The 144,179-nt window shown below is 42.1% G+C and overlaps 1 protein-coding gene and 1 pseudogene across 1 annotated transcript; one reads left to right on the forward strand and one right to left on the reverse strand.

Annotated features, from left to right (window-relative positions):
- Window positions 1-6,209: 6,209 nt before the first annotated feature.
- On the reverse strand, window positions 6,210-101,601 carry BMP5 (bone morphogenetic protein 5). Its single transcript, XM_060235184.1, has 7 exons — window positions 100,376-101,601; window positions 59,754-59,946; window positions 51,744-51,892; window positions 32,392-32,589; window positions 28,100-28,176; window positions 18,410-18,520; window positions 6,210-7,950 (listed from the first exon to the last, which is right to left on the reverse strand). Exons 1-7 carry the CDS (start codon window positions 100,857-100,859, stop codon window positions 7,801-7,803), a joined length of 1,362 nt encoding a protein of 453 aa, XP_060091167.1. The 5' UTR covers window positions 100,860-101,601; the 3' UTR covers window positions 6,210-7,800.
- LOC132569007 (proteasome activator complex subunit 3-like) lies at window positions 23,548-24,470 on the forward strand (annotated as a pseudogene).
- Window positions 101,602-144,179: the final 42,578 nt, after the last annotated feature.

The following is a 144,179-nucleotide window of genomic DNA, read 5'->3' on the forward strand; positions in this document are numbered from 1 at the left end:
TGGGGACCCCTGTTTTAGAGTGACAAATTCAAGAAAAAACCCCTTTCTGCCATTTCTTGGGATGGTGCTGGAAATAGCCTGTATTTAGGTTCCTATATCAGTGACCAGGATTCCACCCCCAGAACTTTACTCCAAGCCACTTCATAATGTTGCTCTGTTGCAAAGCTGTATAGGGAAAGAAAAAGGGGAAACTTCCCTAAGAAATGAGTGGGAAAGGGAGTAAGATCAGGTGGGAAAGGAAGTGATTTCTGGTGGAGAAATACAGTTGTATAGGAATCAAATGATCACAGTACTTAGTGGAGGGATTACAGAGCTATCAAAAAGAAGCTGGTGTTTTGGCTTATGTGCATGTGGGGGGGCACACATGGTTACTGCAGTAATCTGAATGGTCAACCATGGAGTCAGCGCATGGAACAGCAGATTAAGGGTGGATGTTTAGATGAAATTTTCAAACTAAAAAAAAAAAAAGGATCAAATTAGAGGCATGGCCTCTGATCTGACCACAGCCCTATTGTGTTTTTCATTTCTATGCAACCTAATCCTTAGCAGCTCCTATAATTAAGTCAATACATCTGTTATTTACCCTGTGGTTGACTGTTCAGATTGTTGCTGTGTGGTAACCATGGAGCAGTTGGTTGAGCTTTTTTGTTGCTGTTGTTTTTCACACATGCGCATAAGCACGTAGCTTGAGGTGGATTAGAATTAAAATCAACAGTATAAAAACAAGCCATTTAAAAACAAGCCATTATAAATCAAACCATTAGACACTTCATTCTCAACATGGCCAAATATGTGGATAAATCAAGGATGTGGATAAATCAAGGATGTGGAGTCTTCCAGTAGGAGGGAAAGAGGAGACAGTGTTGGGAAGGAGATATAGTGTACACCAGAGGTTGTGGTCTCCCAAAGATCCCCCATGACTACCCACAGTGTGCTATTGGTAGTCCTCTGTATTCCAACTCTAAGCAGTTAACCAAATACTGCCAGGAATGGGGAATTTTATCCCAGAAACTTACACAGGGCCAAGCCAAGGCTCAGGATGTACATTTCAATACACACAGTAACAGGCAGGAGGACCACTGTCCTAGTCAGCCCCTCCATTACTGACCAGGTTTCACTATACTGAGAAGCAAGCAAGGAAACCATGGAAAAAGCCATTTTCCAGAAGGAGAGTCGGAAAAGGACAACACATTTCCTTCCTTGCCACCATTACTGCAAAGCAGCCACATCACGTACACAGCTGGAATCATGTCTATGCATATGGAGAATTTTTGGTTCAAATGAAAGGCAGTTACTCCAGTGAAGTCAGGAACTCATCAAAAAGTCAATACCCAGCATCAAGACCCAGCAGCCAACAGGCCACATCCATTGTTTTCCTTTTCTCCTTTTTATCTTGCTAATTTTCCTGAAGGTGTCACCACGGTAGTTAGCATCTGGACCCCAAATTTTCACATGTTAAAGAAACCACAGACTTTATTGGTCCACCATGGGAACCAATCAATAGGGCAAAGATCAGTGTCCACTCCAATCAAAGTTACTGCTCAGTGGTCACAGCCCCCTTTGCCCCAGGTTATGAATCTGACTATTTAAGTCAGGTTAATGGGAGTTTGTGGTTCTCCTGGTGGTACTCCCTTATTGCCAGCAGAGATAGCCCCCTTACCCTGATCAGGTTTGGGTATTGTGAGACCTTCTGGTCGGTTCTTGCTATTTCCTTCCCTTCCTTCCATGCTGTTGAGATCTTCTCTTTGGACAGGTAATTGTATCACCCACGATCATCGCTTTGATCCTGCTAATGCAAACATCCCTATCCAATTTTCATCTCTGCATATTCCTAGTTCTTTAATGATAGTGTGAATGCCAGTGTAACTGTGTGATTGTGCGACCTATATTCCCAATAAAAACACCTTGAATTTTAGCAACCAATCTCCTAATATTTTATTGGGTCTCTGGAAAAGTCTGACTCCTGTAAACATAGATTGTTGATCCTGCTCTTGCCATTTGCCTATTAATTTTAATTCCCAATTTGATCTCAGAGACAATTTGGCTAACAATAGGGGAAAACACACACATCCTGGCCAGTTCTTGCAAGGTTTCCACTGTACAACTAGGCCAAAGATTTCTAGGGGGAACAAGGGAAAGCTGAAGCAGGGGCTGATAAAGGTAGGTTAGCTGTTGGGTGAGAAGGAGAGAAAGAAGCAGGAAAAGGTGAGAATATGGAGGCTGCCGCAAGAGAGGAAAATTGAATTAGTGGGTGGAAGAAAAGGAGATGCCCCCTTAGAATCCTCGTGGATCCCCATTTTATGTATATATAAGCAAAATGGACAGAATAAACTCACATACATACATAATACATACTGTATGTATAAAGATAGCAAACCTCCCTAACAGGTCTAAAAGATGGATTAGGGAGTAAGAAAACAGATTTATTTAAACAGGACAGTAACAACAAAAAAAGTGACTGTCCTGGCAGACAGTGTCTTTCTGGAGCAGAATTTGGGCAAGAGCAACCCCTTATGGAGCTGTTAGCTTTGAACAATAAAACAGATAACATGCACAAAGGACTGTTCAACCTCTAAAGACTATGGGAAGACAAATTGCAACATGTTATGTAGGGAATAACAAGGTAAATAGATACAATGGAACTGAAATGAGTACAGGTGCTTTTGTCACAATGGCTGCTGAAGCATCAATCGATTCTAAGCTATGAACAGCCCAATCCTATACATGTGCCCAAGACAAGGGAAATCAATTGGATTTAGCCTGACCGAGGTACATAAGGATGCTCAGGATTTCAAGGCAAATGTGGGCTCCAACTGAACCTTACAGTGACTGCATCCATTGTTTATACGCAAATGAAGCTGCTTCATTGGATCAGCTCAGTGCTAGCATTCAAAGTGTGGCTCAAACACCTTGCCAAGCAGCTTTTTACCTGCACAGTAAGTACTTGGCATTAAAGGACCATGCCCAGGTCATTCCTTGGTCTTTTCTTGGTCACCAAAGAAGGCAGCATGTATCTTCCAGGATCTGTCAGATCTTTAAAGTGACCTCCTTGTTGAGCACTCATGGTTTGCCCCCCGTGCCAGTACAGTCAAATGTGTTATTTATATGACTGAGAATGTGTACATTGCTTGTAAATATATGTACACATAAATTTACCCTGATCGAAGCCCTTACTCCCTATCCATCACCATGCTATAATGAAGCCAGCTGCAGAAATGCTGAAATAATAGCTTCATGATGGATAGGACTGGTGCTTCAATGAGGAAATTACTTGTATGAATAGTGCATGTGAAGCCTTGGGTTGAAGAAGGTATAAATACCAAAACAGATCCTCTTCATTTGTGCTTCTAACCATGTCAGAGTAAACAAAAGAAGACATCCACGATGGATTTTTTGGCAACTCATGTTGTTCTTTAGATAGAAGAAATTATGGATGCAAAATAATGGACTGATAAATGAGCTGAGGGAGCTTATTGTTTATTATACATTACTCCTAGATACATGATACTTTGTGATAATGTAGGAGTGATTTACTAATGGGAGTTTCTGCAATAATAGAGTGGTGACACTTTGCTCTAAGCCACACAATTTTTATTTCATCACCTGTTATATGTAAAAACTGTGGTTCTTATATTTAGACACCCCCCTCCCTTAGGAGAGGCAGGGGTCCCTTGCTGCTAGGCCCCACCTCCCTGTCACCTATCAGCTGACTGGCAGGGGGAATTTACCTTTTAAAAGAGGGAGGACATCCAACATGCAGCAACATCTGTATGCCATTGCCCCTGTGACCCGGAAGTGACATCATCACATCTGAACTAATAGGGGCAATGCTCTGGTGTTTGTGCAAAAACTCTATGGTAGAAACCAAATTTATCATAAAGTTTTTGCCCAAAAACCAGACTGTTGCTCCAATGTCCTGGACATGATGACATCAATTCTGGGTCATATGGACAGTGACATAGACATGTCACTGTATGTTGTTTGGGTCTCCCTGCCGCTTCTGGTACTTCCCCCTCATTCCACACCAGTTGCCAGGAGGGACCTGGCAACCCTACAGAATCAACACACTTGCAAAGCTCCAACTCTTGTTCTCCAGAACCAGGCTGAAGGCTACTCAGGAAGACCTTTCTTGTTGCTGCACCTGGAGTCAGAACAAAAATGTATAAAGCAGATTGCAATTAAACCAACAAAATAATAAAATCAACTGGTCTATTCTGGAGTACATTCCATAGGATTGAGGGCACTCCAAAACAATATAGGTCTATATATTTTTTTCTAAAAGGCCTGTAATGAAGGCACACGTGTATCTCATGCAGAGAGGTCTCTACAGTAGAGTGATAGGAGGCTGTTCCTTGGGTCCCATGTAACCCTAAACCTTTGAAAAAGCAGGCTTCTGCAGCAAGATCTTTGGACACACACTGCATACAGTGAGCTAGGATGTATGGGGCTGGAGGTTCTTCATACTGGAAAAAGGGAAAGAAAATCTTGGTGGCAATCAAGTTGACTTCATTATTTCATCAAACAAAAAGTTTCATAATAATTGTTCCTGCTAAACATCTGACTAATATATTCGAATCCAGGCGGTAAAAAAACAAACTGTTGAGAGAAAGTTCAGAATACAAATGTATCATAAATGCATAGTGAGTCTGTGCTTCATGGAGTAACATAGGCAAGAGGAGCAAGATGGAAGAAAAAAGAAAATCTACACTCTGGGAGTTGGCCATAAAATCGTACATTAGCCATTGGTGACTCAACCATCTAGCTAATCTATTTGTACTAAAGGTGGAAGTTTACATTTTGTTTATTTTTCTTTTGAATGAAAAGGTTACTAATTTGACAGAGGTTTTCGCCCTTTCCATGAGGTTACAATGGAGCTACTGAAAGCTAATGAGAGCCCCTCTTTGCTTTGCTATGTCAAGCATTCCACACCAAGAGTCTCCAAGGCAGGCAGTTTTATTCCACTTGGACGAATCAGAAGCTTCCATCATGGCTATAAAATGGTGGGATTTGAGCTAAATTGATTCATGCCAGATAGGATGTGTCTTTCAAAGTGCTACTAGCTCCACAACCATGCGCTACAGTTTCTATAATACACATTTCATTAGTTTCTTTGGGAATGTCATTAGGAATCCACTGTGGTTCCCAAGGAGTCTGAAAGCTTAAACAACTTAAACTAGATCAAGACAACTCTCTGAAGACTTTCTGCATCGAAATATAATGTTCTTGGCCATTTACTTGCAAGAAAACGTTATGCCAGTAGTTTTCAAATTGACAGGAACCTGGAAAGAGTTTTTATTAGCTACTAGGAAAAGAGATATGCTTGCGTGCATGTTCAACAAAAACTGCTGAGGTGTGTAGCAATACAGGCCATCAGAGAATGTGGAAATACTGGTGCCAGTTTGTTTTTCTTTCAAGCAGAAGCAGTGATAGCAATCAAATTGAGCGTTCTTCCCCCGCCCCCCCCCGCCCCAACTTTTCCCATGTAGATTTTCAATGATGGTATGCTTTTAATGGTTTAGAATAATGATGCTGCTGAAGCTGATCATTCCTAGGGTCACAATGAATTTTGACAACTTGCAATGCTTGCTTCTACTCCTAGGCAAACAAAAACATCTAGAAGTTCTTTTCTGGTTCAGATTATACATAGCTGAGGAGACACCATTGCCCCCTCACCCATTTCTTTACTTCTTCCCACTTTATGTTCAGCTTTTCACCCTTTTCCCTCCTCTTTCCCACCCATATGATAGAAGCATGGAAAGAGAGAAGAGTCTCTTCTTTTAGGATCCCTAGGATTTCAGGGCTATGTTTCCTAGGGTTCCTGAGACCCTGTTGAAGAAGTGTATAAATTTGAGGAGACAGGAGCCGTAAAAGCATTCCTGCTTCTTATGTGATTGTTGCCATTCCATCCACACCCACAGCCAGGTAAGTGAGTTTACACCTGGTTGGCTGACTGGGAGCTGGATTTGGAAAGGCCACTTGCCTCAGAAGAAGTGCCAATTAAGTTCTTAAATTCAGGACTGGGCTTCTAAAAAAAAAAAAGCCCTATTGTTTTGCACTTTGAAGGGTGTGAAGTAACAGATGATCAAGATCCAAGAATCTGAACAATTCAGAAATCTAGAAAACAATAACTGCAATAATAGGCTATTTGTATTCAGATTAAAGTGAAGCTGAAGCTTTCCTAGAATATGAAACAGAAACAAAAGGCAAGCTAATATTACACATTTATTAGATTAAAATATATAATTATATTTCAACAGGCTGTTTCAAAGAATAATACAATCTTCAATTACATACACTCAAAATGGTACACCTTATTCAAAAATATATTAATTAATGTACCAAAAATACATTTTCAAACTTTATTTAAAATAAATTCAGTTCCAAACATCACAATTTCCCCTCTATCTAAATTACAAACAAATCCAACTTTCCCTTATAAATGTGTCTCAAATTCATTTTAACTTTAATTATTCTGACTGCTCTCAAAATATTAATTAATAGGATATATTACAGTACACGAATTGCTGTTTCACCATGGTTTTGTGAACAGTAGTTTGAGGTTTTTAAAAAACCTGCAATATTATTTTTTTTCCTTTGCTGAAACCCTAGCAGAAGTTAGGGACATCAACAGATTGAACAAAAAATTTTAAAATGTAACAATTTTTCTGATGGTATTGAAAAGTAAATGATTTTTTCCCTGAAACTCCTTACAAGCTGACCATGTTATTCTGCTACAGACTACATCTCCTTCCCACACAGCCATCCACAGCCATCCACACACATCCACACATGTCTTATTAAATAATGCTTGACTAAGAGATTACATGATCCAAGAACTAAATAAATGAACATTCTTCTTAACTTAAATAACACTCTGAATGCTTGAGGATATCTCAGATTGCTCTGCTTATTCTCCATTTCATTACTCTAACTTAAGAAAGGACTAGGAGCCTGGCTCATAACTTTATTTTGGTCTATCAAGACAAACAGATCACTTGCAGTAGCGTTACAGATAACAGACCAACGGCATTCACTTGAGGTAAGAAGGTTGTACTATATTCCCCACCCCCACCAAACTGTTAAATTGCAAAATTATGGGCACAGCAACAGACTGCTTCCACAGAACTCCCAAAGATTTCGGCCTCCAGCAGAACAGGCAATCCGCAAGCAAAGTAACCTGGCTCCTACTGTTACACCAATTCTGCTAAAGAAAACAGCTCTACCAATTATGTGCAATCTTTCAGCCTCTAGGTTTGAAACTACCATTTATTTATTTAAACACAGTTCAACATTTTACTTTATCTAATGGAGTAGAACTTCTAAAAGGAGAATTGTGTTTAGCTAAGCATTTTTTTAGCCCTTTCTCAGTGCCTTTTCTAAATAAATAGTCCGCCAGAGTTTTCATTGGCACAATGTAGCCAAATGTATTCAATTTCCTTTAACAATATAAAACAGTCACTGGAGTTCTGGGGTTTCTAAAAAAGAGAGAACTATACAAAGCTTTTATTTTTTTTTTTAAAAAAATGAAATAAGTCTGTATGATTAACTGAAGATCTGCCTTCAATATTCTATTATACAATAAGAGAAACCAATATAATAGACTGTTAGAAATGCCATCCATATAAAAAAGAAACTATATACCTTTAAATAAATAAAAGCTACTATGTACATAACACTATACATCAAATGAGAAGTGACACAAACTGAAATATGTTTTCCTAAGGAAAGGTGATATCTTGCCTCTTACTGTTGCTCAGTAAATCTCTGGTCCTCTGATATCTTCTGTTTTGCAAACGGATTCTAGTGGCAACCACACGATCGCACCACCATGTTTCTGTACTTTTTCAAAATGACATTTGAACTGTCATCAAAATAGAGTACGGAGATGGCATTCAGTTTTGTAGGGGCACAACACGGCTTAGGAACATGGTCAGGAAACATTAAATGGACCTGGAAGACCAAGGAAAAAGAGGAAAGTCAATAAAGGAAGCTAGGGATGGCATACTCATTGGACAACCTGCCTGGGACTGGGAGAGGTCTAGGTTCAAATATCCATTCTGCTATGAAGCTCACTGGTCCTGTTTCTCACTACTTGCTGTTTTGAGACCATCTCTCTCCATCTATGCCCCACAGAGCCTTGCAATCTGCAAACTAACATCTACTGGTAGTCCCTGGCACAAAACATGTCCACTTAGCCTCAACCAGGGCCAGGGCATTTTCTGCCCTGGCCCCAGCACTCCCAACTGAAATCAGGGCCCTGTGTGACTTTTTACAGTTCTGCAGGGCCTATAGAAAAGCTATTGCTCTGAGCCTTTAGTTGAGGTGGTGGATGTCTCCACCATCTCAGCCTCCCCTGCCCATAGTAAGCTTACAGATGCTTACTATTCTGCTAACATCTAACAGGAAGCATATTGGATATTCCCAGCCTCCCACAAGGGGTGGGTTTCCCCCCAATTTTGAGGCCTCCAACCCGCCACCATGAAACTGGCTGGTGGGGGGAACTCTGCCCCCAAAAAGTGCTGGCATGCTGCAATGTGCCCGGTGTGATGTCACCAGGAAATGACATTATTGTGCTGAGCATGTCACAGGGGGATGCTCTAGAATTTGGAAAAAAACTCTATGATAATCACAGAGGTTTTTCCATAGTGCTAGAGTGCCCCCCCTATGATCTGCCCAGTGTGATAATGTCACTTTTGGGTGACATCATTGCATCGGGCATGTTTTGCACATGTGAAGAAGATTGCCCTCTGGGAGCCACACAACTCTAGTATTGGACTGCTCTGGAGCACTGTGCATTTCTCCGCTGCCATCTTGTTTTTATTTAACTTTTTAATTATATATTTATTGTATTTTATTTATGTTATAAGCCGCCCTGAGTGCACCATGGGATAGGTTGGGATATAAGTATAATAAATAAATACTAGTCTATATTGCAGGTAAGTTGTGGGGATGAAATGGAGAAGAAAACTATTGTACGCTCTTTAGAGAAAGGGTGAGTTTTAAAATCTGCTAGATAAATTAAGGTTTTGGTTGCAGGGACAATAATGTTGGCCTTCCATATTTTTCCTATTTACATTTACATAAGCAAGCTGCAGAAAAAATATTCACTACTTTTGATAGTTTAGTAGAAAAACTATATAAAGGTTTTACAAATAAATAGTAAAAAACCCGTGAATCTAGTTCTTCGGTCAAGCAACTGTAGGTGTGATAAATACTGAAGCTGGGTCAGGAGAGCTGGGTTCAGACTCTCTAATGCCACCATTGAACAAACTTGCCTTGGGAAAGTCATTGCCTTGTAGCCTAATTGATTTCGTAGATCTAGTGCAAGACCAAAATGTGACATGTACTTGGCTCTAAATAAAGTGGAAGAAAGACTGAGTACAATTATAGGTTTGGATCCTGCTAAAATGTTCATCAATGGACTGCAGTCTCCTTACCTCATCCATCCTCCTGTAACCCAAAATACTTCCCGAAATGCTGCTCTTGAGGAAGGGGCTCTACCCCAGGAACAGCATGAGGGAGAATCAGAGGGCTGCAGCTGAAGGGAAAATCAGTAAAAAGCTGCCCTCTGTTCTATCAGCAGAAATTCTCCATGGGATCCAACCCACTATAAACAGTCTTTTGGATTTTTACTGTAGTAATAGTCATTTAACACATTTCTTTTATTCTGTTGTTTCTCAAAGTAGTTCAGGTTGACATATTCAACTACTCAAAGTAGTTCAGGTTGATTCTCCACTCCCTCATTTTATCCACACAGCAACACTCCATGGCAGATTAACTTGAGATAAAATTACTGGCCCAAGATTGCCCAAGAAGTGTTAATGGTTGAATATGGAGTTGAACATCACAGTGACTCCAAACAGGACCTAGTACCACAATCTAGCACCCACCATCTGTTTTATATAATTCCACATAAGCATCCAGTTTGCCTCTCTTCCAGTTGTACCCCACCATCATATAGTTGCTAACTCCATATTGGGAAATTCCTGGAGATTTTGGGGTAGAGCCTGGGTAACGGGGTTTGGGGAAGGTGTAATGCCATTGCAGGGTATAATGCCATAGAATCCACTGCCCAAACAAAGCATCCATTTTCTTCAGGGGGACTACAGTTGCCAGCCTTCAGGTGGGGTCCTGGGGATCTCCCAGAATTACAGCTCATCTCCAGACTACAGAGATCAGTTCTGGAGAAAATGGATGCTTTGGAGGGTGGCCTTTATAACTCATTGAAGTCCCTGCTCTCCCCAGGCTCCACCCCCCAAATCTCCAGGAATTTCCCAACCTGGAGCTGGCAACCCTACTCCTTGCCAATGGACAGGGACTACCTGGCAACCCTAAAGAGGACTAGTCTCTGTTGTCTGGAGATCAACTGTAATTCCAGGAGATCTCTTGGCCCCACCTGATGGTCAACTCTTCACTACCATGTTCCCTTAAGCTATAAAAATGTGGTATGGGTTTTTCTATGTGAAACATGGAGAAAGACAATGAATTTTCCCAGACATCCTTTCTTACATCTTGATTTCTCTACTGTCTGGTCATTACTTTCTTTTACCTTACAGCTTATTAGAGCATATCCTTGTGCAGGAGACCAAACCAAAAAAAATGTGATGTCTTATAAGTAAGTGCACAGTATTCATGCAACATTTGGTATTGGCTTCACTAAGAGAGGAATAAAACCATAACACATCTGTACAGCTTTCTCCTTGAAAGAAGCAGGAGTGAAATGGTCTTGGAGAACCATAAGGAAGGCAATACTGAACATCTTCCTGAAATGAATGGGAAAGGTAGTGGAAACATTTGGAAAAGTGGGGGGGAGTACAAGGTCTTTGTACTTGTGAGCAGGTTAAAAATAATATTCCACACATGTTGGGTGAGTTGAAAAGTGAGGAGGCCGTAGAGGAGGGAGTTGTAATAGAAAGGACAAAAGATTATTAAAGCTTGTATTTAACAGGGGGGGGGGGGGAACTTAAGCAGTAATAAGTTTCATTTGTTTGGTAAGACTGTTAAAATCTGTTATAGCCATCTGCCCAGCAGTGATATAAGACTGCAGCCTTTGCCAGAGAACATAGAAGAACAGGCAATCGGGAAACAGCTTTTATATAACTGCAACCATGAAGAGATCATTGACTGTGAAGCAAACTTTTTTGAAATGAACAATCGTAAATCCTAAAAATGCCGTTTAGTAAAAATTCAAATTAACTGACCTCACAGAGCTCCAGTGAAAGGGAAATTGGGGAAGCTATGCACACCACCCTTTGCTCCTTGGAGAAAGGGTGGGGTGAAAAATCAATAAATAACTGTACACCTTACAGCATATTCCACTAGCCATGCTTTTCAGAAATAAGGCCCTTTGTATTCACTCTGGCTTTTTCCGGGAAAGTGTTCCTACCCTTTCAGCTATATCTGAGAAGTTCTGTTATATTGTAAACTGACCATAGGAACTGGGGCAAGGGCTTCTGTTTCCTAAATCTAAACTTTTTTTCCCACTAATGGCTACTTTAAGCAACTCCACTGGGATCCATGCTGCCAGAAGTCTCGGTTTTTACAAATTTAAAAAATAAAATTGAATTATTTTAAGCATTTCCTAAATGCTACAATTTCAGCTAATCTTATAATTCCAGAGACCTGATCATGAAGGAAATGATTGTATTTTATAGGTGCTTGGCATGTAAAAAACAGAATCAGAAAGGAGAGTAGGAAAGAAATGTGGCAAATGTTGAAGAGCTATGAATGAATCTATTAAAGATTATCACTGGAAATATATATTTTTCTATTGATCACATTTTTATCCTGTCCTTATTCCAAGGTGCTCTGGGTTAGGGTATCTGGTTCCAAACTTGTGAGATTGGTTAGTCTTCCCAGGTCCAGTCATACCAGAGTGACTTCCTATTCACGTTTACCATTTAGTCCTATGATTGATTTAACACTTGCCCAGTTGACTATTTACCATCACAACTCTTAGCAATTTCACAGTACACTGGCGCACATTTTAAGGAGCCTCTTGCAAGAATTGAGCTACCATTTTGGTTTCACTAACAACAGGCAGCCATAAATGGTGGCAAAATTCTCATGAGAAAAAGGAATCCCCTGAGAATTTGGGAACTGGTATGTGTGTCTTGTTGCACGGTTTTTAAAGAAGGCTGGTGGAGCAAGAAGGTAAAAAGGATAATTATCCAGCTCCTTTGTTTAGTGGTTCTCTGATCAAGAAAAGATGGGCTGAGTTATGAGCTACACTAAAGCACTGCCACAGCAACTTCTAGTTTATGGCAAATACTGGATATACCCAACACTGTCAACATACCATGTTGGTTGTGTGAACTGGCTCTAAGATTCTAAATCTGAAAGGAAGAAGAAATTATAAAGAAAACAGATTGAAGACTGTTGGAAGGTAGCATGGTACCAAGTGTATAAAGCAAGGATGAACAAATGGTAGCATGTCATAATGGTCAGAGTGCTGGATGAGGACCTAGGAGAACCCCTGTTCAAACCTCCACTTTTTCATGGCAACTCACTGAGTGACTTTTGACCAATAATTCTTTCTCAACCTAATCTACTTGATAGGATTATTGGAAAAATAAAAACAGAAGAGGGAAGAATGTTGGTGAAAACTGCTTTGGGTTTCCATTAGAAACAAAAGCAGAGTTTAAATATCTCAATAAATACTAAATATGATTATCAGAGAGAAAAAGCTGAATTAGGCTGAAAATATTTGCTTGCATAAAGTCTAGGGAAATTAACAACAAAAAAACCCCTGAAGCTTTGTTGGGTTTTTTTAATGCAAAGATTTTATTTATTTATTTTTGCCATAAGGGACTCTGTTTTATTTATTTCATGGCAAGTGTTCTGCATAAAATTAAGCATACATAGATCCATAACATATGCCACTGGAAACATCTGTTTGCTAGAATCCCCAAGGCCATCTCTCATGCAGCACTCAGGCATAGGAACACAGTCTTGTTGTAATGAGCCAGCCCAGTTTAGAGATTCCCCAAGGCTGGTCTTTTTTTGAGTATCACCAAGGAAAGGACATAAGAGAAGCCATGTTGGATCAGGCCAATGGCTCATCCAGTCCAACACTCTGTGTCACACAGTGGCCAAAACACCAGGTGTCATCAGGGGATCCAGCAGTGGGGCCAGGACACTAAAAGTCCTCCCACTGTGCCCCGCCAAGCACCAAGAATACAGAGCATCACTGCCCCAGACAGAGAGTTCCAACAATACGTTGCGGCTCATAGCCACTGATGGACCTCTGCTCCATATGTTTATCCAGTCCCCTCTTGAAGCTGTCTATGCTTGTAACTGCCACCATCTCCTGTGGCTGTGAATTCATGTGTTAATCACCCTTTGGGTGAACAAGAACTTCCTTTTATCCATTCTAACCCGACTGCTCAGCAATTTCATTGAGTTCATACAAGTTCTTGTATTGTGAAAAAGAGAGAAAAGTACTTCTTTCTCTACCTTCATTATCCCATGCATAATCTTGTAAACCTCTATCATGTTATCCCTTAGTCAACGTTTCTCCAAGCTAAAGAGCCCCAAGTGCTTTCACCTTTCTTCATAGGAAAAGTATTCCAACTCTTTAATCATTCTAGTAGCCCTTTTCTGGACTTTTTCCAGTGCTTTTTTGAGGTGTGGTGACCAGAATTGTACACAGTATTCCAAATTAGGTTGCGCCATCGATTTATACAGGGGCATTATGATACTGACTGATTTGTTTTCAATTCCCTTCCTAATAATCCCCAGCATAGTGTTGGCTCTTTCCCTGTTTCCCTATATAAATCCTTTTATGTCATTCCCAGGGTTCCCTGTCCCTCAGAAGCAGCATATTGTGGAGATCAGGAGGGGAATGCAGAGGGATGAGAAAGGCAGGAAAGTTCCACCCCACTGGTAGTAGCAGCTCCTCCCTTACAGCACCATCACTGGCATTCCACATGTTGTGAGCTCGTCAACATCACACATATGAAGCTGCCTTATACTAAGTCGGACCATCAGTCTATCAAGGTTGGTATTGTCTACTCAGACTGCAGGCAGCAGCTCTCCAGGGTCTCAGGCAGAGGTCTTTCATTGTCACCTAGTACCTTGAACATTTTAACGAGATGCGGGGATCAAACCCAGGACCTTTTGCATGCAAAACAGATGCTCTGCCACTGAGCCTGAGCTACTTCTGAATCCAGACTTATTTATTTACTTATAACATTTTTTATGCTGCCTTTCTACCCAATCAGGGTCCACAAGGCAGCAAACATTAAAAAAAATAAAATAAACCAGAGGTATCAAACATACAGCCCAGGCCATCTAGGCCTGTTATCTGACTCAAGAGCAAAGAAGTGGGTGGTTGCAGCAGCAAGAGCAGTGAAAAAACCCACATTAAGTTGGCTGGATGAAGAGTCCATCCTTCCCTTGCTCTCTCAGTTGGACCAGACTGAGCACATGCAGCTGCCATCCCATACCATACCATACCAAACCTTTAATGGCATAATAGATTCAGATAAAAATACACAGAATATAAAAATTTAAACATTGGAGATAAAATCAAAATAAAACCGAGCTTACAGATACATTCAAACATGGTCAGAATTAAATTTAAGGATGTCAGCCAGAAATTTTGCCACAGCCTCACTAACCACCCCCTCAGTATCACTCAATAAATAATAACAGGGTGGCAGAATAGACAAATCTGGAGAAAAAGAAAGCTTGCCAAATAAATCTTTACGGAGGTTATGGTAAAAAGAACAATCAAGCAATATATGCTGGATTGAGTCAGGGGTATTCGCTCCACAGGAGCAAAGTCTGTCGGCTAAAGGGACTCGCTGATATCTCCCTTGTAAAACTTTGGAGGGAAACGCGTTTAGTCTGGCCAACATAAATGCCCTGCGATGACTTGGAGTGGTTAGGTCTGATAGATAATTGGGCATTTTGCCACAAAAAGCATAAAGACCTAAGGAAGCTGGAGAGCAAGTATAAGGGAGAGTTGGCCGTAATTTCGTTTCCTCCAATTCCCACAGTCTCAGTTTAATACATCTGAAGATATATGACTCTTCAGAGGTAGAAAAATCATCTACCTCTAACCCCAATTGATTGAGTTTAGACAGAAGCACTGCTGTCCAGGACGAAATATATGGGTCTCTTTTCATACAATCAAGAAGGCTGTTGGGATCTGTTCTAAAATGAATTTTGAGCCAGAATTTAAACACTGCAATCCAGGCTTTTGTCTCCACCAAAGACTGACCCACTTCAGAGCAGAGAGCAAAGTAGGACACACTGCCATCCTCTTTTCTCCTGTCAGAGGCGGTGGGGGGGGGGTGTTTCATCCTCCCCATCAGTGTGTGTGTGTTCACTGGGCTTCCCCCTTTGCTTCAGCAGCAGAAGCCTTTGGCACTATTGCCACCACCTTCTTCTCTGCCCTCCTTGCTTGCTCTTTCTCTGCCAGAATGCCAGAGAAGTGGCCCTTTGGGAGGAGGAGGGAGGGAGAAAGTCATTATGTATGAAGGTTGTTGTGGTGGGGGAGCTGCTGATGGAAATGGACATTAGGGGGAGTGTAGGAATGGGAATGCCAGAGTGCATCTGGGCAGGAGGGTTATAAGGAGTTGGAGGGAGGGGCACGGAAGGGAAGGGTTGAAGTGCATGCAATGGGGTGTGTGGTGAGAACAGTGCTTGGAAAGCCATGGGAGAGGAGGAGAAATATAGCTGGTGAGGTGAGGGAAGGTGCTGAGTATTTTGTCTGGGGGAGGGTGGCATGCAAGTCACCCAGAAATTTCCATAGCAGAGTGAGGCTTATGAAGCTAGTTCTCTGAGTTGTTAGTCTCCATGCTCAAACTTCAGCACCATGGTGTGTGGGAGTGTCTTTGTGGAAGGTCAGGTCTCTAAACAGGACTGAAGTGCAAGGAAAGGAGTGGTCAGTGGGAGCAGACTTGAGATTTGGAGGAATGTGTATTGATGTGGATGAATCACAAAGAGGTGGTGAGAGAAAAGGGTTGATTTAGGAGTTCTGTTATTTGACAGATGGCTAGTGAATCTGTGGAGGGTTCATGATTTTTGCGGTGGCTCCAATTCCTTAGGGAGTTTATATTGTATGTGTCTGTTCTGAAGTGGACTTCTCTAAGTGGAAAAGAAACCATTTTGAATCAGAAACAAATATGCTTCTGGGATTGCTGATCTAGTGTAGCGGGGAAGTGTATTTTCAGAGAGGAAAGAGGACTCCTGGGATTACTTAGACAGGGGTTAGACAGGAGATGTTCCTCTGAAGAGGGAGGCATACTCAAGGCAGATTATACAAAGTGAGTCAACAAACTAAATATTCACACTGCTCCCTGCCTACCAATGAAAAGAAGCCACAAATCACAGGTAGGTGGAGGAGCAGAGTAACGCTGCACTGAAGGATAAGCTTTCTGAAGTTGGCATTAGCAAATGTTACCAGTTTGGGGTCTGAATTATCCCCTACTTAAGGTGTTTGCTTCTAAAACTTTACCAGTGTTCAGGACACCGTACCTCTGTGAACAGATCTTTTTCTGTAATAAATGTCAATAAATCAAAAGTAAATTGCCAGTTTACGGATACACATCTAAACAGCATACACAAGATTGCTACTGCACAACTGCTAATTCCAGATTTTGATGCAATAATTCAAAGCAAGAGGTATCAGTTATCAAAGACTGTTAAATAAAAGAAATACTGTAAGCGTTTTAAGCATGTTTGTATTTTAAGTAAAATAATATCATTAATTGGGTTTGCCTGTGTCCTTTATAAAGGATACGTCTCTGGTACCTGGCGTTGCATTTTTTGGCACACATGGCTTGGCTTGACAAGGCCACTCATGTCAGTTCAACACTTCTGATTTAAACAATTTAATACCACGGCTAAAAATACCGCCAAAATATAAAATTCAGTGAAAAACACATAAACAAACAACATTAGAAGCAGGGCCAATAACTGTTATTGGGGATATGCCAGACAAATGGAACATATGAACAATTTATTCCTCAGTCTATACCCTCCCCCAATAATTCATCTTGAATCGTTTCCATACTCATCATTTTGAATCAGAAACAAGTTCCTGAAATTATGTATGTAATGCTACCATTTAATTAACCCAAGAACGTCAGGCAGCATGTTACAGTTTCCACATATACTATATCATTAGGTGGTCTAGTCTGACTAGATCTTTTAGACCCAGTGGCTCCAGATTTAAGATTGCTGCAATCTAATCAACAGTGCCACCTGTTCTTAAATTAGATTGTTTTTAACTGTCTTAACTTTTAAAGTATGTAATTACTGTTTTTCTACTCTTGTTGTAATCCATCCTGAGCCCATTTGCGGTGAGAGTGGAATAAAAATCCGAATAAATAAATACAGAAACGAATATGCCAGACTATGGGTGTTTTCCCACAGATCTTACGGCAGAGCGACATCCCTCTTCACCGCGCAGCTTCTGCGCGGATTTCCCACCAACTGCTCCGCAGAACCAGGAAGTGCCGGACCTTTTGCGTCGCAGATGTAAACCGCTAAAAACCAGTTTACGTTAGCGATGCAAAAGCCGCGGCTCTTCCTGGTTATGTTTACCTGAGAAGGAAACGGTCTAGTCTGAAATGGGAAATTTACCATTATTCATGGTAACTAACAATTCCATAGTATTCAGAGAGTTTGAAACAATAAAATCCCATCTTTGTTTATACACTTGCATGAAATGAAATGCTAACATCTGAATAACATTAAGGGACTTCTAAGTGACAAAACTTCTGTAATTACAAAGAAATAATAAAGACTTTATGGATTCGTTAAACATACATTTTTGTATAGTATGCAATCTTATGCTTATTTTTATTTGTATATTGCTTTTCTCCCTAAATGGGACTCAAAGAGGCTTACCACATTGTTCTCCCTTCCTCTACTGTGTCCTCACAACAGCATTATGAAGTATGGGACGAGGAGGAGGAGAGTTGGTTTTTATAATCCATTTTCTCTACTGTAAGGAGTCTCAAAGCAGCTTACAACCTCCTTCTCTTTCTCTCCTCCAAACAGGCACCTTGCGAGGCAAGTGGGGCTGAGAGAGTTCTGAGAAAACTGGCCCAGGATCATCCAGCAGGTTTCATATGGAGGAGTGGAGAATCAAACCTAGTTCTTTAGATTAGAGTCCACTGCTGTTAACCAATACACCATGTTTGCTGAAGGAATGTGTTTGTTCTAAGGTCATTCCAGCAAGATTCCATGGCAGAGCAGGGATTCGAACCTAGTTGTCCAGTGTCCTAGTCCCACTGCACCACTGCACCTGATCTCCCCTACTTTCCTTCAATTTATGCTTTCAAATCCCACTGAAATCTACAGGATAAGGTGCTTCTGTCACATTACCCCGGTGCACAAGCTTCCCTAAAACATCGCAGGATACCAGCCACGCTATTTATGGATACATACATACCAGAGTTTGCACTATGGCATGGTTTGTAGCATTCATGTGGGCATTGAGAGGAAATGAACATTCTCCATCACAATAAAATGCCGCATAACCCTCTGGAGCTATAATCCAATCCTGAAAAAGAAAGACTGAACATTTAGGTGTAAGCTCAATACTTTCCACTTAAAAATGATTTCCTAACTAGTGAACAGGGGAAATTCAGGCCCCAAACTGTTATGAGAACAAACTAACACACACACCGTTCAGCCACGGACAAATGAAAATAGAATTCCAATGAGAAATATATAGTTTATAATTGAGCCAGATTCGGGGGAAGAGGGCAGTCAGCAAACATGCATGTATAAGGAAGACCGTAGAAAGCTTACTTTTGAAACTCTGGCCACCTCCTGCAACACTCCTTCTGTAAGCATAGCCCTGTCAACTTTACAGCTGTATTTGACCTACCTGTGGAGCTTTCTCTGAGCAGCAAACACAGGTCTACAAACCCCAGTCACCTCAGCAGTTGCCAGTGGACCAGGGACAGACACAATTTTTAAGGAACAGCAGGAAGTGGGCCTCAGCGTAGTGCTGCCTGGTCCCCCTTGGCCACTGGCAGGGGATGGGGTAGGCTTGCCAGATCTAGGTTCGGAAAGTCCAAGAACTGAGGGGTTGAGTCTGAGTAGGGTTGCCAATCCCCAGGTGGGGGCAGGGTATCCCCTGGTTTGGAGGCCCTCCCCGCACTTCAGGGTCATCAGAAAGTGGGGTGGGGAAGGGAAATGTCTGCTGGGCACTCCATTATTCCCTGTGGAGAATGATTTTCATAGGGTTATAATGGAGAATTGATCCATGGGTATCTGGGGCTCTGTTTTTTGAGGCAGAGGCACCAAATTTTCAGCATACCATCCAGGGCCTCTCTTCAAAACACCTTCCAAATTTAAAAAAGGATTAGACCAGGGGGGGCAGTTCTATGAACCCCAAAATAAGATGTCCCTATCCTTCATTATTTCCAATGGAGGGAAGGCATTTAAAAGGCAGTCCCTTTAAATGTGATGATCAGAACTCCCTTTGGAGTTCAATTATGCTTGTCACAACTTTGCTCTGGCTCCACCCTCAATGTCTCCTGGTTCCATCCCAAAGTCTCCTGGCTCCACCCCAAAAATCCCCAGCTATTTCTTGAATTGGACTTGGTAACCCTAATGTCTGAAGAGGACAGGGACCTCAGTGCAGCCCAATGCCATAAAGTACACCCTCCAACAGTGCCAGCCCTAGAGTGCATGGTGCCCCAGGCAGGGTCCCTACCCGGCACCCCATGGTGCCACCTGCCCTCCGCCCCACTGCACTCCATTGTGCCCCCCCCAAAGCTTGCCATGATGAGGTCAGGCCTACCGGCTTCGAGGCAGCCACACGATTTTTGAACCCAATGGGGGAGGAGGCTTCTCCCCCGTCCTTTCTGGAACCACTGGCTTCAAAAACTCTCCAGCGCTGGCTTCAAAAAACGTGCAGCTGCTTCAAAGCCAGTGGGGCTTGGCCTTGTTGTGGTGAGCTGTGTGTGGGGGGGAGTGCAGTGAAAGGGAGGGGGCTGGTGGTGACGGCAGCAGGGGGAGATGCAAACTAGGCGGTTGTCTTGGGCACCAGGGGGGACCCCAATTCAGCACCCCCTCCTGGCACCCTAGGCAACTGCCTAGTTTGCCTAGTGAGTTAGCCAGCCCTGCCCTCCAAAACATGCATTTTCTTTAACAAGAATTGATCTCTGTACTCTGCAGATGAGCTTTAATTCCAGGAGATCTCCAGGTCCCACCTCAAGGCTAGCATCCCTAGGCTAAATCTCTCGCTTACTTATTCTCTGCACCTACAAACTAGCTACTTTTTCTCTACCAAGGTTTCCATACATGTTTGCTGCATGGCACTGGGAAAACTGACTGAGGTAAGATTTGCATTTCTCTTGCAAACTGTACCTTACTTGAACATTTTACAGCAGTTTGGTAGCAGCCAAGAATCATGGAGCTGGGATGGCAGACATTTACACAGAGGGAAGCTGTTATGAGCCTTTGTTCATGAATAGTATTAATTCAAGGGGATTGTTATGATCAGGATGAAAGGTGGCATTGGTCAGCCCAATCTCATCTGATCTGAGAAGCTAAGCAGGGTTGGTACTTGGATAAGAGACCACCAAGGAAGACTCTGGAGGAAGGCAACCAACCACCTCTGGTTCTCACTTGCCTTGAAAGCCCCTTCCTGGGATCACCATAAATTGTTAGAGACTTAACAGCACTTATTGTTATGATAAAAGTCATGAAAGAGGGCTGGAATAGATGGACACAGAGTGCCAGCAGAGCATTATAAAGTTAAAAGTGAATGCAGTGTTACTTCATGAATCTGAACTGGTATAAAGCTGTAGCCTTTCTAGCAAAGGATGTCAGCTCCTGTTACTGATTTGACACATTCAAATAATTCAAAGTGGCACATCTGCTTCTAGCTTTGTTCCCAGCCAGGAAATACCATAGCATCCATCGTCCAAAAACAGATACATTGGCACAGACAGTGAGACATAAATGCTTTATCTCACTGTTTACACATGCAAGCAATCCCACTGGGTTTTCAATGTTTTCAAGCATGGATTCAGCACCTTAGTGCTTGATTTTCTTAAAGACCTGTCTGCATTTGGCTGAGGGGAAGGGGCAGGTCTAATGTGCTTAATTCAGCATTTTTTACCCAGGCCATGCAGATGGTGGTCAGTACCAAAACCAGAGGGAAATAATGGGAGCGGGTGGCAGAAGGAACTCTTTCTAGATGATAATATCTATGTAAAAGAAAGCTGCAGAAAATCCTGCAAGAAGTATCCCTTGCAGGAGATACTCCTGTTATCCTCAGTTTCAGTGGTGTATTAGCTGGAAGGTACAGAAACCTCTCATGTGGATATATACACAAGAGATAACCTTATAGGGTATTTGATTTGGCCAGAGTAGCAGTAAAATCTTTATGCTACAGACACTATTATCTCAGGGGAATGGGAATCACCTGGTCCTGAAGTGGTTTCTTGAGTGAACATTCTTTGGCTATGAGTGGAAGAACTTTGTATTCCCAATCCCACCTAGTGTTAAAACTCCCTTTTATCATTTAAATTATAACAAAACCTGACAGTCTGAATACCATAAAAACCAGCATTAAGGCACCCTGGGGAGCCACATGCCTCTCAGGGGATAATTACGAGTGTTATGAATGAATATAAATTTTAAGATGGATGTGGCAGCTCAGAAAACAGCTGGGATATGGGTTCAATTGCAACTGAATTAAACACAATCTTAAACACAGTTCTGAAGTCAGGCCTTTCGGCTTCAGTGTTACAGGTTTCATATTTTTAGCAACTCCTAGATAGGCAATAGAAATTAAAGATGGAGTATTCTCAAAGAAATAAATATATAGCATTAAATCTTGTAGCATTCTGTCAGTACTGAAATATAGAAAGGCTACAGGAAACTGTCACAACAGTAACCTCCCAAGATTTATTGCACATGAATGTATAGGAACTCGTATTGAAACAGGAAACACATTGGTTCTTCAGGTCAACAGGTTGGAAAACTGGAAAATATAAATCAGGAAATGAAACAGTTTAGAGTATTGACATACAAGAACAGAATGAAAAAACCTGGGAAAGCAGAGGTGACATTATCTTAAAGAAGAAAACAAGACTGGGAGAAACCATTGGTAGAGATTAGTGGCCAACTGATATTGATCAGGTTAAAAGCACAGCCAACAGATACCCAAATAGACTATAAGGAGGAGGAAGAAAAATAGATGTCTATTTCTTTACACAGAGAGTGATTAAAATGTGGAATTCACTGCCAGAGACTGTAGTGATGACCATAGGAATAAACAGTTTTAAAGGGGGATTAGATAGATCCATGGAGAATAGGTCTGTCGGTGGCAACTTGCCATGTGAAGGGAACCTCCACATTCAGAGGCACTAAACTTCTCAATCTCAGAGCCAGAAAGTCTTAGTCTCTGTGTCCTGTTGTTGGCCCTTCAGAGAAACTGGTTAGCCACTGTGTGAGCCACTGTGTGAGGACTAGATGGACCACTGATCTGATCCAGCAAGGCTTTTTTAATGTTCTTACATGCCAACTGATTAGACTGGAAGAGCAATACCATGGAAATGGGTATTTAAATCCTTCTTCTTGAATCATTTATATACTCCCACACAGCTACCAGTAAGTCTACTAAGGGGTGGAGGGGAAGATAAATATATAATCATAGTACATTTGGAAAGGAGGGAAATTAAGTCAGTGAAAGGACATCCACTCTCTAAGTCCTAATCAATCAATGGCCCTCCACAGGTGATTTGAAGTGAAAATAGGAGTTTCAGTCATGAATCTCATGAGTAATGTGTAGCTCGGTCTTTAATGTCCAGTGTGTTTCTAAAGCATGATGCATCCATAATTCTGTTTTCTACATCTCTATGATTTTCATTTTACATGATAGCTAGTTATACTATTATTATTATTATTATTACCTTTAATTTCTATCCCACCCTCTCCACGAGTGGACTCAGGATGGCTAACAATCAGTTCAAAACTTCAAACAATAAATACAATTAAACAGTTCAAAACTTCAAAATTTCAAACAGTAAATACAATTAAAACATTTTAAAACATTTTATGAATCAAAATGGGGGAGCAGTTTTCACAAACACTTTTGCTTACTATGAAAGGTCTCTCAGATTTTTTTCATGGAGTAGAGGTCAAAAATGGATGCCAGTATGGACTATTGTCCATGGCAGGAGATTAGCAAAGATGCAGGATTTGCAGCATCTGCAGGTTGACACTCAGTAATTTTTTGGCATTTTCTGGTAAATGACTATGCTTGTGTAATTCCATACTTTCCCAGTGCTCAATCAGACTTACGTGGAAGCATTGCTTTCATTCTAAATTGCCTTTGCCTTGCTCTCAATGATGTTCTCCTGTAGTCAGTCAAATATGATTGGTTATGTGTTATTGTGATGTCATCTCAATGACTAATTTATATCTGACTGGCTGGAATCTCTTTAGGCAGAAAACACTGTGCTGGAATAGCAACATCATAGTGAAACAACAGATTCAGTTGGCCCTTAAAAAGGGTAAACAAGGCAAGGGATAGAGAGAGACAGACCCAACCACTGACCCTCTGCCCCACCATGGCCTCCCTGCTCAAGGTGGATCTGGAATTGAAGCTCAAGGTCGACTCTTTCAAGGAGTGGATCACAAGTGAAGCTGAGGATCCTGTAGCAAATTTTTTTCCAAAGAAGCTTTTAGAACTCGATGCTTTCCTCAAGGATCCTATTCTGAACATCCAAGATCTCAAGCAAATCCACTCAGACGTGAACCTTCCTGTCCCTGACCCAATTCTGCTCACTAACAGCCATGATGGACTAGATAAGTCCAATATGAAAAAGAGAAAGCGGGAGGACTGTGAAGACACTTTCCAGGGTATCAAAGTCTTTGTCATGCCTAACAGGATGTTGAAGAGCAACCAGCAACTGGTGGCCATAATTGAGAAGGTGAAACCAGAGATCCGGATGCTGATTGAAAAGTGCAACAGTCAAAATGTGGGTAAAGCTGCTGATTTCCAGGATACAGGATGGCAATAATTTAGGAGTTTTAATTCAGGAAGAGGCTGTGACTGACCTCAGTATTTTGGAGATTGAGGCAGCCTCATACCTGGACAAGATCTCTAGATACTACACCACACGGGCAAAGATGGCCTCTAAGATTGCAAAATACCCCAATGTGGAAGATTATTGCCACACAGTGACTGAGATGGATGAAAAGGAATACATCAGCCTGCAGCTCATCATATCAGAACTGAGAAATCAATATGTGACTCTACATGACATGATTCTGAAAAACATTGAAAAGATCAAGCAACCCCGAAGCAGCAATGCAGAAACTCTCTACTGAGCATGTCAACACTCTGAACTTACAAACTGTTCAGTAGGCTCAAGACAGTCTTTGGCTTGGTTTGTTATGTGACTGTTGAGATGGGGAAGCTGGCTGGAAACAATTCTTGGCACACTTTCAGTTAAGTCTAAAGAAGCTCTCTCCTAGTTCTCTCTGGCTGGTTTTTATTTTGGTCTTGGAATTTGCATCCATCTCTGACATCCAGAAGCCACAAGACAGAGGTTTTCTTCTTGCTAGGGTGGGAAAGGGATGAGTGGACAGATTGTTCTGAGTAGCTGTCTGAGTAGTTCTTACCCTGATGACAATTGTCCTGAGTAGTTCTTACCCTGATGACAGCTGCTGTGAGTGACCATGCTCTGGAGCAGCCCAGAGGAATACTCTCCTAGGGATTGATCCTTGCCTTGACCCTAGTCAAGAACAAGGTTGAGTCAAATGCTGCAACGAGCTGATTTATGTGATCCTTCACTTCAACCATGGCAGTTTTCCCTTGGGAAATGTTGTCTGGGGAAGGAAACAAGAAGGAGTGCCCTTCTCACTTCACTTGGCTGTCTGCATCCTTCCTGGTGACCAGTCCAGTCATACAGATTCAAATACCACTTAGATTATCTCTCTTCCCCCTATCCTTCTCTGCTTTGTTTTGAAGCCATGTTAAATCCCACCCCTCCACACACGCACAGTTCGACACTTCAGTAGTTTTCTTTTTGACTATGGTGCTTGTCTGTCTGTCCCTTATGCTGTGGACATTCCCAGAGTGTCTGGTAAAGGGTAGACAAGCTTTTTCAAGCTGCTGATCCAACAGAATTTGCTCTGCAAATCCTGCAGCAGATTAGCTGATCAAAGTACTGGCAATTCAGAGTTTGTTGTCTCAGCTCCCTTGAACCCTTGAATATGCCTAGCAGCTGTCCATTAACCTGGCCCTTTTGGCTTTCAGGACAGCCATGGAGAAGTGTCTTGGGCCCCTCTGTCTGTACGAGTCCTGCTAGTCTCCCTGAGGTTTCCTTTTTTCCTTTTCTAGTCTTCAGGAAAGCTGAAAGGAGGCTGCATTTTCCCCATGAAATTTCCTCCCTAACTTTTCTATCCTTGTGTTAGGGTTGTAACAATCATGGCAGGCAAAATAACATTCTTTAGCTTCTCTCCCTTGGGTTGCTTTTAATTTTTCCTGCTGAAATCCTACCAAGTCCCAAGGGGACTAGAAAGTCTGCTCTTCTACACTCTCCATACAAATGCCTCCATGTCATTTCATCACATGTAGCTGGGCAAGCCCAAGTCTTCCCTGGAGTCAAGTCTGAGTTAAGATTCTCCTCATCTTAGCTGTTGCCTGAAAGCAGCCCACCCTGCTCCTCCTGACCTTGTTGCTTTGTTGGATTGTTCATGTGTCCTTGCCACATTGAACATATCTACAACTTTAAAGGGTAAACTTTAAGGGGTAAACAAAGTGCTTTATGGGAACCACTTCAGATGTACCAAATAGCATGTTATTAGAATTATTTGAAAAACTGCTCAGTTAGTTGTATTGATTGCATTACTATAACCAGTATGGAGTACCATCTTACTGGTTCTCAATGTTTTTGTAGTGGGACCCTATGCTAAACTACTTTTGGGGCTTTCCCCAAAAGACAAGAAAGACAAGAACATCAGATCAGTTAACTGAACAAGTTTACACTTCATTTTTTTCATTTTTAGTATTTGTATGCTATACATTGCATTTTTTAAACTTTTTGTTTTTTTCAATTTTAAATTGTAACACATTCACAACAACAGAGGGTCCTGGATAGGGGAAAGAAACTGGGCCTATTTCACAAAGACATAGATTTTTATAGTCTTATTAGAAAGCTGGAAACAGTGGTACCTGCCCTGCCCCCACAATCCAGTTTCTTGTGACTAGGAGTTTGGCTGCTGTTAATAACCATAGTATGAGTGCTCTTGCGATTTCTGAGATTGTTTCATTCCCTGAAATCCCCAAAATAAATTATTTGGGATTTAGGGGGATGCAATAATCTGTTATTTGATTGATATGATATGAAAGGTTTCCTCCAGGTGATTAAAGCCCTTTTCTGCATCCAGTGATTAATGAGTCTCAAACCTGCTTACCATATTATGTTATTAAGTGATGGCCAGTATTTCTATGCCATTTCTATAGCCATTTCTCTGTCACAAAGTCATCAGCAGTGTGCCTCTTCCAGCTCACCTGTTCTGTATCCTCAGTCCTAACTAAAAATATCAGAGCCCTGGTGGGCATCTGGATCCCCCACTTTCAGGTCCCACCTCTCTGCTGCCAGACAGCTGGCTGGTTGGGGGGAATTAACTCCCCAAACAGGGAAGAATGCGGAAATTAAGTGTGCTGTGCCTACTTGACTTGGAAGTGATATGTCAGAAACATTGGGTGATGCTCTGAGTTTTGGGCAAAATTCTATAGTAGAAGCTAATTCTACCACAGAGTTTTGTCCCAAAACCAGAGCATCCCTCCTAACATCCCTGATGTGGCTGCATCACTTCAGGGACACATAGGCACACTGCATTTATTTTCTGTGTTCCTCTCCACTCCTGGAAAGTTCACCCCCATCTCCCACTGGCAACCCCGCTCCTAACTTGGCAACCTCACCTCCAGAGAAAGCCACAATCCACTTTAGGGTCCTGACCTGCAGTTATCATGCAGCCTATTATATGCCTAATCTAAGACTTGTTCATGGATTCTATTAAATTTTTAAAATTAATTTATTTATTATTATTTATTACGTTCGACTTATATCCCTCCCTTTCCGCAAGCGGACGCAGGGCGGCTTTTCCATGTTTCACGCACTAGCTACTTCTAGGCAAACATCATCAAACATACAAATACACAAACACATACTGGTTACTGTTGTGCAATTAAAGTTTTTGCTGTTAACAATAAAAACAAGGCTAATAAAATGATCAGTTTTAATATTAAATATTAAATATTTAAATATTAAATTTAATAATTAAATATTTAATATTAAATATTAAATATTAAAACTGATCATTTTATTAGCCTTGTTTTTATTGTTAACAGCAAAAACTTTAATTGCACAACAGTGGAAAACTGAGAAAATTCCTACTTTGCAATGATGGTTCTTAAATATATGGCAAAAGAAAAACAAACGGGAAAAAACTTAACTCAAAAACTGGTATTAAGAATCTGAAAGATTAATATACACGAAGGGCCAAAAATTAAAAGCAGGATCTAAAGTAAAATAATAACCAAAAATACATGTATTTATTATAGAAAGTTAAAAGCATTTAAGGGCCCATATTAATTATGGACAATATAGCAATGCAACTAATTCAAATGGAGATTCCCTCAAAGAAAAAATGTTTCTTAGGAAAAATTGCATCCTTTCTTGAATATATACAGGGAAGTCAAAGTAAGCATTGTATGTTACTGGAAAATATATAGATTTGGTATTTTACTAAGTTGCTGTCTGAGCCCAACCCTCGTACAAGAAAGGAGTACTGTGTCATTCATCCAGATATAGCAAAATGGGTACATGCAGGGAGCCCAATTTGGGGGGATGACAGTCTACTTCTTTTCGTGCGGGAGCCAAATCATTGAGGAATAATGCCATTGTTATTCTCACAAACACCATTATAAATTTATTTATTTACCTTAGATTTGCAATGTGCAAGCTCAGTTAATTTTGTTATGTTGGTCATGTGGGATTTATAATGTAATCTTATTTGCTGTTTTGAATTGTATTAGTTATTTATTTTATTATATATACGATAAATAAAAAGTAGTTTAAAAAACTGATCATTTTCCTACCTCCCACCCCAGATCTCGGAAGCTCACGTAGAGTTCATGTTTTTTACAGGCCTGTTTCTGCTCACTTGTGTTATAATCTGCCGAAAGAAAAAAAGTGCGTTACAAAGGCCTGTGCATCCTTAAGAATTCATTGTTTTCTATCTTAAAATACTATAAACACTATAAATACTATAAACATATTGCTAGAAATAAAGCAAGAGTAATACTTCCACTTCCACAGCAGCAGGACCTAGATCACAGAGATGGCATAACCATGTACATTTCAGAATCCATAACCTCTGTCTGTGATAGATTCAGGTGGGTAGCCACGTTGGTCTGAAGCAACAGAACGAAGTTTGAATCCAGTGGTACCTTTTAAGACCAACAAAGTTTAATTCTGGGTATAAGCTTTCATGTACATGCACACCTGTCTTAAAGGTGCCACTGAACATAAACCTTGTTCTCGGTCTGTGATTATGGATATGCAAAAATAAAGATTATATATGATGCATTTAAGGCTACTGTTTGTCACACTGACTACCAGAGTGCCAGTTCTGCTAATATTATCAGAGGAACACTGGAAGAATAACATTGTGTCCATCAGAGCTTTTTTTGTAGAAAAAGCCCATCAGGAACTCATTTGTATATTAGGCCACACCCCCTGGTATCACCATTGTTTCACACAGAGCTTTTTTGCAGAAAAAGCCCAGCAGGAACTTATTTGCATATTAGGCCACACCCCCTGACACTAAGCCAGCTGGAACTGCATTCCTGTGCGTTCCTGCTCAAAAAAAGCCCTGATGTCCATCAAATCTGGACCAGAAAAGAAGCTCAGTTTTAAATGTTATATAAGTTCAAGTGTAGCTTAAATAAATATACCAATAAAATACACCATTTATTCAAACCTTACTCATATTTTCTTTTGCTACTTGCAAGGCTATTAGCTAATGATCTTCCCTTGGCAAACACCTCCTCAGTGAGCATTTGCCAGAGCAAAGAGCGTGTTTAGCATGTAAACAGTAGAGATTCTGCGAATTTCTCAGTGAACCTGTTCAGCAGTCAAACGTACCTTGTTCACCACTCACGATCAGACTGAGCTGATCAAGGATATGTTCTGTTTTCACTGAGCAACTTGAAAAGCTACTAACCACGTTTCCAGCCGCCTGCTGGTCAGAAACTAATTCTAGTTCTGATCTATCATTATCACCACTCTCAGCAAAACAGCTACATTGTGAAGTTGGAAAAGGGAGAAAAGAAAAGAGCTTTCCTCCCCCTTTTCTCTGTAGCCCAAACCAACAGTTTGAGGTAGAAAGGCGGGAAGGGAAATCAGCTGGATTTCTGGTCTTTTCCTCTTTTACACATCCGACTAAATTTGCTGCATGTCAATAAGTCTAGTAAACAGCAAAGTTTTCAGGAGGAAAGGGCAGAAAAATTCCACTTCCGGTTGATTTGCTGGAAGTAGGGTTGCCAGGCATGGGGGACTTACTGGCAGTAAACTGAAACCTAGTCCTCTGTCACCAGCAACACAGTAATATCATTTCTGGCACATACACCATGCAGTGACATTATCATATCTTTGGCAGTGTGGGAAAAGTCTGGTATTTGGGCCAAAACTCTGTGGTAGAAACTGTTTTTAACATAGAGTTTTTGCCCAAGTACTAGAGAGTCAACATGCTGATGATGACAGTATATAAATCCAATATCATCTTCTTCTTGATGACATCACCTCCAGTGAGCACCAGAAGTGACATTATTGCATTGCCACCAACAAACGCCTAGCCTCAGTTTGCTGCTGAAAAATCCCCCTGCCAGCCAACTAAATGGTGCTCATGGCAGGACCCCAAATCAAGAAAGTCAGCTTCTGATTGGTCCCCCCTCAAAATAACACTTTGCTTAGATATAGAGGGAAAAATTCCCAGCTAGAGACCAGCTCAGAGGCAGCTTCAGTTGGCTGCAAGTAGCCTGTTCCTGCAAATATACACAGACTGCAAATAGTTAATCCAACAATGATCTCCAGTGGTGAACAGAAAGTGTCAAACTGGCAGTCAGCTGAACATCAGTAGCAAATAGCATGATTATGGTTACACGTTCATTATGCAAATAAATTTTAATACAAAAATGCAAAAGAATGCAAAGCTGTGATTTGAATTGCTACTTTACCAGCATCTAAAGTCCTGGAAATGCCCAGTGTGAGATTTTGCCTTACTTCTCTTTGAAATCCAAACTATGTGTAGTATCTAGTGCTATATAGCAAGTCAGACAATTGGTCTATCAAGGTCAGTATTGACAATTTGGACTGGCAGCAGCTTTTCACATCATCAACTACCTGATACATTAGAGAGTGCACAGGTTGGGATATGGGCTCCCCAACATTGTGTCACAGTCAGACATGAGTTGTGGGTTCTCCTCAATTCCTGTGAGCAAGGCTCCCAACTTGAAAAGGCATCAGGGTGACCATGGAGTAGGGGCTTCAGCCTTCCCTTCTGTACCCTTTTGCATCTGAAACAGTCAGGGGAGGGGGGGGGGATACTGGAACTGAGGAGGACCCATATTCACATCTGACTGTGCTTGATTTACTGATCAGTTTTTGGCAAACAACATACAGTGGGGCTTACAGTAGAGAAGCAGAAATATAATGCATACCTTAATTCTCTGCAAGTTCTTTGGAAATCCCTGTTTTCACACAAAGCTGTTGGGCTTCCCCCACCCAAAAAATTCTTATTTCAGAAATATGTAAAAGTATCCTTTCACCTTTGTACAACTTGAAAACAGATGAGTGCTTTGTGGATGTTTTTTAAAGAAATGTTATAGTGTACTTGATGTGGAAATGTGCATTCAATACCCAGTCTTAGAAAACTCATTTGACCACACACCTATTTAGAATTCAAAACGATTAAACGAAATCCATATTCCTTCCTTACTGTTCTGCATCTCAGATGAGACAAATGTGGGGTGTAATGTTAGATTCCATGGAAACTAGTAAGATGACATTTACAATATAGAATATGGTGCCAAAGATCCAGTTTCACTTAGTGGGGTTTCAAGGGCCATGTGCTTACTGTGCTAGGAATCAAAAACAGGGGATACTGTGGCTGAACAAACTTTGTACCCAAATAATGTGGAAACTGGAGTTAGATTTAAAAATCTTTATGTAGCAGAGAAAAAGCTCTGAAGGGAAAAAAGGAAATCAGATTGGAAACTCCTAAAAATATCCATAGGCAGGCAATGAATATTTGAAATCGGATTTTTTTTTTCAAAAGAAGAAGGAAGTAAAGACTTATGCATCTGTCTGTATATAATGGGTTGGATCCAAAGAACCATGAATAGAACAAATTTATAGAACAAATGTGTTCTCCCCATCATCACCTCCTCCCTACTTTCCCCCCAAAATTGCTGAGTGGGGCAGAAAAGGGAAACTTGAAAGGAAATAATCAGAAATTATTATTATTATCCCCCTTCACCTTTGGTAAGCTGTTTCATAAATACAGAATACAAAGCAGGGCGCTTTTTTAGCAGGAATGCACAGGGACACAGTTCTGGCTGGCTTGGCATGAAGGTGTGGCTTAATATGCAAATGAGTTCCTGCTGGGCTTTTTCTACAAAAAAAAGCTCTGACGCAAAGTGACTTTTAGCCATCCTCATTTTCACAGATAAGATTGTTCTTGTGGTCAGTCAAGACTGATTGATGACAAGAGCCCAGAGGGCATTTTCAGATGCACTCCAGGTACTCATTCAAGCTTGAACTGCAAAACATGCCAATGTTTTTCTTTCCGATTATTATGGAAATATTTGCACTGGAATGCCACAAGTCACAAACATGGGGCAGGTGGGTTGGTAAACTAATTCATCAACACACCAGTGTTGTCATCCCTCTCCATGGCCCCTTCTAAGATTTTAATTGTTCCTAAAATGGAGGTGTCCGCAAAGGATCCCTTGGGAGAGAAGTATAACCCCTGAGGATTTTATTACAATAAGAAGGAAATTGCATTGAGAAATGTTTTCCATTGAAACCAATGGAAATTACTAGCTTTAATACTTGAATTTGATGCAGATTTTTAAAGCAAAAGAACTGAAACTAGGATTACCAACTAGGATTTGGACAAAATAACAAGTTGTGATTTCTCATAAATGCAGACATGATGCATTTTGGAGCAGCATAACACACTTCTGAGGATCATTACTGAAATGACAACCCATTGAATAGCCATTCTGAGGAATGTTCAATCTCTATGGACCAACAACCCCAGTCTTGAGGAAGGTCATCTTAGCAGTTCTCTCCATAAACAAAGATGCTATGATTTCTTTTGCCTTACCCCCAACACTTGACATTCTTGAGGAATCTTGAGGACTGCTGGATTTGTTGCGGTTCTGGTTTTTCTTTTTGTTGTTGGCAGCCCGGACAGATCGAAAAAGAACTTCACTGGCTTTGAAGAATGCAACCATGAATGGCTGTTTTGACTGAGGTCCATGCCTCCCTATAAGACCAGCTGACTTAACGTTGATACTGCGACCTACAAAATAAGGTAGACATAGGAATATTTGCAAACAAGACACAATCTTGACTGATGAAGTCACAGTGTTAGAAATGTTTTTCAGGTGGGTAGCTGTGTTAGTCTGTAAGAACAAAATCTGAGTGTAGTGGCACCTGAAAGACTAAGAAAATTTGCCCTGACCCAGGTTAGCCCAATCTTGACAGATCTCAGAAGCTGAGCAGGTTGGTTAGTACTTGGGTGAGAGAACACTGAGTCCAGAGTTGCTATGCAGAGGAAGGCAATGACAAATCACCTGTGGATGTCTCTTGCTTTGAAAACCCTACAAGGTTGCTATAATAAGTCGACTTGATGACGCTCTGCACCACCACCATGAGCTTTCACGAATCAAAGGTCACTTTATCAGATCCTTAGAGCCAGATGCATAGAGCCTGGAAAAAGTTATTGGTGTTTAAAGTGCTACTGGGCTTACATAATGTTAGAAATATTAACATTGTTTGATATAGAGCATCTTCAGCTTTGGGAAATTTTATAGTACTGGATGAGAATAGGGTCCTCACAGTCCAAGCATTCTACACTCAGATGGCAAAGTAGTTAAATTTAAAGAAATCCCTAGTCATCTTCCTTTGAGAAAATGAGAAGGATGAATTGAAAACCTTAGATATACACACAAATCAACAGGAATTAGAAATGGAGGCAATGTATATATTTATGCTATAAGTCATAAATAATTTCAAGGCATTACTCAAATTTCACCAAAAGCCTTGAGTACAGGTACAGCTGAGGCTTCAGTATTTCAAGGAATAATATATAATAGAGGTTGAAATATGTACATGATTGACCCTGCTTTTACTCTTGAGAGATGTACATATTTCTTTGTAATATTTGTTCAGTCAGACTGAGTGGTAACTTCACTAGATTTTAAGACTCTGACCTTCTGGGCTGGGGGTGGGGTGAGGAAGCATAGGGCTAAAACAAGCAGAGCAAAAACAAGCCACTCCAATGGCATCCATGAATTTCTACCAAATAAGCCCCCACCCCAACTCTGAACAGAATTTATTTTGGCAGCTCAAATAATTTTGTGTCTCCATGTATTATGCGAAGACTTTGTTCCACCAGAACCTGAGACAGTGTCATGTGAAACTATGCAGCTGGACCAGGGGAGGGGCCCCAAGATCTTTGAAATGGTAAAGTGTTGGTAAAGAAACATTAAATTGTGCTAGTCTGGACAGCAGCAGAGTTCTGATCTCTTGTTCTGTAATAAACTAGAAAGCCGGGGGCGGGGGGGGGGACGGGAGGTAGTTAACATCTTATGACAAAGAAGCATCTGCGTTGCAAATGCCTCATGCCATTAAACTCAATCTCACCAGAGAAAGAACTTACTAATAATCACAGGAGTAAGCCTTAAACAAATAAGCTTATAGGCTTCCCTTTTAAAGGCAAACTTACAGTGGCTCTCTGCCAGGGTCTATATTTCTTAGAAAAACTTCTATCATTGGCATAAATGAAAGAGGCAGTTTGATTTGTGGTTAAAGCAGTTTCCATTCTACTTCCACTGTAACAAATGTATTAATTCAGCTCAGACTTCCTCCTTCTGGCAGCCTTTTTGCAGTGAGAAAAAAAAAACGAAATTAGAAGTCGCAGCCAAATACCGTACCTTGAACTGACCCACTTCAATACATAAACACTTTTACAACATGTTTATTCAGGTGTAGTACTTCAAATTGGTTTAAGATGTTTCCAGTGACAGAGAGCACAGCAAAGGTGAAAAGAGAAGAACAGAGAAAGTTAAGCGGTTCAAGAGCAGAATAAATGGTCACATATTCTGAAAAGTACCCCACCCAGTATTCTCAGAAAATGTGGATTTGTAGCAGCTTCTAATTTCACTCTGATATGGCGTTTTAGCACTGTGTATCTAAAAGCATATTTCATGTATTCAATTTCATGATGGTTAAACAATACAGGAATATTATTCACTTCTGAGTGTCAGACTTGGAGGAAACACACATACATATACACATACGCACTCACACACACAGAGAGACAAGGACCAAACCTCAAGCTTGCCTTCTTGTGAAGGAAGGACTATCCTTCTGGATTGTCAATGGTTCCAGTGATTTTCTGTCATTTAATTTTATCTATAAAAGGTTAATTCCTTACTTCCTCATATAGGGGACAAATGTAACAGTGCAATCCTAAACAGAGTTACAGCCCATAGACTTCAATGGACCGTTTAACTCTGCTTAGGACTCCACGGTTCTCTGAATTTACAAAGGTGTGCATTGTGAGAGAAAGTGGAGTGGGGGAGCCTGCAAACCAATGTGAACTCCCTTTAAAATAATGTTTTATATTATTAAGTTTCCCTTGGTTTCCTTTAGACTTCAGCAATGAGATGATTATTAAGATCCCATAAGCCAATGTTTACAGAGATACTCTAAAAAATTAGTCTGAGTTGAAACACCCTTTAAACACAGAAGCAGTTTATGGGGCTCTCTATCTTGTGTTTACTTGCTCTTTTGAACAGCCAAGGTAAGCGTTTAGGAACAGCTTTTTTCCCCCTTGGAGGCAAGCCCCGCCAATGACTTCTGTTGAATTTACTACTGAAGACAATTTAGGATTGCATGAAGATGAAAAACTGAAGCATTGATTAATCAAGTTTTGTAATGTTCTTTTTGCTGCGATCATCAAAGCACTTAATTCAGAATTGTCCCACTGATCTCAGAGCTACTCCAAAATAAATTAGTGGTTTCATAACTGAAGGCTTAGCTTATTTATTATGGCTGGGATCCAAAGAACTCATTCCATGTTCCTAAGGGAGATTGGGGCTTCTGTTTCATGAACAGCAGCCCCTCATGCCACATAGGAAACCACTTTTGAACCTGAGTAGACTTTTAAAAGCTGTTTGTGATAAGGCATTGTGGGATGCAGGCTTCTGATGATCAAAGGGGGGAAAAGACCCTAAAATCCTACTGGATATTCCTGAGAGCTGGACACACTTCTGTAATTCAGCAAATTATTGCATCTGATTTATGCAGCATTAATAATTTTAATTTATATTCCTATTGTTCAGATTAAAATCCTTTAAAATGTAGATCTGGGAGAGGCATTCTCTCGTATTTAAGATTCTCTACTGCAGAAAACGGACAAAGCCTAAGGATATTTCATCTGCAGATTTCACAAAGTGATGTTTTTAAATATATGCAAAATAGGTGAAACATTCAGTCTCTTTCTATGCATGCAGAGCCTCCAAGTGTTGCTCTGCTTGTTTATGGATCCTACCAGCAGTTAGCATTAGATGTCACACTCTGGGCATTTTTTCTGCTGAAGCCCACAGATTGAAGGGAGGAAAGCATAATCTGAGGGGGGGGGGGGGGTTGGCGGCTCTGTCAGCCCAAATCTCCCATCTGAATGTAGCCCAGTATTTAATCCTGCCTTAGAATCAAATAGTTTCCAAGAAAAACAAACATTTTTCTCAGGCACCTGCATTCAGATTCTGCGATCAATTGGAGGTTGGTTTTCAAGTGGCATTTTTCTTTGTGTTCTGCATGAAAAAAATCAGGAGGAAAGAGCAAGGGGCAAAGAAGGCAGCAGAGCTAAACAGAGGCTAATCTAGGTGAAGAAGCATATGCCTGACAGTTCTTCTCAAGAGGAAAGCACAGCAGCCGAAGCCTTCTCAAGATCAAGGCTCCTACTCTGGCAACAGTAAGGGTATGCCAGTAAAATTACAGTATTAGAGTGAGGTTTTGTTCCACCTTTCTTTCTCCCCCCTCCCGCCTGACCTCCCCTCTTCTCAGCTCTGTACTGGGAGAACTCAGATTTATTTGTTGGGCTGGAAGAATTAAGATGTTGTGGGTAAAGGGGGGGAGGAATAGATAGAGAAACCAAAGGAGGAGTGATGGGCAGGTAGGGCAGTTTTCCAGCCTCCACGACACTTTGCCTATATTAAAAAGCAACCAATTGGAATGGCCGGAAGGTGGGGCCTGGAGTCTTGAGCCAGTCATTCTGGGCCTTCCAATCACCCAGTGGGTAGCCAATCAGTGGGGGCCCTCATATTCAACTTCCTTGTATTTGGGAAAGTGCAGTGGTGGTGCATGTGCTCTCGGCAGAGGGCAAACTTTTGATAGTCCCTGCTCTGTAAAGGAGGCACAGTGTTAAATACTGGGTTTGGGACACAAGGAGGCAAATTGCATAGTGATCAGCTTGATTTATTTTGATTACAGCATATCAGTTAGAACTAGAACTGATTGAATGGGCCAATGGGGCCAACTATATACACATTAAATTCCCTCACTGGCATGCCATAGGTCCATTTGAACCAGCAGGGGAAATCCTGATTGGTCCAGGGAGTGCAGGAACTAGGCTCCTTCTCCCATTGTTATTGCAAGTCCAAAGCTCAGCCCTACAGCTCACTCAGCCTCTGAACGCATGCCAAATGCACAGAAAACCCAGACACAACAGAAAGAGAATTGTCAGAGAGAAAGAGAAAGCCAAGAGGGGGAGGCGGCAGCAGCAAAGGAAGAGCACAGCCAAGCAGAGCTGCTATAACTCCTGCACCCAGGGATGGCATGAGCAGGGACGGGGAGAGGGCACCCATGCCTGCCCCCATGGCAAGGTGGAGCCCGATGCAGCCGCCTACCTTGCCTACTCCTACATGCCAGCCCTGGTGATTGGCTCTTGCAGGGCAGAACTTGAAACCATTCATCACAGTGTGAACGTAAGCTAAATGTTCTAGTTCAGGGGTAGGGAACGTTGGTTCTCCAGATGTTTTTTGCCTACAACCCCCATCAGCCCCAGCCATTGGCCATGTTGGCTGGGGCTGATGGGAGCTGTAGGCAAAAAACATCTGGAGAGCCAACGTTCCCTCCCCCTGTTCTAGTTGGACATGGTGCTTGTCAGAAATGTACCTCTGACTCATTTTCTCATCTCACTATCCCTCTCCCTCTGCACCAGGAATACAGAAATTTAAAGACTAAGGCCCTTTCTGCACTCACAATTTATTCATGATTGTTGCAGAGTTCAATTCAGAAGTAATTTTATTCAAATTCATGTTGGGGTTTCTGTTGATTCCTGCACGTCCTGTTTTCCTCCCCTTTTCTGTTACCTGCTGCAGATTATTTATTCTGCATTTCAAAGTAACACAAACTTCTTATTGCTGCTCCTGCCCACTCAGAATTCCCCTAATATGCTCAAGCAGCAGTGGAGTGGTGCACAGGCAAACATGTCACCAGGACTACCAGTCTTGTCAGTGGACAGGTCCATCCTTGCTGCTCCCTGTCTTTCCTTTGCTACTTGCCTCATCCCTATTTAGTGGCTCTGGATGTGGAGTGGCTTTGATTTGCATTCAAGAAAGCATCCTGCTATCTGCTTATCAAATCAAGCAAATGCATTCATCCTACCTTATAGTTAGCAGCTTTGTGTAGCGCATGCAAACAGCCTCCTCAATCTGTTAAACTACAAATAAGACAAGCCCCAGCGTATTCTTCTCAAACTTATTTACATCAATCCTTGCAAATGTCTGAACTGCTGAAATGCCTCAAAGTGCAGGGGAAGGGATGAATGCCAAAGCTGAACAATGGAACTCAAAGCAACTCTCTCCCTCTATTCCAAGGGCAGATAAGAACAGTGTTAATGGCTCACAGGACAGGAACAATGGCCATCATGCTCAAATCGCAGCTTAAAACTACATTGCTTGTAACCCTCCCCCCGCCCCCCGAAAGGGAGGAAAGGGGCCAGAAATTGGTGGACACATAAAGAGACTGAGTTAAGGTTTCTGCATTGAAATCTGATCCAGTTTGAAAGCAAATTGGGATAAAAGCTGCAGCAAAACAACATCCAAATATCTCAGAGCAAAGGTGGGCTGAGCCGGGCTGACTGCTGAAGGGAGGAAAGCAACGCAGAAGAGAGAAAAATAACCCGGGATTAAAAGGAGATTGAACTCAATTTGAATGCAGAAGAATATGGATGAAACTGTGGTGAACCTGGGGTAAAAGGACAGTGTAGAAACGGCGATTGTGGGAAATGGAAGTTGACATAGTCTACATGGAAGTCTACATAGAATCATCTCAGATTTGATCTACTCTGATAGGATACAACATTGGAGATAATTTAATTCAGATTAGAAAGTGTTCTAATTATAAGCATAACATATTTTGGTCAGATGTTGATTATTTGCATCCAAAATGTGCATTCCGCTTGTGGGATAGGGCGGGGTATAAATCCAAAAATTACATTACATTACATTCCTATTCTCTAGGTACTAAACTGTTATGGCCATTGTGATCTAGATCTTGTGTCAGTCTCCAAGTAGAAAGTTATACAAGAGTATGAACACAATGCAGGCCAATTTGACTTTTAGAACAATACTGAATAAACTCTTGAAGCTTCCTCATTGCTGGGATGGTGATTTGCAATTATGCATAACATTTCATTTCCCCGAGTAAATAAAATTACATTTAAAAGATTTATTGTGCAGTTTAGCTAGTTTATTTAATAAATAGCTTTACTAATTTATTCACAAAGTATTTGGTTAGTTGCCTTTTGTCTTGATGAGCAAGCACATAGTAATTATTCATTTGATTCTACAGAAACAGTAGCCTTTAAAAAACTACTACTACACGTATTTACATTGAAGGAAATTACCTTTCATTTTCAGCCACAGTGGTTATAATTTAAGGTAGCTATAGCTTTTCAAAGAATTTGGCTAACCAAGAAATAGTCAAGTTGACATATTGATTTCATTACACTCTGAGACCAATTTCTTTTAATTTAACCTTGTTACAGCACAAGATTTAATTTTTCTATTTATGCATAGAGAAAATACGGTTCCGGAATCTGCAATGAAAATTCCCCACATTGACTTGTAAAGCTTTCTTCAGGGATTATAAAATAGCTTAACTGACATGCTAGTCAAACCTTTGTAGTTCTGTGGTTGCTTCAAAGTTCAGTTTCCATTAATGCATTAACACAAGTTCTCACATAAATTAACAGGGCTTGGGCAGGATAACTGTTTTCTTACCACAGTCCAGCAGCTTGGTCTTCAGGGTTATTATATGTAAAGACACAAAGAGATTAAAGTGGACTCTAGTTACCAAACGTTTTATGCCATGACTCATCTATTTCCTTTAAGATACCATAAGACCCCTTGTTTTTTCATCCAAAGAAACAGGGCTCTTTTTTCGAGCAGGAGCTCCTCTGCATATTAGGTCACACACCCTGATGTAGCCAATCCCCCAAGAGCTTAGAGGGCTCTTAGTACAGGGTCTACGGTAAGCTTCAGGAGGATTGGCTACATCAGGGGGTGTGACCTAATATGCAGAGGAGCTCCTGGTAGAAAAAGAGCCCTGATTGTAAATATATCGACCTAATATCTCTAACTATAAATACAATATATTTTACCACTGCACTCTTTTTTTGGTGTTACTGAATTCTGTACTGGTGTGGTCTTGTTCTTCAGCTTCCCAAGAGCATGGGCCAAAAGTGGTACCATCCCTACTTTCAGGAGCTTGCTTCTACAGGACAGCTACAGAAACTGAGTTCCTGAAGTCCAAGAACTAAAAGTCAAAGAACCATGAATGGAAATTTTCCAGTGGCAATTGGCCAGTTCTTCTTTCCCATTGTAACCCTTTCTCCCCTAGTCATTTCTGAAAATTGGGTACCCTTAGAAAAATCAGGAGTCCCCAACATTCATGTGTCTGATTTCAGCTGATCTTGCACACATGAGGAACTTGATTGGTGTCTTCAGCCCATTACCTCCTGAACTTCCAGTACAAGGATGTAACAGTAGAAGACGACCGTTTTTGCACTAACCTTGCTCTTTCTTAGAGATAGAAGTGTAAAGTAAACATGAATTATCATCTGGTTCATCACTGAAGGGGTGAAATGTATCCATTCAAAAGCACAGTGTTGGGAGATTTGAAAGTTCTTTGGCATGGGATTTCTAACGGCCATTTCACACATCCAAGTCAGCTGATGTTGCACTTACTGGATGAATAATAACTCATTCTGTTCAGCAGAAGGAAAAGTTCAGTTGAAATGGAAGTGGTCTGGGACCGTTTTTGCACTAACTTTGCTCCGATGTTTCTTCACGCCAGGCTTCTGTTTCTTTCAAGAGCAAGCTAGCAATTTTGCACCAGCTGCTCCACACCACCATTTTGCACCAGAACAATTCATGATTTGCCACGTGGCAACATAAGCCTGGGTTTTTTTTCAGATTTACACTGCTGCACAGCAAATTGCCCCAGCACAAAATGGCGATGCAGAGCAACTGGTGCAAAATTGCTAGCTTGCTCTGGAGAGAAACAGAAGCCTGGTGCAGAGCAATGTCAGAACAAGGTTAGTGCAAAAACAGTCCCAGACCACTTCCATTTCTACTGAACTTTTCCTTCTGCTGAACAGAATGGGTTATTAGTCTGCAAGACCGCCCTCTTCAAACAGGCGTTCACCAATAACTGAATTAATGTTTACCGCCAGATTAGTAACGTTTACCGCCAATGTTGACTTAGGAATGTTTTAATTAATTATTGATTATTGACTGATTTTAATGTGAATTTTAATGTGAATTTAATGTTTTTATTACTATTGTTTACCTGAAATGCTGTTAGCCGCCCTGAGCCTGCTTCGGCGGGGAGGGCGGGATATAAATAAAATTTTACATTACATTTTACATTTACATCCAATAAGTGCAACATCAGCTGACTTGGATGTGCGAAATGGCCATTAGAAATCTCATGCCAAAGAACTTTCAGATCTTCCAACACTATGCTTTTGAATGGATACATTTCACCCCTTCAGTGATGAACCAGATGACAATTCATGTTTACTTTACACTTCTATCTCTAAGAAAGAGTATATTTCACAGCCTCAAAACAAGTAGCAAATAAATAACACAAATCTTTTCAGTACATTTCTCATTGGAATTTCCTTTCTTACAACTGTAAACAGTGTGTAAGGATTTTCGGTGTATATCTCTCCATTATAATCTGTCAACAACATAAAGATGAAGATATCTGTTCAATGGCATCTGATCACATGGCACTTTCTAAATGTGGAAAAGGGGGAATTGTGCAAGCTCAAGATTCATATCTCTGTCAACAGTGAGTGTGAGCTCACTGTCAGAATGGATTCATTTTGCACCAAATTGGAAGGCAAATGAGTAGCCAAGGACTTGGACATATTTTTAAAATATTTCCCCTATCAGGGCTACAGTCAGAATTACCAGAATTAATTTGACAGAGCTGCTTTGTGGTTTATCAGTACACGCTGAAATGATAGCCGAGAAAAAACTTTAAGGCAAGCGTCCCGAAAGATTTATGACTATTTCAGGAGAATGTTTTACATATTCTTTCAGTGCAGCATGATATATTGTTTAAAAAGAGAAAAAATGTTGTAATCATTACAGAAAAGGTGCTCTTGAAATACTTGACCCACCATTCAGGTTTAATACGATTCAACTATTAATAGTTCGTAGGAGTCCTGCTTTTTGTTCCAATTTGGCTTGGCTGCAACAGCCTCAAACAGATGATAGCACGGAAAGGAAATAGACTGCTTCATAAAAATGTTCATTAAAAGAGTAAAAAGAGCAGTGATTTTTCAAATAAATGTAGCCCTTTCCATTTCTGAAATACTACTGTCTTCTGCAAGACAATGATTGTATGGGGTTGTGGCTACACGCTGAAACTTGTGGCATGTGATCTTACTTATAGTTTATTGGAATTCTGGAACTGTGTCCTTTTGCTATACATACACATCAAGAGAGACCAGCATCTGGCCCATGTCCCAAAATGTTTACAATCTATTTTAAATACATCATGTATTTAGCAGGGATGGAGAGAGAAATTGCTATTTATAATAAATGGGAAATATACAAGGCAGACTTGGTGGGCTACTGTTACAGACTCCAAATGGGGGAAATACACACATTGATACCAAAGAAACCACTGCAAAAAAGAGATTAATGCCTAGAACACAGGACAAGGGAAGATATGCCTTCTCCAAACAGAAAACCTGGAAATAAAAATAAAACAAACTGAACAAGAGAAGGTGTGCAATACACAAAAGAGATCTTTTTACATTTAGGCTATTCTTTAGTAAACCTGCTCCTAATGGAGGGACAGTTCTCATAAGGTCTCAGGCCTGTCCATTAAACTTGTCTCAGACTTACCCATTAAACAATCAAACAACTAAATCTTGAATTGATTAATCTACCACCCTGAGCTCTGTACACACAAGCATGTACAGGCAATGTACCAAAGAACAGAAATCAGATTAACTGCATCTATCTATATGTGTTCTGCCTGGTTCTCATATTACATCCAACCAGAGCCTTTTTTTTTAGCAGGAACGCAGTTCCATCTGGCTTTGAATCAGGGATGTAGCCTAATATGCAAAAGAGTCCCTACTGGCCTTTTTCTACAAAAAAAGCCCTGCATCCAACACATGTACAGCTGAACATGTAATTTAAACCCCAGATTTACTTAGTTTCCCCAGTTTCATGTGAATACACATTGACTCTTTCTTACAAACTGATGTACATGCATACATGCATGAAGTACATGTGTTCACTGTAACATATGAATGGGGCTATACTGTTATTAGAATTCTAGTTTGTGTGGATGTATAGTTTATTAGTAGGTTCTATGCTGATGTTGAGTTGAATATGCATGGATGGGGGATGGGACAGGCATGCACAATTCCACTCCTCCACCTATGCATCTTGACACACCTCTGTGTATCATTATTATCAATAAGCACTGCAATATCTCCTTGCATTTCTTCCTATGCGTCATTGAGCAGGAAATACACGGGGGGGGGGGAGGTGTTAAGCATACACTAACCTTACAAGCCAAAACATGTGCCATAAAGAACATATTTTTAAACAGATTTTGTGTGCTAGAACATAGGCACAAATCAAATGGAGATATGCCTAAAACCTTAAAAGAACTTACAGGCCATATGAGATGCTGTTTTTCATCTACATGAATGCTAGATGCTGTTATGCATCTACATACTGTGGAGTAGATCTCGGGTTACCAGGCTCAGTCTGGCAACCAGCAGGAGGGTTGGGAGTAGAGCTGACAGCTCCAGGTTGGGAACTCTCTGGAGATTTGGGCAGGGCCATAGCCAGGATTTCAAGTTTGGTGGGGCCCACAGTAGGGTTTTTTTGTTTGGGCCAGGGGTAATTCATTTCCCCTGAAAACTGGAGGAAGTGGCTCTGTCCTTCCTGGGTCTGGGCAGTCACAACAGCTCTGCTCCCCCTCCCCCTTTCTTATCTGCCCCTTTCCTACAAGACACATGCTTGGCGGCAGCAGCAGGTGCTGGCTGGCTGGAGTGGCAGCAAGTGGCAGGGGACTGATCAGTGAGGCCAGGAAGGTACACAAGGGTTTGATTGGTGGGGCATAAACCCCATGGGGCCCCACCATAGCTATGGGCCTGGATTTGGACAGCAGAGCCTGAGAAAAGCAGAGTTTAGGGAGGGGTGAGACTTCAGCTGGGTATAATGCCATGGAATCCACCTGATCTGGTGAATCTCTGTCACCTGGAGATCAGCTGTAGTTCCAGGAGATCTTCAGCCACCACCTGGAGGCTGGCAATCTTAGCTTGAGGATAAGGACATGACGGGGACTGGCATTACGAGCATAATTAGTTCTCACATGCTGACACTGCTTTAATCCCCCCATCAAGGCATGCAGTTCAAAAGCACATGCATTGCCCTACTATAAATGCTCACGCAGAGCAATGGGTTGAATATTGTGCACTTTGCCAGAAACATCATCCTCACAATTGCAGAGAACCAGTGATCTCTCATAAGATCCCAGAATTCCCTTGATTTTTGAACTGGCAACTGCTGTTTTTGAGCTCAGTGGCCAATGCTATCTTATAGTTGCTGATTATTATTCAAAACATCCTACTGTTATGTCACTGCCGGAAAAGACAACAGGCAAGGCTGTGGCAAAGACAAAAGCATAGTTTACACATGATGGTATTCCTAAAGAACTAGTTTATGAGCATGTTCCTTTCACTAGTTTAGTGATGAAACAATTTACTTCTAACTGGGACATCTCCATTATACATTACACTGGGGCATCCTTATTACATGGCTTCTCGCAGTCCAGTAGTCAAACCAAACACATGGCCCTGAAGCCAGTTGCTTCCATCTCAGTATTTCATTGCTAATAAATGGATGTATTTTTGAGCACCCCTGTCTTTGCTGTGTGAACCTGAGAACAGGAAGTTGAGGGAGTACCTTATCCATGACTTGCAAGTAAAGGAGAACATCACAAATAAGAACCACAGCCACCCCATTTCATATTGCATGCTATTAATTTGCCTCTCATCTCTTGCATCAGTACGAAAGTGATCATTCCTCCTAGATGCCCGCAAATACTTTCAGTCATCAAAAGCATAGAATGCAAACCGCAAGGGAACTCAGTAGAGTATTGCAAAGATGTATGCAGACATTAGAAAAAGAGAGTGAAAAAAAAAAAGCCACATGATACTTTCTTAATTTACCGTAGCCCTGGGGAAACTGTAAATTATATGTTGACAGCTTCCATATGTGTTATGTTGCTCTTTAGACCTGTGATTCAATATAAAATGTGGTCTTAGCAGGAAAAAAAATTCAGCTACATTTCAGACAAAAATAATGCGTGTGATACCCAATATTATTTTCAAGGGGAAAAATGGATTCCAATGTCATGTGGCCTTTTGTACTTTTTAAGCATTATCGGGGGGGGGGGGGGAGAGGGGTATGAACTGTAGCTGCCAGACCTATTCCCATAGTTGTTTTCAATATACTGTTATTTTTACCAGCTATTTCCCCCCACTGCTAGTATAACAAAGGATTTACAGTTAAGAGCCCAAATCCCAAAGGAAACCCATGAGGAATTTGTTTAAATGTAGCAAGATTTAAGACCAGTTCTCACATGCAGACGCATTGCAAGAGGGTGAAGGAGTCTCCCAGTTTTGCAAGCAGTTCATTAAAGGTATCCAGCTATCAGGGTATGGGATAGGGACATGTACAGTTGTTTTTGCTTTGTTTTCTTACTCAATTTTACTCCTTACAAATGGTGTTTATAAACAAGATTTAGGATAGTAGTTATTAGATTTAATTTCCAATGCAATTGGATTCACTGAGAAAGAATTCCCAGCTGTAATTTTAAAAAGCTCCATCCGGTTGAGATGCAGCCAAGCCCATAGCCAGAAAATTCTCATTGGTGGGGCCCCGGGGAAACTGGTGGAGCCTGATGTTACTGATGGGCCCTGATGTTACTGATGTGGTCTGACATCACAAAATTAAAAATAAGGTCTGCTTTGCCTTTCGGCCACCTACTGAATGCCAAGCCTGTGAGCAGGCCACCAAAGAATGGGCTTTGGGGGTGCTGCTCTGGTGAAGGGTGGGATCCAGCTGACGTCAGAATGTGAGACTAGTCCAGGCACCCCAGGCTGGTCAGGCCTCAGGTGGCAGGGCCTTCTGCACACACTCAGAGGCACGCTTCTTCAGCCAAGGACTTGGCAGCCACCTCTCCTCCAGCAGGGCACCAAATGCCCCATTGGCTGTGCGGCCTGCTGAGCTCTGCCCAGCCAGCAGCTCTGCCCCCACCAGCCAGCCCTTCATGCAGTTTGGCCACTCCCTCCCTCCTTGGCTTTGTATTTCCCTCCCTCCTTGCCATGTGCCACCATCACCTGCAGAACACTGCCCCAGGCCCCATGAGGGCTCTGCCTGATGCCACTGAGAAGGCTTAGGTGTAGGGTTGCCAAGTCCAATTCAAGAAATATCTGAGGACTTTGGGGGTGGAGCCAGAAGACTTTGGGGATGGAGCCAGGAGACATTGGGGGCAGAGCCAGGAACAAGGGTGTGACAAGCATAATTGAACTCTAAGGGAGTTTGGGCCATCACATTTAAAGGGTCAGCACGCCTTTTTAAATGTCTTCCTTCCTTAGGAAATAATGAAGGATAGGAGCACCTTCTTCTGGGGCTCCTAGAATTGGACTCCCTGGTCCAATCGTTTTGAAACTTGGGGGTACTTTGGGGAGAAGCACTAGATACTATACTGAAAATTTGGTTCCTCTACCTCAAAAAACAGCTCCCCCAGAGCCACCGAAACCTCCAGATCAATTCCCCATTATACTCTATGAGAATCGATCTCCACATAGGGAATAATGAAGTGCTCAGCAGACGTTTCCCTCCCCCCCCCCACCATCCCAGTTCTGGCGACTCTGAAGTGAGGGATTGGCCTCTCTACTCACGAGTTGCTGCCAACTTCTTCAAAGTAACACAGACCATCCCAAGAGGAAGCCTTTCAATCAGAGACTGAAGCCTCCGAAGGTGGAAAGTCACATGGTCCTCTGGAGGCAGGGCTTTGCCCTGCCGGCCGGCTGACTGGGGGCGGGAAGGAGCCTGGGAAAGTGGAAGAACCCCCACTAGGACCTGGGGATTGGCAAGCCTACTTAGGTGCTCCAGCTGAGTGCCATGGGCTGCAACAGGCCCAGGAGATGAGCTGCCCACTGAACTTCATAGCAAGTGCAGGTGGATGGGTGCTGTGGCAGGCCTCTCTCAGTGCGCCACAATAATTAAAAGCATTGTTTCTAGCAAGGCCTTGTGGGCCTGGCTGATATGTAGTGGGATAAGAAAAACAAAGAGGGGAAAAAATTAACCCAAAACATGTAATTAAGAACCTGAAAGGTTAATATATAGTAAGGGCCAAAAATTAAAAGCAGGATCTAAAGTAACATCATAACCAAAAATACATGTATTTATTACAGAAAGTTAAAAGTATTTAAGGGCCCGTCATTAGCCTCCTTACTTAGTAAAACCATATGTAATAGGGCCAGGACCCGGGGTAGGCTTCCCAATCCCCAGGTCCCAGCGGGGGACCCCCCGGTTTTACAGGTTTCGCCCTGCCTCCAGCCAGCCGGCTGGCAGGGGAAAGCCCCACCCCCACAGCCACCATGTACCTCTCGAGCTCGGACAGGTTTAGAAACCTGCAAACAGGTCCTGTTTTAAAATGTGTGTGTGTGTGTTTCTGTTGTTTGTGTGCCTTTAAAGTTGAGCAGGAAGCAGGGAACAGGAAGCACTTCATGGGAAAGGGTCAGCAGCAGCTTCAGTTTGTTTTGCTTTCATTTTCAGAACAAGTAACCAGTCCCAGTAAGTGTGTGTGTGAGAGAGAGGGAGAGAGAGAGAGGAAGGGTTGCCAATCCCCAGATGGGGGCAGGGGATTCCCTGGTTTGGAGGCCCTCCCCCTGCTTTAGAAAGTGGGGGGGAGGGAAATGTCTACTGGGCACTCTTTTATTCCCTATGGAGAACGATTCCCACAGGGAATAAAGGGGAATTGATCCATGGGTATCTGGGGCTCTGGGAGGGAAGTTCTTTGAGATAGAGGCACCAAATTTGCAGCATAGTATCTGATGCCTTTTTCTCAAAACACCCTCCAAGTTTCAAAAGGATTAGACCAGGAGGGCCAATTCTATGAGCCCCCAAAGAAGGTGCCCCTATCCTTCATTATTTCTAATGGAGGAAAGGCATTGAAAAGGTGTGCAGTCCCTTTCAATGTGATGGCCAGAACTCCCTTTGGGGTTCAATTGTACTTGTTCCAACCTTGCTCATGGCTCCACCCCCAATGTCTCCTGGCCCCACTCCCAAAGTTTCCTGCCTCCAACGCTGAAGTCCCCAGATATTTCTTGAATTGGACTTGGCAACCCTACCCCAGGGGCCCCACTGTAGCTATGGGCCTGGATGTATTCCCAAGGATTGCAGTCCATGGCCAACAGATCACCCCAGATAGTGTCCACATACATAGGAAAAGGCTATCTGTATTACAGACAATTAAAATTTTGATTTGCAGAGCAAGCCAAGGGAAACATGATGACACAGCAGTTTTTCTCATGCTAATTTTTTCTCCTTTTCTAGGATACTTCATTGGTGGAACAGTACTTTCTGGCTTACTGTGGCGATGGTGGTGATAAGGCCAGCATGATATAGTGATTAAGAATGGTGGGCTCTAATCTGAAGAATCAGGTTTGATTCCCCAGTTCTCCACATGAAACCTCCTGGGTGACCTGGAGCCATTCACAGTTCTCTCAGAGCTCTCTCAGCCTCACCTACCTCACAAGATGCCTGTTTTGGGGAGAAGAAGAAGGCAATTGTAAGCTGCTTTGAGACTCCTTAAGACAGAGGGGAAAATAGGGTATAAAACCCAATTCTTCTTCTTCAACAAAACTGGAATGAGCAGATGATGAGCACTAATCCATGTTTGCTTCCTACCTTCCACAGTACACTTGGTTGATTTAAGCAGTCCATCTGACTTCCATTTTCATACTCATGCTGAGACAAATATGCTGAAGTCAAGGTAAGGCATGAGAGAGACTAAAGGGAAGTGAACGTGTTTTGTCTTGCATTTCAGGGACTGAATTTCCAACACAGCATACCTAGCGATCTCAGGTGAGCCGTGGGAAACCGCAGGTCTCCTGACTAGGGATGGACTTCCCTCACCACCTATGAAGATCTATGGTGGGAACTTTAAAGGGTCTCGATTGGACTGGACTGGGAAGTGGGTTGTTCTGGGGAAATGTATATAATAGGGGACCTGAACCCACCATGTTTTCTTTGTGATGTACTCACTAATAAAGTATGTTGACTGCTGAGCGTCTCAGAACCCAATATATTACAGAAACCATATTCCATTTTTTTTAAAACAGAGACCCTTTCCCCACACTGTTTTCTTGTCATGTAACTGGGAAGACATTCAAATGAATATATGAACACATGAAGCTGCCATATACTGAATCAGATTACTGGCCCATCAAAGTCAGCATTGTCTGCTCAGACTGACAGTAGCTCTCCAGGGTTTCAAGCTGAGATCTTTTACAGCACCTGCTACCTGATCCTTTTTAACTGAAGATACAGGGTATTTAACCTGGGACTGTCTGCATGCCAACCATATGCTCTACCAATGAACCACAAGCCCTCTCCACATGTGAATCACCCTACTTGGCCCTGACCAAGAAGATTGCCTGCCTTTCTTCCTCCCACTGTCTGCTACCATGGGCCAGATCCTGACATATTTTAAAAACCACAGAAGTGGTTTCTTATGTAGAGAGATCTGAGGTACAACCTCATCATAGAACACTTGTACCTCATCTAGTTTGGTTGTGACTTGTACTCAGAGAGAAGTCTTTGCCCCTTCACCCAGTCTACTCTGCCTCAAGCTGCCTCCTGCCTTCCAGAGGATACAAGCAATGTATGTCCTCTCTGTATGTACAGCACAGCCTAGCCTAGTCTAGCCTTTCCTTCCTATCTCCACCTTTGCCCATCTTCTAAATCATGGTTTTAAGATCTGATGTTATGAGAATGAAAGTGTGCCACAAGAGTCAAACATTAACACTATTTGATCTCAGACAAGGGAATGCCTCAAATATGCAAGGATTAGTCAAAAGAAAGCTGAAGGGAGAGGGAAGCAAAGGTGCCAAAACCTTACAGGATGTTTGGAAACAATATAAAGCTACAATAATGCATTAGTTTAGATAGAATGTGTACCACAGATTAGAAGTGATGCCATCAAATCTAAGAGAAGCCTATTGCTAAAAACAGAAAGACAAATAATAAGTATCTTTAAATGCATCATAAGGAGGAAACTAGTCAGGGAGATGATGAATAAGTATCCCAGTTTTTTTTTAAAGTAGAAATTATGTACACAGAAATGCATACTGGAATGAAACATCTGTTCATAGCAGTTCTGTTCTGTTAACATTCCCTGCCCTTCCCCATACCTTGTCATTTCACATTGAAGAGCACCAGGAGGATGTCATTTTTAAACACTACTTATTCTAGTCAATAAGATTTGCAATCATTCTAACATTACTAAAAATAGGAGAAGGGTTAATTATTACATTAATATGAAGAATATCCCAAGTGTACAATAAAGAATACATTCTACATGCCAATATAAATGGATACATTTTGACACATTTAACGACAATTTTTAATTAAGTAGCAGCAAATGTATCACGACAGATGGTGGAGGGTTTCAACAAGAAACACATCTCAGTAGAATCCAGTTCTGCATTTATATGTGCAAGAACTGTCTCCTCAGACACTGAAAATTTTGCTTAAAGTTTAAAATATCCAATCTAGGTAGTCACAAAGAATTGAAGAACTGGGCAACAGTTTGAAAATCCTCCCACTCACAAAAATTTATCAGGATAAATCTTCCAGGATTCTATAAACCTAGGAGTTTGACCAGGCTAATCCCACCTCTCCTTTCCTTCTGACTCTGAGCTCGTGTCTCTATTCTATGCAAGAGATGGGAGGTTTGGGCATGACTACCCAGGATTGCCAAGTCTAATTCAAGAAATATCTGAGGACTTTGGGGGTGGAGCCAGGAGACACTGGAGGTGGCGCCAGGATCAAGGTTGTGACAAACATAATTGAACTCCAAAGGGAGCTCTGGCCGTCACATTTAAAGGGACTGCACACCTTTTAAATTAAATTCCCTCCACTGGAAATAATCAAGGATGGGGCATCTTCTTCTGGGGCTCATAGATTGGACCTCCTGATCCAATCCTTTTGGAACTTGGATAGTGTTTTGAGGAGAGGCATCAGATGCTATGCTGTAAATTTGGTGTTTCTACCTCAAAAAAACAGCACCCTCAGAGCCCCAGATATCTGTGGATCAATTCTCCATCACATCCTATGGGAATTGGTCTGCATAGGGAATAATGGAGTGCCCAGCAGACATTTCCCTCCCCCTCCCTCTCTGATGACCTTGAAGCGGGGGGAGGACCTCCAAACTGGGCGATCCCCTGCCCCCACCTGGGGATTGGCAACCCTATGACTACCATATCTCTTTCTACACTTCCCCTTCTCTGTACTTGGTCAAGATCTGAAGAGGGTGGTGGTGATGTTCTGTGGATCATTTGACTGAAGTGATTCACTGCACGGCAGATTGTGAAACATTTGTTCTGCATTATGAAATTCATTCTACTCTTTCTTCTGGAACAATCTAAATCAGGGATTCAGTAACAGGCTGCCCTGGGGCGGAGGGCGGGGAATCTGGCCTTCTAGTAGTGGTTATGATCTACAGGGACCATTGCAGGATGGATATAACATGTAAATTGGTCTGGAGAGTTTAAAACAGTAGCCAAAGGTTGATGTTAAAGTGTGATATAAAACTGTAGCTTACCATCTGCTATTTCTGCACAGAGCTGCAATCCTAAATTATTCTGCGGATTAATCACCCAGTGATTGCTGGTCACGGTGATGTCAAATACAAGCCAGCCAACATCAAATGCTTGAGCCTTTCTTGTATCTAATAGGAACAAGTCTGCATCCCTAGTTCAAAAAGTAAAGAACATTGTTAGGAAGTTAATATATTTTTTTTAATTCTGCTTTGTTCCTGCCAGTGAGGAGCCAGAAGATTTGTTTGGATTTAATTGTGGTAGACATAAGTAATGGGCATAATCATGGATATTTCCTTTGGAAACTAACAGTGTGATCCTAAAGAGAATTATGCCCTTTGAAATCCACTGAAGTCAATGGCCTTAGAAGGCTGCAACTCTCCTAAGGATTGCACAGTAAATCTGAGATGATCCATAAAAATAGAGTCCTTCAATTTAATTTTGAAAAGGACTTCTGCACTGGCTTCAGTGGATCATTATCACATTTAACTTTCTCATAAGGGAAAGCAGAAACTTATCTGGGCTGCTACTGTTGGCAGCATTGTAGCAGACAATGTGAAGGAAAAGAACAAAGAGATGCTAGTCCATAGCTTGACAACTTAGAAAGCCCCACCCCAAGACTGACAGGCAACATGATGAGGGGATTCTCCAAGGTACCCCAGAATGATGGTAAAGAACAGTGGCTCCAGCAGGGCAGAAACAGCACCCTTTGTCCCCCATTTCCAATTCATTAAATACTGAAGGTTGTCATTTCTCCCATAAAAGCAAATGCTTTCATCTTTCAAAAGAAAAAAAAAAACCCAGACTCTTCTGTTCCATCACACAATGTTTTGTAAGTTTCTTCAGTGTAACAGGTGGACCCAACTAGCTTTTCTCCTGGTAAAAAAGGAAGGAGACGATCCTCTTTAATGACCAAGGAGGCTTTGCTGGGGATCATGAAGCATTCGTGAATAAAAGGAATCTAAGATAGGGACTGTAGTCAGGAGGAGTAGAATTATGTGAGATTGACTGAAAAACCTGGCTGGATCTAACCCAAATGTATACTATCCTATGTTTTCACTCTAAATTGCTTTGGGAGCCAATCTCACTGAGAAGTGGGCTACACATACAATAAATAAATGAGCCATTTAACCATTCAATTCTATGAGGGGGGAAATGTTCCATACATGTATTAGAAAATTCTCATGCGCATGCACAAGGCTGCCTTTTCATAAGCTAAAAGACAAAGAAAACCCCACATGCATGGGTCTTGGATCATACCTATGGTATTTTATGATTATTAGGAAAAACCAATATCTCTCTTTGGTTTGCTCTAAGGCCCTACCGAAACCACATGGAAACTAAGGTTAGTTTCTCTCTAGGTAGTTAAAAAGGGAGCAGAGCCCCCTTTTCAAAATGTGGTCAGTAGCTTAGATGTTTTAGGCGTATAGATCATCAGTATTTCTGGAAACACCAAACCCAAGATTATCACTTAAGCCACTTCTTACTAATGCAATATTTGTATTAAAGATTACTTATGGTGAGGCGCATGGATGTGGCAAATCTAATCTAAAAGCCCATTCATAGCTTAATGTGCCCAACAAGCTATCCCACTCAAACACAACGGCCCTACACAGCACATAGATTAAGAAAGTAAATGTAGCTCTTGGGTCTGTAAAAATAAATAGTGTTGAGCCATATAGTATATCCCTTGTTGCAGTTAAATGAAAGTTGGCTTGTCACATTTATATTTCAGAGCAGTGGATATTTTATAAAACTGGTAATTTAAATTGTGCATGTAATCCCTGCATTTGCTCATCCATAGCGGATAAGTGAACTAATCATTTACATGATGAAATTGGAAAATAGGATACCTGTGAATTTTCCTTCTGGCACCCTCACTGGACAGCAGTACAAGAGATGGGTTGTTCAACCTTCCAACCACTAGGAGAAAAAGACTCCAGGTAGAGGCTGAAAACAGACATGCTGGCATTAGGAACCACTGCTCTGTTCTGAATCCAAATCTATATGCTATTTTCAAACTGGCCAGGTTGTGTGTGAATATGCTAAGGTACTTTCTGAGGTCACATGGACTTGGTTCAGGACTTGCATGAAACTGCACACCTAGAGTGAGGTACAGAAGAATATAACCCTTCCGGACATTAAAATCACACACACCGGGAGCCCGCCAACCACATGTTACAGTAGCGTGTGCTGCTCATTACCATTCACCATGCTATGAACTCAAACCCTGAAAAATCCGTTGGTCAGTTCATGTGCACGGGATCTGTATACACTTTGAAAATATGCATGTTCTTCCTGTTCACACAACATGGTAACTATGCATAAAGGATCTATGCATGATTGATAGGCTCCCAATATGAGTGATTATAATGCATGAAAAGGAAGTGATTATAGTATATGAAAAGGGCTAATGCATCCAATTAAAGCTTTTCCTGCCATCCACAAAAGGCCCAAGTTTCTCTTATTTGAGCAAATAACTGCCACAATGCTGTATTCCATTTATTGCAATGGGCATCCCTGTCCAGTTCTGAACTTGTCCCCTGGAAAAAAGTCATTGTGAAACATTACAGGATGAGGCCTAGTTCCTGCTGAAGTGGTAAATTTGTTTCTGAATGGAGGTGATAACTGAATGTTCCTTCATATAAAAGTAGCCAGGCTTCTTTTCCTGTAAAAAAGAGGTGCTGGAACTCTCAAGAGTGAAATGAAGGAGAAACACACAGGTGCCCCTCCTGGACTTTTAAATACTTTTGAGAATTTTGTTTCCTTGAATAGGTTCCAGAATATTTCCCTGAAGAGGTTCCCCCATGTTTCCCCCCGAAATAAAGCCCTGTACATATCTATTCACAGAGAAAGTTAGATTTCAAATGTGCATAAATATATGAACAATGTGGCTTTGCTCTGAGATGCTTAGTGTTCTACATTCAGGGAGGATTTTTTGCTTGTTTGTTTTGTATGAAGAGGCATTCAGTTTATTCAGTTTCTCCACTCATACAACCCAGTACAGGTTTACAACCTCATAAACTCAGTCATCAAGTGATATCGGGATCTTCTGACAGGAGCACTGAGCAAATCTGACCACAGCAGAAGCACTAGATAAAGAGCAGCCTAACACTTTCTTCATGGGCTGATTTTTCCAATCAAAATCCCACAGCTGCTTTCCCACAGTGGGGAGAATACATGGACCCATACAGGCCCACATGAAAGGGGTTAAGGACATTTTGTCCTAGCACCGCTGTTGTCATCAAATTTACTGGCACCCAAAGCTGCATTTAACGTCCACCCCCACCAAAGTTGGAAAATTGATCAAGGATCTCCTAGTACTATGTGTAGCTGGAGCATATGAAAAATGGCCAAATTTGAGAGCCTCAATTGACTTTCACACTGGATCAGTTGACAAGAAAACTCTGAGGCAACCCTGAGATGAGAGGGAAATCCATTAAAGCACTTACCAGAGGGAAAACACTCTACACTGCCAGTTATCAGATATCCAGCTCCACTACAGAAGTGATTAGAAAGCAGAGGAAGAAGGCAGGATACAAACACGATGAGTAAGAAAAAAACTGGGATTCTATATGAAAGTAGAAGAGGGAACATTCCAAGACTGAGACACTTAACATGGAGGTGAAAAAGCCTACCTAAAGACCCTCAGATTATTTTTTGGGGTAGCTTCTTTAGCACTATGGAAGCTTTAGAAATCTAACAGATGACCAAATGACATACTGTAGGGATGGTTTCAATATGCACCCCCCCCCCAAAAAAAATGAGTTTTTACATTTTTGCAGCTTGTAAATGGATAAAGTTGAGCAAAGTCCTGCTGTACACTGGCTTTCACGGAGCATCACCTTCAGAAAAGAGCAAGTGGCAGCAGGTCAGATCCTCAATCAACATCCCCTAATCAGCCCACCAGCAAAGTTCTATCATTGATGCCACTCTCACTACAGCTTTTGTCTCTAGGCTGGCAACTAATGGGATGCAAATTATCATCCCTTGCGGAGCCATATTTTGCCAAGGAACCACCAACTGCTGAACTCTCATGGATTAATTTATTAATATGAAAAACTAGATATGATTGAAGTAACCTCAAAGATGGGAAGGATGTACAAGATGTGCATCCATCTGTCCAATTAAGAGTCTTAAAGAAAAATTCACAGGTAAGGCCAATTTTTTTTTTATTTGCAATATGTGCATTAGCCAAAGACCCTTGATGGTTAAGAGTCAGAGCTATGACTTCCAGGATAGTCTATGACAGTCTTTACTGAACCTGCTGAAATGCTAGATACCCAAAAAGGCTGTCACTTCACCAAGCATCTAAATGTGTCTTTACCAGCACATTTTGTTGCAATGTGTTTCATTTAGCTTTGCCCTTTTCATGTTCTTTCTAGTATTAAACTTTTCATACTTCCCATATATCACATGCTTCCTTTTGCCCCCACAGTTGGAATAAAGAAACAGACACGGGTGTTGGAGTAACTAATGGGCAGCTTTATTTGACTGGAACTGAATGAACCATAAAGTGGCATGGGCCAACTGTCTGAAAGTCAAGGCAAGGGGTTTCGCCATGAACCCCTTCCTTGCCTTATAATGGGCAAGCCACCCTCCCCTTGGCGCAGAACAATATTAGCATTGTCATTGCCAGGCAGCCTAGCATGCGAGTTGCCCCCTGAAGATCCAGCCCCCCAAGCTGCAAAACATGATTGGAAGACCTGTTCAGGGGGGTCTTGTAGGTCATCCAGATTCTCCACTGAGAGCTCCTGCCCATGGTCAGGTCCTGCCAGTTGTCCCACTCCCCAAGCAAGGGGGGGCTGCCTGCTGGCGCTCACCAATCCTACAAAATCCTGCAGGTTCTTGTCAAGTGACAACCTAATTAATGGCACCAACCGTCAGCCATTTACCCAGATCACTGCATATAGTGTGAGGTAGGCAAAAACACCCCCTTCTCTAAGCCAATGTGAAATGAGGGCAAAAAATTCCTACCTAGCCTTTAAAACTGGCAACCAGCAAAAGCTCACACTATTACAGGGAGGGTGGGCAGGCTGATGAAGAAGCAAAGACTGACAACAAGGTAGACAGGCTAAGTGAATAACCCTGAAAGAACCTGTATGGGCGGGAATTGCCCCAACCATCTCTTGTGCCTTCCATGGAAGCAAAGGAGGCCCTCCTTCCTAAAGCAGTTGAAAGGGCTGCTGGCCATATTTTCATGGTTGAGGAACTGCACTTACTTTCTTTTATAATATGAATGATTCTGCACAATGACACCCATGTACATAATTAACCACCTAATAAGTTGTGTTATGTTCCCCAAGTGGTAACCATATTGAGATGGGTATGTGATATAGCCATCAGTCTGCAACTAAACTTATCATAAGAAAGAAGGTATCTATGACAAATTGCACAAAATCAGCTTCCAAAACCAATGGAAAAAAGGGGAACAAGACCATCTATGGGACAAGGATGTCAAAAGGTATCCATCCAGTCTAATTGTGGAACATTCTGCATTCCTTTACAGAAACTTGTTCACAACCAGAATGATGGGAATCTACAATATCTTCTATCTATTTGACTTCCAGAAAGCTTTTGATAAAGTTCCTCATCAAAGGCTCCTTAGTAAGCTCGAGAGTCATGGAGTAAAAGGACATGTCCTCTTGTAGATCAAAAACTGGCTAATTAATAGGAAGCAGAGAGTGAGTATAAATGGGCAGTCTTCACAGTGGAGGATGGTAAGCAGTGGGGTGCCGCAGGGCTCAGTACTGGGTCCCATGCTCTTTAACTTGTTCATTAATGATCTGGAGTTGGGAGTAAGCAGTGAAGTGGCCAAGTGTGCGGATGACACTAAATTGTTCAGGGTGGTGAGAACCAGAGAGGATTGTGAGGCACTCCAAAGGGATCTGTTGACGTGGCAGATGAAGTTCAATGTGGCCAAGTGCAAAGTAATGCACATTGGGGCCAAGAATCCCAGCTACAAATACAAGTTGATGGGTTGTGAACTGGCAGACACTGACCAAGAGGGAGATCTTGGGGTCGTGGTAGATAACTCACTGAAAATGTCAAGACAGTGTGCGATTGCAATAAAAAAGGCCAACGCCATGCTGGGAATTATTAGGAAGGGAATTGAAAACAAATCAGCCAGTATCATAATGCCCTGTATAAATCAATGGTGCAGTCTCACTTGGAATACTGTGTACAATTCTGGTCACCACACCTCAAAAAGATTATTATAGCATTGGAAAAAGTGCAGAAAAGGGTGACTAGAATGATTAAAGATTTGGAACACTTTCCCTATGAAGAAAGGTTAAAACACTTGGGGCTCTTTAGCTTGGAGAAACGTCGACTGAGGGGTGACATGATAGAGGTTTACAAAATTATGCATGGGATAGAGAAAGTAGAGAAAGAACTTTTCTCCCTTTCTCACAATACAAGAACTTGTGGGCATTCAATGAAATTGCTGAGCAGTCAGGTTAAAATGGATAAAGGAAGTACTTCTTCACCCAAAGGGTAATTAACATGTGGAATTCACTGCCACAGGAGGTGGTGGTGGCTACAAGCATAGCTAGCTTTAAGAGGGAATTGGATAAAAATATAGAGCAGAGGTCCATCAGTGGCTATTAGCCACAGTATATATATGTTTGTGTATATGTATGTATGTGTGTGTGTGTATACACACACACATCTTGGCCACTGTGTGACACAGAGTGTTGGACAGGATGGGCCATTGGCCTGATCCAACATGGCTTCTCTTATGTTCTTATCTTTTCTGAATATTATGACTACAATCTCCACAAGCATGACTGAGGCTTGTTGCATGTACAGAAACAGGATTCAGAGTTATGCTCCTGTACCATTGACAAGATTTCAGCTAATGGATAGCAGAATACAAAAAACAAGTAATGAAGAGCTGGAGCACCTGGCCTACAACAAAGACCGATGAGTTTGAGACTTTTTCAATTAGGACATAAACCCATGGTAAAGGGGATACAATAGAGGCTCAGACAACTGTGCATAGTATGAAAAATGGGACCAAATGGAACGCATTCTCCTTCACTCAAATTGTAAGAAATTGTGGAGGGTACCCAATGAAATGGATGGGCAAATGAATCACAATAGACAAAAGATAATTTGGGTTGAGAACACAGAATTTTAATTTAAAACTGATGACTAATAAAGAATAATAAATTAAAGAGGTTGAGAATGAGAATGTATTTTGTGCTGCTGCTCTCCCTTTGATTAAAAAAATGTTCATCTCAAAACTCATTAGGACATTGATATTATTCCCACTGGTATATAGAATAAATACTCTGGGAACTTTTTCTGGGTCCTGTTCCTGTCAATATAGTCTTTTTTATGATCATTATCAACCAGCCCTTGTAATGGCTCAACATACTACAGATTACTTTGAGCTATGATTTAAGGACGCAGCTAGAGGAGACAGGAATCCTCAACATTGTTGAGACTTTCTCAAGAGCTTTTATTAGTGAATGGTATTTGTGCTACCTCCCCCCCCCCGCCCTTATTTTGGATCTGAGCAGTAGGAAGCAGAGAAAGGGTTGGACCCTTTTTCACCCTTGTACAGTTTTGTCAATCAAAATCAACACATACATCCTCCCATGGTGTTCCTAGCCCTGGGAGAGAAACAGAGACAGACAAAGAAAGGGGAAAATAACAGCATACTAGAGGTATAAGTTAGTTTCAATTGGTGGCATTTTGTGAACTAAAATTCCTCACAGCTGTTATTTGGCTTTCAAAATCTATGAGAGGATCCAATGAAGGATCTTCAACAGCACATCTAATGAAGCTCTTGGCTTGTATGATTTCAAGGACCAGTTTAGCCAAAGTGGTCTTGGATTTCAGTAAGTTCATTTTTTCAAGCTCTAGGACCTCTTCTTCCCATTTCTCAATCTGTCTGTGAGATTTCTCAACACTTTGTCTGCTTTGCATGTTCACCTTATAATCAAACCCCTGAGATCTCTTTCCTTAGGAAATGAAGACAAAATCTGAAATATAATAAGGAAAAGCACCTGTTTGGGTACTCCTTCATGATCTGATAAATGCTGATCTTAATAGTTTCATTCTCAAATCGACTATAACTTCGATCCTTGTAAATCCGAAATTCAGCTGCAGTCACTGCCTCTCCATGAGGGATTTGTGTCAAGTCAAACCGAAATTCTTTGTAATGCCGTCTTTGGTGGGAAAAGTCCTTGTCTCTTTCAACTGTGAAAACAATTAAATGGAAGGATCAAAACACATCTCTTCTGGTTAATTCGGCGTTTGCTTTAAAACACAAATAAGAGACCTAGGTAAACAATGAAACCACAGCCCATGACCATAACATATTTCCACTTAAATATCAAGCTGTAAACCAAAGGCCTTGAATCCAGTGGAAAAGTCCTTCATGAAAGTTGCAGAAGGCAAAGAGTAGAAGGAAAATCCAGAAACAGGCAAGACTATGTTTTCATGCAATGATAGAAGAATGATGCAAGGTGAAAAGAATTTAACATGGCTTAGCATAAAAGCGCATTTTTTGCAGATAGTTTTGAATTACATTTGTGAAAATAAGGTTTGAAAAAACACAAGGAAGACAAGCTGGCCTCTCAACTGAAATAACATTTCTGCAACATGGCAAAGTGTATTGGGTTCAGTTCAAGCTTCCACAAATGGAGTGAGTTCACAGAAGTGGATTTTGTTTTTGTTTTGCCACCTTCCCTCAGCAACCTTCTACAAAGCTACTGCTGAGGATCAAGAGACCTTTCAGACTCAATATGCCATATGGCATGGGGGAGGAATCAGTCAAAACTGCCCTCTTTTTCTCTTGCATACACATGCTGCACAGGTCTGGCTCAAGCTCAGGCATAAATTCCTTGAAGGGTCTTGAATAGATTACTCTCATTCAGCATTGTTTTGAAACTGATAGTGGGACCTATCCTGTGGAGTTCCAGAGGACACAAACCTATCCCCTATTGTTTTCATTCTCTGTGTAAAGCCCTTAGGACAAATTACTCAGTTGGGGCTGGCTGTCCTCAATATACTAATAATACCCAGCTCTATTTTTTGTTATCCAAATCTGGTGATACAATAGAGGTCCTTAACTGTTGCCTGACTGCCTTGGTTAAATGGCAAAGAGTGAACAAACTAAAACTAAATCCTGGAAAGGCAGAGGTAATGCTGGCTGGTAAGAGCTTGGGACCTTGAAGAACATTGTGTTCCCTACTTTCAATGGGGTTCAGCTAGTCCTTGCTGACTCAGTTAAGAGCCTTGGTGTTAGGCCTGTTATGGCTTCCAAAAACACGTTTGGCCAGTTTTGAAAACTGAAAGCTGGACTTTTGGCTTGAACAAGCAGGACTCTGTTTGTATTCTTATGGAGAGGATCAACTGCCTACAGAAAACTTTTTAAAAGACCTTATGAAATCAACAGAACTAGTCCATAAAATATTAATGGCGAAAGCGTCTATATGGAGTACAAGACTATCAGTGGCTACTCGCCATGGTGACTAAAGGGAACCTCTAAATTCAGAAGCAGTAAACCTCTCATTACCAAAATCCTAGTGCCAGGAGGCAACACCAGAGGAACACCTTGGTTTCTATGCCCTTTTGTTGGCTCGCCAGTGCAACTGGTTGGCTTCTGTGTGAGACAGGATGCTAGACTAGATGGATTACTGATCTGATCCATCAGGGCTCTTCTTAAATCCCTATTGTGTTAAGCACTAAAAGCACAGTTTTGTTTCCTTCAGACATATGCTGTGATTAGATTTCCATTAATCGTACAGTCACTGACTTCAGATAACTTCTAACTGCAGAATATGCAGGAACTTACGTAATTCAGTCATAACCATTAGAGTAAGCAACTTCTTTCTGGAATGTCAAAAGACTTCTATATTTCCCCAGCAAAACTATAAAATGGTACAAAACTTTAAGAGAGAGGAGGAAATCAGCAGAGGAGGGAAAGGGAATAAGAGAGTCCAAACTCTTTCACATGTGTAATTTCCCTGACCCATCACAAATATCCTTGTCTCTCAAGACTGGTATATGTGACTGCTGTATGTACTGATCTTCTCAACTATGTGACAGAGGGATGTTCCTTATGCAAAAGTCTCTGGATTCATTGCAAAAAGAAAAAAAAAAGTAAATCAAGCAGTACCAACCACCCCCAGGTGATGGAGGTTACTGTAAACTGACACAGAACAAAGTACCCATGTGTACATCTTGAACTCAATGAAATGATAGTTTATCTTCAGTAAATACTTTCAGTTATCTGACAAGAGCAGGTCAAAGGTTCCAGGAGTTTCCTCTTGAAATCACTGAGAGCTCTTTCTGATGACTGATAATTGAAAGCAGAGGCTGGCAATATCAAACATGGTGGGTGACAGATAAGTCACAGATAAACTCAAAGACTCTGGTTCCTACACACTCAAAGGGCAGAGGCCCCAGGAATTAGCGATTGTGTTACTGGGAACAGACAGAGACATCAAACAGTTCTCTACTCCTTTTCTCTGTCTTCCACCGTCAAGCAGGCAAATGCCAGAAACCAGCTCTCATAAAGGAGGCTGAAGTTGGTTCCTTGTTCGCAGATCCTTATCCATTCCCTATTCATTCCTTATTTGCAAATTCAACCAAAAACACTGAAGAGAGTTTGAGAGTTCTGAACCACAAAATAAGGCCTGGACCCCCATATATAATACACCCCCTTGAACAGGGGACTCTGCCCTTCAAGATGACAAGTGCTGCCTCATGGTCCAATGAGCAGTTCTTGTGCCAGCTGCTCCAAAACAAGGTGCCCCCAGGACACTCAAACAGACAGACACTGGCAACAGGCTGTACCCCAAAACAATATTTGGACCACCCCACATGACACATCTCCATGCTCGGGACACTGTTCCCTGCAAGAAGACATGCAGTGCTGCCCGGTCCAAACAATGGTTCCGGTGCCACAAGCTTCCATTGCAAGTGCCACCTAGAAGCCTGTGTTCCAAAGGAGATTTGAATAAGGAACTGTTTTGACTGCTTGCCCTCTGTCTGCACCCCAAAAATGCACTATGGACCACCATATGCCATACACTTCCATGTTCAGGGCACTCTGCCCTTTGAGAGGTCATGTGCTGCTTCATGGTCCAGTGAGCAGTTCTATTGCCAGCTACTCCAAATCAAGGTGCCCCCAGGACACTCAAACAGAAAGACACTGGGGCCAGGTTGTACCCCAAATCAATATCTGGACCACCCCAAGTGACACATTCCCTTGCTTGAGACACTATCCTCTGCAAGAAGACATGCAGTGGTGCCCGGTCCAAACACGCCCGGTCTTGCGCCACAAGCTTCCACCTATCAGCCTCTATTCTAAAGGAGATTTGAATAAGAAACTACTGTAAAGACCACTGTAAAGGCCTGTCTTCAAAGTGCTAATGTACCACACCCAAGTCCCAAACATCATTCTAGTTTGCTCTTTCAATTTGTTAATTTCACTATTTTGCAGTCAAAATAATGGCAAACTAGAATGATGTTTGGGACTTGGGTGTGGTACATTAGCATCAAAGGTGAGGTAAGAATCCATTGCGCCCTGATGGGTCCATCATAGTGAACTTGAGAATGAATTCAAATTTAGAAATTTCAGTTTGTTACCATGAATTGAAGCTTGGAGGACTGTTAATCCCTATTCAGAACCAAAATGGACTTCCGGGATCCATCATCTTGGCTTCAGAGTTGCCTACAGATTTTCTCCCTGCGGCAACTCTGAGTCTGGTCGTTGGAGGGGTGTCACAGAAGTGATGCCCCCATAGGGAAGGCCTGAAGGGCTTTTCTCTTCAACTTCACGGGGGGAGGGAGGGGGTCAGCAGCAACTGCCCTCTGTGCTCGCCGTGTGTCCTGCAGCTCCGCGGCTATGAAAGCTGCTATATCAGCAGAAAAAGAAGAACTCCCGATTACTTTTATGCTTTCACTTTCTCCAGTACATCTTTAAAGCAACATTTCTCCACTTCTAAAGCAACAACTCTACTTAACAAGTAGGTGTTTTTTCTAACTTTACCCTTCAATGGGTCACTCTGCATATCAACAAAAGATTAGCTCAAGGATTACTTCAAAAGGCCTCGAAACGTCATGAGCAGTCTTAACTATTTAAACTGGATTGAATATAATTATTAAAATTGGCTCGGACTTTAATTGGATATATATTACAGAGATTACCAAGAATTTTCAATATGATCTGAACTCAAAGGAGATATACAGAAAAGAGCTCTGTCTCTATTACCTGACTGTAACTGAAAGAATGCCTCTTAAAACGTCAGTTGAAGCTGTTGTAGAACGAGGATTGACAGGAGAGAAGCAAAAATAAAATTTGATCTAAGAGACTGAGTTCTGAATGCACAATCTGAGTCTTACTATGCCATCCTTTAATGAAATGGCAGATGGAAAAGATATTTGTGCAAATCTCAGATCTTTGAAGGAAGATTTTATCTCATTTACGCAGCTTCTTAGAGATTATTTTATGCTCACAGCTAATGATTTGAGCGAAGAAGATCCTACAGCTAATGAAATGGTAAATCTGCAGGGGTCCAGCATTAAAAAGAGTGAATCGGTGGCAGTGAAAGCAGAAAGGGAAACTGTAACTATGCAAAACAAACAAAGGAAAAATAAGATGGTCTCTTCTGACGCACTTTCAAAACTACACCAGAAGTTAAGCTATAACAAAATCAAGTGAAGAAGGGGAAAATGGCGGTGAATTCTTTCTTCTGTGGTTGAGGAGGCGGGCCATGTTGAGAAGAGAAAAACTGCACTGCAATCAACAAATCTAGATTTGGAAGGCTATTCGAAAAAGCGATTTTGGATTTTTTGCTTCTGCTATGGTGAATGGCTGAACAAGGAACTTTGACCAAGAAGTGTAAAGTGACACCAAAAGATAAACTGCGGACAAATTGGCTGCCTCGGATACAATTTGGATGCAGAAACTAAAGGAACTTAAAAGTCTTTAATCTTTGGGAAGAAAGACTCTGGAATTTGGGGGGGGGGTCTCTTTTTTTCTTCTTCTCCTGGTTAATAAGTAAACATGTAACTATTAGTAATGAACAGATGTTAAATTTTAAAAGAATAAGAGAGATCTTGAAGAAGTTATGTTAATGAGTTTAATTAACATAACTCTCTAAATAGTAGATGTACCAACAGTTTGCCTATTTAGTAAGACTGCCTCTAATGATGTGAAAAAAGGATCAAGGGTGAAAAGGCAGATAGCATAACTGCTGCAGAATTTGATATTGGTAACTTGGCAGACTTGCTTTTAATACGTTAGCGGGAGAAATGGTTTAGATGGAGATAGACAAAGTACTCAGTTGTATCTGATGTATCTTATGTAATTTCCTATGAACAAAGAAAGGATTTTCATGTGCTTCTTTCAATAAGGATTTTGCTAAATCAACAACTTAATTTGTGCTTGCTATAGGCATAAGTTAAATTAGAAAAAATTGATGCTGAGACAGTCTTGTAAGAATTTTTTTTTTTACTAACTGGCTATATTCAATTTGTGTTTAAGAAGAACTGTTTAGCTGTATATTGCTTTACTAGTTTATTAAAATAATAATTATTTTTTATCCTGGTAAAAGAAGAAAGGAAGGTAACATTTAAGGAGATTTTTATACTTGTACGTAGGAAGATTTGAGTATTATATTGGGAGGCGGAGTTATAACTGATATATTCGTACTGGTTTCTGTTTGTTTTCCCCACTCTGTAAATGCACCTTTTCCCTCTTTTCCACTCTTTTTATGTATCCTCTGCAATGCTTTTTTGTAGTTTAAATCAATAAAACTTTTTAAAAATAAAGAAATAAAAAATAAAAAAATAGAACCAAAATGACTTTAACCCTAAGGGGGTCTGCAAGCTGGCACATCACTGGGAGAGGTTCCTTTATCCAATGTACTTTGAAAGACAGACCTTTACAGTGGTCCCCCAAAACAAAGCATGTAGTGCCATACTTTTTAGAAGCTGCCATGAGCTCTTTGGACCATGAAGCAGCACATGTCCTCTCGAAGGGCAGAGTCCCCTGAACGTGGGGGTGTATGGCATGTGATAGTCCATATTGCTTTTTGGGGTGCAGTGGGCAAGCAGTCAAAACAGTTCCTTATTCAAATCTCCTTTGGAACACAGGCGTCTAGGTGGCACTCGCAATGGAAGCTTGTGGCACCGGAACCATTGTTTGGACTGGGCAGCACTGCATGTCTTCTTGCAGGGGACAGAGTTCCGAGCGAGGGAATGTGCCACTTGGGATGGTCCAGATATTGTTTTGGGGTACAGCCTGTCCCCAGTGTTTGCCTCTTTGAGCGTCCTGGGAGCACCTTGTTTTGGAGCAGCTGGGACAAGAACTGCTCTTTGGACCACGAAGCAGCACATGACCTCTCAAAGGATAGAGTTCCCTGAACATGACGGTGTATGGCATGTGGTGGTCCATATTGCTTTTTGGGGTGCAGAGGGCAAACAGTTAAAATAGTTTCTTATTCAAATCTCCTTTGGAATAGAGGCTTCTAGGCGGCCCTCCATATGGAAGCCTGTGGCACCAGAACCAGTGTTTGGACCGGGCACCACTGCATGTCTTCTTGCAGGGGACTGTGTCCCGAGCATGGGGATGTGTCACTTGGGATGGTCCAAACATTGTTTTTGGGTACAGCCTGGCCCCAGTTTCTGCTTTTTTGAGTGTCTTGGGGTGCCTTACTCTGGAGCAGCTGGCATGAGAACCGTTCTTTGGATCAGGAACCAGCACATGTCTTCTCAAAGTGGAGGTGTATGGCATGTGGTGGTCCATATTGCTTTTTGGGGTGCAGAGGGCAATCAATCAAAATAGTTCCTTATTCAAATTTCCTTTGAAATACAGGCTTCTAGGTGGCACCCCAATTGGAAGCTTGTGGCGCCAGAACCATTGTTTGGACTGGGCAGCACTGAATGTCTTCTTGAAGGGGATAGTGTCCCGAGTGTGGGGATGTGTCACTTGGGGTGGTCCAAACATTGTTTTGGGGTACAGCCTGTCACCAGTGTCTGTCTGTTTGAGTGTCCTGGGGGCACCTTGTTTTGGAGCAGCTGGCACGAGAACCTCTCATCGGACCGTGAGGCAGCACTTGTCTTCTTGAAGGGCAGAGTTCCCTGAACAAGGGAGTGTTTGATATATGGGGTTCCAGACCTTATTTTGTGGTTCAGAACTTTCAAATTCTCTTCAGTGTTTTTGGTTGAATTTGCGAAAAAGGAATGAATAAAGAATGAATAAGGATCTGCAAATAAGGAACCAACTTCAGCCTCCTCTCGCATAAATCCTTTGCTTCTGCTCCATGAATTGGAAGTGATGCACTAGAGGGAAAGAGCTGCCACAAAGTGTGGAAAGGGGGAGTTAGAGCAAGCAGATCAGACGGAAAGATTATACATCTCTTCTTGTTTAAACATTTCAAATAAAAAATATATGAGCTATGACTCTCAGAACGGTGCGTGTTGTGCTCTAAACTCATATGTTGTGCATTACAGAGCTAGATAGGAGCAAAGGCCACCAAACCCAATCCCTATCCAAGGTGGAATCATTTGCAGATTAGTCCCTTTAGAATAACCAACATAATCCAGGCCATAAAATTAGGGCTATGTTTATGCCACAATCCCAGAGCAGCATTGCCTCCAGCTGCAGGTGGTTGCTGTGTGAGTCAGCCAGCAGCCAAAGAGGTCAATTTCTTGACCCCACCAAGGGAATGACTGCTTACATGCCCTAGTTGCCTGTCAGGGAGACCGCTTGGCTGCAACCTGAGTCATGGGAACATGCATGACTGTGCTTTCAGGGTTAGCCTGGTTTCAGAAATGCAACACCATGTGCTGTGCTAAAGCATAATAGCCACGGGAGCAGTTGAATAAGTGAAAAATGTGTGATTCTCCCTGGACCCAATCTGGCAGCAATAAGATCTAAAGTAAGCAAAGAGAATATACAATATTTGATTGTTTAGTTGCATTTCCTCAATACCTCAAGTACTAAGTAGAACTTTACTATAACTTGGCATCTGACTGTGTGACATAGTACATGTTTTATTTATTTATTTATTTTCATTCAATTTGCTAGGCTGCCATTTACTGAAAGCAGGGTTTAGGGCTGCTTACAACAATTTGCTAAAATACAGTACATAATATTAAAGTGCATTAAAACAATCCGTCAAAGCAATACTAAACAGTACTATATCCTAACCAACATAATGTATAGTCTCAGTGTCCACCAGCCCCCTGGCTGAGGGGAATATGGAGAGAAGGGGAAAGTGGGAGTAAGAGAGTACTGACCATCATTGTCCTCAACCATATGCCTAGTGGAACATATCTTCCTACAGAAAGGTAATTGATCCCATAGGTACAGATCTTCTCTAGCAAAGAGTTTCACCAGGTTGAGGACAGCTGGATCTTTCTCAGGCCAGGAAGCATTAGAAGGTTCTTATTACTAGAGCATTAACACTCTTCCAGGAGCATATTGAGAGAGGCAGTCCGGAAGATATGAGAGTCTCTGACTGCTGATGGCCTTAAAGGTCAGAACCTTGAACTGGATCTGCTGCTCCACTAGAAGCCAGTGTAGCTCACACAGTGCTGGTTTGATGTGTGCTATCCAAGGGGTTCCCTTGAGGACCCGTGCAGCTGCACTCTGGATCAACTGAAGTTTGCAGGTCAGGCGCAAGGGTGGGTCAGTGTAGAGCCTGCAAGAGAAGCCATTCAGTGCTGTTCTGCACTCAGTCAATGGAATAATGAAGCAGGAAAAGGGCATGCAATAACTGTGACCAAAGGGTAACTGATATTCAACAACAGAGATATCTCCCAGGGCAAATTAAGGTCTAGGTTCAATAAGTAGAGGAGAACAAATGACAAGCATTGGTTGTTTATGTACTGGTCTAAGTAAAACACATTGGCCATTTACTTTATGGGGGGAAATCCTGGTGGGACATAGCCCTCAGCCCCTGCCCTTCCTCCATGGTGGGGCTGGTAAAGAACCTGGTTTTGTCATGTGCCAGCCTGGGTTCAGGATATCCAGCAAGAATGAAAATGGGCACGTGAGCACCCAGCTTTTCACTGTAAGGAGAAGCAGAGGCAAGGAGGAGCAGAGCTCTGCCCTGTCCCTCCAGGCCTGGTGCAACTGATAGGAAAAGCACAGGCAGTGCCAGGTTTAACTCTGCAAGAAGCAGCATGGGCACAGCAGCACCTGGCTTCACCCTGCTAGGATGTGCACAGGCACCATGGCATCCAACTTTGCCCTGGAAGCCCAGGCATCTGCAGCCAGTAAGGAGGCACATGATAGCACCTCCTCTCTCTTTGGCGAGCTCTGCAGAAGTCCATCAGTTCAGTGTAATGGTTAAGTGCACAGACTCTAATCTGGGAGAACAGTTTGATTCCACACCCCTCTACATGCACCTGCTAGGTGACCTTGAGTCAGCCACAATTCTTGCAGACCTGTTCTCGCAGAGTTCTCTCAGCCTCACCTGCTTCACAGGGTGTCTGTTGTTGGGAGGCAAAGGGAAGGAGATTGTAAGCCATTCTAAGTCTCTGAGTGAAGAGTGGGGTATAAATCCAATCTCCTCCTCCTCATGGCATCAGGGCACTTTTCTGGGGCCGTTTCAGCCTCCCAATGCACTCCTGGAGACCAACAAGGATCGCAGTCAGAACTGAAGTTTACACAGTCATAGAAGGAAGCCTCATCCTGCAAGGGCTTGACAGCAGACACATGGGCTGCAAGCCAGGTGCTACCTCCTTGCAGGCTTGGCATTTCTAATGATCTTGAAAGTTGGGAAGGGAGTCCAGGAAGCTGTGTCTTCAAGGCCTGGCCCTATGCAGCTTAGGGCCAGCTAGCAGATCTTCTGAGCGCTCTACTAAGGTTGTGTTTAGGTGGCCTTAGAAACTAGGGGCTAAGATTCTCATGGAAGGACTGCCAACTCCAGGCTGGTAAAGTCCTGGAGATATGGGGGACAAGCTCAGAGAGGGTAAAGTTTGAGGAAGACCATGTATATAATGCCATAGAGGCCACCCTCCAAAAGTAGCCATTTTCTCCAGGGGAACTCATTTCTGTCAACTGGAAATCAGTTGTAATTTGAGGAGATCTGCAGACTCCTCTTGGAGGTTAGCAATTCTACAGGTCGATATGGAATACCACTAAGGAAGTGGCTGACACTGTATCTCTCATTTTCTGCTTTGAGCCTCCTCCAAGAGATAATACCATTAAGAACTTTAAGTTTATTTCTCTCCACTCCTAAAACGTGGTGTCTTTTCCAAGGTCCAGCCCTGGAGGGGTTCTGACAGGTACTTTTATGTAAGGGAACAGTTGATTAGGGATAGACAGGATTTAATTAACATAACTGTAAGGAAGCATTATATCCACTGAAATAACCAGATACGCTTGGCTACTTTTAAAATAAATTTGGCTGACATCCATGGCTGTGTCAACTAGAAGGCAAATAAGACTGTACATCTATAGCTAAACTCTACGCACTCCATGGAGTCTAGATTGAGGATAAAAAAGTCCTGTTCATCCTAGGATCCAACTAAAATAAAGGGTGCTGCTAATCTCTCTCTCTTACATTTAATCATGTTTAAAGCTTCCATATAAAATCACCCTATATGGGGGGGGGGGGGAATACCTATTTCAATTAAGGAAATCATAGTACCTCATAAAATAATGTGTTGATGAAAAGTGAAATTTGTAAACATGTGTTATTCATTTCATTGATAATATCCATATACTTTCTTAAATCAGCTGCAGATACTTTGCAAGCCAAAATTACTGTTCCATTGCAGCCACCTCCCTCATTATTAAATTCTGAATGCTTTTTCACATGTTAAGATTGTAAACGGGAAAATGACACTTTGCCTTTCCCAACAGTAGCTTCATCCTGATCAATGAAGCAAATTAGAATTAAATATATATATATATATATATATATATATCTAGGCATGCTATATGAATCATGATGACCCAAATGCCTGGAAAGACATAGAAGGCAAATGTAACTGCTATTTCTGTACTACCAAAACAATATTGGAAGGTATTTCTTTGCTTAAAGCCTCACATCTATTCCTTCGTGTATCTATAAAGCCTGCATATAAACACACAAGAAATGTGCATGGCACTAAATCATATGGGCTAGATCAATATCTATAAGCAATGGCATACCAAGGGTAAGACAGTAGGTGCAGTCCACACCAGACGCACGCAATGAGGGAGTGCATTGTCAAAAACAAACCTAATTATTTTCACTCCCTGCTCCTCCCTGCAGGCAAGCAAGAGGCGCCACAAAGTTCCTCCATGGTATCCCACACTCCCACTTGGGACCCTCATCATTTTGAGAGCCCATAACATACCCTTATTGGGTATTTTTTCAGCCAGTTAGCCAGTGGGCTACTTATCCAGCTATCAAAAAAAATGGCTGATACAAAGATATTCAGGATGTCTCAGGATTCCAGAGAGCTGCATTTAAGGGCATTTAAAGTGAACTCAGTCCCTTTAAATGCCTTCAAAGTGAACTCTCAGCTAGGAGAAACCATTTAAAAGGACTGTGAACCCTTTAAATGCCTTTGGAGTTCATTTGCCATGGATTTGTGTGCCTTGGAGAAGGCATTTACAAGGAGAATGAATCATTTAAATTCCTTTCCCCCACTGGAAACAATGGAGGATGGGGGCACCTTCTTTGGGGGCTCACAGAACTGGACCCCCTGGTCCAATCTTTTTGAAACTTGGGGGGAGGGGTTGAGGAGAGGCACCAGCAGCTATAGCGCAAATCTAGTGCCTCTGCCTCAAAACACAGCTCCTCCAGAGTCCCAGATACCTCAGATCGATTCTCCTTTGTAGACTATAGGGACCATTGACTATAATGGTCCTCATAGGGTATAGTGTAACCAAAAAAAGAGGCAAACCCAAATATTTCCTGAATCTGAATATCATACTGGCATTTGGATTTGATATACCCAAATCCAGAAAATACTGTTGTTGTTTTGCACACCCCTACTCCCAAGCATTTTGTTTCCTCCTACACCCTCCCCAGCCCTGATTGTGGGAATATTTGAACTAGCCTTCAGGTAAGCTGGCTAAGGCTGGTGAATACCCTCCCCCCAGTGTTGAATATACCATTGGACCAGCGGTGCTGGGATTATTGGCCTGTCAACAACAGAAATAGATTCAAAGATCTCACAGTATGGTGGTCTGAACCATACTGAACAGAGGGGATATTTTTAAAAAATGACCTGCTCCAGGTTGTCAATTACACTAGGTATGCCACTGCCTGATTTTGTCAGATCTCAGAAGCTAAGCAGGGTCAGCCCTGGTTAGTACTTTGATGGGGGATCACCAAGGAAGTCCAGAGTTGCTACACAGAGGTAGGCAATGGGAACCCACCCCTGTTCATCTCTTTCCTTGACAACCCTATCAGGTTGCCATACATTGGATGTGGCATGATGGCATTTTACACAAGTTTCTTATCCCATTGCAAGTATGGGGTCACCATGAGCTGGGACTTCACAGCAAAAAAAATGAGGAGGGGGTGTTAAGAAGAGGAGGAGATTGGATTTATACTCCACCCTTCACTACCCAAAGGAGTCTCAGAGTGGCTTACAATCTCCTTTCCCTTCCCCTCCCCACATCAGGGGGAGTACCTGTGAGGTAGATAGGGCTGAGAGCTCTGACAGAAACTGCTTTTTCCAGAACTTCATCTGACAGAGTTATGACTGACTCAAGGTCACTCCAGCAGTTGAATGTGGAGAAGTGGGGAAACAAACCGATTCTCCCAGATAAGAGTCTTCACACTTAAGCACTACACCAAATTTTGCCCCTTGAAAAGGGCTTTCCTCTTGGGAAGGAACCATAATAAGAAAGTGGGCAGCAGGTTTCCATCCATCTAGCGAGATCCACTTAGGGGTGTTTTAGGGGGGTTTGTCCTACCCAACATGCCTAAGGTTGCCAAGTCCTACCTTGGCTGCGGTGGGGAGTCCTCTCATGTGCACAGAGTGTGCACAGAATGATGATGTCACCCGAAAGTGATGTCATAGCATGGAAGTTATGTCATAACTCTAGCATTCAGCATAAAAACTCTATGGTACCATGGAATTTTTACCCCAAATGCTAGTGTGTCCCTCACATGATGTGCCTGGCACTATGACATCATCTGAAAGTAATGTCACTGTGCAGGGCACAATGCACAACAACAGAGCTCTTTGGGGGCAGGGATCCCCCAGCAGTCCACTCCATGCCGGCAAGTTGGGGACCCCCAAATTGGGGAAAACCCTGTCCCCAGTGGGAGCTTGGTAGCCCTAAACATGCCAGCCACAAGCTGGGTTTTTATGCTTGCAAAATGAGATTGGTAACAGGACTTTTTGGTGCACTGGGCACCAAATTGGCTAGGTGCACCACTATCTGTAAGGGTTCTCAGAATTTCTGCTTTCCGTCTAATTCAGAATGTTATTCTATGATATAAAATTGATTCATACAAAATAAATAATGTGGCTAAAAGAATGGAAGAGGTTAATATAATTTGACAAGCAAACTTCACCAATTCTGTGGGGAACTTACTTTTAAGCGTTCTTTTTATTTATTTATTTTTTAAAAAAACATTTAATTTCTATCCTTCCCTCCACTGCAAGCACCCTCCTCCTACCCATCTGTGGAAATATAAATAAATCATATATCTATTTGTTGAACAGATATAGACCAAAACTCTGGAGGGGTAGAGAAATCAGATTTTTTTATTTTAAAAAAATCATCGGGAGGAAAAGGAAACCCCAAAGGTCCATCAAAAATGGCACCAAATGGTGGCTGGCTTTCATGGGGAGATGAAAAGAGCCAGGAAGAGTACAAAAGCATCACCGATGACAGAAGAAAAGGAAGGAGGAAGACAGGACAGATTTTTTAAAAAGAGCACTCAATCCCAGCAGGGTATGAGACCATGTGATGGAAGCAGAACAGACGGGGGAAGACCCAAGAGTCAGAACTAGTGGGAGGGAAAAGAAACTGGGGTAAGAGTTAGAAAAAGAAAGAACCAGGAAGAAGGAGAGTGAACACAGCACACAGCCAGAAGTTTACAAGGTATGGTGTTAGTTCCCTGCCACATAAATTGTCATGGCTCCCCAATCTGCACTCATCACATTTGACGTTCGAAAACACATGCCCCAGAAAACTTCTTGGTCTGTAAGGTCTACCGGACTTGAATCTAGCTTGTCTGCTACTGACCAACACAGCTACCTTCTGAAACTTGTATTTTATCATTTGTTAGTATTTCTTCCTCTTCTTTTAGGGTGATAAAGATGGCACTACCTTTATCTGTGCAACAAATTTGTGAGCTGAGCCTGGCAATCCAAATATGTGGAAATATGTGAAGCTTTTTATGGCATCAAGGTACACATTGCCTGATATTTGGGGCATTTCAAACTGATATTAAAAGGACAGCTAGAGGGAACAGTTAAAAGCTGTCAACTCATGTAGTGCCAGACAAGACCAAAAAGACAAACGCATCACCTCAAGTCCCTCCTATCTAGGGAAGCCAGCCTCCAGGTGGGATCTGGGGATCACCTGGAACTACCACTCATCTCCAGACTCCAGAGATCAGTGACCCTGGAGAAAATGGATGCCTTGGAGGGTGGACTCTGTGGACACTGTGAATCTTAAGGAGTTTCTCAATTTGAAACTGGCAACCCTAGCCCTCCATCCCCTGCCAGTGGCCAGGGAGGACCTGGCAACCCTATCTCTATTGCATTTTATTATGTTGACAATATTAGATGGGAGATCTAAAGCCATATTCTACCATACGTCCATTGAGTAATTGAAGGGTTTAAGCAGTGCTAGGCTTCAAGAAGGTATTACTTGTTTAGACCATTGTCTGTAAAATGAATGTCTGCCAACTCTTTAAGGTTTTGCATAGGATACTTAGTTTTTAGGATGATCTCACTCATTCCTGCTTAGAAATCTGATTCCATAGATTTCCTTTGCTTTCAGTTGCTTAAAGAATACTTTTGGCTGACACTGAATTGCTAGATAACGGCAAAACTCTAGGAAGTCAAGGCAGTTCCTTTGCCAGCTGAGCAAGACTTTTGCTTATTTGAACATAAAAATAGTTTTGCTGTATCTTAACCAGTAGATAACACACATCTCACAAGGCAATAGCCCTGAACTGGCTGCAGGACCTCAGGTTAATTGTACATGTGATTTTTAAAAATTAAAGGCTTTTCATTATCTTTCAGCTCCGCAGATCATACACACATAAAAATATCTCGCATATGCAGGCTTTAATACTAACTTCCCTTCCTTAAAACAGAAAATATTGTAAAGAATGGAGTTACACTATACTACCTTTTCAGTAGGAAAAATGTTGTGAAATTAATATCATGCAGGTATAGATCAGAATACAGTAAGGCTCCTGTTTCAAGTTGGGAAGTCAAATTTTCCACATTGACTTCATGTCCTGTTAGGAAGCCAGTTTCTGCTATACAGTTCCTGATTAGTAAGAGAGGAAGGTGAGCCCATAATTGCCTATAAGTCACATAAATTGTTCTGCCTGCTAAGGCTGAAAAATAAGAGGAAAACCAAATTCACCTCATGTTCCTTTGGCTACAGTTTACCTATTTTTCTACTTGACTTTGGGTTTTGTTCAGTAGCAAAGGGCTGCAATGAAGAGGTATAGGTAAAAGCCAAGCTACATGAGAGCATGGCAGTTCATGTCAGCCTCAAGATTAGTGAACCCAAAAGGCGGGAGAAGGGGAGATCTGCTTGAAAAGATTCTGGATACAATGAAGGCTCTTCAGGTGTTATTGAATATGGCAGGCTATCATTGAAATACTGATTTCACTAATACTCATAACTTCTTTCCCTTGAACTTTCAAAGCCAAACTCTACTCTGACTTATGCCCTACTTCACTGGAGCCTCTGGCTTTCATTCAGCTTGTTCATTCAACAACAGTACAAGTTATGCATCAGGCATGAATCAGTACAAAACTTGATTTAAATCAGTGGTCTTCAGCCATTCCAGATCTGGTACACACAGAATTTCAAGCATGTGACAAGAAGTCAGAAAACATTGCATCAACTTAAAAAAATAGAATTAGATTGCCCTACTGAAGTATATGAGTAGTTACTAGATTGACAGCTGATATGGTATTGACTTTATTATTATATATGTGTTATTAAAGTATTGATAGCAGATTCAAAAAGACTGTAAACTATGGAGCTAAGGGTTGCCAACCTCCAAGTGGGGCCTGAAGATATCAGGGGACAGAAGAAAACAATGGCTTTGGAGGATTGATTGTATGGCATTACATATCTGTTGAGCTCTTTTGTCTCCCTAAATCTTGCCGTCCTCAGTTTCCAGCCCCAAATCTCCAAGAATTTCCCAACCTGGAGCTGGCAACCCTAGAGTTGGAACCATGCATGAAGAGTCATCCCAGCCATAGTGGTATAATGGTTGGACTAGGGCTGGGCAGAGCAGGGCTCAAATCCATGCTTTGAAATGAAATTCACAGGGTTACCATTGGTCAGTCACTCTCTTTTTGTCCAACCTACCTACAAGAGATGATGAGAGAGCATGCAAAGAGGAGCAGAAAGAATCGTGTATGTATGTTACCTGGAGCTCCTTGGAGGAAGGATAGGATAAAAATGTAGATTCCACTACTAAAGTTAGCACAGCTGAACCAAGGCATACTTCTCTCCCCTCTGCCATTACACTGCAGCATCCAGTCTTCCCACTTTTCATGGTGCCAGTGTGGTATAGAGATTAGACTAGTGGTGTGTCACACACTCTCAAAACTGCCTGAATGGGCTGCATTTGTTCATGGCCAAGAGGTAAAGAAACAGAGCTCAACTGGGATCATGCCATGATTGTGGTGAAAAGGTGTAATGTACTGGGTTCTTTATTAGCAAGTACATCACAAAGACAACATGGCAGGGCCGGGTCCCTGATTATATACATTTCCTGGAACAACCCACTTTCCAGTCCAGTCCAATCAAGACCCTTTAAAGTTCCCACCATAGGTCTTGATAGGCAGTGAGGGAAGTCCATCCCTTGTCAGGAGAGCCAAGGTTTCCCGTGGCTCACCTGAGAGCACTGGGTACACTGTGTTGGAAATTCAGTCCCTGAAATGCAAGACACAACAAAAGGGCTGTCAAGTTGCAGCTGACATGGCAACCAAGGACAGACAGCCTCTAGCTCCACCCTCTAGGCACTCTAGCCAAACCCTGCCTACAGAGGGAGTAGGCAGATTCTAAGCAGCATCAACCAACTGAGGAAGCAACAGAGAAACTGGGGAAACTACCAGGGAAGTTAGATAAAGTTAGTTAGTTAGATAAAGCTCACTCAGTAACGGAAAAGTACTCAGACATACATCTGAAGTACAGAGACATAAGGCTTAGCGACTGATAAAGAGGCAGGAATAGAGCAGGTATCCTGTGTTTCCTTAGGGAAATAGTAGGTTAGGGATTTGTGAGGAGAGAAATGTCCCAAGAGATAAGCTAACCCTGTTTCAATAGTCTGAGATTCCTGGGTATAAGGACAAGATCTAAATAAGAATCACTCTTCCTCTCTGACAGAAATAGCCTGTCAGTTCAGTAAAACTGTGGGTGTGTGAATCTGTAATTGTTTAAAACCAAAGTTCTGCAGTCCTTTGCTGTCCCAACGAATAACTTATCTTATTCATCAAACCACTAAGCACTGAGCCCTTCTAAAGAAGAGACAATAAACTTATTTTGTGGGGGGGGGGGTCCATGAAAGAAAAGAGTTGGTGTGAATTACTCCAGGAGAAGGGGAAGGATGTAGTAGAAATCACCTCAAATTCATATTATAACTCTCCAGACTTTGTCTAGAATAGCAGCGCATTGCCTTAATGACCATTTGCAACCAACACCATAACTAAAACCAGCTCAATCACTGCTACAGGAAGGTATGACAAGGTGGATGGCCATCACACAACCCCATAAGGTTTTCAAGGCAAGAGACTACTAGAGATGACTTGGCACTGCCTGCCTCTTTATAGTGACACTGGAGTTCCCAGGTGATCTCCCGTCCAAATACTAACTAGAATCAACCATGCTAAACTTTCAAGATCTGATGAGATTGAGCTAGCCATCATCATGATACAGACCCACAAAAAAAATGCATCTGTAATCATAGGTATCATAGAGTTCACCACCAGGCAGCAGGGTTGATGTTTACCAAATGCATGTTAATAGAGTTGCAAACATGCTCTTGCCGCTCTAAGTGTGTAATGAGACCTTTAGGCACTGCAGTTTTGGCAATCAGCCAGTCTGAGCTGCTTTGACAAAAGTTAAGCTATGACATCTATTAGGCAAACTTCCAGGTGCAGTGGATATAGTAGGGTTTTTTTAAAAAAAAAAAAATCAGATGAATAGTAAAGAAATGTCACTCATTATACCAAAATTCTTTAACATTTCCTTAACATGAGTCAGATGTTCTGGCCAAGCACAAGTCTTCAAACTCAACTGGAATTTTGCAAACTATGGTGGTACTTCCTCCCAGGTTTTTCATAATATAGAAAGCTAGGCCCTCAAATTCTACATGTGGGGAGGGACGGTGGCTCAGTGGTAGAGCATCTGCTTGGTAAGCAGAAGGTCCCAGGTTCAATCCTTGGCATCTCCAAAAAAGGGTCCAGGCAAATAGGTGTGAAAAACCTCAGCTTGAGACCTTGGAGAGCCGCTGCCAGTCTGAGAAGACAATACTGACTTTGATGGACCAAAGGTCTGATTCAGTATAAGGCAGCTTCATATGTGCTTCATATGCGGTCAAATTTATATGATTTTTTTTCTAAAGGGGAAAATCCACAAAGTCCTGTGCTAGGGAGGTACCTTGCATGGCACCAACTTTAGAAATACTGGCCCCTTATGCTGAAGGGGACGGTGAGTCAAATGGTTGTCCTGAGCTCTGGTTGACCTGAGTGAGATACATCCAGAAGCTGTTAAAGTCAGGGGCAGGAGTTTGAATATTCATCATTGTCAGGTTGGTATACATTGGTATGAATGGGTTACATGTCAACCTATGCTATGGGGAAACACCTCAAAAGTTAGCGGAAAGATTACCCTTCAATTATTGGAGGAGGAGGGGGATATAAAGCTAACTTGTAAATTTTATCTGCAAGCATCACATAGCTGGATTTTTCACAGTGCTGCAGTCTCTCACCAAAGCTACCCAAGGAATTGCTTGATGGCTATGCAGTGAGGAGGGCATGAATGTGTCTCAGGCATTCAGGACTGTCCAGACAGCAGCAGCCAGATCCAAACCATGCCTCTGCCTGCCACTGGGGTGGGAGGAAGTGACAGATGTAACCAATGGCCAATGTGGCTTCCAGGACTGATATTGCTGCTGGTCAAGCACTGCCAGTGCCATGGGAACTTTGCTTCTTCCTGGCTGCTAGAGGCAAAGGAGAAGGCATAAGGTTTGGGATGCCAGATCCCAGTGGGGGTGGGGGTCTCCCGCTTTCAGGCCCCATCTCTCCACCCAAAAAGGGAACTACTCCCCCCCCAAAGGGAGGAACATCAAAAATGAAAGTAACATGCCTACAGCGTCTGGAAGTGACATAGGCACATCAGGGGCAGCATTCTGTTTTTTGTACAAAAACTTTATGGAAGAAGCTAATTCTACTATAGAGTTTTGTCCAAAAAAACAGTGTCACCCCGCCCCCCCACAACATCCCTGATGTCACTTTCAGTCATGTAGACACATTACTGAAATACTGAGTGTTCCTCCCTGCTCCCCTCCCTCACTGGCTGTTTGGAGGGACCTGGCAACCCTATACCACATTTGGAATGTCAAACCAGCCCTCCACTAACTTACCTGTCCCTGCAAGGAAGATTTTTAAAGAAGATATAGATTTAAAAAGTTATCCCCTTCCAAATCACGATTATGAGCCAGTTCCTCAGCTAATGGATAATAACAATAATAATAACAACAACCACAATAACAACAGCAACGATAATAACAATAATGAAAATAACAATATCAGCAACCAGAATGAATACTAGGGACATGCTTTTGCTTTGTTTGCATGCTTGTCAAAAAAGCAGCATATAAATATTTTAAGTAAATAAAGCTTTTTTTTTTAATCTGGAGATGAATATATTTATAATGTAGAAAAGAGTAAGAGTCCAGCAGCACCTTAAAGATTAAATTTGTGGTAGGGAATGAGCTTTCATGAGTCACTGTTCACTTCTTCTTTGAGCTGTGACTCATGAAACATCATACTCTGCCACAAATTTTGTTAGTTTTTAAGGTGCTACTGGACTCTATCTCTTTTCTATTGCTACAGACAGACTAACATGGCTACCCATCTTGATCTATATTTACATCTCATACATTCTGATCCTGAGCGCAGACACACGTCTCAGTAGCAGTGCAGTTACTGCTGCCCTCCTACATTGATCCGGAATGTTTAAAAACTTCCACCCACGTGGCTTCACTTTATTCTGTGTTTATATAACATGCAAGCAACACTTGCCCCCTTGAGAAATGCGTCACTCACACATTATGTAAACAAGCTGCAAAGCAAAAACACATGATGGGGACATTTTCCGATGTTCCTCAAGCAATATGGGTGGCTTCAGCAATGTGGAAAGGTACCTTGATAAGAAATGGTTTTCACTGATACCAGCAAGGGTTGCTCCCCAAAAATGCATTCAACAGTAGGATCCTAGAGGCAGAGTAGACTGCTGTATATTGATCTAAGAGGCTGACTAAACTCAAAGTAAAGATCTGTCACCATTAGGTTAAACTGAATTGTAATAATGGATTTTTGAAGAATTAAAAACAAACAGATGCCTCATCTGTATTCAGAAATACAGCCAAGACTTACCTGAAAGGTTCAGATTGCTGCATGGGCAACAAAAGGCTTTAGAGTTTTTTTTACCTGATTGCTAGAGCATCTTCCACATGATGTCATTATCATTAGTTTATTTATATTCCGCCCATTCCCCCATGGGGGCTCAGGGCGGAATACATCTATATAGATAATAGCAAAATCACAATAAATTACAATAAAATCACAATAAAATCAATTACAATAGTGAGTTAGTAATAGAGCAGGATGGTCCAACAGAATGATATAGGATGGTACAGTAGTGTGGTAGCACAGTGTGCTACTGCAGGGGAGGCCATGCCAGGCATGTCGTGGTGTACCGGAGCTCCTTGGGAGTGGGGCTCCCCTGGCCGGCCCACTCTGGGGCAGCAGGTCAGAGGCCCTGAAATAGGGAGATCCACCACCCCCAGCAGGAACTTGGCAAGCCTAACTGATGATAAGATACTATATTTCTCCCCAACAGTGCAATCCTCCACAGAATTACACCTAAGCCTATTGACTTCAGTTGACATAAAAAGGTAAAAATAGCCCCTGTGCAAGCACCAGTCATTTTCGACTCTGGGGTGATGTTGCTTTCACAACATTTTCACAGCAGACATTTTAGGGGGCGGTTTGCCATCGCCTTCCCCAGTGATCTACACTATCCCCCCAGCAAGCTGGGTATTCATTTTACCGACCTCAGAAGGATGGAAGGCTGAGTCAACCTAGAACCGGCTACCTGAACCAGCTTCTGCTGGGATCGAACTCAGGTCGTGAGCAAAGGGTTCCGACTGCAGTACTGCAACTTTACCACTCTGTGCCATGGAGCTCTCTTTCAGTTGACTTACAAGGGTGTAATTCTGTTTTAACCTAATTTACAGAAGAGGCACATGGCAAATAAGATGTTGTTTATGTATTAAAAACCAGAAGTGATGTCACCAACAATCTAGGATTTTAGGGTTTTAGCTGAAAGTGGCATCAACACATACATGACATCTTTTTTCCCATTCCACCCACCACCACTCAGTTGAACAGAGGCGAGGCAGGGAGGTGGCAACTATAGTAGGTGAGGGGCAATCCTAGTGTTGTGAGCCTGTGTACCACCTCCATAGCCCCCTCTTGGTTGAGTCCTCCATTTGAGATGTTCCTTAGGCCATAGCATGGGCCTACTTTTTTGTGTGTGTGTGGCAATTCCATCCTTCTGGCATGCCATCTCCAAGAAGGTGCAGAAGGCCCCTATGCTGTCTGCCTTCCATAAGAAATGTTAGACTGTTTAGATGGGCATTTTATGGTTAGTCTCATAGAAAGAGTACTGTTTTCAGGGAGAAGTTATATTGCTGTGTTCTTATCTTTTTAATTGTCGATATTAGCTGGGGATCAGGTATTTTTTATAAGCCTCCTTGAAAGGAAAGGAAGTGTGATAACATTTTAATGGAGAAAGTACTTCGAAGTGAAGGGATGGTAACATGCTTAAGAACCACTGTTATCATTCAATGGCTATATAATGAATAATGGTTCACAGAACATTCAGTTCAAAAACAGCAATCAGAAAAACTCTTAATCATAGCATGAAGACAGTTTCTTCCTCTTTTTCACAAACACTTAAAACAAAGGCTTTATCCCACAAGTTGCTTGAGCCTACCTTCACCCCTCAAATGAAAGAAATAATAAAGCACCTCAAAAGATCAGGCATCAGGAAGAGAAGGATGTTGATTAGCCTTGAGAACCTCTCAATAAAACAGAAAGAATTCTCATCCTCATTTCAAATAATGTTAAAACAGGATGTAATTAAGTCAAATTAATAGCAGAGGTCAGATGGTCTGCAGATAAATATTGGCTCAACAGAGACATCATGCAGAGATCACTGCTGCCTTGAATGCTCAGTACTGATTTAGAAAGCCCAAACAAGTAGATTGGCTCAAGAGACATTATTTCCAATTATCCTGCTTTTAAAAACTCACCATGCAATCCTAAGGAGCATTGCACACTCATAAGCCCATTGATTTCAATAGGCTTTAAAAGGTGTAACTCTGTTTAGGACTTCACTGTTAATATGCTTCATCCTAGCTTTCTAATTGAATACAGTAACATAACTTAAAATGCAATATCACTTTGCTCTGTAGGGATGTTGGGCGTTACAGGCAAGAAACAGCTGCTAACTCTAACAGTGCTTTAAAACTTCAGAAACTAAATTTCGATGTTACACTTTTAAATTGTATTTTTTGGCTCAGTATATATTAGTATCTTAAGCTGTAAACAGAGCTCAAAGATACAGGCTTAATTAAGAAGATCCTCTAAACATAGCTTGGAGGACTGGGAACAAGCCAAGGCTGAGTGAACTTCCTTCTCCCCCTCATATTCAGCATCCATCTTTCTTTCTTGTTTAGCACCAAAGATAGTGCACTGCAGAGCTGAAACTCTGGTTAGCTATTCCCTGTAAAACAAAGACGGATTTCACACTAGGCTTGTTCCGGGTGGAGAGGCCTTTTGCTCCTGGCACTTCTTTTGGTTTTTGCACAAGCTTCCCGGAAGCTGCAAGTTGGTGCACCGCTTTTCCACAGCAAGCTAGATCCTCTTACAAGCTGTTTCTGCTTGCCGCGGAAAAGCAGCCGGCCAACTCGCAGATCCGGGGCAGCTTGTATGAAAACCGAGAGAAGGGCCAGATGCAAAAGGGCTCTCCACCCGGAACAAGCCCTAGTGTGAAATCGGTCAGAGAATAAAACCATGGTTTGAAGGTGCAGAAGGCCCCTATGTTGTCTGCCTTCCATAAGAAATGTAAGGCTACTTAGATGGGCATTTTACAGTTAGTCTCATTAGAAAGAGTGTTGTTTTCAGGGGAAAGCCATATTGGTAATAATTATCAATAATTTGTTAATGTCAACATATTATGTTGTAATATTTATCAACAATTTGTTAATGTCAACATACTATGTTTTAAAAAGGGGGAGGGGGACAAAGGAACTGTAGGATATGATGGGAGAGCACAACAGACTGAGTTTATTTCTGACCACCCAATGATATTTTGGAGGAATACCTTAACTGAAGCAATGAATCGATAGAAGTCCATTAACATCTTCCCTTTTAAAGAATACTTTGGAAGAGTCTGGACTCCTAAAGCTAAATCCCAATACATTGCACATAACAACTACCAGTCAGGTAGAGGGAATTTGAAAAGATGGGTATATGGTTAAGAGAATCTACATCAAATTATTGTTAAGAGAACTTGGGTTGCAAGCCAGTCTGGTTCCCCAAACTGTGGTTCCTTCCTACAATAAGTACAGAAGTTCCACTGCCAGCTAGGCTCGCTAGGCAGCACCTGGTGGAAGGCTGTAGGCTGGGCATTATGTCACTTTTGGCATGAATTGCCTGTGCTGCAGTTTTTAAAAACATTTTCTCCTGCCACCACTCAGAATGGCTGGAAATAAACCCAAGATTTCCATGAAAACCAGCCTCAAAACAATAACCAAATACAACCAAATAGGCAAAAATATTCAGACTCTCATTAAACAACATTCTTATAAACATACCCTTACAATTGGAACAATATATAAGGCCCGAAACATATATAATTGAAGTCCAAGTCAATGTCCGTTTTTAAGCATTCAGTCCTCAAATTGTGTAGAATTCCTCAGTCTCGTAGGCAGCCTGAGGAACCCAGAAATATTCTCAAGATCCAAACATCTCAGAATGGTGGCAGGCAACAGAACCTGGGAGTGAGGATCCCTTGCCCTCACCAGGAGCTTGCAATCTCTACTGCCAGCAATGGGCAGAAGGTAAAGACATGAGTTAGTATATTTATTGGCTGCTTTTCTCCCTGTGGGGCCCAAAGCAGCTTACAATGAATGGAAATATTAGAAAAGAAATACAATATAAGCATACAAAAACAACCAACAAGAACAAACTGTATCTTGGTGCAGGCCACAGGGGCATGAGCCACGGGCTAAGGGCCCTTTTGCTCTTGACCTTCAGGTCATGCCTAAGGGCTCCAAGCTTCCTGGGCATGCCTTGGCCTAGATGCATACCGGAGACAGAAGGAATAAACAAAGGCACAAGCAAGATGTCATCGCTGGCAGTTGCACTCTTCCCAATCAGCCCTCCCTGCCTCAACATTCCTTTGACAAAGCCTGATTCTAAAAATACTACTAGGGCAAGATGTGATTTCTTTAAGTGTCTTGTTGTGTACTCCCCCTCGCGCCCCCCCCCCATGCTATTTTTTCTCCATATTGAAAAGCACTTTCCATTTTGTTTGCTATTTTTTAAAAAAATTATTAATCAAAAATAAAAACCTATTTACATTTTGAACAATTTGTCAGTCCTTGTTGCAAATGCATTCACATTTCAATATTATTCTTTTAAATGCCATTTTCTTCTCTCTTTTTTTTCTTTTGCAATTTTTGGCTGCATTTTTGTCCATTCTACGCCATGTGATTATTTTTTTTCAGTGACATCATAATGCTATGTTTAACATGAGGATAGCATACACTTGCAACCAAAAATCATATAGATTACCACAACCAATTCAGTTCAATATCAGTGAGCCAGGCATAAGCACAGCTCTGTTTAGGGGTAATTTTATCTATAAGTCTTCACTTTAGCCCTGTGATGTACTTAGCTATTCCTCCATGCGAACCCAGGAATTATATTTCTCGGATACAATAGAACCTGCAGAAATTAAAAACTTCATGGGAAAACTCTGTGCATGGATGATTAGAAATGGGGGGGGGGGTTGTAGCAGGAACTCATTTGCATATTAGGCCACACACCCCTGATTTAGACAATCCTCCAAAAGCTTACAGTAGGCCCTGTAAGAAGAGCCCTGTAAGCTCTTGGAGGATTGGCTACATCAGGGGGTTATGGCCCAATATGTAAAGGAGTTCCTGCTACAAAAAAAGCCCTGGCTAGAAACTATGGTTGCCAGGTCCCCCCAGACACTGGAAGGAGGGCTCACTGGGTAGTGGGGGCCCTTGCTAGTGATGTGCTGACAGCACCAGCAATATTCTAACATTAGTTCCTATGCTCACGAGAAGTGGCATCAGCATGTCACTGGGAGAAGCTAGAGGTGGTCTGACATTTGAGCAAAACTCTATGCCCAAGCTTCCCTGGTTTCCCCTAGTGACATACTGATGTCACTTTTGGGTTCACTGGGAGTTCTCAGTGTGCTGAGACATTACTGAACCCCTCCCCCCCTTGGGGTGCTATTAGGGTTGCCAAGTCCAATTAGAGAAAAATCTGGGGACTTTGGGGGCGGAGCCAGGAGACTTTGGGGGTGGAGCCAGGAGACATTGGGGGTGGAGCCAAAAACAAGGATGTGACAAGCATAATTGAACTCCAAGGGAGTTCTGGCCATCACATTTAAAGGGACAGCACACCTTTTAAAATGCCTTTCTTCCATAGGAAATAATGAAGGATAGGGGCACCATCTTTTGGGGCTCATAGAATTGGACCCTCTGGTCCAATCGCTTTGAAACTTGGGGGGTATTTTGGGGAGAGGCACTAGATGCTATACTAAAATTATGGTGCCTCTACCTCAAAAAATAGACCCCCCCAGAGCCCCCAATACCCACGGATGAATTCCCTATTATTCCCTATGGGAATCGTTCTCCATAGGGAATAATAGCGTGCCCAGTAGACATTTCCCTCCCCCCCACGCTTTCTAAAGGGGGAGGGCCTCCAAACCAGGGAATCCCCTGCCCCCTCCCTCTCTCTCACACACAAATACTTACCAGATCTTCTTCTGGAGAACTCTTGCTGTGAAAACGAAAGCAAAAGAAAGGGAGGGGCCGTTCTCCCAAGCCCTTCCTACTTCCTGCCCAGCCTTAAAGGGGCATACATTTTACAAATGGCTCAGGAGCTCTATAATAACATGAAGCCTACAGGTATGTTCTCCCCCCCCTCCACCCCCCACTTCCCAATTTTTGAAGACTGGGAGATGAGGCTGCGAACCCAGGGGTCTCCCGCCAGAGCGGAAGGTTTGGGAAGCCTAGGTGCTATCTTCCCTCCATTGACCAGGTAAGCGGCAGCAGGGCACAAGTGTTCCAGAAAATAGGATTGCCAGCTCTGGGTTGGAACATACCTGGAGATTTTTAGGGGTGGATTCTGTGAAGGGGAGGGTTTGGGGAGGGAACGAACCTCAGTCGAGTCTAATGCTACAAAGTCCCATCCTGCAAAGGAGCCATTGTCTCCAGGGAAACTGATCTTGGTTACCTGGAGATCAATTGTGATAGCACAAGATCTCCATGTGCCACTTTGAAGTTAGCAACCCTAGTGCAAATTCTATTACATATAAGCCAGTTATGAATGGTTGGGGGGGGTGATTATTCTTTTGAGTTTAGCAGAGTAATGCTGTCTGATGATGTAAGCACAGTTTCTTGTTTGTGAGTTTACCACACCATTTCCAAAGCTTGATGTGGGTCAAAAAACTAATGAAATTTAGGTAATATGGTGACTGACCAAAAGCAACATGTAAGAAATCTGTGTTTAAAAACTAGGACTTAAAATTACTGTGACTTAACATGTCCTTCTGTCAGCCTTGCACAAAAAACATCTCAATCTTCAATGCGAAATTGAAACCGCCTCTACTACTATTCCACCAAAACAAACTAACTGGTTGTCAGGACTGACAGTTTTGCCTGCTATAGCACTCATGGGTTTTTATAGGAATCTTTAGCCAGAGGTGTTATTTTAAGAGATGAGCAAATGGGGAAACCCCATGGCCTAGCCAATAAAATATGAACTTTAGGTGCAATGAAGCACTCATAAATATGACTTCGAACAAGGGGATTCATTGTTTCTCCTGACCTCCTTTTTACTTCCCTTCTGATCTCAGCCCCTCTGTGTGCGTCATGGCAGCCCTCATCCTTTAACCTGTGGTTTTTAGCAAGCTAGCAACTCTGTTATTTATGGCCAGAAGCATTAGTGGCTGCTCTGTGTACTCCCTGTTCACACACACACCATGGAGGGATGGGGCCTTTTTGTGTGTGTGTTTTACTTTGCTGGGATGAAAGGATTTGCCTTTGGAACTGAGGTGGTTACTGTACTTCGAATAGGCTCAAGCAATTCAGAATTCTTCCTCTACTTGCAAAGCTGCAAGAACTAAATGGACTCTCCTCCCTTGTCTCTTTTCATATTTCTATAGTCTTTTTGTTTTGCTTTCTGAATTATTTTTAGAATTTATTGGAATCCCCTGGTAACTAAGAGAATGTTATAATATTTGTCCCTGTGTCATTAAACTGAGATAAAACCACATGGATTTCAGCTACTGAAAGCTAATTTCCTTTGGTTATATTTTTATTTCTCCACATGGGGGCACATTTATAAGAACAAGTAACCACAGGAGCGCTACAGATTACAAGAACAAAAAATCAATTGTATACAGTCACCCCCAACTGCATCCAGATCACAATATAGTACTGACTTAAATACTTGTATTATCATTCAGTGATGGCACCTTCCACTGGTGCCTTGCACATGTGAAATGGATAATGAAAACCCAGAAAGAACTTTATTGTTGTTCAGTCGCACAGTCAAGTCCGACTCTCCGCGACCCCATGGACCAAGTCATGCCAGGTCCTCCTGTCTTCCACCATCTTTCCGAAGTCTGCTCAAATTCATGTTAGTCAACATCAGTAATCAGCGGTCATTATGTAAAAAAATAGGTGATGGAGCTCATCCAGGGATTGTTATGCAGCTGCACATACTATTCAATGGACAAGGAGGTGGAACTCTCAGGAGGAGGAGGTGGAATTCTCAGAAAAGTTCAGGAGCTGCATTCCTGTGAGTTCCCACTGAATCTGAGGCCTGTCAGTAATGCTGTCCAGCCATCTCATCTTTTGCTGTCACCTTCTTTTTTTGCCTTCTGCCTTTCCTAGGATCAGTATCTTCTCAGTGCTCCCTTCTTATTTGGTGGCCAAAATATTTGAGCTTCAGCTTCAGCATCTGACCTTCCAGGGGACAGTCAGGGTTGATTTCTCTTAGGACTGACTGATTTGATATTCTTGCAGTCCAGGGGACTCTCAAGAGCCTTTTCCAGCACCACAACTTGAAAGCATCTATTCTTCTGCGCCCAGCCTTCCTTATGGTCCAACTCTCACAGCCATACATTACTACTGGGAATACCATTGCTTTGATTATTCGGACTTTTGTTGGCAGGGTGAAAGAACTACCATCCCATATAACTGGAAACACAGTCCTTTCCCGGAGAATGCATTCACCTATGCTGAATGATATGCAGTAGCATGGATGGAAGTGTGTGTCCCTAAACCTAATACCCAAGGGCTGGCCTCTGTGTATGCATATTGGCAAATCCCCACAACAGGACCAGCCACAGCTATGTTTAGAGTTCTGCAAACTGGAAGGAATCTCTGAGTTTTAAGAAAAATATTATTTCAAAGAACTAATTTTGGGGTAGCCCCCCAGACTGTTTATAGTCGAGTCTGTACAAATGCAGACACCCCCCCAATTCAGTAGTATTATGGGCTGCCACAGCAAACCAAAGTGGCATATTAGTAATGGCAGCAATAAATAGAAGGTGGTGAGGAGGAGGAAGCTGATTCAGTCATCGCAGCAGTGAAAGAGAACATGTGGGGGTGCACAATGGCACAGAGAAGACACTGATATGGCAGTGGAATGGACTTTTGCTTCTGCCCTGCATCCTCATGAGTCCCCTCTTGTCCTCTAATATTTGAGATCTGAAGATCTATGTTCAAATTCCAACACAGCCATAAATGGCTTCCACAGACCTAGAAAAGCAGGGGAGTTGCTCATGTATCCATATTTCCTGCAAAATCTATGGGGCTGGGAAGCATAAATGCACCACCATTTTTGTTTTCATAGGTCATCGTTTGGCCCCTTTTTCATTGCTGGTATTCCCATTTTTTTTTCTTTTTATGACATGTTATACCATTTACACACAATTGTTGCAGAAACAGAAATCAGTTTTAAAAGTAACAATCCTATCGAATTGTGAGCACAGAAAAATGACAGCTCAGGTTTCATCCCAAACAGGGAGAAACCCATATCAGAACCTGAGATAGTCTGTGTTTACAAAATCTGATAACATCCCTACTCCTGACCTGCCCATTGTTGTGTGAATGTATTGTTCCAGGTTTAAAGAAAAATGAAATACGCCTTTTATTTCCATTTTTTAACTGACACTAACATATGTTACACCTTTCAGGATAAAACTATAAATCTTGTTCTTCCAGGCAAAATCAAAACTGAAACTGACAATATATCAACAGTTTTAAAATCTGGATCTTCTCTGATACTAAGAAGAATCCTGCTCAATGAGGCCAAATGTACATCTAGACCAGCTTGCATCTCCAACTGTTCCCTAACTGTCATATGGTTGTCAATTCCCACCTGGGGCAGGAGTTCCCCTAGTTTAGAAGCCCTCCCCCTGCTTCAGGGTTATCAGAAAATCGGATGGAGGGAAATGTCTGCTGGGCACTCTATTATACCCTATGGAGACCAATTTCCATAGAGTATAATAGAGAATTGATCTGTGGGTATCTAGGGCTCAGGGGGGCTGTTTTTTGAGATAGATGAACCAAATGTTCAGCATATTATCTGGTGCCTTTCCTCAAAACACCCCCCAAGTTTTATAAAGACTGGACCACAGGGTCCAATTCTATGAGCCCCCAAAGAAGGTGCCCCTATCCTTCATTATTTCCAAATGAAAGGAAGGCATTTCTTGAGTTCTTTGTCTGAAGATGTATGTATGCATGCATATGAAAGCTTAGATTCTGAATAAAACGTTGTTCTTCTTAAAGGTGCTACATGACTTCTACTTTATACTTAAAACTTGTTTGTTTTAAAAATAACTTTGGTTCTTCTGTGTTTTAGGGAAGTATCCATATTTCCCAAAGTGGTACAAATGTTAGCACTGAAATATTAAAGATGCCGTTAGTTTTGTTTATTCAACGGGAAGTGGTCTAACACCAAAACAGTTACATTTCCATTAATCAACTAAACATTTTGAACAATTAACAATTAAGTTATTAATATTTGTGGGAAGGAAGATAGATCATAAGGTAGCAGATTAGGAAACATGGCTGAGGTTTAGGAAGGGATGCCAACCTGGGGGTCCCCTGAATTTACAGTTCATATCCAGACTACACAGATCAGTTCCCCTGGAGAAAATGGGTGCTTTGGAGGGTGTGCTCTATGGCATTGTACCCCACTAATGTCTCTCTCCTCCCCAGGCTCAATCTTCAAATCTCCAGGAGTTTCCCCAACACAGATCTGGCAACTTTACTCCCCATCCCCCCATCTGGGAAACATGGCAACCCTAGGTCTGAGTGACAATGATATGCACAGAGGAAAGGTGGGGATTAGTTTAATGATCTGGCTCCTACCTCATCAGAACACATATAGAGTAAACACATGGAGGTTGCCTCTCTCTCGCTGGGGACATTCAGAAAAGCAGCAATCCCAGTCTCACATTGTGTGCAAGTAGGCATCATGCTTCCGTTCCAGCAATTGTACATAGGTGGAGAGATTCATGGACTACTACTAGCCATGGTGACTGAAGGGAACCTCTACATTCAGTGCTACTAGCCATGATGACTCAAGGGAACCTCTACATTCAATAGCTACTACCCATGATTACTCAAAGGAACCTCTACATTCAATAACTACTAGCCATGGTGACTAAAGGGAAACTCTACATTCAGAGGCAGTAAGCCTCTGTTTACAGTGTTATGAGGCAACATCAGGGGAAGGCCTCAGCCTCTATATTTTGGTGTTGGCCCTGAAGAGTTAATTGGTTGCCCACTGTGTGAGAGGAGATGCTGAACCAGATAGACCACTGGTCTAATCCAGCAGGGCTCATATGCCCTTATTAGAGTGCTACCAGTGCACCCATCTCTACTCTGTGTTCTTATATGTCATCTGAAGAAGGCTGTCAAGAGCAAGGACAGGCAATATTAGATGGATTAGCACTCTCAACTCAGTATAAAAGGTAAAGGTAGTCCCCTGTGCAAGCACCAGATGTTTCTGACTCTGGGGTGACGTTGCTTTCACAATGTTTTCACGACAGACTTTTTATGGGGTGGTTTGCCATTGTATAGAGAAGCTATACATGCCCATGTGTTCTTTTTTGTTTCCAGTGTTTCTCAATTCGTTTTGTGTACACAGCTTGTTTGTTTCTCTCTAGTTTTGCTTTACAGGATAATTAAGGCAGCTACAAATAGGTTCAGTGACCTCACTGCTGACTGGCAGCAAAGGTGAGAAAGAGGGCAGGAAGAATGTGGGAAGTAACTGTAAAGCCAAGTCACAGTTAGAAATCTCTCAGAGCCCTGGGGAGTCTCTCACTATCAGGAAGCTGCATTTGGCACTTCATAAACTGTTAATCTCAGACTAAGCAGAAGCACCAGACTTCCCTGCAGTAATCAAACCATAATCAGCCAGTTGTCTGTAGGCTTTAGGAACTGAAGACTGTGCCTCCTGCTGGCTGCCACTTTGCCTGACAGCACACAGGAGAGAACACTGAGCAGTGGAACCAGCACAGAACTGGCACAGAAAGGAGAGTACATGGTGGAGAGGACTGTTTATAATACCACAAAACCTTAATCATATTCTCCCCTTTTGCATTTCACAGTTACTCAACAAAGTCAATTCTTGGCACGTGAAGGACAAACAAAAGAAAGTATTTTTCCAAACAACACATAATTAACTTGCTGAACTCAGCTAGGGTTGCCAACCTCCAGGTGGGACCTGGAGATCCCCTGGAATTGCAGCTCATCTCCAGACTACAGAGATCAGTTTCCCTGGAGAAAATGGCTGCTTGGGAGGGTGGGCTCTATGGCATTGTACCCACTGAGGTCCCTGTCCTCCTCCCCAAATCCCCAGGAGTTTTCCAGCCTGGATCTGCCAACCCTACCCTTTTCCTGCTCCCGTGGCCAGAAGGAATCTGGCAACCCTAGAACTCACTACCACAAGATGAGGTAATGGCTATTAGTTTAGATGCCCTCCAAAAGGGACTAGGCAAAAGGAAGAATGATTTCTCAAGGCCTTTCAGCCTTGCTAACTCCAAGGAGCAACTGTGTTCAGAGGTAATACTTTCTCAATACTACACATTGGAGATCAGAGGTATGCATTAGCAGAGTGACTAAACAAGATCCAGTCAAAACAGATCCAATTCATTAACATAGTCATTAGAATTCATCTGAAGTAAGTAAACTGTGTTCACAAACTGTGTTCATTGATGCTCTGGTATCTCACTGCAGCTGTTTCAGTTCCATGATGCAGTGGGAAGAAGCGAATCACTCAGAGGATGTGCCTGACAGGAACATTATCCAACCAAAACAGTCGTGGGGGAGCAACCTTTTTGAGTCTGCAGGTACCTGTGCTCTTCTGTCACAAGACAGTAGGCCCTGTCATGAAATGGCTGTTGTAAAAGGCAGAGCCAATCACAAAATGTCAGGGAGCAAAATTATGCAGAGCTCTCATAGTAAGTCCTCAATATTTCAGGCAGAAGCTCTGTTTAAAAGGATGCCTTTTTAACCTAAACAGCTCATCTGAAACCCTAATGGGCAACAGCCCCACCTATCCCCACTCACTTTCTCAAAGCACTCAATGGATACTAGGAAAGTTGTTGGCCAGTACTTAAATGAATCATCAAAGCTGGCATTCCTGTTCAGAGTATTCATTGTCTCAGGTGTTGGGATGCTTTCTGGCTCTATATAACGACGGGTACTGCTCACTTGAGCTATTTTAGTATTATTAGCTGGAACTTCTTCCTCATCCAACTGAGAGGTTTTATTTGTTTATATTTGCACCCCATTTTTCTCCTCAATGCTTACAGCAACATTGATCTTGGAACATGGCTGATCACAGCGAGAGGCTGTGTGTACAGGCACTTTCCCGGTACATTCACCTTGTGCAGACCATTCAGCAATCACATGGCGTTGGGGGGGGGGGGGGGCGTTCATGCTTGCTTTCCCTTTCCCTCTGTCTGAATACATGAACTAGATGTCTGCATAGGGCTCATCTGGGCCCAAATCTGGCTCTCTCTTTCTGTGATATTGATTGCATTGCATACCTGTTATGGAGGGAAGTACTTACAGCAAATGTTACCTGGTGAAACATTTGCTTTTATACCCCCCTTTTCAGTCTTCAGGTCCGCCTATGTGTATGCCAATGAATGCAGACAAAAACATTTACCCTGTGCCTAGCAGCACTTCACTAGAACAAATAGACCAGCAAGCAAACAGCAGCCATCACTGTTTATATTAATCAAAGTCCTCTTCAAGTCAATGAATGAGCAATGCGATTAATATAAGCATCATGATGGAAAGAGAAATCTCCCAGCAAAGTCCTCTTCTATAACAAGATCTGCATATAATTCCGCTAACTGGAAAATGTCCCTTTGAGTTATTTATCTGTTCTCCTTTAATATTCTTGAGCTGGGGACCAGAATAAGGTTCAGATATGAAGATTTCAGAATATTAACTGACTTTTGTTATTTTCATTTTGGTGTGTGAGGTATACCAACTATATTCATGAGCAGGCAGTTTTAATCAGTTAATATCTAAATAAACCTCCAGAATGTATACCAGCCTTCTTTTTCATAATAGCAACCAGAGATAGGGAGGTCTTTGGGTAGGCAGAAATTGGTTAGAAAATATTGCATACTGCATAGTTTTTCAGGAAACAAAAACTTAGATTGACCATGAGGTGTTATTATGGGGAACTTTAATCACTGTCCATGGCTGCTATGAGTTTTTTTTTTTGTTTTCCTAGTAAGACATGCATTGTACATATCCCACAGCTTCCCACCCAAAGTCTGTGTTTAGTCTGAAAAAGCAATTGATACTGAAAAAACAAGCGGAACTGCCTCAGTCTCCTTCCTAACGGCAAAACTATTAAAGACAGTCCATATATTTACACATATATATGTCCCTTCACCATACACTCAGAACCATCTGCTATATTAGTTTCTCTTTGGTTATTGGCGATTCCGTTTAGATTTCTCAGGAAACAAAGATGCTGAGTCTCTTTCCAATCCATGGGGCGGGGGGAGAATTAAATCTTCATTTACAAAATAATGTTGGATACTACCTCAGGATACTGCTTTTAAGCCTCTGACAAAAGATTATATCATAATAAATTACTTACAGATGCCATAACACTCTTTGTTGGTTTTACCTCAGAATAGTTAGAATTGTTTATACAGAGAAATATACTGGCTGTGCACATGCAGGACCTTTTTTTTTTTGGAAAAAAGTTGTTGTTAGTTATGTTCCAAACCCATTTTGCCAATAAAGGGATAAATCTTAAGTGAGTTAAAAACAAGAAAAGTGTTGCCATTTTCTCCTACAATCTGGGCTGGCCCTTGTTGTGGCAACAGGTGCTTGCGAGGCATCCAAAGTTAACAAAAGCTGCCAATGCTGAATCATGCTAGCATGTGACTGGCAATTTCAGTCCAATGATTCACTTATTAGGAAGAAGTCCTACCATTAAGTCACAGCCAACTAATGGCAACCCCATAGGGTTTTCCAGGCAAATGGCATTCAAAGGTGGTTTTGCCATTGTCTGTGTCTCTGTAGCAACCCTGGACTTCCTTGGTGGTCTTCCATCTAGGTACTAACCAGGGCTGACCCTGCTTTGTTTATGAGATCCAACAAGATGAATATTCCATCCCCAGAGATCCTGTGAATTGGCCCTTGGGTAGAGATGAAGCTCATATGACAAAAAAAAGCTGTCATTACCCAGCAGCCCTATTTACTTTTCAGTAATGAAAACTGGAAAGCACTTGATTCAGAAAATTGGCTTGGCACATCTAATAAATTATTTCCTTGCTTTTAACTTATTGTAAACTGACACCTCCTACTTGACTGTATAACCAAATTAAAAATAAAAACAATTGATGAGGGGTGCATATGTCAGATTAAGTGAGGACATATAAGCTGTTCCTTTACAGGAACTGACAGAACAACACACAAAATGCCAATGCTCTGCATTAAGTATGTACTTCAACAAAATTCTCATTGGAAGCCATGCAAGCCTTATGCAAATACATGCAGGTTAAGCAGAAGCCCTTGCTGGTGTGTTGTTGTTGTCACACCAACAATATTTATTGATTTAAAATATTTATACCCAACTTTATCTCCTCAGACTCAAGATATATAACAAATAAGCCTCGAAGATGCAAAAACCATCACAAGTGTCCAGCAACAAGTTAAAAAACAACATACAAGTAAAATGCACGATTAAAAATGAAGCTAAACCTGCCAAAACAGTCTGCTTTCCGCCAAATGGCATCTGGAATAAAGCCATTTTACATGCCTTTTTGAAAGATGCAAGTGAAGATGCCCTCTGCACCCACTCACATAGGCCGTTACTCTGGCAGTGAAAGACAGAAATAAGAGGGCCAGATTCCTAAAACCCACATACTTGTAAAGTTTAATAGGAGTCAGTTTTTTTTTAAACAAAACTGATACTAACTCCTACTTGCCTTCAGATGATCAATGGAAGTTTTACCAAATAAATTATTTAAATTTAGCAGAACAGTTCAAAGCAAGCAATGAATTTAAGTAAAAATATTACTATTTCAAAGCAGGATTGAAGGACAGATTCAAATTCCTTCACATGTCAGTTTGTACTGAAAACATAACAAATGAAAATAGAGACATCAGCATGACAGTTCTTCGGTTCATATTTTAAAGGCAAATGTGCAAAAAAAGAAAAACCCATATAGAATAGAAAAGAGGTGGCTGCCCTTTTGTATGTAGAACACTTCTATCCTGTGAATTGGAAGGAACAAACAAAAAAAAAAAGACTTTTGGAATTAGTTTCCGACTCTCTGGAATTAGTTTCCTATCTTATTTCGAGTCTTGAAATTTTATGGGATAAACCAGGCAGTTTTTAGATAAAGCTTTTTTATAGTTTCTAAATAACGGAAACAATTAATAATGGTATGGATTTACATATCTGTGTTCTACAGGATACCCAAATAGCTTCCAGAACTAAAATTAGAAAATATTACAGGATGAAGGAAGATGAACGGGAAGGAACAAAAAGCTCTCATGTTGTATATAATGTATTAGAGCATTTTAAAAATTAACAGAGCATATTATGTGTGAATTTTTTTGGATTCCAGACGATATCTTTGTCTACATACTATACAGACTTAGCAAGATTAAGCCACAATGAACAATGGGAGGCTTACTCTTGACTAAAGATGCTTAAGAGATCAGGCTACAAATTTTGGGTATCATTTTTTTACTATTATGGAAAATAAGCTTGATATTAGAAATGCCAGTTGGGAGGGAAGAAGTTACTGTATAATCATGAATTATAATGTTACCAGTTTGATGCAAACAAAACTGGCTTTGCTGTTTTTGAAGAAATGCAATATAGAGAGGAAACCACAATCCAAATTTTAATTTCAGTTCTGTTGCTTTTCTCAGTTGCTTGTAGAATTTTTTTTAAAAAAAATAAGGCCATCACAATAGTCTGAGGCATTTAAAATTTTTCTTAGCAAAACAAGCATGCGATTGTCTGATGAAGTGTGCTTTTAGCACACGAAAGCTTACACTTTGAATAAAACTTTGTTGGTCTTAAAGGACTCCAACTTTATTCTATTATTCTGCCCACCTGAAACTTTATCACAGTTATTCTTACTGAACTATTATTATGGCTGAAACTACCTTTTGTACCTCAAGAGGGTTTTTTTCCATTTCTAATTCACATGTCTCTCAAGAATAATTTTATTATTCCAAGCATGCAGCAAATACCTGTTCTAGGACTTAACACTTCACATTTATTTTTAACATATGAGTTTTTGAACAGTTTCAGTTTCAGTGCAGTGACTTATGCAAATTCTTTATCACCTCATGGGGATTAGTGCATTGTAATTTGATAATGGTTCTCTGCTTTAACACAGCCACTACCGCTTCCCAGAAAAGGAGGAATTTGATTGCAACTGACTGTTCATCCAAATCTAAAACAAGTTCAATTATCTTATCAAAGGCTTCATAAAAGAAATGCTTTACAGTGAAAATAAGGGGCTTTACTTATGACCGTAGCTTGTAGCTTGTCAGAGCAAATCATATTAAATAGCTACCTGCATCAGGAAATAATTAAACTATAGGGAAATTATACTAGAACATGGATTTATTTCCATTGTGTTAAATTATGCTGCCCCAATAGCAACCATTAAGTTACACTGGTACACAATGCATGATAGGAAAGGAAAGGTCCCCCTGTGCAAGCACCAGTCGTTTCCAACTCTGGGGTGACATTGCTTTCACAACGTTTTCATGGCAGACTTTTTACTGGGTGGTTTGCCATTGCCTTCCCCAGTCTTTTACACTTTCCCCCCAGCAAGCTGGGTACTCATTTTACCGACCTCAGAAGGATGGAAGGCTGAGTCAACCTTGGGCCGGCTACCTGAATCCAGCTTCCACCGGAATAGAACTCAGGTCATGAGCAGAGACTTCAGACCACAGTATTGCAGTACTGCTGCTTTACCACTCTGCGCCACGGGGCCGCTGTATGATAATAAAGCAGTACCTAAATTGATTTAGGAATAAGCCATTTTGAAAGCAAAAACATGCAATGCAATTGCTTACAGAAACCAAATAAACTTAACAGTTAACATTACCCAGATTTCAGTTAATAACCACACAGTAGGAAACCCCATCTCTGATTCTGTTATAACACACGGTTGTTTCTTATGTTATTTCCAGACTGCATGTTGTGCAGGTGGCCATGTGTGTGTTAGTTTTTACAGGTCTAGGACATCCACCAAAATCTATTTGAAGTGTTGCCTGTACAGGTACCGCAGGATCAAAGAGTGGAGGATTCTGAAAAAACCTAAGCCATTTGCTTAACAGTATTCAGAAGGTCTTGACCTGGATAGCCCAGGCTAGCCTAATCTCGTCAGATTTCAAAGCTAAGCAGGGTCAGCCATGAGTAGTATTTGGACATGAGACCACCAAAGAATACCAGGGTCACTGCACAGAGCTAGGCAATGGGGAAATATCCCTGAATGTCTCTTGCCTTGAAAACCCTGGTGGGTTTCCATAAGTTGGCTGTGACTTGACAGCAAAAAAAAAAAAAAGCCCTCAAAAGAATTATCTGCTGACAGCAATAGGGACTAGCTGAAAACTGGGTTTGTGAAAATCAGTACTGTGTAATGTGTCATTTTGCCTTCTTCAAGGCTTTCCATTACAACATGTGCATCTAAGCACTTATTCAATGTTTTTAAAGACCTTCATATATCCCTAGGATACATAGTGGGCAATGCTTTAAAAAAAAAAAACAACCTATATACCACAGTCACTGGGATTTCATTATATGATCAAGGGCAACTAAACTTAACTCATAAATAACATATAAGCAAAAATAATGTTACATTTGGAAAAAAAATATGAAAAACAGAACTGTCGGGGACCATCTGCACTTGCTATTCCACAATAGTTTTAAAGCACATTACATAGGTAGATGCCTTTCAGTATGAGATATAAAAATGGATTCCAGATTCCTCCAAATTTAACAAACTATTTATTGTATGACTGCGGAAGCTGTCCTCAGTGGTTTGACTGTACTGAAGTTAAAGCATAAGCCATAAAGGAGCCTGCTGCAGTGAATGGGAATTTGGAAAACAGAGATCCTAAAATGTGGTCATCAGAAGGTAGTTCAGGGAACACGTGCTGATGGTTGAAAGGTTCTCAGAGAAACTATTCCAGTGGAAAACATCATACCTCACAGGGAAACTGCATAAAACTTAATAGGTTTTCAATTAATCCTTTGAAAAAAAAGAATTCTAACAGTCAAACAGATGCTGTGTATTTCAAGATTCCTTTCCCGTCAATTTAAAATTTGTGAACACTGGTACAGAATTATTATCAACATACTTTAACAGTGCAGTCCTAAGTAGAATCGCACAGACCTAAGCCCACTGACCTCAGTGGGTTTACAAAAGTGTAACTCGGCTTAGGATTGCACTGTAAGGGTCTCATTAAAGCTGGAGGCATAGTTTATCCTTGCATTGTGGCAGATTGTAACCGTATTCTACTCTTAATTACTACCCCTGTTTCCCATTGATCATTTTTCTAGTGTTAAGTGTTTAAATAGTGTGATCACTTCTCCCCACCTCCCCATACACACAGAAAGAAATGAAATTTCTTTTTCCTTTTGGAACCTGATACAATGATACTGCACACAGTTTTTGACAAAATTTTGTATGCCTAAATTCATTAACAAGTTTTTCATCCTATAAACAAATGAGCAAAAATTACCCATCAGCAAAAAAGCTCATAGATTTATTTGCAATCTGCTGGTTTCTATCAATTCCAAGAAATAACTTGAAAGTTTAAAATTCTCTCCCAAATGCTTTGATTTCTTTTTCTTCTCCCCTCCCCATAGAACTCTTTAATTTTTAAGCCACCAACCTTTACTGTTCCTTCTTTGCAGTTTAATTTGAAATTTGTAAAGTGAACAACTTACAAATACGTACGCACACACAGAGGGTGCTTGATTTTGTTGTTGTTTTAAAAAACTGCAGTTTGCCTAAGGCTACAACTTTATTACATCAAGGAAAGAAGGGAAACAGAAGCCAGGAGAGGAGAGTTATAGAAACTGACTTTATATAAACAGTGAGAGAAGAAACTCCCCCCCACACACACACACACACCCACCATGGCCACCTACAAAGTAGCTACTTTCCGATTAGCACAACTTCACCTTGCGTTCTAATACATCATCCTGGGACTGATCTTGCTAATTCCAATCACATTATATATCGTTTCAGATTCCTCGCTGTCAAACGTAGACCAGATTTAAAATAATAATAATAATAATAATAATAATAATAATAATAATAATAATAATAATAATAATAATTGAAACATACCTAAATTGACAAAGCTCATGACCATGTCTGCATCATTCAAAAAGTTGGCATCATGCAGGCTAGCTAACGGAGGGCTCTGTGTAGTCAGTGGAGATGTACGTGATAACTGTATTCTTCTAGAGAATCCATTTGGAGATGCAGGGTATCCCTTCCTTAACCCTCTGGTCTCGCCTCCCAGGGGTCCCCTTAGCGAATACTCCAGTTCTTCAGTCTCATCTTCATTGGTCATAGCATTGTAGAGGTCTAGCATGAAGAGAGGGGCAGAGGAAGCTTGCTTTCCAGGTGAGAAGGGCCTGGGTCTGTGAGGTAAGCCCAGGATGGAGAGAATCTCTCTCTGGATCTCTTTTCTCTCATGGTTCCGAAGCCTCCTATAAATAAAACTGGAGTGGACGTGATTGTCTCCTATGCTTCCCTTAGCAGAACCCATTAAAATCCAATAATTCCAGAGCAAGCTCACTAGAGCTTTGAGCACAGTTTGGTCCATTTTAAGATATATGTATATAAAAGATGCAGTAAGCTAAAACAAAAATTCCTTGTTTTCTCTGCTGATTTCCTATGAGGTCTATTTTCCCAGTGGCCAGAGGAAAAAACAAAAAGGTTGTGGATTACCTATTCTTCATGTCAACGTTGTCATCTCCACACATAACATCTTGGTGGTTTTATTTTCTCCCCCTTTTAAAATATTAACAGGATAGGCTGGCAGTTGTTTCTAAGAAAGCTGAAATTCAGACTTCCAAATTTCCACTGCTGTTATTGTTTTTTCTGCATTGATGGAGCAGAAGACCAGACCTTGGTCCGTTGATGTAGGCATTCCTATTTTTCAAAAAACCCTTTTAAAATAATCAGAGTTTTTGGGATAAGGTTGTTAACTAGCAAGAGATGATCTTCAGTCACTCAGAGTAATCCTCTTCTGCTGTGCTTTCAAATTAATTAATTAACTCTCCTCTTCTCCCACCTGGCGTTCTTTCCTGAATCACAGTTCTCTGTCTTAATCTGCATCTATTTTCCCCAGTAGCCTGCTGAGAACTGTAACATCTTTAGACTCGCTTTAATATCCAGCAAATCTGAAACATGTACTAAGCACTTAAAGGCCTTTAACTCAAGGAAAGTGGGGGGGAGTCCCTTCTGAAAATCCACCCAGCCTCTTTCAGTTCCTTAACTGTTATTTCCACCTCTAGCAGGCAAAAACATAGCAGCTCCCTTCAAGAGAGATCTAAAAGCTAATGTAAGCACAACCCTGCTGGGAAAGAAGAGGCTTCTCATTGTAATTTGAAACGGGCAAAGTGAGGGGGGAATGGCTTAACCCTTCCTCTGCCAGACAAAGTTATTCCCCCCCCCACTTCAGTTTACACTTCTGACTCTAATAGTGTTAGATAATGACCCCTTCAAAAGAACCATGGAACTAAATGTAACTTACAAGCCATATGTAGCAGATTCAACTATAGGAGGATTTTTAATTCCACTGAGTGTCATAATATATATCCCCCCCCCAAAAAAAAAAACGCTCTCACTTTTCCTAAGTATAATTTAAGCAGTTAAGGAATACTCCCGCCAAAATTAAAATGTTAAAGTCCTACTGATTTCAAAGGTGGAGATTTAAATTAATCCTTAACTTTTCAGTATCAGTCCATGGAACTTAAAAAATTGGACTGTGCCCTTCCAATGTTACTTTTCTAAAAAGTCCATTTTAAACGGGAGTTACTTGTAAGAGTATTATTATTGAGAACATTTTGTTGTACATTAGCAAACTCTCAAAGAGTTTCTTTGCTATTATGTATTCATCCTTAATATTCTATCACGTTGGACTTTATTAAATAAATAAGTTTTGGATAATTGCATTTACTTCATCTTTTAGATTTCTTTAGACAGAATTCATAGGAGACAAAATACCATTCTCAGTGACAATTTGGCAGAACAGTATGATTTCTGTATAACTCTGACTGGGCTCTGGAAAATCAGCTTTAAAATTTCAAAATAAATCAATCAATAATTCAACAAATATATGATAAATGTATAAAACAGCTGATGAGTCACAGACGAATGTTTGAACTTTTTCCAATGAGAAATTATTGCTGACCATTGTCACTGATATTCTATCACTGATAACTATGGCACCCATTCAAGTAATCACTAGCAACCAATGAGTGTTAACCCAACCTTCACCCCTGTTACCGTTCATTTTCATGGAAAAGGATGCCCAATTGCATGTATCTATTAAACTCTACCCTTCATTTAACTTAATGGAAAAGCCCATGTCCCCATGCCTGAAACCACTGGATCTAGGAAATAAATACATTGGGTTCATGTGATAGCAGAAAAGAAGTTTTGCTTAATGCAGTTTTTGGCTTGAACAAAATATTGTACAAGAGCACTGATCAACAGCACTGATTTTTGGTTTCCAATCAGAGTGGCTATGAAAACAAATTCAAAAGACAATTTGATGCAGACAGTACAGTTCGATTTGGAAGTCCACTATGATTTGATCAAAGAAAGTCCAGAAACACAACTCTTCAATTTGAATAAAAGTTAATTAATAATAAATGACTATTTTATTAATAATAACTATATTCTTCAGACGTGTGCAGTGATTCACAAAAGCTCATACCTTGCCACAGATTTTGTTAGTCTTTAAGAGTGTTAAAGCTGCAGTACTGCAGTCCTAAGCTCCGCTCACGACCTGAGTTCGATCCCAGCGGAAGCTAGTTTCAGGTAGCCAGCTCAAGTTGACTCAGCCTTCCATCCTACCAAGGTCGGTAAAATGAGTATGCAGCTTGTTGGGGGGGGGGGGGGAGTGTAAATGACTGGGGAAGGCAATGGCAAACCACCCCGTAAAAAGTATGCTGTGAAAACGTTGCACAACATCACCCCAGAGTCAGAAACGACTGGTGCTTGCACAGGGGACCTTTCCTTTCCCAATGTACTACTGGACTCTTGCTTTTCCTTATTGCTGCAGACAGACTAACATGGCTACCCATCTTGATCTATCTTTACTGGAAAAGCTTAATTCACTATGCATTTTGAAATTCAAGACACTTAGGGCCTATTTTCATCACCCCCATCATTGTGGCAGCCACAAATCGTAGTTGACTCCCAGCTGAATATGTATGAAAGCAGATGTCATGCACAGAATTCAATGTACCATATCAAATATGGGATGTGCTACTCTTGGACTGGAAAGGTATAATATGGAAAAAATATTACCAGTGAATGAGTGGATCTTCATGTTTTCCAATGTCTATTAATTTAGGGTGGAGGAAATAAGATCATGAATGGGTCCTTATGCCAGGTTGGCAGCTGCTGCCAAAGCAATATTCTTTTGAATCTGCATAGCCACTCAGATCTCCAATGACCAGTCAGAAGCCCTGCTAGGAAAAAGTCCCACCTGGCCCTGCCCACTTTCTAAAAATACGTGGTGGGTGCCAGAGAAGATACAGGCAGGTACCATGGCACTCACAAGTGCCATACCGGGGACCTCTCATTTAAGTACTGCAGCACAGTGCCTTAACACTTAACTGATCCCTAAGCAGGTACCAACCTAATACAACTGCTGGTGTATTAACAGCAACAGTAAGAATACCCAATGCAGGAAAGAAATTTTGCCACATGCCCCCTCTTTCTTAAAACCCATTGCTGGTCATACTAGTGATCTTGTAAAGTACCACAATGCAAGAAGACTTTTGGCCACATGTAGAAGGTATCCACTCACCACTGGGTAATGAATTATCTTCAACCATCCCAAAACAGGTTAAGGGCTGCTGGTTCCAGACAAGAAACTTTCACAAGCCATAGCATCTTTGCTTTCAAGAAACAACATTTCTCAGAAGTTCAAGTAACAAAAGGAGAATATCTGAAGGGTGCTTTTGATTTACCATTAGTGGCACAATCCTATGCATGTTCAGTCAGAAGCAAATCCTTCCATGTTCTATAGGATTCACTCTCAAGCAGTGTATATAGGATTGCATCCTGAAGGAAATTGGATTTTCTTTGAACCATGAAGTTGGAGGGGCAAGATCTGCTCAGCAACTAGGGTTGCCAGATCCCTGTTGGCAGCAGGGATCCCCTGCCTCCAGGCCCTTGAAGTTCAGTTATGCTTGTCACACCCTTGCTCCTGGCTCCACCCCAATGTCTCCTGGCTCCACCCCCAAAGTCCCCAGATATTTCTTGAATTGGACTTGCCAACCCTAAAGAGCCCTGAAAGCTCTTGGAGGATTGGCTACATCAGGAGTGTATGGCCTACTATGCAAAGGAGTTCCTGCTACAAAAAAAAGCCCTGGTTCTATTATCCTGGAGTGATTGTGAAAGGGGGGCAGCAATGGCAACTTTAAAGATGCTGTTCAAAGGGCCTTAGTTCACTGGGGCTTTAGGGTTGCCAGGAACATCGCATGGGAGCTGCTGTTGAAGAGAGGGAGCCAGAAGTACCACTGGTTATGCATAAGCCTCAGGCCGCATTTAAAGGAACTCCCAGGATTTTGGCCTCAGTTAGCAATATAAATATAATTTTGCCTGACTTTATGTCAATAGCTAACTAGTTTGGTTTCTAATTAGCAATGGTAACTTTTTCAAAATGCACTCTGCGCCGCACATAATTATATTTCATTTCTCCTTAAAAGTCAAAAGCTGAGATTTTTATCTTATCCCCTGCTCCTAATATAATGAGCTTCAAAAAATATTTAAACTGGGAATAGATCTAAAAGGCTACTCACAAGTGCTTACCTCGAAAAGTAACTTATATTCCAACTCTGATAGTCACAAGAGAGTCCTTAAGTTAAACAAAACTCTTTGAGGTCCTCTTTTGTTTAAGTTCTCTGCAGAATATATTCTATTTCCTTGCATTCAGTTTAAGTTTCCTTGGGCTCAAATAAAAGAACTGAAAAATAACCCCGAAGAATCATTCCATTCCAAAGGCTCATCTAGCCCAGAATCCAGTTGCCAATAGGAGAAAGCCAGGTGCTCCTGGGAAGTTTGCAATCGGAGCATGAATAAAACAGCCCTCTTTTGTTGTTTGTCCCCACATCTGTTATTCAGAGGTACACTGCCTCTGAACAAGGATGTCCCATTTAGTTACCATGGCTTAGAAAAGAAAAGAAAAACATTCAAGTAATATATATGCAATACATATTGAAATGTTATTGACATCTGGGAAAGATTATCTTCATATTTTATAACAGTTTTTGTGTCCTAGCAAATCTGTCCAGATTTGCCATAACAATGGTAAGGGTTCCAAAGTTATATCTGCTGTGGGCTAGTGTTGTGAACAGGTTGGGGGGGGGGTGTAAATGTATTGCCCCTTTAATAGAGACTTAATATATGTAAAGAGGCAGCCAAAGCTTTTATTGGCATGGAGGTAAATAGCATCAACCTGGTAAATAAAAACCCATTAAGCCTCTGTTAAAGGGACAGGACACTTTTCTCTAGGTCTATTGGCAACCCCAGCTATGCATGCTTTCAGAGACTGTCATTTTCCTTCCATCCCACTTTCTGTTCTGTTGTCAGTCTTGTTTCATCCAAGGTTATTGCTTATCCCAAAACCTTTGAATGACACAAGACCTATCTAAAGATTAAAGAAAAGGACATAAATAAACATTGTGTGTGCTGCCTTCCTAGACTTCCACTTGAAATTTGTAGATGACAGTATCACAAATAGCCTGTCAGCCAGTCCCCTACATTTTTTACCCTGCCTTTTCTCTGAGGAACTCAGAGTGGTAGAAACGGTTTGCCACACATTCAGTCAGACATGGCTAGATTCATTTGACTGTCCAGAATGGGATTTGGGAAATAAGTGATTTAAGAAAGAAGACCACTTATTCTTGATATTCTTGATATCTTCATTCTTGGCAGTTTTATAACCAGGAAGGCAGCTATAAGCACATCTACCAGAATCCTGTTCAGGTCTATTTAAGGGGACTTCCCAGGATAGCATTTTTAGCATTTCACTGTAAAACATCTTAACCAAATACAAAAGGTTGTCATATGATAAATCATCTGAAAACTACAAACATTCTACAGTTCCCATATCTCAAGGAACAGTGGTCCCCAACCTTTTTGGCACCAGTGACGGGTTTTGTGGAAGACAATTTTTCCATGGACCGGGGGAGGGAGGGGCGATAGTTTTGGGATGTTACAATTGTGCACTTTATTTTGGTGTGGTGGGTAAATGTGCGGACTCTTATCTGGGGGAACTGGGTTTGATTTCCCACTGCTCCACTTGCAGCTGCTGGAATGCATAGCTCTCGCAGAGCTGTTCTTGAAAGGGCAGCTTCTGGGAGAGCTCTCTCATCCCCACCAACTTCTCAGGGTGTCTGTTGTGGAGGAGGAAGATAAAAGAGATTGTGAGCCACTCTGAGATTTGGAGTGGAGGGCAGGATATAAATCCAATGTGTTATTACTACTACTGCTGCTGCTGCTGCTACATTGTAATATATAATGAAATAATTATACAACTCATGACCCGGTTGCTAACAGGCCACAGACTGGTTCTGGTCCATGGCCAGGGGGTTGGGGACCCCTGACAAGGAGGACATACTATTGCTATAACAGGACTACAAGAAAGTACTGGTTCCCCCCCCCCCCCTAGTGTGAGAAAGAGCCACAATCATATTGTGCTCACAAGGATTATTTTTGCATTATATTCATGAAGAATTTAAAGAATTCAAACCCCAAATTTAAAGAATTCAAACAAATCTTTCAGTTTTGGAATTCAGAAATTATCTGAATTAAACTGGAATTCTAGAAGAGATGAATGATGGATCAAATGAACAAAGATAACAATAAAATAATGAAATAGAAGAAATGGGCATGTTCCTAAATCAGAGGATAACAGCTAGGAAAAAAAGAGTACAACAATGGAAGGAAGACTGACATTTTAAAAATCAGCATAAGAAACGACAATCTGTCCACGTGCACTTGCACACACAAAATGTGTGATGCTCACAAAATACACTCACTCAGAAATAAATCCAGTTCTTCTGGATGCTACTATCCCCCCAAGTACAAAACATTATCATCAAATGACCCTCTATATATTTATTAATATATTTATATGCTGCCTTGCCCACAAACCATGGCAGTTTAAAAGCAGCTTTTTAAAAAAACCAACCTGATTCATTAGGAAGACAATTGAAATAAAGAGGAGATAGACAAAACACAAGGCCATATAGCTTTCCTTATAAAAATAATACTCTGCTTATGGAATTAACTGAATGCTCCCACCCTTAAAAAGAACAGCCTTACCTCTCTCATGGAAGACAGATCTGATAGGAGCCTCCTGTAGTACCTTGAGGAGGGCATGTCACCATGCAGAGCTGCCACTGAAAAAAACAGCTGGCCTGTGCCATAGTCAAACAGCTACCTTGAAAGGAGAGCTCCACATGAGGAGGACCTTGTAGGATCTGAGATGGGGAATAATCTCATAACAAGCAAGCAAGTAAAAATATTAAAATGTAAAAATGGCAGTCCAGGAAGGGCAATTTATGCACCCACACAGAGAGAGATCTCAGAAGCAATCCAATGAGGAGGCTGCCAGCTCTGACTTGGCAAATGCCTGTAGATTTTAGAGGTGGAGTTTGAAGAGGGAGTTTGAGGAGCGGTAGGACCTTAGAAGGGATGTGATGTCATAGAGTTCACCCTCAAAAGCAGCCATTTTCTCCAGGGGAACTGATCTTGGTCATCTGGAGAGCAACTGTAATAGCTGATCTCCAGGTGTCACTTGGAGGCTGACAACGCTACCAATGAGGCCCTTGTGCCTGATAACTATCAACAAACTCTTGAATGTTAGAGTTTTTTTAAGATTCAAGTGGAGATATTAGGACCAGGGATTTTAGCCTAAATGCAGGCTGAAGAATATAAAACAATGCTTAAAGGTACCACTGGACTCCTGTAAGAATCACTAGTATAATCCCTAAAAACAGTGTATATAAAACAAAGCACATTGTTGTTTGAGCAATTCAGCTAAATGAGTGCTACTGTGAAAACATATCAAAAAATATACGTGGCAGAGAGAGAGAGAGAGAGAGAAGGGGCTATTTTTACCTTCCCCAAAGAATTTGGGAAGAGAGATCCAAGCTAGAAAAAAGAAACAAACATGTACACCACATGAAACAATGTTTTATGTCACCAACTCTCTTGAAAACCTCTTATCCATCTGTGGCCTAAGTGTTCAGGTGTTCGGCTTTCCACTGCAGGGAGAGAAGAGCCAGCTGGGTCCTGCTTGAAGAGTAGCAGCACACATAACTTTTTTTTTTTTTTTGCTGAAGCAGCTATAAAAGATACTTTCTGGTTAAGCTTCCCAGGCAGTCGTGACTCTTTCCAATACCTAACAGCGTCACTCTGGCTGTTAAAGTGTCACCAGCACATACATGTTCTCTGCTACAAGACAACAAAGCAGAATAGTTTTATAGATAAGAAAACTTTGTGGGGGGAAACAACATCCTCATTTGTTTAGAATGGCTATGCTATGCTGAAATGGGAGGATTTGTGGGGGGAAATCACAAAGCTCTGCATTCAGTGGTCTCAGTTTGAGGCTCCATCTCTCACAATTAATGAGACAATCCTTCATCATGCTGCTGTGATTTTCAAGTTATGCTAGCCTAAGAGACTTCAGTAATCCTCTTTGGTTTATAATAAAGACGACGATTAGCACAGGCATTGCACAGTGGCAAATGTAAAAACTTTGGCCGCAGAAAGCATTCGTAAGTAGCAGTGAAGAGCACTCTCTTAAATTCGGATATTTGGTTGAGCCACTAACGTGTTTTATGGAGCTGCAGCTGCAAACCAGTACCTGTTAAACTCATTGTTCCTTGACTACACTGTTTCCTCAGGCACATCTGTTTTGCTCCAGTGCTGTCCTGATTTCTCTCTCCGAGTCACTTGTGCACTTGGGGCTGCATCATTATTTGAACACAGTATTTATTTTAGAGCGTTATTAATAAGAAAATAACTAAATGATGAAGAACAGGAATAGTTCACTTCTTTCTAAATGAAATGCCTTGTCTGTATAATAGACTTTCCTCTTAGATGTGCTTGACCCTCTTATGCTTAGAAAGTTAACTGTTCATACGCACAGCCTAATTCTTACTCTTACAGAGAATATTAGCTATGAGAGCCAGCATGGTGTAGCAGTTAAGATCTGGGGGACTCAGCTTCAAGTCCCCACGCTGACATCGAAGCTTGTTGGGTGAACTTGGGCCAGTCACACACACTCACCCTAACTGACCTCATGGGGTCTGTTGTGAGGACAAAGTAGACTAGAAGAGAATGTTGCAAGCTACTTTGACTTCCCCTTGGATTAAAAAAAATTGGAATATAGTAAATCAATAATTTCTGTCTTGGGTTTCTCATGGAAATCATCTTCAAATGTCTTGCCTCTGCTCCAGAGCTCTGAATCAGTCGTGCTTTGGGATTCATGCAAATCCAGATGATTGTCAGCTAATCAGAGCCCATGAAGCTCTACTGAACGGGAGGCGGTGAGCCAGCCTCAGCTGGAGTGGGGTGAAAAGAAAGGGTTTTTTGGGGTGGAGGCATTTTGGACAGGGATTTTGTGGCTCTGGAAAGGAATTTTTTATTTGGCTTTTTAGTTAGGGTTTTGGGAGGAGGGGTCAGTTAAAGGAGAAAGGTTATTTTAGTGTGACAAATAAGCATCCCATTAAGGGCTCATCATTCCAAACTGGTAGATAACGGTTCTGTAGAAAGGTGCTCTGTGGAGAAAAGAGCGGCCTTTAGCTGCTGAGGTAACCAACCAGGAGAAAGGGGAATCAAATCTCCCTTCAGGATGTATTTACTTTACTTGAGTGCCAGTTTACTATATATATTTAAGTCATCCACACATAATATTTACCTTATCAAATAATTTATTTACTGTTTAATAAATCACTGTTGTTCATCTCCATCTGTGTCTTGTCTGCCTCATCAAATGTCTAGGGAAAAAGTGATTTCTGATTGTTTCACAATTACAGCCTTGATCTAGCACAGGGGTGTCAAACCTGTGGCCCGAGCAACTCACTGTTTTCTGCTTCCTTCTGCATCATAACTTGCTTTGCCAGACTTGCTCAAGCACACAGGAGCTGCAGAGCAAAGTTCCTCCCTTTGCCAGACTCCCTCAATTGCACAGCAGAGCTATTGTGCCAAGCCTCTCTTCCTTCTGTTGGCTGAGGCTCGACAAGCCAGTGAAGTGGATTAAGCTGAGTGTGTGTGTTTGTCTGTGTCCTTTATAAAGTTTATATCTCCCCTACCTGGCATTTTACTTTATGACACACATGGCACGGCCCAACAAGGTGAAGAGCCAGCCCTCATAACAAATGAGTTTTACACCCCTGATCTAGCAGGTTTCCAGATAAGAGACCTTTAGGGAACACGTAGTTTACATGCTACTAATCCTTAATCTCTCTTTTTATTTGGTAGTGGTTGGCTGGAGTTTAAAGAATCTATTTAGCCCCTGCCAGTGGCCAGGGGGACCTGGCAACCCTAAGGAGAGGACACAGTGGGGGACTGAACATTTTTCAGTCCAGGAGGTAAATTACCTCACAGCTTTCCCTGCTCTGTCTCTCACCCAATAGCCATCCCATCTCTTCTTACTGCTGTTTTATTTTTAAGCAATGGCTTGCCTGTACATGTGGGCTAATTCTGATATTAGCTTAGTGCTGACACAATGGATTGCTTCTCCTTAAGTATAGTTTAGTGATTGGAGTAGGTACCCCTGAAGCTGTTACACTTAATCTTCTATTTGCATTATCTGCTCTTTTCCTTTTGTAGTGCTAACCATTATTAGGGTTAAAGCTAACCACAGCTTTAAACAAGCATTTCAGGCCATAATTAATAGCAGATTCAAAACTCAGAGTAATAACTTATGTTGAGTAAGTGATATACAATGGCTGTGCTAATCAACATCTTAATATTAATGTTCAGCATGGCTGGTACAGCAAACAGACAGTTGGATCCAGATTCAATTGGAATTTTCCCTTTGGCTGGAGACACCCCCCCCCCTTTCTCAGGATCCTCAGGTGCTGCATTTAATAGAGATCAGCTGGCTACCACAGAAGGAGAGAGGGCCCGAAAGTTCCATTCTGTTGATGGAAAATTTATTCTGGATCCAATCAGAATATTTTAGTGGAAAAGGGGTGTGTGAATCTGAGAGGAAATGAAGAAAAAGAAGGATGGGGTGTAAATAAGACTGAGAGATGGTCTCCTGATCTTTGAACCCAAGAGATCAGGAAACAACACAAGCATACCAAGCCATTCTGTGTTGGCAATCACTCATTTGCCTAATGCTGTAGGCAGCTGTAGTGGTGGCTCTCTGAGTGTACCTGCAGAATGCACATACAAAAGTTTGGTGCATTCACATATTTGACTTATTTTGTTATATTTCTTTGTGTGATTTTTAAAGACTGCATCTTTTTACTTTTGTCAGTGAAACTTTTCTACATACCGGTATGTCTCTCTTCCCAAATGATCATTTATATAACGTTAATGGTCAAACAATAAGTGATGCTCAGTAACATGAAAGTTTTCCCTGAGGTGTTTCTCTTCTACTTTTTTTACCCAAAGCAGCTGTGCAAAGCTGTAATCTGGGTCGGAAGTTCACAAAGAGGAGGAGGTGCTTATCTCTTTCCCTGAGGGCCATTTTTCTTATCAAATTCACCCATTCCAAGCTGTTTTTTGCCTCATGCAGGCAAGATAAAAGACCCAATAAACAGTAATAACCACTCAGTAATATTTGATAGTGTTTCCATCAATCTCATTTAACCCTCATCAGTTTATAAATACAAATTTTTACCAAGGTGAGTTCACCAGTTTGAAATTTTAGCAAAATTAAGACCTCAGTAACACATAAAAGTAAAACTTCCAAAGACTTTTTAAGGGGGGGAGGATATCGTCCAATCAATAAAAGAAAATAATATTGTACAGCTTTAGGCAAAGTAAATAACTGAAAGGTACAGAAGCATTTTTTAGACAGTATTACATTCATATCTCAAATCTATGTGGCTGAAGCTAGTGTCCTTCCTTGTGTATATATCTGCTAAACTATATACAGGTCTATGAGAAGATTTTGGTTTTGGTAAAATATATTCTATCCAGTAATATGAAACATATGCAGGTCAGATCCAACCCAATCTGGATCCAACCCAGAATATTTTAGTGGAAAATGGGTGTGTGAGTCTGAGAGGAAATGAAGAAAAAGAAGGAAGGGTATATGGAAGACTAAGAGATGGTCTCCTGATCTTTGAACTTAAGAGATCAGGAAACAACACAAGCATACCAAGTGATTCTGTGCTGGCAATCACTCATTTGCCAAACATGTATATATACACAAGTAAGCAAGATGTATAGTAACCAAGCAAGTAAACATGACAAAGTTTTAAGGCACTTTGCTTGAACAATATGCAACAAAGTCTCTGATTTATTTGGAGAAAATAGAGCTATCTGAAATACATTCAAATCATATCTGGAGGTCACAGAAGCATTTCTATCCACGGTTGATTGTAATTTACGACTAAAAAAAAGGGAGAGGTGCATTCTCACTCATACATGCCAAGCTGCTAATTCATAGTAACCCTACAAAAGACTAAAGGGCTTGATTTCAAACACTCAGAAACATCATTTCAGATACACAAGGTGTCACATTGTGATGAGAAGCTTACAAAAACCATACCATGTTTTATGTGGGAGGTTGGGGGTATATCACAGGCTGCCATGAAGAGCACTTAACAGTCCAGCAAAGGAAATTTTACTGGGGATACAGCCTTCTTTGGCCAAGCTGAAAGGTAATCTTGACAAGACAAAGATTAATATTGCTAGTATAAAGGCAGACCAGGGACCTGAGAGCTCTGCTGTCTTGGGTGGGGTTAAATATTCCTTGAAAAGCCAGGTTTGCAGCTTGGGGAGTGCTGCTAGACACAGCAGTCACCTTAGAAAACCAGGTCACTGCAGGGGTTAGGAGTCCTTTTGCCCAACTCCAGCTGGTGCATCAACTTCTGTTCCTAGGTCAGTCAGATCTAGCCACAGTGATCTATTCCTTAATTACATCTGGACTGGACTATTACAATGTGCACTGCTTGCCTCTGAAGAGCAAAAGAACATACAAAAGTTTGGAGCATTCACATATTTGACCTATTTTGTTATATTACAGTGTTCAGAGGTTGCAGCTAGTGTAGAACACTGTGGCTAACCTGATGGTCAGAGCCAGCTGCCAAGAGCATATGACTTTGATACTACAGCAATTACACTGGGTACCAGTCCATTCCTAGGCCCAATTCAAGTTGTTGGTTATGACCTTTAAAGCCTTACATGGTTTGGGACCTGGAGTATCTGAGAATCATCTTCTCCCATATGTTCCTGCAGGGAAATTAAGATCACAGGTAGATCTTGACTGTCCCACCAAAGAAGTTCATATGGTGGGTAAATGAGAGAGGGCCTTTTCAGTGGCTGCCTCATCATTATGGAACAACCTCCCCAGGGAGGTGCACCAGGCCCTCTCTCTTTCAATCTTTAGGAGATGGTTGAAGACAACTTTATTTAGGACCACTTTTGGTTGTTTACTAGCAATCCTGAGTTCTGAGATTAAATTTTGGTTTTATATCTTGATGTGTTTTATTTCAAATGTTTATTCATGTTGTAAACTGCCTTGAACTCCATAAGGGGAAAGGTAGCTAATAAATATTTAAAATAAATGCATTAAACAAAAAGGGGAAAGATAGGCTTGAGTCTGCTTAGAGCATACGAACGCTTACATTCTGAATAAAACTTAGATGGTCTTAAAGGTACACTTGTCTACTGCTTTGTTCTATTGCTTCAGACCAACACAGCTGCCTACTGGGATCAACCTCCAGGGGATTAATGCATAAGAAATCAACCATGAACAAATAACTATGAAATAACAATGTATGCAAAATTTAATATTTATAACTATCTCAATATGTATGAATTCATTCAATAAAATAGATATTTATTATATTTTATTAGAAAAGTTCCCAAGTCTCTAATCTTGTTTGGTGTGGAGAGCCAGTTTGGTGTAGTGGTTATGTGTGCGGAGTCTTATCTGGGAGAATCGGGTTTGATTCCCCACTCCTCCACTTGCACCTGCTGAGATGGCCTTGGGTCAGCCATAGCTCTGGCAGAGGTTGTCCTTGAAAGGGCAGCTGCTGTGGGAGCCCTCTCCAGCCCCACCCACCTCACAGGGTGTCTGTTGTGGGGGAGGAAGGTAAAGGAGATTGTGAGCCGCTCTGAGACTCTTCGGAGTGGAGGGCGGGATATAAATCCAATATCTTCTTCTTCTTCTTCTTCTTATCTATTTCCAGAATCACAAAGGCTTAAAGTCTCTGCTACATTCACATTTTCCTGAAGGTTTAAAGCACTAATCACATCAGACTCTTAAATAAATTAAAGTGCTTGTGCTGTATTCCCAATCATAGTTCCCAATATGAATTCTTCTATTTTAGATCATTAAAGAGGACTCCTTCACACTACCTCGATGGAGCCTGCTGGCTTTGGAAATCCGTTTCCATTTACTTTTTCAAAGAGGGGATTGAATGCAGCCCTATGTATCCATTCCTTGCAATCCAACTAAGACCATTAAAACTTAATTCACAAACACAATATAGAGAATAGCATTCAATCCCCTCTATGAAAAAGTATATGGGGAAAGTATATGGACCAGCCAGAGGATCCCCCGGTCTTCAGGGCTCCAATCCACTGCCAGCCAGCTAGCTAGCAGGGAAAGCCTTCATCCACAAACAGGGATGTCATTGCTCAACATCCCTGATGTGATGAGATCACTCGGAAGCGACATCACTGCATCACCAACATTGCACAACAATATGTTTTTGAGGCAAGCTATAGTTTCGTAGTAAAAAAAACACATAGATGTTTTGCCCAAAACAGAGCATTGCATGTGATGTCAGCAACACAATGACTCCCAGAGTGGCTCCAGGATCCCTCACCAGCAACAAGGTAGGATCTGGCAACCCTAGTTGGAGGGTGGACCCTATGGCTTCACAACCCCACTGAGCAATCTGTTATTCCAAAACTCTACCCTATACCAGCTCCACCTCTCTACAATTTCCAGAAGTTTCTCAAGCTCAAACCAGCAACCCTAATAAAAATTCATGTGGCAGATTAGACTGTAGTGCCCATCCAGGGCAGAATATCATTGAATCTACAAGTTCCCACATAGGTTGACCTCGACAAGAGCTGAATCAGGATGGGAGGCATTATTTCTTCTTCTTTATTACCCTTGGATTGAATCCCCACCCCAAATCCAAGCGACCAGGTGGGCTAGAAATTTACCTAAATAAATATATAACCAGTCTTCTCAACTGAGATGTTTCCTGCCAAGTTGCAGCTCAGTATGATTTTGTTTAAAAGAATGGTTATGTTATAAATTGCTTAAAAATGGGCTTTATAAAGAAAACGGTGACAGACTTTACTATGGCAGCACCGACAGGCGCCAGTATAATTACAGTCTTCTGAAGACATAACTTATTACAGGCTCCACAGCAGAGCCCAATACTATGTATTTTAATTCAAAAACCTGGATTTTGTTTATAATAATTGACTATTATGCTGCCCCTCATGCCAGGACAGTCTTGTAAAAGGAACTCTTGCCTTAAGAGTCATTTTTGCTTCCACGTTTTAAACAAATTGTGCATTTTTTGAAAGCCCTGTATAGCTCATTATCAGCTGTCTTTTTTCAGGTATGCAATTTGTTCAATAGTTTCTTCAGTGGAATTTCACAGCATACTCACTTGTAGCAACATGATACTAATTTAATTCTTTGATTCTAAGAGACACCATAGCCTTGTGCAGTGCACGAGATTGGCCCAAGTTGGGGAGACATGGCTCCTTGTGACAACTTTAGGACAGTTTTATCAAGGCTAAACATGGTTGATTCAGTATGGGCCCAGTGGATGCCTAGCTCTACCTGGACCACTGTTTTGTTGTGTTCTCAGTGAGAAAAAAGGATTAATTTGTGATCTGATCATTTCCATTCAAATAACAGAAACTTGTTCTCAGCTATCTTTGTGGTTGAATTGATGTGTTTATTTGCTTAATTTTTCCTCTTCCTTTTTTACAGACAAGGTAGATTACTAAAAATTATAATTCTAAAAAGTTGTCCATTTAGCTACTAAGACTGTGACTACAGCATGGTACTTAAAGTGGTCAAGTTATCAGTTAAAGCAGAGATTGGCCAAAACTTTTTTCAGCAAAGCTGTCTGGGGACTAGACTTCCCTAGATATGGTATCTCTGTCTGGAACTGACTGGGGAGGGTCAGGCCCTGCCTTGAAATGGCCTGACCTAACCAGAAAAGAAGGCTATGGTCTAGGGTTGCCAGCTCTTGCTTGGGAAAATTCTGGAGATTTGGAGAGGCTGGGGAAGGCAGAATTTGGGGAGGGGATGCTCAGCAGGGATGTGATGTCAGAAGTCCACTCTCCAAAGCTGCCATTTCCTCCATGAAGTTGCTGTCTGTACTGTGGAGATCAATTGTAATTCCAGGAGACATCCAGACCCAATAGGACTTCTTATTTTACCCTCCTGTTTTGAGAGGGACAGCATACATCACTGAAAGAGCACACATTCCCTTGCGAATCTACCCTACCAATACAGTCATCTTTGGATCCCCTTCTTCTGGTGCCCCCATCTTCTGAGATAGAGATGGGTGTCAACCTGGGAGAGGGCCTTCTTGGTAATGGCACCAAAACTATGGAACTCTCTCCTCAGAGAGATTTTTTGTCTGTCTCCTTCTGTTGCCAACTTCTGTCAATGGCTTAGGATTTTTTTTCCCTTTGATGTTCCCTCAGGGATTCCTCCTTCCTGACCAATGTTTTAATTTTTAAAAATGTTTTTAATGTATTTTAAGTCTGGTTTCAATGGTTTTAATGATGTGGAGAGGTGGGTTGTTTTTAATGGATTTAAAATATGAGTTTATTATGTATGTTTTAATTTGTTGGCTGCGTTGTTGGCCATTTTGAGGACAGAAAGGCTGAGTAGAAATTTTGCAAGGTACTTCCTTCTGCTGATGACAATGGAGTATATAAGGCTGACGGCTTTTTTTTTTTTTTTGTCCACAGAAGGTTAGGGTCTTTCATCCCTTTCTACATGAGTGGAAGGTGTGATTAAGGTTGTTCACTTCTGCCTGATTTCAGAAGGGGAAATCCAGTGAGGTACAGGCCAGAGATGCTCCTCCAAAGCTTATTATTTGAAGGAAGAAGCTTTAGGTGCTGCTGATAAGAGAAGGGGCAGTCTCCTTGCTCTCACTTGTGGGATGCGGATTCCAAATTGACAAATGGGGAACCTGTGAAATTCATGAAGTGAGACAAATTGCAGAAGGGTGGTAAGTGGTAAAGGACTCTTTTTCATTCCTTTGCCTCTTTTTTCTGGCCTCCCCCTCAGCAATGGCCAATTCCTTGGTGATGGGGAGGGGAAAGGAAGGAAAATATATAGAAAAGGTACTTGTCCTCTTCCTTACTGTGCAATTTCCTGATCCCTCCTGCCAAAGATTTCTGTGAGCCTCCTCTTACTGGAACCTCCATCGCAGGAGGGATTGGAGTTTAAAACAGGTGTGTCAAAGGACAGACATTCTTTGAGCACCACTCTGTTCCCCTGACACTTTGAAAGTGAAGGAAAAATTTAGCCTCCTCTTGTTCCTGAGGGAAGACTAGTCGGGGAGGGATTTTGACTCAGACACAAGGAAGTGTCTATGTACTACCTAATGCTGGAGGGAGTTTAGAGGAGTTATGAGGGGTAGGGCATTATTTTGATTCCAACAAATAATATTTTCCTGTATGAGAATGGGGTCTGTAATATCAGTAAGAGTTACAGGAAGGGTCAGGACTGATGTTCATCTATAGTATAGCATCCTTGAAGGACTGCTCCCATAAAATTGATTCAGTTGAATGATGTTTCAGTCATTGATTGTTTGTCCTTTTTCATGCTAATATTTATGAGATCAACTGCGGCCTATCCAGTGGAGGCTTTTCTGCCCCAGCAGCAGTGTATCCCGGCTATCACTCCACATGCTGACTACCAGGTGAGCACAGCTTGGATCACAGCCCTGGTGGACCTGAGCTGAGGTTCCTCTCCTCCGCTGAGTCCCACATAGCCTTGGAAAGGTGCTCCTTGGCCGCCTAAGGTTTGGAGACTGCTTTAAGTAGGGATAAGTCTGTAGTGCATGAAAATAATATTGTCTTAAAGAATCCCATGTGTTTCTCCTTCATTTCCTTCTTGAGAGTTCCAGCACCTCTTTTTCCAGAAGAAAAGCCCTGGAGAGATGTATAGAGATTCTGTTAACTGCTACAATATTATCAATATATTGGTCTTCTGTTGCAGTTTGAGCGACATGTAGAGGATGCTCATAGGTGAGGTGTTTAAAACCAGTTTCTCCTTCTTTGGTTATGAAGTAATACATACTTTTCTTTAACAATATATTTCAGTGCGCAATATTCCAAAAGAATTATGTCTTGCTTTCATATTTAATGAAAGTCCCTTAAACTTAATGAAAGTTCATAGGAGTGTTTAATGTAAGCCATTGGCAGTGTTGTGTAGAATGCTGCCACCTTTTGGTTTTACAAATATTTACATGGGTTCGGTGGTATTTGTGACTTCTACGGCCACTGATATAAAGAAATGCATCTCCTTCCGTGTTCTGCAGCAGTTACAGAAATCCTCAGCTGTTAGAGCTAACAGTTTGACATTTTACACGCAATGATTTAAAGGGGTTTAGCAGCACCTAACTCCATGCTAAAATGTGGCTCCTCCAGTTGTTTTTTTACAGCAGATATTGTTTGTTGAATTATGTTTGCATTTGTGTTCAGCATCTATATACACTATTAGCACTTACATTTTCATCTTGGAACACAAGTACTGATCACTAATTTAACTCTAATAAACTTTATTTCAACCTTCTTCCAAGGAGCTCAGTGTACATGATTCACCTTTCCTCCATTTTATTTTCACAAGTAGATGAGGCAGAGAGAGAGTACTGATCACGAATTTAACGAGAGAGAGAGAGAGAGAGAGAGATATTGGCCAAAGATGAGCCAATGAACTTCATGGTAAAGCTATTAACCTGAGTTTCCCCAGTCCCAATACATGTCCTATATAGGTATCTTTTGGATTGGTCATCATGGCTCCGTGCCAAGTGTATGCATTTGCAGGGCAAACATCTGAAGCAGTATAAAGTGTCAAGCAGTCTTACTCCCATACAAGTTATTCATAACAAATTACCTTATAATCATAGAGTTGGAAGGGATCTCCAGGGTCATCTAGTCCAGCCCCCTGCATAATTCAGGAAATTCACAAATACTCCCCCACACACACCCGAATGACCCCTGCTCCATTTCCAGAAGATGGCAAAAAAAAACCTCCAGGAGTGAGGTCAGCCGTTCAGAAAATCCTGCTATGGGCATGAGTGGAGTCCGGAAGCATGTCGGATTTTAAGCAGTTGTCCAGATGTTAGCATCTGCAAATGGTGGTTAGCTCATTCGAGTCCCGCGTTGAGATGACTGGGCCACAGACTAATTTGATACTGCTTTAAATCCGGAACAAAATTCTTCTGACAGTTCCTGAACGGAATTTCTCTGTTTGAACGCTCCATCGTTGGCAACTCGTCGGAAGCGCACCATCGCTTCCCGTCCAAATCCCTCTGCAAGTGATATCACTGCGCCACTGAATGAGTGAGCAAATGTTGGCTCGATAAATCGTTTACCCACCCCTATGTCCAGAAACAAAACTTACTTTGGAAACTAGATGTGAATTGATTTGATTTCCTGGGTTTTTTTCTGCATGCGTAGTACTCGCGCTGGAAAAGTAGTGCCAACGCACTAGCAAAACTGTTAGTGATCCGACTCATTTAAAAGCGATGTGCATCCCCGCCCTCAAGAACGAGGTCATGGTGGGTGTGCGAGGTCTCTCGTGGAGAAGGGAGGAGACACTGGATCTGCTTGATAGTGCAGATAGCGGGCACCACTGCGCCTGCGCTAATGCAGATTGACGTCTCATGAAACAAGGTCCGGTAGAGCACTCTGATTGACCAGCGATGGGACCCACATGGGATAGAACAGGAGCCTGGCTGTTGTCTGATCAGGAAATTGGTTGTGTGGATTATAATAGAGGCGCATTGCAGATGGATTAAATGGTGAGTGTGACCGCACCCCAGGATCCCTAGCCAAACTAGCCTGGTGAAAAATTGCTGCCTGACCCCAATTTCCCTGACTTACATTCCCCTGGACATGTAAGAAAGGGGCACCTTAAGGCCAAAGACCGGTTTAATACATAGAACTGTTGAAACCTAGGTTTGCCACCAAGTAGGAAGCCCCAGAGCTACTCCTGGAGCTATTATAAATATTCTTTGTGATGGAACAGAAAACATGAATGTACAAGAGCAGCTAATGTTACTGTTGTTGCTGAGCAAGAACAGGAAATCTAACAGACCTAGTACATTTTCACAACACAGGTAAACAACACTGAGCCTGGGGCCAAACTAACATGAAAAGAGATGAATGCAGACTGGGCCATGGTGCTGCATGGATGAGAGTTCAGTGGTTCCTCCCATGCCATTACCCTAATAAAATCCACCCACTAGAGCGGCTTAGTGAGATATTATCAGGTACAATATGGACGGTTGTCTTTTTGTTCCCTATTTCAGCAAATTGTCATTCAGAGAGGCCCTTGCTATCAGGGAAACAGAATGTCTCTTTGTGTCAGGCCTAAGTGGCATGATCCCCCATGCACCAAAGCTGCTTTCTAATGTTAAAGAAAACATGAGACGATCTGATCACAAATTTCACTTGTAATCTGTAGCTTGGCCCAACCTGACTTCCAAGTTAACTATGGTTGCCAACTCTGGGTTGGAAAATTTTTGGAGGTACAGTTTAGGAAGGGTGAAGTAGGGAGCGATCTGAGCAAGGACTTGATTCAATAGAGTTCACTTTATGAAAGCTGTCATTTCCTCTAGGGTAACTGATCTCTGTAATCTAGGGTTGCCAGGTCTAACTCAAATACCTAGGGACTTTGGGGGTGGATTTAGGAGCAAGGGTGTGACAAACACAACTGAACTGCAAAGGGAGTTCTGGTCATCACATTTAAAGGAACCATGCTCCTTTTAAATGACTTCCCTCCATTTGGAATAATAAAAGATAGGGGCACCTTTTGGGGGGCCCATAGAATTGGACCCCCTGGTCCAATCTTTTTGAAACATGGGGGTTGTTTTGAGAAGAGACACCAGATGCTATGCTGAAAATTTGGTGTCTCTACCTCAAAAAACAGCCTTGCTAGAGCCCCAGATACCCATGTATCAATTTTCCATTATACCCTATGGGAATTGGTCTCCATAGGGAATAATGGAGTGCCCAGCAAACATTTCCCTCCCCCCCCACTTTCTGATGACCCTGAAATAGGGGGATGGCCTCCAAACCAGGGGATCCCCTGCCCCCACCTGGGGATTGGCAACCCTATGTATAGTCTGGAGATCAACTGTAATTCTGAGAGATCTCCGTGCCCCCACCTGGAGAGGCAGCCTTAGCCCACTTATGGTAGGCCTTTAAAAAAAAGGCATCTGAAACTCCTTTTCCAATGCAATTCCCATGTGAAAAGACATGTGTAGGTGAGATTTCAAATGTGGGAGTGACTCACTCATTCAGACCATTCCTGACAGATGACACAGTATAAGTGAAACAGCACAACCAACCAAGGGAGAGGTATTAAGGAGAAGTCCCAATCGGAAGAACAGGGAAAGAAAAATGAGGAGGAAGTAAATACTAAATCAGAATGAGAGGGTGGAGTGAGCCCATGGAGATTTTTCAAAGCCAGGAATACAATGAGGCAGCTGTTCAGGAGACTGGCAATGATGGCCTATAATGACACAACAAGGACTTTGAGCTCAGTTTAATAAGACTTGCTGCAGGATATCCACAAAGTTATGTTGGATGACTAAGCCATTTGAAAAGGGGATAGAGTGGATTTCAACAATATGCTCTCAGACAAAACTTAGCCTTCAGGAACATCCTCTGAGCAATTGCATGAATTTGTCATTTCTTTAGAAAGGCACTGCACCTCTGCCAAATACTGTTGTCAAGTAGCAAGGCAGCATTCTTATACAATTCCACAGAAAGTATCTATTATCAGACAATCTCTAGCAGAGTTTGTGGGTGTCCCTCAAACAGAGCTCTAGATAATCAGAATCCAAAAAGTAGTACAAAATCAGTATCCATAGTATCTATGATTGTCACTCCAAAACATACCTGAGGTTGTAGTAAGAGCAGGGTTTCCTGTATCATTTATGCTATGATAATGTATTCATCTAACAAATATTATAATCAGTCAGTTCAGTACCATAGGGTAAAAACTACCTATTAAGGAATTCTGTGACTGTATCTCCCAGTATTTTTACTTACAATAACACTTATTTCATAAGGATTGTTCCTTACAGTTCTGTCCAGAAGGATTTGATGGAATTTAGTGTCAAAAGTAATTGTAAGGTTAAGACATCAGCTCTAAAACCTGACTGGTTTGGTCCAGAAAATCAGTTTCACTGCCATTGACTGATTAAACACCTTGCCCCCCACCACACACACACCCAAGCAGGTTTGAATAGGACTCAGTCAAGGAAGCCATGACCTCCAGTTTGCAAGACCTGAATAAGGCTTAATGATAGGATGCTTTGGAGGACATTAATTCATAGGGTTACCATAAGTCTGAGGCAACTTTGATGGCACTTAACCCAAACACATAATTCACCAGATTGACCCCATTGGAGGATGACTTTGTAGTGAAAATAGTAGTCTCCTTCAATGTCCTTGACGTCTCTCCCTGTTCAGTTGCAGAAGAGAGGTTACTGAGGACTTCAGAAACTTTCAGCTAGCTTTCACTGGCCAAGAGGGATGGAGGCTGAGCAAGCAAAATGTTCAGATACAGTTTTCTTGTCCATATCTCCAGACGTCACAATTGAAACTGATCCCTTAAAGTTTGACACACAATTTGATGCTTGCAGCAACGCTGCTAGGCTGCATTAGCAAGCTTTACCTCCCTGGGAGGTAAGAGAGGATCTACAGCCCGTTGGGCGCGTATTTGAGGGAGTGGGGCCAGGCTGTTGGAACGGCCAGACCTCCGCTCCCTGCTTCAGTCCCAGATGATGATCAGTCCAGGCAGGCAGTGTTTTTTGCGCTCTGGGAAGGAGGCCCCTTTCCTTGGTGTCGGCATTCGCAGTCGGGATCAGGAGCCGCATGTTTCTGGGTGCGGCGGTGGCTGCTTTAGCGTTTGAGGGACTTCTGGTGTGGGAGCTGTGTGCTCCTTGGGTCGTCGGTGGCTGCTTGGAATGAGCTCCATATAAGGCTGGTGTATCACTGGGCGATTGAATTGTTTTATTTGCTTGGGGTGGTCAGCCCTCTCCCTCCTTTTTGCCAAAGAAGGGTTTTTTTGTTTTGTGGGCTTGGACTTCCGGCAGGAGTTGGGGGGAGTGTTGCTCTAACTGGGTCAGCCATTTTTGCCTCCCCTGCTAGTTGTGTGGGGTGTCAGCCATATTGGGTCCCCTTTCTTCTTCAAGGGAGGGCAGCCATTTTAGAAAGCTCTTGTGTGGAAGCCACCTTGAGAGTCTGCCCTAGCTTACAAAGATTTCTGGTGGAAAGGGGTCTCGTAAGTCCAAAGGGAAACAGCCGACGCCAGAGGCCCCTAGGGCCCCTGCTAAGAGGCCTCCACCCCTGTTGTTGTCTTCCGATGAGGAGGGTGATGAGGCAGTTAATGCTAACATGCAAAGGCTGCGGGCACTGGAAGAGGCATCGGGTATTCCTCCTTCTGAAGGGGTAGGGGTGGAAAGGGCTTCTAAAAGGGGGCTCCAAGCGAATGTGTTAATCAGGTTGTCTAATCGTGAGGGCAGATCTGGTGCATTCATCACTGGCAGTGCCATGGGTCTTGGAGGTTCAGATGCAGGATCGGTGTCATCATCAGGCGCTGCTGGAACTGGGTCAACGCTGGTGCCTGCTGGATCCGTTGGTAAGGCTGGGGACATTTCTCAGGCGTATGCTGGGCTGGCTTGGCCTTGGGAGCCTTGGGGTCCTGCTTCGCCTGCTGGGCAGGGCATCCCTGCTGTGAGTACAGGGTTTGCTTCCCCCACAGGTATAGGCTCATTGTCAAATTGGGCTTGGCCAACTGGACATTGTGGCCCTTGTGGAGCTTGGCCAGATGTGGGGCAGCAGGGTATTGCAGGCTCTTTTATGGGGAGTTGGGGTGCCCCTTCTCCATATGGGGCGGTTCCTTTTGCTGCATTACCCTTTGGGGATGTAGCTTTGCCTGCAACAAAGGACAAATCTTAAAGGGTGAATACGTGGATATTTTCTCCCTCCTTTTTCGGGAGTTGGAGAAAAAGGATAAGAAGGACTTAGATGAGAAAGAAAAAGAAAAGTTAAAGAAGCGCAAAGTGGAGCGGACTTGGGCTAATTGGTTGCCTGGGTTTTTTATCTATGCTGGGGTGATTGCACAGGTTCAACCTTGGAGGGCGGCTGCCCTTATTCAATACATGGACATAATTTACAAGGGGTACCCGACGTTTAGCAGCCCTGCCTGGATGCAATATGACGAGGAGTTCAGGATGAGGGCTGCCTTGTACCCTTCCCTTCAGTGGGACTGCATTCATCAGCAGCTGTGGTTGCTGGTCATGTCTCTGGCGTGGCCGAATTTAGGTGACCGCTCTGACAACAGTCATTTGGTGGCCAGGTCAGCTGCAATCTCCTCAGCTTTGTCAGCCTCTTCCTGCAGTTCTGCGGGGCAGGCGGTTCAACCCCGCCTGCTTTGTTGGGAGTTTGGTTCTCAGGGAGTGTGTAGCAGAAAGGCTTGTCAGTTCAAGCACAAATGCCCCATGTGTGGTGGGTCTCACTCCTTCAATAACTGCCCGAAAGCCCAGGTACATAAGAATCAAAAGAAGCCAGGAGGGGGGGGGGGAGGAAATTATCAGGCTGGAAAAGGGGCCCAGTCTGATAAAGGTGGGTCCTCTTGAGCACTGGCTGTCCAGGTACCTGCGAAGGGCAGACAGCGTTTACCTGCTAAAAGGTTTTAAGTTTGGTTTTAGGATCCCTTTTCAGGGGCCCCGGGTTCCATTTATGTCTGGGAATCTTAGTTCTGTTAAGGGTTTAGAGCAGGTAGTCAAAGATAACATGACCAAGGAGTTGGCTGAGGGCAGGGTTTTGGGCCCTTTCCCCCATCCCCCTGTGCATAACCTTAGGGTTTCCCCCTTGGGTGTTGTGCCTAAAAAGGCACCTGGGGAATTTCATTTGATTCACCATCTTTCCTTCCCCAAAGGGAAGTCCGTTAATGATGGGATTCCCGAGCATTTATGCTCCATTAGGTATACCAGCTTTGATCAGGCCGTAGCTGTGGTGAGACGCTGTGGGGAGGGTGCAGAGTTGGCAAAATGCAATATTAAATTTCGTTACCAGTGCATCCTGCTGATTTTGAGCTCTTGGGATTTTCTTTTGAGGGTCAATTTTACATGGACAGAACATTGCCAATGGGCTGCTCTGTATCATGTTCAGCTTTTGAGTGTTTCAGCACATTCTTGGAATGGGCTGTTCACAAGAAAGTGGGTTTGCAGGACATAATTCATTATTTGGATGACTACCTTTTTTGCGGGTTCCATGGGGAATGGGCGTTGTGCACTGCTGCTCTCTGGCTTTATAGAACTGGCTGCAAAACTTGGAGTCCCTGTGGCTCAGGAAAAAACTGAGGATCTAGTCCAAAAGCTGATCTTTTTGGGGATCGAGCTAGACACCATGGCGCAGCTGTCTAGGATACCTTTCCAAAAAATAGTGGATTTAAGGAACAGGATTCATTCCTTTCTGCTTAAATGGAAGGTCACCTTGTTTGAGTTGCAGCAGCTGGTTGGGCACCTTAGCTTTGCTTACCCTGGGGCGAGCCTTTCTCCGTAGGCTCTATGATGCTATGGCAGGACTACGCTTGCCTCAGCATAGTACACGGGTTACCAGCAGCATGAGGGAAGATTTGAGGGTTTGGCAAGAATTCTTGGAGTCCTTTAATGGGGTCTCTTTTTGGAGAGATGACATGAGGCTTGAAGCTGAGCTCCAAGTCATGTCTGATGCTGCTGAGTCTTTGGGTTTTGGAGTCTATTTCCGCAGACATTGGTGCGCTGATAGCTGGCCAGACTCCTGAAGGCAGGTAGGAGTGAACCGAGATCTTATGTTTCTCAAGTTCTTTCCCATTCTGGTCGCGGTTTGGCTGTGGGGGGAAGGATACGGCCAATCGCACTGTTCATTTTTGGTGCGATAATATGGTGGTAGTCCATGTCATTAATTCCCTTTCATCCAAATCCCGGCAGGTTATGAGGTTGGTGAGGGCCTTCACTCTGCGTTGTCTGTGGCTTCATATCATTTTTAGCCAAGCATGTCCCTGGGGTGAGTAACAGGGTGGCTGACGCTCTCTCTCGTAAACAGACGAAGAGGTTTTGTCAGCTGGCCCCAGATGCTGATCGAGAGGCAGTGCCAATGCCCCAGGAGCTATGGTTGATTGGAGAGCCAAGGCCTGCAGAGCGATAGGCCTAGCCATTGCGCCTAGCACCAGGAAGCCTTACAAACGGGCTATGCGGCAGTTTGAGGACTTTAGGGCTGAGGTAGGGTATTGCATTGTTTGGCCCCTCCCGATAGAGCAGTTGCTCCACTACTGTGTTTCGCTTCGAGGTAAGGGACTGGCCATTCTATCCATTAGGGGGTGCCTGTCTGCATTGGCTTTTGCTAGTAAGGCACTGGGTTATAAGGAAGAAACAGCTGATTTTCATCTCCGGAAAATGTTGGAGGGGTGGGCCAGAGAGGCTGGACCTAGGTTGGACACTTGGAAACCTATTTCCCCTCTGATTCTTAGGTTTGGGGCATGGTATGTGCTTCATATTTTGGGGCATGGTATGTGCTTCATATTTTGAGGCATTTTTGTTTCATGCTGCATCTTTGGTAGCTTTTTTCGGGGCCCTTAGAGTCAGTGAGCTAGTGGCACGGTCCAGAAACGATGTTTCTGGTAATGCTCTGTTGCTACGGGATTTGAGGTTAGCTGAGGGTAAGGCGGTGATTACTGTCCGTCGCTCTAAGATGGATCAGTGTCAGGAAGGTACCGTGCTTGAGCTTGGCAACTGCTCAGAGCTTGAGCTGTGTCCAGTTGCTGCTTTGGCTGCTTATCTGGCAGTTCAGGGGCCTAAGGAAGGGTTTTTGTTCTGTCACAATAATGGTAGCCCACTGATGAAGCATCAGTTTTGGGCTGTGATGTCACGGGCTTTAGGTGAGCTGGGGTTGTCCGGGGTGCGGTTTGGGACCCACTCCTTTAGAATTGGGGCAGCTTCGACAGCTGCTGCACTGGAATATCCTTCCTCCTACATTCAGCGCCTGGGCCATTGGCACTCACCAGCCTAAAAATCTTATGTTTGACCTTTGCTCAGTCCCTAGCTTTGCTTGTTTGGTTGAAATGTTACTGGTTCTGTTTCTTGTTTGACTGTTTTTGCTTTTTAGATGCTGTTGTTCCTGGCCAAAGGAGCCGAGTTCTTGTCTGTGGCCACAGCCATATGTTTTTGGCCGCACATCAAGTACGGAGAACTTCAGTTGGCTCTCAGCTGGGACTCAGCCAATATGTTTGTATCAAGTGGCAGGGGCACCGGGGCCTTCAGTGGCTAGGCCTGCTGCCTTTGTTATTCCAAGGGAGTATGGGCCTTCCTCTTCAGGTTTTAATTATTCACGTGGGAGGGAATGATCTTGGGCTAGTAAAAGGCAAGGCGTTAGTCTGGCAGGCCCATGAGGATTTTCAGTACATTAGGGAGCGATGGCCTGGGACCACTATAATTTGGTCAGCCATGATTCCCCGCCTTGTTTGGTGCAGTGCATGGGACCCTGCAGCTTTTGAGAGGGCACGCTACAAAGCTAATAAGGAAATTAGGAAGGCATTGGAAGGGGGGTTGGGCCACTAACTGCCCCATCCAGATATTTCTACGGAATTTCCTGACCTCTACAGAGGAGATGGGGTACATCTCTCAGAAAAGGGTAATATGGGTGCTAAGCCCTAAGTAGAGACTTGGCCTTAGTGGTGGCAGGTTTTACTGGGTTTAGGGTGCTATACGGCTAGGGGAGGACCATGAAGCATCCCCCTTTTGGAGAATTAGGGGTCTGGCATGATCAACCTTGGGGTTTAATGACCCAGGGTGGAGAGAATGCAGACTGTCCTGGAGGCTCGACTAGAGGGTGCCTTCCATTGAGACGTGTGTCTGGTGGAAGGCCCTCTGGGGCGTGCCTCCCTGCTGGGCCGGCCTGGCGGGAGCTGTGTCACACAGCTCCGGCTGGGAACTGGGTCTCTCATAAGAACATAAGAGAAGCCATGTTGGATCAGGCCAATGGCCCATCCAGTCCAACACTCTGTGTCACACAGTGGCAAAAAAATTATACACACACACACACAAACACACACACACACATATATATATATACACACACACTGTGGCTAATAGCCACTGATGGACCTCTGCTCCATATTTTTATCTAACCCCCTCTTGAAGCTGTCTATGTTTGTAGCCGCCACCACCTCCTGTGACAGTGAATTCCACATGTTAATCACCCTTTGGTTGACGAAGTACTTCCTTTATCCATTTTAACCTGACTGCTCAGCAATTTCATCGAATGCCCATGAGTTCTTGTATTGTGAGAAAGGGAGAAAAGTACTTATTTCTCTACTTTCTCCATCCCATGCATTATCTTGTAAACCTCTATCATGTCCCCCTGCAGTCGACGTTTCTCTCACCCGTGAATGGCAAGGGAGTGGCCTGTTGAGACCCCTAGCCCTGACCAGGCTGCAGTTTGGGTGCCCTTGCCGTTTTATTATGATGGTTAATAAAGTGGCCCATTATTTATACCAATGCATTGTGTCCGATTCTTCATTCCGACTTGGGGGGCAAATAATGCAGATACTTTTGTTGCTTTCGCATGGTGAAGGGAGCTTTGACTCATGACAGTTTACATCCTGGAAAGATTTGTTGGTCTCTAAAGTGCTACTAGACTCAAATTTTGTTCTGTTACCACATAATGACATGGCTACCTACCTAAAACTATCTTCAAGATTTCTATTATTCATGCTAAGGTGATCTAATTTTTTAAAATCCCCTCTTAGATAACATGACTGAGCAGAACAAAGATGTGCAGGGGTAACTTCAGGAAGTATTGTTTATTTGAGAAAAGTGTACATTTTTTATGGGGACAATTCATAGGAAAATTAAAATACAAAGATTCTAAGGCTTGAAAACAGGACCATGGATACCTCTGTCATCTAAACAGAGATTACTAGTTTTCCTTTCCACTTCTGAAACCTTTCGAGACAACGTGGAAGCCTAGCAAGGAAGTTTGGTGAAGTCCTGGCATCAGTTCATTTCCACACATGGTAACAACAACAAACAGACCTCCATATTTAGCTGTAATAAAGACTGAGGCCAGATTGGCTAAACTAGAGTACCAAACCTCTTCCCTATCATCACAATGAGTTTACTTCAGCTTGTTCAAGCACCTCAGGGAAAGAAGATTACTTTGGTTTTAATTTAGCGAGCTAAATTGAGTGTTATTATGGGAAACAATTCTAAGCTTTTCCGTTCCCCCTAATAAAGTCTAAATGACCATGGATGCTATCACCTGAGACTTCTGTAATGTTTTATTTGGATTAAGTCTTCTGACTTGGCAGCATTGTGATTTCTCTATAGACACTGTTCAGTTTCATTTTATATTCTCACAGGCAATTGATTACTTGTTAGCAAGAAGACTGATATTAAATATGTTTTTGAACTTGTTGGCAACATTACCGTGAGACATTAACTGATAAGGGATACAGCTTCAGCACCTTTTGATTTTCCAGTACAAGCCAATAAATATCCACTTGGTTTATTAAATTTTATAAGAACAATATTTCGCCGATCCTTTCTTACTTCCAGTTAAAGCAAAGTATCTCTTTGTCTGACACTCTGAGGAACTGTTTTCTTTGAGCATCAAGCACATGTCCGAAAGGAGTGCTTGTATAGTATTTCTGAAAAAGTATTTCTGAGTTTTGCTGGAAGAGAGAGCCCTTTAATACTTGCCTATGTGGCTCAGAAAGATTCTGGAGTCTCTTTGTTCTGTGTTTCAGATTATTCTTCAGGAAGATCTACATTTCTGGCTGTTTCATTGGATCTACATACTGAGTGTCTGTCATTATAAACAGTTAAATGGCCCTATGTACCAGGTATGTATGCCAAATGTACAAATCCCTTTGTTTACGGGATGGGGGAGGTGGACAGTTTGACCTATATTAATAATGTTGCCTACAGCTATAAGCTTTTAAAACTATTCACAAAAAGGTTTTAAATATGCACTGCTTTTTTTAAAAAAATGTCTTGAATAAAACATTGGCTTTATAGCTTTCTGAGAATTCTTGCCATAACACACACAAACACACACACACACATACACACACAAACGGGGAAATTTCACTTTCCACTGAAATCTAAATTATACTTCCTAGTGATGGTTAAACCTGCCAATTCATGGCTTGCTCGATGTTTATTAATTTTAGGAGCCTGTCTTTATCTCTCCCTTGATTCTTTTTCCACGAGTCCAAATTTATTCCAAGTCATATCATATTATGGTATACATTCATGTGCATTTAAACAAAATGTTTATAAGCCATATGAAAAAGCAGTCTCATTTGGAGATGAAAACTGGATTCAGGTGGATTCCTGCTAGCCTATCTGTTGCCACCACATTTCAATACCCATCGCATCCATTTATATGTACCCCAATGCCCCCATTAGTCTTTTGCCACCTTCCAAGGCTCCTTGGAAATATACATTTGAATACAACATGTTTTGGTGCAAAAATTGGTGGCAGCATTAACCATACAGCCATCAAAGTGGGAAGCAGCAACATCTGACAGTGTCAGAAATAATATAAATCACTGCATTTTAAACAGTGATTTTGGAGGTTCATCATGCAGGGGCTGACTTATTTTCATTTGGTACAGATGTTCAGGGCCCTAGTTTTGTTCAGACAGTCTTGAGTTATTTTGCTATGAACACCTCAGTTCTAAACATCTTAGCTGTAAACACATCTAAGTAATTTCAGTAGTACTTAATTCTCACGAAACTGTGCTTAGGTTTCCAGCTGACATCAATGGAAAATTTAGATTCTGTGCTACGTGTTTTTTAAACCTCTCTTGCATGCACACTTCTATGATTATGCTAGCATGAAATCTCAAACCAGGTGTTACAACTGGATCTGAGGTTGATTATAATTATTGTAATAATGAGGAAATCAGTTCTTCCCTCTCCCCAGCACCTGCCGTGGTTCACATGTTGATAATTCATCTCCTCTGATGTAGTTTGGTATTGCAGTGACCAAAAATAGGTACACTATCCACAGTCTGTTAGCATCGTTGCCCTAGAGAAGGGAAATAGCACCTCCGTGTCTGTGACATGATGTCTCAGCACAAATTGGCCTTTTGCCTCTTCGTGACACCATAGAAAAATAACTCGTTGGATTTTAATTTTCCCATCAGCGTCTTTTAAGGTATTGGTGTTATAGCCATTCCTCTGTGTTTCTAATTATTCATTTTTAAGCACTTTTCCCCTCTCTTTCACAATAAAAGATAAAACTATTTCCTGCCAGCTCTCATATAGAAAACAGCACTATGTGTACTTGGCTTTCGTGCAATAATATCAATAGAGTGAAGCATTTTGATAAGTGAACTAAACAGGAAATAAATGTTGAAAGATGCAAGACAGATAACATGAAAAAGAATGTGGAACAATCACTTTGCTTTATTGTAGAATATATGTAAAGCAGTAGATCAGATGAATCATTCCTAATTTTTAGTAGCAGCAGTAAATAATAAAAGTAAATAGAAAAGTAATAAATACTATAGTAGTAAATCCTAAACAGAGTTGTGCCCTTTCAGTCCCATGGTTTTCAATAGATTTAGGTGTAATTCTTACTGCAAATATTATAAAAAGTCATTCTATATATTATTACACTGAGCTAAGATTTTATTCATATGTGTTACCTTTGAGATACTATGTCTAAAATTCTAATCTCATCTTCAGTATTTAAAACTGTGTATATACTTTCTAATCATTTGGGATCACCCTTGTAGCCACTAAATCCATTGCTCTAATCCAGCTCTAAGCCATGCACAAAAGTTCTTTCAGGGTATAACTGCTTTTGCTGAAACTTTTACCTTGAAACTACTTGAATTGCCTGCTTTGTATGTACATGTGCAAAAGTTCTTTAATGTTTAAGACCCCGGTGTCAGTGAAATTCTGATTGATCTTAGTGCAATTCTTATTCTTATTAAATTCTTATCCTTTGCTATAACCAGATTACATGACAAAGCAAACTTTTATTGTGCATTTTCTCAGTTTGGGTCAAGTGTGTGTGTGTGTGTGTGTGTAAGTTACTACTGTGATTTTTTTTTTCTTTTTCAGCAAGTATGAACAAGGTCAATACTGATACAAGCCATGACTTGAATGAACATTCCCCTGCAAGATTCTGAATACATTTGCAGAAGTTTTTGTATGCATGGATGACACTGAAATGTAAAACTGATATGTTAATCATATATCTACTTGATGTTATGAATTACCTTTGTCTGCTAGTTCATAGAGGAATTATGGTCTTCTAAACCCATTGAGGCTTGAAGTGTGTAACTGTTTAGGATTGCTCTGAAAGCACAAAGGGAGCCAACCAACAAGGTGTACTGCCAGCATATCTCCAGTATGCACTAGTGGAACTGTTGGGTTTCTGATGCAATTTCACTTCCTGTTGTCATGAGTTAATTAAGTGTTTGTATATGCATGCTGATGTTTAGCCAGTGAGTAGGTAGAGCCAATGAGAATGTGTGCACGTACTTCCCGCCAAGGCTAGGTGTCAATATGCATAGTGACCATTGAGGGAGAGCCCTAATAGGCTAAACCATATATCTGGGTGGTGGCCTGAGGGAAACCATTTGGTCAGTTTTATTGCCCTTTGTGTTAAGCCCTTAGATCTCCATGCAGTTGAAGTTAAGACTCGAGAGAGTCAAAATGTAGACTAGAAGCTAGATAGGATAATTAATCCTTCTTTGTTTTCTAGAAATCCCAGTCATACCTTTTCCTCATTAGTAAAGTAAACTACTTTGTTTCTTAAGCTAAACCGTGTGCCTGGCTGTTATTCATGGTTCTCTCCACGTTACTCTGCTAGCAGTATGTATAAACCCCAACAGGAACGCCCTAGCTGGGCATCAGCATAGCAACAGCATGAAGCAACCCTAGCACAATGCTGTATTGGTGGGGATAGGCTTACCTTATTCCCACTTACGGCAAGTACGGATGGACACAAATTGGAAAAATGTGGTTCAATGTGGTTCATAGAGTGCCCTGTTTGTGAATCATGGTCCATCACAAACTTTTAGCTGCCTCCCAAACTGGTTCAGTTTGTGAGGTTTCTGAGGCAACAGAACAGCTTCCTGGTGTGCTAGAGATGGCAAACTCACAGAGAATCTCCAACTGACTCTCCTCTACCTGCCTCCAAGTTTAATGAGGATTGGATCTACAGAGTTTGAATTACGGCCCTCCAAAGAAGGCACCTGCGAAATTGGTGTATCTAGCTTGCACAGAATCTCTTCTATACACTCTTGAACCTCCTCAATGTGTGCCTGTCAAAATGACCACCTGCAAGCTAGAAACACCAAAGTTGCAATGGACCTCCCCCAGATGCTCCTCTACCTGTCCTCCATTTGGTGCCTCTAGCTTGCACAGGATCCATTTTATACACTCTTGAGCCTTGGTCATTTTGGCAAGCACAGGTTCAGAAGGTTCAGGAGTGTACACAATGGATCCTGTGCAAGCCAGAAACACCAAACTTGAAGGGCATGTAGAGGAGCATCCACGGGAGGCCTACAGCAAGTTTTATGTCTCTAGCTTGCACAGGATCCATTCCATACTTTCTTGAACCTCCTGAACCTGCGCCTGTCAAAATGACCAAGGTTCAGGAGTGTATAAAATGAATCCTGTGCAAACAAAGACATCAAATTTGAAGGGGACTTCACCCAGATGCTCCTCTACATGCCCTCCAAATTGTTGCTTTGAAGTTCTGTAAATATTTTGATTGACTGGAGGCAGTCTGTCTGGAAATATATCCATTCATGAAATAGCACAGCCAGCTTGAAAATTCACAAACTTGACTTTGCAAAACACGAACTGGTATAAATTCGTCATGAACTTAAGTTGATGAGCACTGCTTCATTCCCATCCCTATTCCTAAACCTCCTGAACCTGCACCTGTCAAAATGACCACCTGTGGTCATTTTGACAGGTGTAGGTTCAGGAGTGCATAGAAAGATCTTGTGCAAGCTAGAGATACCAAACTTGCAGTGGATCTCCCCTGGATGCTTCTCTACATGTCCTCCAAATTTGATGGTTCGAGCATGCACAGGATCTGTTCTATACACTCCTGAACATCCTGTACCTGCACCATTCAAAATGGCAGCTGACAGGTGGTCATTTTGATAGGCCTGGGTTCAGAAGTGTATAGAACAATTTCTGTGCAAGCACACACAATAGTTTAATACAGTCAGGGACCAATCAGATATAATATACATTCTAAATAAAAGCATACATATAAATATAAAATCTATCCCAATTATATTCATTGAGTTTCAGCTTTTAAAATTAATAAACTAAATAAGTACTTTCCCCCATGATCTGCTTCCAGGATCTTATAGCTTGCATAGCAAATTTTGCCACATTTAGGTTTCTGTGTAAGCTGGAAACATCAAATTTGCAGAAAATCTGTATCAGACTCTCCTCTTTCACCATTTAAGTTTGGTGAGGATTGGATTTACAGGGTCTGATTTACAGCCCTCAAAAGAAGATGCCCCCAGCAACGTGCTTTCTGGGAAAATGATAGGCAGTAATTTCCCCCCAAAAGCACTTTCCTGGGGCCACTTTCTTGGGGGGGGGCATACCTCAGATCCCCTAAATCCAACCCCCACCAAACTGGGAGGGCAGGTAGGGGAGAGCCTATTGGAGATCCTCTGCAAGTTTGGTGTCTCCAGCACACTGCTGAAGAATTGTACCACCTCATGAATCTCACTGGTTTGTGAGGTGGCTAAAAGTTCATGACAAATCTGTGATTCCTGAATGGGGCATGCCATGAACCATTAACCAAACTGCGTTTTTTGGTTCAAACCTATCCCTAGCCATGTAGGACAGACAGGGCCAGCCCTCCCACTAGGCAAACTAGGTGGTTGCCTAGGGCACCGAGAGGCAGGGAGCGGCAAATTGGGTTCTCACTGCCCTCCTCCGGTGCCCCAGGCAAGTGCTTAGCTTGCCTTCCTCCCCCTCCCCACTGCTACCACCACTAGCCCCCTCCAGGCCACCGCCCCCCCCAGTGCGGTGTTCCACCCCACCCCCGGCCCTCCGCTCGCTTTACCACCGCCACTAAAAGCAGCAGTGCTCTGCTTGCTCGCTCCCTTTCCCCTGCTCGCCAGCTAAAAGTAAGCTTAGCTGGCTTTGCAGCTTGCACCTGCGCATTTTGTCTCTTAACAAAACATGCAGGCGCGGGCTGCAAAGCCAGTAAAGCTTACTTTTAGCCAGAGAGCAGGGGGAAGGGAGCAAGTGGATCACCACTGCTTTTAGTGGCGGCGGGCAGGCGAGCGGAGCATCAAGAGGGGCTGGGCGGGACACAAAGTGGGGGGCAGGAGGAGAGGGGGCATGGAGCCACAGGGGGGAGCCATGGGGTGCTTTGTGGGGGTGCACCAGGCAGCAAGTCTGCCTAGGGCTCCCCAGGGCATCGGACCAGCCCTGAGGACAGATAGACTTGGCAACTCAGTTCCACACTCCACAGACTTCTTTATGAAATGCCATTAAATAAAGTCTGAGGTGTTTATAATTCTGTCCCTTTCTGTTTGTTTGTGAGCACATGAGACTAGCTCTATGCTCCTCACTGTCCCATCTCCTCCCCCACCTGTGAGTTCCCACAGGACTGTCCTACCACATGTACAAGAAGGTGGATTCTGACCAGTGCTGGGATTGCCATTGGTCTTTCTGGAGCCACTAGATTTCTGTTTTATTTAGCTGCAAAACATAACACAGGCCCAGTGACAAGTTCATTGCTGACCCAATATTGGCTCCCACAGAGAGAGAGAGATGACTGCTATGTCCACCTTGTATAAAAAATAGGCTGCTGGGCAATATGAGGGTGTGTATGGCTGCTCTAGCAAAAGTGAAGGCAGGTGTCTATGCCACATACTCCCCTACAGCACTGCTGGGATCTGATAAGCCATGCACCTTGGTGGTCCAGGCACAGGGTACCAAGAGTTAATGCAAAGGTGCTTTTCCCCATGGGTGTAGCATAAAGGTGTTGTGGAGCAACATCCCAACTAAAATGATGGATTTCCAGCACAAGCCATTAACTGAGCCCCCTGTTCCCTTTTATGGTTTTCAGGGGCAAGACATCTGCTCTGAGGCTTTTGTCTACCTCTTACCTCCCCCCATATGGGGACTGAACTGGGATTCTTGACCAGATATCCTAGTTACTTTACACCAAACCATGCCTCTCTGTGCAATGGTGCCTGCTTGGCACCATGTGGCTGGTGGTAATGACATGGCTGCAGTGGAGTACTAATGCCTATTGTCATGCCTCCTTTGAATCTACCTTCTTGGCCCAGTGGTTAGGATGCTGGTCTTGGATGTAGGGGATGTGGGTTCAAGCCTGGCTTCTGTCTTTTTATGCCTGTCTCTCTTTTTTTACTGTAGCTTGGAGCAGGGATGGTTGCATGGAGTTGGCATCCTGTCTGCCACAGGGATGCCCTTTCTGTATGGGTTGGGGGAGGCTGTTTAGGCTATGTGCCTCTGTTGGGGCTGCACTGTCATTGGGTTGTCTCTCACTGTCCACTGGCCCTCTGTGTGGGGAGGAGTAGCATCAAGGGGCAGTGGCCACATTGATGGGCAGTGATTGGCTATGCGCAATGTGTGCCATTCAAAGGGGCATCATGAGCTGCCATTCTCAGATTGGTGGGTGGTACCAGAGTCACTATGAAATCCAGCACGCTTGCTGTGCTGTCTTTATCTTGCAGAGGATCATGTGGAATACTCCCTCTAAGCTGTGGAGGCTTGTGCGCAAAAATTCTACTTCGTGAGCTACTGGCACGAAGGTTGTGAGCTACTGCATAAATTACTTTGCTCTGGGGCCACCCTTCCTGAGCTGAGACAAAAAATGCGTGAGCTGGAGGCTAAAAAATTGTGAGCTAGCTCACACTAACTCAGCTTAGAGGGAACACGTGATGACTCATGTGTTGTTATTTCCCCCTGCAGGATATCCACAGAGAATGGACCAGTGGTGCAACTACTGCATCAGCAGCTGGTTGCCATCACTGCAGTGGCCATCAGGATTTTGCCTATTAATCTTGTTCTCATAATGAAGCTTTGGGTTTCTAGTCTAAGCATTTTCTGCCATCTAGTGCTTAATATAATCAGTAATTATTAATGTCATCTGAAACCTTTGTCGCTTTAAAAAATGCCTCAATTTTTGTTCAGATTCAGCTGGGTAGCTGCATTGGTCTGAAGCTGCAGAGAAAAATTGAAGTCTGGTGGCATTTAGTTGCCTCAATGATCAAAGTCACCTACTGTACACTTGACATAACTGGTGTAGTAAAGAGAACAAGGAACAGCTTCAGCTTCACAAGCCAACGTATAGTTATGAAGAGATATGTAAAGAATGAAATATATGTTAAAAGCTAAGTGTTTCAGTTCAGGAAAAATACATTGCTGCTCAGATACGATTAAAAAAGATATGTGTTGGAAGCAAATGGAGACTATGACCAGTAGTGTGATTTAGTGGGATAAAGTGAAAAGAAGCTGACTTTCACAATTCATTGCCTTCATAGTCCAGTTTTACCCCATCCATAAACTTTTGCTCTTTCACCCAAAGCTCCTGCTCTTCTTGAAATAAAGGTGAACAATTCTACTCATAACTTTTTGCTAGCTCTAATACCTGCAGAACTCATCTGGAACACTGATATTATGCCATCTTTCTTTTCCATGAAATCTGACTTTTTAACTAAACATAGTGATATTCATTTGTACATACTATTCCAATTACTCTTGCCTTTGTCATCCCTCTGCCTCCCCATTTCAGTATTCAGACGGTACTCCTCAAGACAGGTACCATTCCACATATACATGGAATTTTAATCTCACTGTTAAACAAACTGTGTGTAGACAGGAATCTTGCACTGGCTGCAAGGCATTTTAAAGATAACTAGAAGCATCCTCTACAAATGGTTCTTACAATGGAAATGAAGCATCTGCTTCAGTTAGAGCATCTGGAGTGGGCCAAGGGTAGCTCTCCAGATATTTTTTGCCCACAACTCCCATCAGCCCCAGCCAGCATGGCCAATGACTGCGGCTGATGGGAGTTGTAGGCAAAAAATATCTGGAGAGCTACCCTTGGCCACCCCTGAGTTAGAGGAACCGAGGAAGATGTTTATATTGTTTTAAAATGCACTATAAGTAGTGTGTATCAAAATACATGAAATAAAAGTACAGTCTCACAAAATATAACACAGATGGCTTTTCTTGCAGGTATGTCCCCATCTAACTGATTATTCGTATCCTCATTGGAAGAAGTTAGCCAGCCCACAAAAAGGGAGGGACTAGAGAGAGAAAATTCCAAAGGCTGTTGTTACTCCAGGGGAATGGTTGATCTGTTCGGTGTCAGGGAAGAAGGAGCTTAGAGAATTTTGTCTGGGGGGCCTGGCTGTCAGCCTTCTGGATGGCTTCCAGCAACATTAGCCCCACTGAAAGCAATAGAATTTATTTTGTCTGGATCGGGGCCATTATCCTGAATGTATTCAAAAGTGTATGTTATACTATGGCTGCCTGAATATATTCTCATTACCTGGAGAAAAGCAGATCATAAAGATAATCAACAGCTCACATAATGGTTGAGTGAAGTATTCATATTCAAATTCCAGCAATGGAGGCCAATTGTACTTTTAAAATAATTCATTTTTTTAAAATGTATAGTAGCTTACTTTTCCCCTTAGACATTTACTTGGTTACTGCTCTTTGTTGATTATCAACTGAACTCTCTCTAATCATCAAAAAGAGACAAAAACCAGACAAACTCTTGAAACAATCTTTCTTGCAGATTTGACTACATCACCGCTGTTGTGGCCCTGGAACAGCTAGTTCTCAAGTAACCACTTGAAGTGACTGTCAGGCAAGTGTTCTGCATAGCTGTCCCAGGAGATGTCTGGTTACCATCTCCCTTTGAAAACAGGCAGCTGAAATAGAAATGGTGGTTTTACGTATGTGGGAGGGAAATCTCAAAGTGACAAGATTAAGTATATCAAATAGTAGTTCAACAGTAGTTCAAAAGATAGGCTCAGATTTGCAATCAATATGTGTTATTTCTTATTTATTTCATTCACTGACATTTCTGGTTCACCTAAGGCCAAATCTTTGGGGGCAAATAGCTGCCTGACCTCTGTCCTGCCGAGTCAAATCCAAGCTTCCTGCAAGTAAACCAAGGCAAATAAGTCCGTAACAGAGAGTATCAGCATACTGGGTCTTCACACTCAGACCAAAGACTAGCTTGACCTGGATGTTTGTGCAAAGGTCAAGGCTTAGCAGTGAGCTGACCTGAGCTATCAATATAGTTCATGACATTCCTTTGCTGGTTTGTCCTGTAAACAAAAAAAGGAGGGGGGGAATGATGACCAACGAATATCCAAAATACCTAATAATAATAATAATAATAATAATAATAATAATAATAATAATAATAATATTCTTTTCAAAGATAAAATCTAATATTCCAGTGAATGAATACCATTTTAGTTCTTTCCATAGGTTACCTTATATATATTGAGTATCAGTTTATGTTGATATTATTCTTTCCGGTTGTTTGTCGTTTCTGTTGCTAACTGCAGGTTTGATCTATAATACAGTTTCAGATAATTTCATTGGGTACAGCAATACATCCCTTTGTGATTAAAAAAAAATCATAGCCTAAAATGAAACAATGAATAATTTAAACCAGTTTATCACCTCTGTAGTTAAGAATCTTATCTTCAATAAATGGAGACACAAAATCCTATTTACATACTATGAGCCACAAATTAGGCATCTTTATCAATATATCTAATTCTCAGCATGGCCAAATCTGTGGATACTTAAATCTAGAGATGAAACCATGAACAGACAAGACAGATCTTTCTACAAACCTGACCGAAGCCTTAGGTTCGCAGGTAAATCAGAAATCTTTTCAAAATAAACTGGCGGGTTACCCCTCTAGATTAATAGAGGCAGTGCCTGTAGCTTTAAGAAATAAATGGCCTCTGTGGCCTTTGCTAGGCAACCACAACAGTATTGTCAGCTGAAGTCTTGATTTCTGTTAGTGAAATACAAGAGCAGGGGCAGAGACTGTTCCATGGTTGTTCCAAGGGAGGATTTATCATGGCCAGGCTTATCAGCAACCATGGGGCAATATGATACTATGCAATCTGCATGACTCTCCCATGCCCAGATGCATGTTTCTGTTCAATGAAAAGGTAGGGAAAAAAGAAGCAGGGAAAGGTGATAATAGGGAGACTGACAGGAGGAACAAAGAAAGGAAAGGTTGGAAAGGGGGGGTACAGGGGAAAGTGAGGTGTGTCCCACAAATCCTTGCAGGTTCCCCACCATGCAACTGGGCCCAGCTCTCACCACAGTGCAACTGGACACAGCCTCCAAGTGAGGCTTGGGGATATTCCAGAATTATACTCTCCAGACTACAAAGATCAATTCCTCTGAAGAAAATGGATGCTTTAGAGGGTGGGTTCTATGGCATTGTACCCCACTGAGGTCCCTGTCCTCACCAGGCTCCATGAGTTTCCCAATCTGGAACTGGAAACCCATCATCTGCTGCTGGTGGCCATGGGGGACCTGGGAGCCCTGTGGACAATCAATTTCCTAAGTAGAAGCTGCAAGAGGGACAGAAGTAGGGAAATCTGAAGACAGGGAGGCAGAGAAAGGCAAGCTGATAAGGTTGCCAGGTCCCTCCTTGCAACTGGTGTGGGGGGGACTTGCTGGGAGCAGCAGGGAGGCCCAGCCTTTATACAGTGACATGTCTACATCACTGCCTGTGTGACCTGGAAGTGATGTCATCGCTTCCTGGATATCAGAGTAACACTGATATTCGAGCAAAAATTCTATTAAATTTGGCTTCTACCATAGTGTCATGAGTGGCAGCAGCGATCATGCTGAGCCCCCGCCCAAGCTGACAGCGCCAACAGAGCCTGCAGCTGGCCCCTCAGATGTTCTGGGAGCAGACAGCTCATCACCGTCACCCAAGTCAGCATCCCCCCCACCACCACTTGGTTAGCAGCTGAAAGCTGAAAGCTTGCCTGATTCACCTCCACAGGTAGCTCGGCTGAGAGAGTGACTCTGCCAGGACTTAGCACTCTGTCGAAGGAACACATGCCTGTGAGGAAAACAATTGCTGAGCCCTGAGTTCTAACAGAACTTCCCTGTTTACTAATTGGAACATCACTGGAGGCCCATTTAGCCCCCTGCTCAGGGCTGGGTTCTCTGTGAAAGCAAGAAGTTGCATCCATGATGTCCTTGTATCCACCTTGGCTCTCGCGTTCTTGATCGGATTTCTCGGCTTCCTGACTCCCTGCTTTGAATGACCACACTCTCAGACCCCTGACTTGACTTCCTGACTCAGCTGTTGTTTAAACTATCCTGGCTGGACTCCAGACCTGAACTTTGCTTCCCAACCACTCCCAGCCCGTTACACATAGAGTTTTTGCCCAAATACCAGAATGTTGCTCTCAATGTCCTGGAAGTGATGATGTCAGTTCCAGGTCATGTAGGTAATGATTTCGGATCTCTATCTTTTGGGGGTGAGTCCCTCCCCCCACTAGCCAACTGATTGGTGGCAGGGAAGTGGAGCCTGGGAGTGGGGGACCTCTGCCTTCACCAGGGGATCTGGCAACCCTGTTAAGGCTGGCTAGTGGGTGTGGAGGACAGAAGGAAGCAGGAAAAGGGGAGAGGCTTTTGGGGCTTTCAGGAAAGAAAGAGAAAATAGTTGCGGGGAGGAATTAGATGCCCTCATAAATCTTTGCACTTGTATGTCATGTTTTTGTTTGTATCTGATATATAAAATTTTGACTAGGGGCAAACCAATATTGCTTGTACAAAATGAACACCAAACCATCCCAATAATCTATACTTAAGAAAAAAATAGTATGTGATAATTATGCCATTAGCATTGTTAGACTCACAAGAATAAAATCTTGCATCGAATAGAATGTTGTTTTATTAGCCACATTTTGTTGCTGACTCCGTTGTCAGAACACTAACCTCAAACTTATTGGAGGTTAAGAAGTATTAGTATACAAAAGCAGTCATCTGAAATGGTTACAGTGTAAACATAAAAAAAGGAAGAACTTCTTGAAATTTGGCTCATCATGAAGATTTTAGCTAAAAAGGACCGAATCCTAAATTTCTGTCTACTGTGTTCCCTGATATGTTTGATTTAATTTCACTGCATTGGTTTTGAAATTTTCCTTTGTTTTGCCTTTTTTGAATATTACTGTATTAAGATTGATCTTCCCTGACCTGGATAGCCCAGGTTAGGCTGAGCTAATCATATCTTGGAATCTAAGCAGGGTCAGGCCTGGCTTGTATTTGAATGGGAAAACTCCAAGGAATAATAGGACCATGACATGGGGCAGGCAATAGTAAACAACCTCTGAATATCTCTTTGCCTACAGAGTTGCCATATGTCAACCATAATAATAATAATAATAATAATAATAATTTTTTATTTCTATCCCGCCCTCCCCGCCGAAGCAGGCTCAGGGCGGCTCACAGCATAAAATACACATTACATCAGTTTACATTATAAAAACATGGTTAAAACAGTTATAAATTATTAAAATTAACATAACAATATGGCGTTGTAAACATTAGATTTCGTAACATCAGATAATAAAAACATTTCCAGCAGCATACCTAGCTTTATTGCTGATTCTATCGCTAGTTGAAGGCCACCTTGAAAAGGTGGGTCTTACAGGCCCTACGAAATTGATCTAAACATCTTAGGGCCCTCATCTCCTCGGGGAGTTGGTTCCACAATAATGGAGCGACGACCGAGAAGGCCCGATCCCGGGTGGCCTTCAGTCTGGCCTCCCTTGGCCCAGGGATATTCAACTGGTTTTTCCCAGATGACCTCAGTGCCCTCTGGGGCTCATATGGGGAGAGATGGTCCCTCAGGTAGGTAGGTCCTCGGCCATATAGGGCTTTAAAGGTGATAACCAGCACCTTGTAGCGAACTCGGTATACCACTGGCAGCCAGTGCAGCCCGCGCAGCCCCGGCTGTATGTGCTCCCACTTTGGGAGCCCCAGCAATAGCCGCCGCGTTCTGCACCAGCTGCAGCCGCCGAGTTCGACACAAGGACAGCCCCATGTAGAGGGCGTTGCAGTAGTCCAGTCTCGAGGTGACCGTAGCATGGATCACCATTGCTAGGTCACGGCGCTCCAGGAAGGGGGCCAACTGCTTTGCCCGTCGAAGATGAAAAAACGCGGACTTGGCAGCGGCCGCTATCTGTGCCTCCATTGATAATGAAGGCTCCAGAAGAACCCCCAGGCTCTTGACCTTATGTGCCGCTTTAAGCTGCACACCGTCAAGGACCGGCAAAGGGATTTCTCTTCCCAGGGCACCGCGACCTGGGAAGGGAACCATGACTTGTCAGCAGAAAAAGAAAGAAAGAAAGAAAGAAAGAAAGAAAGAAAGAAAGAAA

The sequence above is a fragment of the Heteronotia binoei genome, chromosome 1 (assembly GCF_032191835.1).
Source record: "Heteronotia binoei isolate CCM8104 ecotype False Entrance Well chromosome 1, APGP_CSIRO_Hbin_v1, whole genome shotgun sequence".
In the NCBI taxonomy this organism is placed as follows: domain Eukaryota; kingdom Metazoa; phylum Chordata; class Lepidosauria; order Squamata; family Gekkonidae; genus Heteronotia; species Heteronotia binoei.

Excerpts from the sequence above, each read along its gene's own strand:
- BMP5 (XM_060235184.1), bottom strand. The coding sequence starts at position 100,859 with ATGGACCAAACTGTGCTCAAAGCTCTAGTGAGCTTGCTCTGGAATTAT. Across the intron at positions 51,893-59,753 it reads ATGAAGGAGTACCCAAACAG|GGATGCAGACTTGTTCCTAT; the intron begins GTGCTTTTCCTT and ends TTTTTGAACTAG. Across the intron at positions 32,590-51,743 it reads CTGTGCAGAAATAGCAGATG|GTCGCAGTATCAACGTTAAG; the intron begins GTAAGCTACAGT and ends CTTATTTTGTAG.